This window comes from Gymnoscopelus braueri, assembly GCF_963280865.1.
Source record: "Gymnoscopelus braueri genome assembly, chromosome: 13".
Taxonomy (NCBI): Eukaryota; Metazoa; Chordata; class Actinopteri; order Myctophiformes; family Myctophidae; genus Gymnoscopelus; species Gymnoscopelus braueri.
Window position 1 is genome coordinate 24,676,580 of NC_137615.1, and position 130,000 is coordinate 24,806,579.

Sequence of the window (130,000 nt, forward strand, 5' to 3'; positions counted from 1 at the left end):
GATCATGATACTGACATGAACTGATGTCAAGGACCCCAACGGAAACAAGTCCGCAAGGACTTTTTTGGTCGGACATTTTAGACAAAAGTATTATAAATGTAACTGTGTTGTTTTACATTCTTTTGCCTAATAAAAATTTCAATCAATCAATCAAAGTATCATGGTCAGTATCATGGTCAGTATCATGGTCAGTATCAGGTCAGTATCATGTCAGTATCATGGTCAGTATCGTGTCAGTATCATGGTCAGTATCATGTCAGTATCATGGTCAGTATCAGGTCAGTATCATGTCAGTATCATGGTCAGTATCGTGTCAGTATCATGTCAGTATCATGGTCAGTATCATGGTCAGTATCATGTCAGTATCATGGTCAGTATCAGGTCAGTGAACAAAAGGAGAAAGTCTGTTCACCGTCTTGATGCTCCCAACATAATTTAATAATAGTCAATAGCGGTCAATAAATAACAACAACAACGTTTCGGCCTTCATCAGGTATATGTATATAGATATACCTGACGAAGGCCACATACGGATGTCAAGCCCTGTCACAGCAATGTCACAGGGATGTCAAGCCCAGTCACAGCCCTGTCACAGAGATGTCAGGCCCCGACAGAGGGATGTCAGGACCCGACATCCCAATAATCGTAACAGGCTTTTTTTTTCTCTCCCTGGGAAGTAGGCTAATAATTACATAATACTAACAGTCCAGTGTAATGTAAAATCTGAAATCTAAATTATATAAGCAACACAACACACAATAAAAATACAGCTAACATTTTAATTGGGTGTGGGGCGCGGTAAGGGACCTGGGGGCACTGGCCCAAAAAAAGTTGAGAAACACTCTATACACTCTCTCTATAAATTGAGAATAGCGATCTACAAACTCACAACACGTCGCATTGTGAGCTTGTTAGATCTGCTCTTTTCAAAAGAAAATTTTAAGATTTTGAATATTTTAACAGCACATATCTTGTATTATATGGGGGTCCCTGTCACAAAATATTTTCAGGTGCGGGGCCGCGGCCAAATACATATTAATTTGGGGGTCCTTGATATTAAACATTTTGAGAACACCACACACACACACACACACACACACACACACACACACACACACACACACACACACACACACACACACACACACACACACACACACACACACACACACACACACACACACACACACACACAGAACCATTTGCTGCTCCAAAGAGTGAAAAACTTGAGCTTTGTGCTGCACTGCAGGTCTAGTGTACTAACCAAACAACCAATGGTGCCCTACTTTCAGGTACCTGGAGAGTACTCCCCTTGCTGTATATGGGCATGTATACCTTCACCCTATTGCAACTATAAAGCCTGAGTTATACTTGGTTGCGAGTGGGCGGCACCGAAAATAACTGATCTACAAGCTCACAGCACGACACGTTGTGACGCATTGTGAGCTTGTAGATCTGCAATTTCCGGTGCGTGACACCGGCAACTACTAACTGTAAGTATAAACCAGGCATAACTACAGGCCGCAATATAAAAGAGGGTACACAGTCTAGTGTAATCAGAAGTGCTGAACGTTTCAGGACATATGCCAGCAGTGTGACTGGCTGCACTTTTGAGGGAAGGGCTGGAATATTCTGGACTTCGCCGGGCTGGAGCTTAAGATCAATGATGCATTGTTAATGTAATAGTTATTAATAACCTGTCACTCACAGTCAGGATGGCCAGTGCTGGTCCTTGTTACTGTCCTCTCACCCCCTCTGCTGGAGAGAGCAAGGACTGGGGTGTGGGGGTGTGGATGTGTGTGGGGGGGGGTGATATGCGGTCCCTCATTTCTCTCCAACGGGCCCCAAATATACAGATGGATGGTATCATTCCAGTACAGGCCTGATGAGTAGCAGCGCCTCTCTCTGTGATTTCACGGCCAGAGACAGATCAAACTCAAACCATTTGATGAAGTCAGTCAGCGGTTGCTTCACGGCAATTTGATCTCTTCCTTTTTTTCTGGAATTCTTCTGCTGTCAGCTGGCTGAGTTGGGGGTGTGTGTATGGGGTTAGGAGGTGTCCCATCGGGGGCCGCTAGGTTAGGATGCAGCACATCAGTGAAGCTTTAATTTGGTGTGCGAGGCGAGCCGCGGCGGACTCTCCCAGTAGAGACGGCGCTGTGTTTGTTTTGCGGGTGTGTAAATTAGCAGTAATTCGTTTGCTCAGTAATGACGTGGGAGAGCTAATTAGGGCAGTGTTGATGGGTGCATTAATTAGTCTCTAGTGTGTTATGCTAATGAGACCCTGATTCACGAGTGCGTGTGTTTGTGTTTGTATGCGTGCACAAGTGCAGGCCGTGTATGTGCAAAGGCCTCGGAGTAGAGGTCATGCCATGAGAACGTCTCTGTGTGTTGTCAGAGGCTGGGGTGGGAGAGTGTGGGAATGGAAGGAAGAGAGTGAGTGTGGTGAGTCAGTGCTAATACGTTGCGCCTGCCCCTCCTGCATTTTCACCCGTGTGTATGTGTGTGTGTGTATGTGTGTGTGTGTGTGTGTGTGTGTGTGTGTGTGTGTGTGTGTGTGTGTGAGTGTGTGTGTATGTTTGCGTGTATGCCCAATGTCTGTGTCTGTGCATGTACAGTATGCGTGCCTGCATGTGTCTGTGTCCATGTTCCAGTGTCGCACGACACAACATCTAGTGTAATTGCGGCCCTCACACCTGCATGGCACCTATATGACCGATATGCCCATATATTGGCGAATCAGAGGCACCCAGGGGACACATGCGCAAATCTTTTTGGATGAATCAAAAACGACACATCTAACTGTCTGTGTCCCTTTTGTGCCCATAATGGAGATCTCTGTATATGGATACGGACCATGATACTGACATGAAGTTAGTTCTACCCAAATTTATATGGATCCTTATATGATTTGTCTGATGTCATGCTGACACAGTCAGCATGACACACGCCATATTTGGGTGTAGCCGCAGTGGGAACTCTATATGGTTACGTCTGAGTCATAGTGACCTCTATCTATGGTTATGTCTGATTCATAGTGATAGGGGTCCGCCAACCCGCCCGCCGAGCCATTAGGCAATTTGAATATAGGATACCTCTAAGGGCTTCCCCAGAAGTATAGTAGAATTTTGAGAAATAGAAATGGACAATTTTCCTGGTCCGAAAAATAGTTGTTTTATTTAACAAATTTAGATTTGGGTTTGATTAATTTTTTATTGTGTGCTGCTGTCGCACACACAAAATAGCCGATCTACAAGCTCAGGTGCATGACACCCGAACACAATTAAACTCTTTTTTAACCGGTTAAAAATAGCAAAACATTTAGAAAAAGCATTTATAAAATTACCATCCTAAAATGTTGATGTCCTCACAAGTATAGTAATACAAACGTGCGTGTGTGTGCGTGCGTGTGTGTGTGTGTGTGGGCACATGTCCTGTACATGTCTCTGAAGAAAGCAGCAGGTCCAAGTCTGTGTCTCAGAAGCACTATAATCCTGATGGATCCACCATGCTGGCCATGCCTGGGTGAGCCGCGATCCCTCCATTCAGCCAGCCTGCCTGTTCAACCAGGCCAGAGCTGACAGGGGCCCCTGGCCCAGGAGCCTCTGTCTGCCTTGCTCCCATCCCATAGAGAAACCTTGTAACTCCATATTTCAACTTTTTATGTTTTTACGTAAATGTCCCACATGCACTTTGTGTCGTACAGCCTACAGGAGTGTCCCGCAAGAGTATGGAAAACAGGCGATCTGCAAGTACAAGCTCACAACCTCCCATTGTGAAGATGTTTTTAAGTGAAAGTGTGTCTGTGGGTTTTATAAATATTTATCCAATGAAAAGTATTGATAAGACCTTGTGACTAAATACTAACTACATTGGATCCATTGGGACACAGGTTATTTTTTCCTGAAAAGTAATGCTTTTGGACATACAAGGTTTCCACCCGACAGCGACGATATCTAATTCCACGAGGAAGAAGGATAGGTGTGCAGCCGGTCACACTGCAACGATTTCAGTGCTACAGCTGCATGACAATCATAAATTCATCCCCGACCAATAAAAATGTCCGGGAAACCAAGTGCATACTGTACATACACACACACACACACACAGGAAAACATAATGGATGAATGTCCGTTTTATAAGCGTGTTCCTTGACAGGTTCACTTCACAGATAAGAGGGATCCATCTGTATGCTGTAATATTCGGGCAACATTACTAGGCTAGTCTTCAGCTATTCTCAATTAGGTGATGACAAGGTGACAGCTTGCACTGTCATAATTTGTGGCACATTACTGATGTGGCATTTGTCACAGTGGTGGTGAGGGGTGACAATAAGGGAAGGAAGTTGTTGGCTTTAGAAGCTCGCCAGTGTTCTGTTCTAATCATATTTATTCATGACTATCCGGTTATACATAATCCATTAGCATTCCTGTTCAACTGTGTCCGCCGCTGTGTCTTGCTGTCTTCATTGCTTCTCTTGCGCAACTGGGGTGAGGGGAGAAGAAGAAGGGAAGAAGGGAATTATAAATCGGCGTGAGGCCGGTGGATCTTTTCTTAGCTCAAGCTTAAGTCGTCTGAGGTTCTGAAGCTCTAACTGACAAATACAATAAGATTATCTTCATATTCGTCGCAAATGCGGCGCATTTCTGTGTCTCCCTCTTTTGAGCAGGTTCTCTCATCAACGTCTGAGTTGCAGGGCTACAGAGTCATGTCGGCTTGAAGAGCGAGGCCTGTTTGCAGTCAGAGAGAGTCCTCGCTGACCTTCAACCAAGTCCTCTCTCTCTCTTTCTCTCTCTCTCTCTCTTTCTCTCCCTGGTATATTCAGTGCAGCATTATGGGATATGTAGTTCACTGACTGACAGAAGGTAAATACTTATGTGCTCTGAATTAAGCTTTCATAATATTTATCGCTGCAATGTGTGCTGTACGTAAAATGTTCAGGTATTTGTCCGATTTTTGCCTGAAGAAGACCATGCAGGACGAAAAGATTATGAGTGCTTAATTCAGAACAAAGTATTTTCCTTCTGTAACGATGCTGGTTTTGTCCTGCACCTGAAGCTGAGCTGGGTTTGCCATTGATTATTTTCTTGGCAATTCTTCTATTTTTAACTTTTTTGATTTATTTTTAAAAATATATATCTACAGTACGTGAAAAAAATTGAATAGATTTTTTATAGTTTACTAAATTGATTAGTCTGGTTAACCACTTATGCCCTGTTTTATTATTCGCTGTACAATGTGTCATACAAAAATAGCCAATCTACAAGCTCACAACCTGTTGGATTGGGGCGTGTTGTGAGCTTGTAGAGCCACTATATTTGGTATTTTATATTATTGCTTAAATCGATTAGGTTGATCAATGGAGTAGTTCACCCAAAAAAGTACTTGTTTTCTATTAATTACACACCCCATGAAGCCTTGAATTCATGGCTCATCCTTTAACAATTGCACCCCTAGTTCACACTATTTCACTTCTTCTACACATAGCTGTGTGAGCGTACGTACCTCTGACCTCCAGCTTACACTCCACCTCGTCCTCCCCCAGGTCGTTGATGGCCTTGCAGCTGTACCTGCCCCCGTCGTATTGGCTTAGCTTACGGATGTTCAGAGTCAAAACGCCCTGGTTGTTCCGCATCAGGTACTTGGGGTCTTCACCAAGGATCATCTTGTTCTTCATCCAGATGATCTTGGGCTGAGAGAAGAACAGCAGTGAAAATGAGGACAGGAAATAGGGAATACAGGGAAGGAGGGTGGCAATGATAAGAAATTGGCAGAAAGCAAGAGGCGGAGGAGGGAGCAGAGGAGATGAGAGAGCGAGGAGTGAGAGAGAGAGACAGACAGAGAGAGATGTTGAGAGAGCGGGGAGAACAGACTGAGAGGTGAAACTGGGTCAACATTTTGGCTCAACAAATCTCTCAGATTCTCAAGAATAAGAATGCTGTGTTCAAAGATGTTTCTGCTCCACCTCTTGTTCTTGCTCTAGACATAAATAAACATTCCCACTGTCGAGCCATCAACATTCTTTGTTTTTGTTCTATTTACTCTTTTACTCTCAAACTCATGCATTCACAGGAATAAAACCTGCGGCTACTGGTTTTACTCTAGAACCCAAACTCTTCATTCACTATGAAGTCAGGTCTTTTTCTGCAACGCTCTGAGAATCTACTCTCGGGTGCCCATTGGTGACCAAGGTTTGAGAAATGGGTCAATGACATGGTTATGTCACCAATGAACACAGATTAAAGGTATTATGTATACTAGACCATACCCGGTGAAGGGCGCAGACGAAAGTAGTTGCAAAGTTGGGGTTATTGCACGTCCTGTAGCGCGGTCCCCCCGCGGCACTCCCCGCGGTCACCCCTCCCCACGGGCAACCACCATACCCCCCCCCCCCCCCCCACACCCCCCCGTCGCGGAACCCCCCGGGTCCCGTCGCAAACACACACACACACGCAACGTTTAGCGCGAGTCGTCTCGTGCTAAAACGCTGTGGTGTGTGCAACAGTGTAACGCTGTGGGGCTGTAGATGCGACGCATGCGCACACACAGAGCCAGCGTGTGTGTGGCGGCTGGATTGGATGCGACGCATGCGCAGTTTGATCGGGCACAGACGACCCACCTAAGACGGACGGACGGACAGACAGACAGACAGAGGTTACTCAAATTATAGGAAGATACTATAAGGGATTTGCCCTTGAAATAACAGAAATGTATCCTAAAATGATCCTACTCAGTACTTATGTCCCACTGGTAGTCCTCGTCAGTCTGCAGAGACGCTGTCTTCTGCTTGTATTTTTTATTGTCTTCAACAGGCCGGGAGGCGTGTCTGTGTCCGTCCGCATGACTACTGGACCGATCAGCCGGTCCACCATGGTGGCGCTATACCAGGCCACTTTACATTTTTGCCAATAACTCTTGAAACGTAGGTCGTAAAAAAAAATTCAAAATATATTTAAAAATCCTCCTTCCATGTTACCATGGTACAAGTTGCCAGCCTTGTCACAGGGATGTCTGGCCCTGTAACAGGGACAACATCCCTGTGACATGATACTGACATGATACTGACATGATACTGACTATGATACTGACATGATACTGACATGATACTGACCATGATACTAACATGATACTGACATGATACTGACCATGATACTGACATGATACTGACATGATACTGACATGATACTGACCATGATACTAACATGATACTGACATGATACTGACCATGATACTGACCATGATACTGACATGATACTGACATGATACTGACATGATACTGACCATGATACTGACCATGATACTGACATGATACTGACATGATACTGACATGATACTGACATGATACTGACATGATACTGACAAGATACTGACATGATACTGACAAGATACTGACATGATACTGACATGATACTGACATGATACTGACATGATACTGACCATGATACTGACCATGATACTGACCATGATACTGACTATGATACTGACATGATACTGACATGATACTGACATGATACTGACATGATACTGACCATGATACTGACATGATACTGACATGATACTGACCATGATACTGACCATGATACTGACATGATACTGACATGATAGTGACATGATACTGACCATGATACTGACATGATACCCCCCAGATTTACGTTTCCGACTATTGTAGGTACAGTATGTGTTCAAATGATTATATCTCCTATTTCCATTAAGATAGAGATTCCAAAGATCAGAGCTTCCATTGTGAATCTACACGAGTTTATGTAACTCAACCCCATTGCGGCCAAGTTTTATTTTTTAGTTTGGGGGTGTATAACAATATACCACATAATATTGAAAAGTTGTGAAAATGTTCAAACAATTTCACCTACAGTATGTTCAAAATAGGGACACCATGTTGAAAGTGGTTATCTATAAGTAAATACCTTGGGATAGGCGCTGACTGCACAGCTGATGGCGGCGCTGTAGCCTGCAATCACACTCCTGTTCACCAGGGGTGCCGTGAACTTGGGGGACCTGTTTATGTCCTTCTCTTTGTAGTTTGGTGGGTTATAATTCAGTGCTGGAGAAGGAGGAGAAGAGGTGTTGAGCTCTATAACAATGTAACAGCATATCATTGTGACCACTAAGCCCTATTTGATACTTAGCGGATCTACAAGCTCCCAACTGGCGTTGTGTGCTCTCCTATTATTACTATTTTTGAAAAGTGCCCGACATAGGGACTTTAATAAAGGGGGGGGTTTAAATAAAGAGGGGATGGTGACTTTCAAAGTGTAATCAGTTTACAGATTAGTGATTACCTGGTTAAGATTGCATTCACTAAGATATACAAACAAGGTTATGCAATAACATTACTTTTGACATTGCTCTTGAATTATTGCTTTCTTGCTGTAAGTTTTAGGCTCTAAAATTCATACCTGATCCAACAAATAATCACCTATACAGTATTGTTTCACAATTATACCGTATGTAAACAAATGATTGTGTTAATTAGTAAGAGATTACAATTGCCATTTAGTTCAATGTAATCCCATTACGTATTGTGGCCCTATATTCCCCCCACCCAGGTTATACTGCGCTGAAATCTGACCCTGCTCAGCATAATAATGTCTAACCATGTTCAGAGGTGAAGGTTCTCTCACAGTGCCTATAAGGCTGCACTAAGGTCGCTGTGCCCACAGCACTACGCGAGAAAAGTTAAACAAGTTACATATCGTCGCTGTCAGGCATAAACATTTTATGAACAAAATTGTTACTGTTCAGGAAATGTTGCCAAATAAAAAAAAAACGTTTAAAAAATAGTGAAAATACTGTAGGCAAGCTCACAGAGCGTTTCATCGTGGCATGTTGTGAGCTTGTAGATCGGCTATTTTCAGTACTTTTGTGTGACACTGTCGTGCCATGAAGTGTAAAATAGGGCATTCATTTAGGAAAAGAAAAACGTAAAGACATGTAACATGGAGATGCAAGGTTTCTGCCTGACAGTGACAATATTGCTTGTGGTGCTCTGCGGTAGATTTCATTATGGCCATCCCCATTACTTTGGGGCGTCCCTGTTATGGGTGGGACACAATTAATTTGGTTTCATGTAATTCATTTTTTTAATCAACTTAAAATAACTGATCGTTTATAGTTTTACCTCCTACTGTGTGTGTGTGTGTGTGTGTGTGTGTGTGTGTGTGTGTGTGTGTGTGTGTGTGTGTGTGTGTGTGTGTGTGTGTGTGTGTGTGTGTGTGTGTGTGTGTGTGTGTGTGTGTGTGTGTGTGTGTGTGTGTGTGTGTGTGTGTGTGCGTGTGTGTGTGTGTGTGAGTGTGTGTGTCAAACGTGGTCTCACCTGTCCCCCCCCACTGGTCCCCCATACAGCGTTTCATTACCTGTCTTGGAGATGATGGCTGTGTTCTTGCTGATGCCCGCGTCGTCGCTGAGGCCACAGATGTTGTGGCTGAACACACGGAAGGAGTACTCGTTCCCCATCACCAGGTCAGACACAGTGCAGCTGGGCCTGCGGTTGTGCTCATACACCGTGAACCATTCCTGACAACAGAGGAACAACATGAGTGTGTATGTGTGCGTGTGTGTGTGTATGTTTGGGGGGGGATTAGAGAGAGGGGGGAAGAGAGAGACAGATTAAACACCCTAGCATCCTTATTCTGCCGGCAAACATTCGGTTGTGAGCTTGATATTTAGTGTGGAGCGAAAACAGGAGGAGGCCTAGCATAGAGCCCTTGGGAATCTGGTCAACTAAGTATAGGGTTTAACTAGAGTGGGAGAGAGAGACGGATGGGGTGAGAGCAATCTGGGAACCCATTCCTTTGTTTTTGCCTCTGGGGGCACCACCTTCTTTTTTGTGTAAAACAGGAACTCGGTTTAGCTCCTGCCCTTTCTTAGTCCACTTCCTCCCGGGTGCTTCTGTGTTTATTCCTACTAATAACAACATTACATGTTTAAGGCAGTGATGCTGACAGCAGAATCTGTCTTCAGAGATTGAGGCGAGAGAGACAAACAGGCAGAGATAAAGGCAAGCAGGTTCCATTGAATCCATCACAATACAACAGTAAACTCCCTCAGTGTTAATTGATCCCTTCATAACTCTGAGAGTGTGCAAATGTAACCTTAGAGTTAACCACTTAAAGGGATACTTCACTTTAGGGCCGGGCCCGCTTTTTAAAAAAATATTAAAAATAAATGAAAAAAGTTATGGAAAATTCATGGCCCCCTCACGCATTAGTAGGACACTCTAATGCGTGAGGGGGCCATGAATTTTCCATAACTTTTTTCATTTATTTTTAATATTTTTTTTAAAAGCGGGCCCGGCCCTAAAGTGAAGTATCCCTTTAAGCCCTATATACTTTGCCATACGAATAACGAGAATAGCCGATCTACAAGTTCACAATGTGTCGCAATGCGACACGTGAGTTAAATCTGTTATTTTCACAAATCTTGATCAAACATTTTTATCACTTGCAATTTGTATCTATAATGACATGCCCATAATAGGGACGCCAGGTTGAAAGTGATTAAATTAACACTCAGTATTTGACAGTGTAGTCAGCTTCCATTGGCTGCTGGATTACACTGGGTCCCAGACCGTGGCACTACATACACATGGGGCCATTCCTCTGAACCGGGCTCACCATGGTTTTCAAGTCAGCCTTGTGGACAGTGTAACCAGTGATCTCGCAGTTGCCGTCGTCCTTGGGCAGATCCCACTCCAACGCGGCGTTGAAGCCCCAAATATCCGCAACGCGCACGTTAATGGGGGGACCAGGCAAGTCTGCAGAGTGGATGAGAGATGTAAAGAGTAGGGTACAGGACTGGAGCGGAGACAGCAGTATATAGAATAGACATGGAGAATGAGCGTGAGGCTTGCAAACAAGACAGGGTGGTTAGACAAGCGAAAATGAGACAGTCAAAAGTGAGAAAGATGGGAGAGTGGGAAAAAAGTGCCTGGTGCTTGTGGCAACTATGGTGGGGAATAACTCTCTTTGTGCTTTGTCTGAAAGAGATACACACAGAGAGAGAAACAGGCAGACAGACAGACAGACAGACAGACAGACAGACAGACAGACAGACAGACAGACAGACAGACAGACAGACAGACAGACAGACAGACAGACAGACAGACAGACAGACAGACAGAGAGAGAGAGTAGGAGAAAGGAAACAGAGGATGGAAGGACGCATCCGGGAGGGTGGGGGGCTTAACACCCACAGAAGAAAAGACTGATGAAGACTAGCAGTATAGCAAAAGACGAGACAGAGGTTGAAGGGAGAAATGAGTAAGCTACTGTACATACTAGGAGCTCCTGTGCAGAGGCACACAACACAGACAATGGGAAGAGGCTCCATACTGTTCCTGTCAGACCCACGGCACTGCAGAGCACAGTATGATTATCATCAATCCTCCTTTGTGCTCCTCGCTATACAGTACACAGAAAACTGTATTCCATAGAAAGGCATTTGCCATTAATCTCACCCTGTGCACTCTCTCTCTGACACACACACACACACACACACACACACACGCACACACACGCACGCACACACACGCACACACGCACACACGCGCACACACACACACACACACACACACACACACACACACACACACACACACACACACACGCACACGGATGCACATAAACAGCACAGCAAAAGTACAGTGCAAACATGCAGAGCAGCACTGATGTGTTTGCCCTTAATCCTGCTCTATGTTGCTGGCTCCTTGCTGAAGCAGTGCTGTGACAGTCTGGCTGGTGGATCTGTTCAAGGGGAGCTGGTGCCTCTCTCAACCCCCCCCACCCCGCTAAGCGGAAGAAGTGACAAAGTGCCCCCACAAATCCAACCCTAATCCCGGTCTAAACGTAAATAATTCCAGCGGAACCCCGCCGCATAATCCGCCCGGCACCCTGACCCAGGGAGATGTGCCGTGAGCTGAGGAACGAGCTGGCAGCCAGGCCACAGTGTGAGCGCAGGAGTCAGGATTATGAGAGGGGGGAATCAGTGCTTTGATGATGTGCTACTTTAAGTCACAGATCCCCTGCGAGTACGAAATGGGGGAATTATCATCAAATTAAAAAAACTCTGACATGCCACAGATTTGGGTTCACGCCATCATCCCCTTCCAAAAAAAGAAGGTTATTAGCGGTACAGCGTGAAGCGTGGACTATATGTGCAGAGGCCTAATCCCAAAGTGGAACCACATGACGGGACCGAACGTGTACATGAGAAGTGGCAGCAGCCTCGTGACTGAACTGACCTACGACCTGTATGTAAAAGTCAGCGCTGTCCGATACGTCGTCGATCTGGACGGTCATTGTGTATTTGCCAGAGTGGTCTCTTGCTGCTGAGCGGATGAAGAAGATGGAGCTCAGTTCAGTGACTTGAATCTGAACACCTTTGGCCTCCAGAGGTACACCATCTTTGAACCAGGTCACAATAGGGCGAGGCTTACCCTGCAGACAGAGTGAACATTTTGATTGCGAACAGGCAGGCGAATACACACTCTTATCATCTCCACCTTCATTTCTATCAGACTGGCAAAATGTGCCTTCCGTTGATTATCCAAATAGTTGTTAGGGATCAATAATCAAGGCATCATTCGAGTTGTTGGCCTTATTAGGTATTTCTTTGAATTCATATAATTAATCACTGGTATTATTGCACTATATCATATACTGTAAATGTGACATCTAGCTTTGTTACACAACTTTTTTACTTCAACCCAGTCCAGGGTTCACAGAGAAACCCACTTGAAACCTATTTCAGATGGACCAGGCAGTGGTTCTAAATCACCTCTCCAGCTTAGGTAAACCAAGTTGAGGAGTTGACATGCTGATTTCATGGTTCATTATGCATATTCATACAGAACAGGCAGATGGGATAGAGCATTTAATAATGCTTTGGGTAGGTCTTGATATAACTGGTTTTGTATTAAATGCAGCAGTACAATGCTTAGAATTCATATATAGTCCAGTGCACATGAGCTCAGCTCCTAAAGCTAAGATATATAGAGCTTGGATGGTCTCCTTCTAACCTGGAAGGGGATGACCAGGTTGACCTTCTCGCCCACTCTCCTGATGAATTTGGATCTCAGTTGGCGAGGCAAGCGTATTTTCGGTTGTTCTGTGGAATAGATGGAGGGGAACGAGCGAGAGAAAGGTTAAGTGGATGTTGGAGAAGAGTGGGTGGTAGAAGCATGAATGGGGGAGGAGGTGTGCATCTATACTGTCATTCGTACTTGTGTGTGCATGGGTGTGTTGGCGTGCAGAAACTGGTGTGTAAACGCATATAATATGGTACATTTGCATGTATACCTGCAGACATATTTTCATACTGATATTATTTGTATGAATACGTAGTATATTATCGTTTGAATACGAATGGAGCAATGTATGTAGATAATGAACATACAGTATACACAGTATAGTTCCTTCATATCGTCACTGTCAGGTGGAAACCTTGTACGTCCAAAATGGTAACTTTTAAGGAACTGGAAAAAAGAACCTGTTCCATTGGATTCAATGTCGTTTTTCTTATTATAAAAATACCCACAGACACACTTAATCAGTTTCACTTCAAACATTTAAAAAAATAGAAAATATATCCGATCTACAAGCTCACAACACGTCACATTGTGAGCTTGTAGATCAGCTATTGTGGCTACTTTTGTTCGACACACTTGTACAATTAAGCAGGGCATCGATTTACGGAAAGAAAACATAAAACGGTGAAATATGGAGACGTGAGGTTTATGCCCAACAGCAACGACATATACAGCATAAGATAAAAACGTGTTGGTGCAGCATGTTTACAAAATGACCCTCTGATGTCAGACATGAACACATGACATGTCTGACCCATGATCTCTCTGATAATGACAGCCTGTCCCAGGTTGGCGGGGTTGCTTCGTCCAGCAATATTGACAGCTATCACTCTGAAGAGCATCTTCTCTCCCTTCTGCAGATCCTTCACCCGGTACTGGCACTTATCTATTGGAACCTTGTTGGCCTGCACCCACTCATCACCTGAGTTGTGATTTAGAGAAGATAGTGCAAGTATATTTTTTATAATAATAATAATAATATATTATACAGTTTATTTACATAGAACCTTGCATATACACCACATGTAGTGCAAAGTGCTTTACAAATGGCTCCAAAATAATAGAGCAACATGCTGTTATTATTACATACATATTAGAATGATTGTACTTACTTCCTTCTTTGCAGTATTCGATGATGTATCCATCCATGCCTCCACCGCCAATCCTCTCTGGTGGGCGCCACTTCAGTGCACAGGTAGAGTCGGTGACATCATCCACCGTAAGACGGGTGGGCTCGCTGGTGGGGGCTGAAGAAGACAGGAGGTCATTAATACCCTTAATATGGAAAGTAATGGATTGGAGGGTTAAGCTGCCGTAAGCCCGATTTATACCTCGTCGCACGGCGGCGTCGCGTATCAGAAATAGCCGACCTACAAGCTCATAAGGCGCGGCGGATGCAACGCATTGTGAGCTTGTAGGTTTGCTATTTTTGGCATGCAGCAGCGTCGTGTGATGGAGCATGAATTTGGCTTTAGACTGAGCATAGTGAGCAAAGCCTCTGTTAATATCCGTCTACACAGTAAAATCCTATAGTGTTAGTTGAACTCTGTAGAGCATACATATGGAACCACATTTTGGTTCCATAGATATGCTCTTAATAGTTAAATTAAAGCTGCAATCCGGAACTTATATTTAAATGAATAAAACTTTATTTTAACCAATCTGTAGAGTAGAACTAGTACATCTTCAGTGGTTGGAGGTGGTCTCCCTATTCTTCCACCGAGAAATCTAGGCCCATGTCAGGTAGGACACCTACTGGTTGTCAAGTAGTACTGCCTGAAGATCATAAGTGCAACATCTCCCCTTTACACACAGAGATTGCATCTTGGCTGAGAGGTAGAAATTGGGTCTCTCATTTGGGTTTGAATGGATTGCAGCTTCAAATTAACACTGGCATTTGACTATGTGATGACAAACGGCTCCACACCGACGGGCATGAAGGGTGGGGAGGTAGCGCTGGGCTGAGAGATGCCGATGCCGTTGACAGCGAACACCCTCATCTCATACATCACGCCTTCAATCATCTTCTTGGCCTCATACGTGTTGGACTCGTGCACGTCAAAGTTAAGCTTGGTCCATCTATCGGCGCCCTTCTTCCTTCTCTCCATCAGGTACCCTGAGGACAGAGGTGGAAAGTAACCAAGTACATTTACTCAAGTACTGTACTTAAGTATCATTTTGAGATATTTAAATTTACTCGAGTAATTCCATTTTTCGATACTGTGTACTTTGTGCTTCACTATATCTCAGAGGCAAATTTTGAACAAAGGACTTTTACTTGTAACAGAGTATTTCTACATTGTGGTATTGCTACGTTTACTTTAAAAAAATCTGAGTGCTTTTTCCACGGAGGAGGAGGGGGGAGGGTTGGCAGAACACGGTCATTTCTTTTTGAGTCAGGAGCAGCCGCAGCAGAGCCTTTTTGAAGTGACTACAAAAACGCGGCGATGTAACAAATAAATAGTGTGGATTCCAAAGTGAGTGGATTCTCCAGGGGTAGAGACATCAGATGTTGAACATCAGATGCTGTTGGAAAGAGAATGGGGGGAGGGGTACCTTTAATGGGAACTCCACCGTCGAACACAGGCGGGTCCCATGTGACGGTAGCAAAGTCCTCTCCGACTGACATGCATGTGATATTCTCAGGGGGGTCGGGAACATCTGGAGAGACAGGTTACAGCAGGATAGTGAAGAGTTGGGGAAAGAAAGAACAGAGAGATAGAAATGAGACAAGAACTAGACAAAAGAGAGTGTGGGGAAGTGTATTTTTTGTTTCCAGTTAAATTGTGTTGCTTGCAGGGTAAACAGTCATCACTCTTACATTCCCATGATAACCGTGTATTTTTAGATCGTCGGCGAAACATTTTGAATTATGATGTTTTTTTTGTGCAGAACATTATGCTCTGTTGTGATGCTGGACACCAATTCCTCTCTTTACCGCCTCTGCTGCCAAAAAGACAAGAATGATTAGCTTTGTAATGCTAGCAGGCATTAAAACACACCTGTAGCATCAGCTAATGAGATAACGCTCACCCGTGACTGCTCAATTGACCCCGGATTTATCTACGGGAGCGAGAGAGAGGAGTGTGGGACTAATAGAGAAAGAACCTGAAGACAGACAAAAAAAAGGCAAAGAGACAAAGATGACAAAGAGCCACTGACCCACGATCTTGACATACAGTTGAGCCTTGTCCTCTCCGGCAGGATTGGTCACAGTGATAGAGTACTTCCCCTCGTCATCTCTCACTGCCCCGTCGATAACAAAGCTACTTAGGCCCTCCCTTGTCTCCACCCGGACTCTTCCTTCACCTTCCTCCACCGCCTAAGAGAGAGAGAGAGGGAAAGAGAGAGGTGGATGGGATTACATGGTTAGGATACAATGGCTACAATAACAGGTGATTCAACTGTCCCACACTGTTACATGTTTGTCTCTGTTTTACCACGCAGTGACATATTAGGATATCATAATGTTGACACACACATGCGCACGCGCGCGCGTACACACATCAGAAGGAGGCGTGCACGTATAAGTAGAGATAAATACACTGAGAGAGTAAAAGAGTGAGACAGAGCAAAAGTAACGCATATAATGTACTTCATCATACATCGAAAATAGCAGATCTACAAGCTCACAACGCATTTGCGGATGTGACATGGTGTGAGCTTGTAGATTGGCTATTTTTGGCACGCGACACCATCGTATGACGGGGCATATATTGGGCATTAGAGAGAGAGAGAGAGAGAGAGAGAGAGAGAGAGAGAGAGAGAGAGAGAGAGAGAGAGAGAGAGAGAGAGAGAGAGAGAGAGAGAGAGAGAGCAGTCCTTACTGTGTCTCCTCTCATCCAACACACAGTGGGGACGGGATCTCCTGTGATCTCCACATCGAGGCGGAGCTTGTTGCCAGCAACAACAACAATGGTGTTCTTATTGCCTACGCCGCTGGTGTCCAGATGGATCTTGGGAGGATCTGTGATTTTCAGCAATAGCCTGATTTACACTTCATTGCACGACAGTGTCACTTGCCGAAAATAGCAGGCCTACAAGCTCACAGTGCGTTGCGGATGCGACTAGTTGTGAGCTTGTAGGTCGACTATTTTCGGCGAGTGATGGTGTCGCACGGCAAAGTATAAATTGGCCTTTAGAGGGTGTGGGGGGTGAACCAAAAGGCTGGTTGTCAAAAGGGGCCATATACAGTAGTGTGGTTTAGCAATCCAGCCAGTAAAAAGCATTTGATATATTCTGCTAAAAACCCGACTTACCTTGGTGGGGAACATACTCAATCTTGATTTCTGAGGAAAATAGGAAAAAGATGTGAATCAGCGTTATTCAAACTTTGAGAGGGTTTGCGTGTATTCAGCAAAACCGTCAAGAGCCTCATATTGTCAGTCTCTCTCTCTCCCTCTCGCTCTCTCTCTCTCTCTCTCTCAGCCTCTCTCTCTCCCTCCCTCTCTCTCTCTACTTACCAATGAAGTTAAGTTTTGCAGAGAGAGAAAGTGCATAGCCCTCAGGAACAAAGGTATAATCTCCAGCATCCTCTGGCTGTACGTCATCAACCGTCAGCTTGTGAATCCTGGGAAAAATGTTACCAGATGTTACCAAGGAGACAACACCCATCATGTCCCACGGTTATGCAAAATACAGTCACCCGGCAACATACTTTATAATGAAATATCAGGGAGTGAGTGAGAAATTGGCCTTGTGTGACCATTACCATTATCGCCTTGGCATGTCATCTGCTGGATGGACTGATATTCCTGGTAACCCCCTCAAGGACTCTGTGTGTGTGTGTGTGTGCGTGTGCGTGTGCGTGTGCGTGTGCGTGTGCGTGTGTGCGTGTGTGTGTGTGTTGTAGAATAACAGGTTTGCAGGCCGTAAGACTATAGGGCAAAGCATGGTCTCTCAATTGCATGACTTCACTATAAATGCTGCACAGAATCTTCCTCGTGGTATCATTTTGTGGTGCCACAGATAGAACGCCCATTCATTTCCCCAATAGAGATTTCTGAAAATATTTATATCAATTATTTTAAGCCTAGAACCAAGCCATCCAGGCTCCTGGTGAATCATGACCATAAAGCAAATTTGGCTTAAAATATAGGAAACTAGGAAGATTCTGTGCAGCATTTATAGTGAAGCCATGCAGTTGAGAGACCATGCTTTTACAAAATCTTTACACGTCCTTAAAATGTGAACCTACTGTATCTGTGCATTTGTGCATGCGTGTTTGCGTGGGTGAAGTTGATAACGAGGCCTATCGGACACTCAGACATTGACCTGAGGCGGTCTAGCGTCGTACCTTCCGATGTGTGACATTTTGATGCGTTTGCTGGGCTGCACTTCAACGCCGTCCTTGAACCACTTCCCTTTTACGTTTTCGTCAGACACTTCACACTTGAACACAGCCTGCTCTGAAGCCTTCAACGACAGGTCAGCTAAACTCTGCAGCACCTCCAGCTCCTTCTCTGAAGCACAGACGGAGAGGAAGATGAAGAGGAAGAGCAAGAGAAGAGAAGTAAACGTTAGTGAATTAGAAAGATATTTCTGCCTTTCAATGTGAAGGGCAGCATGAAGAGACAGGGACAGGGAAGTACACGTTAATAATTGTTCATTTTATGTATTTGTAACTCTGAGAGACAAGAGTACAAATGTAACCACATGGATCCATGGAGTTAAATTAACACTGAAGAATTGACTGTGTAAGAACGAAGAGGAGTGATGCCATGCAACGTCTAATCCAGGCAGCAGGTAAGCTAGTTGAGCAACTGGGTTCCCCATGTTACTTTAAAGGACAACTTTGCCGATTTTTTACGTGTATCTTATCTGTTGTGAGGACACGTGAAAATATGACCAAATCGGTAGGCTGGCGTTATCTAGCGTCTTAGTGCTTTCAAGACAGAACACACTGCGTAAATGTTACGTCAGATTTTCACAGTAGAACAATAGGATTCAGGTTAAATCTAAGCTTTGGATGAGACACGTACAGTTTATACATTATATAATGTATCAGATGTTGGTTTACACATACAGTACGGGTACATACAGCAAGTGCATGTCCTAATCTTAACAAGAAAAAAGGTACCTTCAACTTCCAACTCTGCTTTTGACTCTCCGCCAGTGGTGATAGCATAGTACGTTCCAATGTCCTCCGTGGTAGCTTCATTAATGATCAGTTGGTGCTTTTTGCCATCCTTCTTAAACCTGTACTTTGAACCTGGTGTGTCTCTGTTCAGCTCCACACCATCTTTCATCCTATAAAGAAACACACCATAATAACCATGCAGCACGCACGCACGCACGCACGCACGCACGCACGCACGCACACACACACACACACACACACACACACACACACACACACACACACACACACACACACACACACACACACACACACACACACACACACACACACACACACACACACACACACACACACACACACACACACACACACACACACACACACACACACACACAGAGACCTGTTTGGAATGTTCTACACAAATACTGTACTAACTGCAGATCCCAAGGCTTTGGCACATAGAACTTGAGGCAAATAAATACTAAAGATGCACTTTTATGCTCAGATGAGTATTCTTAAGTTTAGGGAAATGCTCTCGAGGAAATATTATTATAACAATTGCTGATATGAACATTAAACATTCACAGGAAAAAGCTTTGCAGATTTTTTCAAACCCATACTATTATTATCTGTTGGCCTGCCGAAGACCTGTTTCCCCATCCTTTTTTAAATGATCAAATCAAATCAAATCAAAATAAAACATGTAACACTTAAAAACGACTGTAGTCGACCAAAGTGCTGTACAGGTCAAAAAACCATACAACAAAACAATACAATCAAATACAATCAAAAAAACTATCAAACAGGAGGTGATGAAGTAAAAATTAAGCTCGGCTGTGATTAAAAGCCAAGTCGAAAAAGTGAGCCTTAAGCAAGGACTTTAAAACCTCGATGGACTGGGCGGATCTAATGTGAAGGGGAAGGTCACAACAGGGCCTGGGGAACAGCCACTGCAAAAGCATGGTTGCCCCTAGTTTTCAGTCGGGCGGTTGGCTAAGTCAATAATGAGAGGTCAGCTGACCTTAAAGCTCTAACTGGGTTATGGCGTTCAATAAGTTCAGCCAGGTAAAAGGGGGTCAGCCCATTGAGGGATTTAAAAGCAGTTATCAAAATTTAGGGATGGTAAAGCATTTTCACGTTTGCCGATGTTATTACACTCCATTCACTACCTCCCACCCCCTACCAGGTACAGACTACACCCCGCAGTGGGGAGCGCAGGGTTCTGGTCTACAGCTATTCATTGGGGTCCTGTACGCCATGAATGAGCCACCAACATGGGGTAATTGCCAAAACATCACATTCAATTTGATTTCATTTAAGTAAAGTAAAGTAAAGTCAGTTTTGTTTCAAATCCATAATCCTTAAAATCCCTCACCATTTCACATTGGCTCCTTCCTCAGATACTTCCACCTCAAACTCCACCTTCTCACCCACAATTGTGTGCACGTCATCCAGCAGCTTGGTGATGGTGATTGGGGGCGCTGGGGAGAAACAACGGGTCTTGGTCAAATGTCATCAAGGGGTACCATAAAGTTACAGAGCCATCGAAGCCACTTGAGCAGTGTCAATGGTAAATAGGACTGCATTTATATAGCACCTTTATCCAAAGCACTTTACAAATGCACTCACACACATTCACACACCGATGGTGGAGGCAACCAGACCAGGTACCAACCTGCATACTGGAAGCAGTTAAGGGTTCAGTGTCTTGCTCGAAGACACCTTGACAGAAAGCCAGGAGGAGGCAGGGATTGAACCAGGAACCTTACAATCCCAGACGGCCTCTCCACCGCCTGAATCACAGCCTGTGTGTGTGTATCGATATTACGATATATTGCGATACTCCCTCCCGCGATAAATAATCGATACACTGCCGGCAAATATGATTTTCTTTCTTTTTTTATTGTTTTTTATTGTTGTGTTGCAGTATTATATTTAGCATCACATACATGAACAATAGTTACATTGCATTAGTTATAATTATTTTGAAACTAAAGCAAATCATATTTACATTGCACATGCATGGTGTAACATTATTACACCATGCATGTGCTCTATGGATTCCCCCGGTTGTACAGAGTGCAGTACTTCATGCCAGCCGGTCCTGGCTGTGGTAGCGCTGTTGAGGTAAATGAGGGTTAAAGGTATCATGACATTCATTTTCACTTCTTTTTTTTGTAATGTTTTTTTGGGGGTTTTATGACCTCAATTACACCCAAAAAATCTGAACTTTGAACATTCAGTGGATTTTCTGTGGTCTGGGGTTTTCTGAATGATTAGGCTGAAAAGTAATCTGAGCTTGGCCCTTCGGCAGTGAGGTCACAGCCGATTAATCCCGCCCACTCTCCTCCTCGCCCCTCCCCTCCCCTATCCTTTCCTTTGGGGGGGGCGGAGCAGAGGCGATGATTGACAGGCAAAATCCCTCACCAGCGACACCCGCAGGCAAAGATTTCTTTTTTCATTGCAGTTGAAAAGGCTTTAGAAATGTGAGAGAAAAACACCTGCCATGGATCAATGGAGTGGAATTTTTTGTTAAAACTTTCTATACACGTTTGAAGGACCATGACAAAGACTTTTAATGTGTGGTAAAACTGAACGTCATGAAACCTTTAAGTGGGCGGACTACTACTACTAGTGCTACTACTACTACTACTAGTGCTACTACTACTAGTGCTACTACTACTAGTGCTGCTGCTGCTGCTGCTGCTGCTGCTGCTGCTGCTGCTGCTGCTGCTGCTGCTGCTGCTGCTTGCATACATCCTAACCACTGATATGAGCCCAGGATTGTATTGTATTCTTATCAAAGTAATAAGAATGAAATGGGTCAAAGTTTACATAAAACAAATTGGTGGTACTTGTTAAGCCCTGCTAGGTTTACATAAAACAAGTTGCTACTCTCATTATTAAGAAAGCATTTCCCCCCTGTAAATTCAATTTGCACAAGATATTTTAGAGGGGTTATTTTGCATCCTTTCTTGTGGACAGGTACAGTCAGTGTTTTACTGTGAGGAGGAGGCACTATGCATGCACATTGTTGTACATTTTACTAGGCCAGTTTGTTATGCACAAACATCTAATAAGCTTTCGGAATAAATGCATGATTCCAGATTTTTGCCTTTTATTTTTCAGTTACAGATATTGTGATATATCGTTGATTACATTTCTTGCAATATATCGAGTATCGCAGATAGTGTGTATCGTGATATTATCGTTATCGTGGGCCAGATATCGCCACAGTTATCGTATCGCGAGCTACCCATATCGTCCCACCCCTAGTGTGTGTGTGTGTGTGTGTGTGTGTGTGTGTGTGTGTGTGTGTGTGTGTGTGTGTGTGTGTGTGTGTGTGTGGTACAGCGACAGTGAGGCTGTATAACCAAGTCATCCAAACTGCCATCCTCACACCTCAGTCTGACACACTATTGATAAACATTTACCTAGATAACATCTTGACTATACTGTATTCAGAATTCACACATGGAATTTGACCTCTCTCTCTGACTTGAGCAAAAGAGTGGAGGAAGTCAGGAGGTGAACTAGGAGGGGCGGTACAACCTATATATGTTCCATTATTGGGCCTCAAAAGCAAGCATCAACCAATTTACATTTTTAAGATCATGTTCTAGAAAAGAAATAATAATAACATGCTAGGGTTAGCACGTTTTTTCCACCACTGTGTCTCAGCCTGCATCTACCTGGTGGACATACTAAATAACCCTCTTCTTATACAGTCTCTACTAGCCACTTCATTTAGCATCTATTTCCATCACTGGGGGTGCTTTATATGCGTACTAATATGTCTTTCCCACGCTAATGAATTGGGGTAAAGACATGTGTAATATTACATTTGTAACACTTATGGATTTCATTCACATTCACAACAACATTCCTAACAATTAATATGCTGTTAAGTCCAAGTAAAGGCGTCTGCACCACAACACTCTGGGGATGACGGCTAGCTGTCTCAACCTAGCTCAACATCTCAACATCCACTCTCTCTGCCATTTAAACATCCTTTTTTTTCCTGTCAGTTGAAAGACCCCATCAATTCTGTCTCTAACTGAATCATGGCACCACTTTAACATATACAGTTTCATGTCATGTTCACAGAAACACAATATACACCAGTCCATGCCACAACATGGGAAAAGCCCAGGTACTTTATGTGTTGAGTAACAGAGTTTGACAGTACAACGCTGAGCTGTAGATACTGTCTGCCACCTGCTTAACACCCCACTGCCTTCTGTAATGTCCGGATAAATCAACACACAACATTGTGATATTGATAAAGACATTCGCGAACAGCAACAGGGCCCACATGTGGACATGGATGCAAAAAGACAATAGATACTAGTGTCTGTAGTTACCCTTTTCAATGGCCTCTGATAATGCAGGTACAGGATGAGCAGGAATGAGCCCATAGTGTGTGCTTCATTTACCAGCAACTACAAATTAGAATCTGGAGTGTTCATTTAACTATGGAAGTGTAAAAACTGACCTGCAATTATGGAAGCCCATTTCCACCGCTGAATCAAAATAAAAAGGCTTGAATTTGTTTTTTTCTCGCAATTTTATGTCTCCGAATTCTGTGGTTTAAAGTGGGTATTGCAAGAACGAAACTCTGATATTCTGAGAGAATATAACTGTGAGAATTTAAAAACAAATACCTTTTTTGTTTTTACATAGAGGCAGCAATTCCATACTTATAGGTCCATTTTTATACTTTCAGAGTTAAATTAACACATCTAATTTCACTGTGTAGTCTTAAGCTACAGTACTATAATACTCTGATAATCTCATGCATAGAGAGAAGACCCAACGAATATAATATAACAAAGACACACGATGAACATAATATCTGACATAAACAAACGCCGGCAATGCTGTGGGGGCGATAAACATAAACCCTAAACAATTCAAGCATCAGAAACATAATGACTAAGCAGCCAACAGAGCAGGATACCACGTGGCGAGACATAAAACTGACACGCAAAGACAAATGAGGACAGCTGAGCAGACAAGACTCGCAGAGATGAAATAACACCCCTCACAAAACTGAAAAGAGCTCCCTCCACCTCCACCACAAAGGGAAGCTATGCGACAATGAGCTGCGTACCTTTGACAACGAGCTCCGTAAAGAGCTTATCCTCTCCGATCACACACTCGTAGGCTGCGTCATCTGCCAGGTTGCACTTGTTGATAGTGAGAGTCCGTTTATTGCCAATACTCTCAAACACGTACCTGGCAAACAGGGAGGGGGGGGGGGGGGAGAAGAAGGGGTAGCTTAAGTTTTGAATATTGACTCTCAACTAGCTGGGCAATATATGGATATATTGATATTATGACATGTGACTAGATATCATCTGGAATTGTGGATGTTGTAATATCGTGATATGGCATAAGTGTTGTCTATTCCTGGCTATAATCACTTAAGCCCTATAAAAGATTTAGAAAGAAATAGAAAAACACGTCCATTGTGAGCTTGTAGATATTATTCTTATTTTACTTAATTTAACAATTAATTCAATTACATTCAAAATAAAAACAAAGGACATGGATGGTAGGTTGTCTTGTGCATGAATGCACGTTGCATGCATGAACGTATGTATGTATGTATGATGTTCTTGGGGAGCGTGATACTGTAGGCATGAGACCGCCTGAAAGCTTGTTGTGTCAAAAGCGTGATTTGGCAGGCTCTGACCTATAGCAGCAATACACAGTCACACCAAGAACACACACACACACACACACACACACACACACACACACACACACACACACACACACACACACACACACACACACACACACACACACACACACACACACACACACACACACACACACACACACACACACACACACACACACACACACAAATAATAATAGTTTTGGTTTGCTCACTTGGCAGAGGGTTTGATTTCCGTTCCGTTCTTGAACCATTTGACCTGGGCGTTGGAGTCAACGACATCTACGCTCAGCTGGATCCTTTTGCCTTTGTCCACTGTGTACTGTGACTCCAGTCTGGACAGGAAGGCTGAGGAGGAGGTTCACATGTCAGTACTTTACGCTTTAACTACTGCACATCTCCAACACACAATCTATGCTAATGCTAAACGTATATCAATATAAATAGCATGGTAATAGATTTTCCTCCATCGTGCCTTTAACCACTTAAACCTTATATACTTCAGTTGACTGGGGTACCCCAGGCGTTTATACTTGGTCCCCTCCTTTTTCCCTTGACACCAAGGGCCCTATTGTACACCCGGTGCTAAAAGGCGCAGCGCAATTATCATTGGCAGTTTACAACCAACGCAGTTGTCATTTGTATAATTACCAAATGTACTTGGCTCGCTGATGGACGTTGTTGGTCTTAAAATGAGATGTGATCTAGCGCATTGCTATCCTAGGAACAGTGAGAAAAGTTAAAGAGATTGTGCCAACCATAAGCTGATCTTAAATCCAGCACAGTGACATACCGTACTATTTAGAGAGTGCATTATTAAGATGTGTATGTATATAGGCAGGTTTGCAATGCACGCACTCGCACATTGATATTGTGATTGCATCCGAATTCAACACAACAGTCACGTTCAATATGGTAGGTGACATTTCTGAGAATCAGCATTGAGGTTGAAAAAATAATCTATGATTTGGGCCATATTGCATAGAGCCATAGGTCAAAACATTTTTTGTTCAGAAACGGCAGATAAAAAATTGCAGATCTACTTGTAGACCCATATTGTCTTCACCAGAAACGGGACGCTAGGTTTCATGTGGTTAAATGGTATTTATTTACAGCCCACTACATCACTTAAGAAGGTCCTTCTTTAAGTGACTTAAGAAGGTCCTTCTTAAGTCTTGAGGCCCCATACACGCATCAACTTTTTCATCAACATCAACAGACAACATAAGCATCATGAGCAACATTATGAGATACAAGGCAACAGCTCCAACTCAAATTGAATGTTTTTGTCAAAGAATTCCCATAATACAATTTTAGAGTTCGGGGCACTATGCAGCCCTCACCCCTACTGTAGGTCAGAGAGTGCATAAGGAGAATCAAAATGGACCCTTATGTGTCCATTTTGTTCCTTTGGTACAGTTGTAGTTAAATTACTGTGTATGGTCAGTCATACATGTGCTCCATTCTTCTCTCTCTCTCTCTCTCTCTCTCTCTCTCTCTCTCTCTCTCTCTCTCTCTCTCTCTCTCTCTCTCCTGGTACCCCCCCCCCCTTCTTCCTCCCTCCCCCCTCCCATACACTCCCTCCTCACCATCACACTTCTTGGGTTCCTTTTTTTTCTTCAACTTATTCAGCATCTTCAGCATGCCCGTGAAGTCTGTAATGCCATTCTCAAAGGCAATCTTCTCGTAGTCGCTGGGCGGGGCAGCTTGCAAGATCGCCCACACGTCCACCTCGTCTTTGGGGTCTTCCTCTTTCTTTTTTGCCCTGTGTGTGTGAGTGTGAGTGTGAGTGTGAGTGTGAGTGTGTGTGTGAGTGTGTGAGTGTGTGAGTGTGTGTGAGTGAGTGTGTGTGAGTGTGTGTTAGAGAGAGAGAGAGAGAGAGAGAGAGAGAGAGAGAAAGACAGAAACCGTGAGAATGAGGCAGAGGTAAAAGTGTTACAGTAAAGACTGTTTCACACTGGGTGTAATTTACCTTTTCTTGAGCAGAGCACTGAAGTCAAGGTCGCCGGCGTCCTCATCTCCGTCACCACTGGGGGAAATGAATCAAGACGGTTTTCATTACAAGATAAATGTGAGAGAATATAAGTTTAGTGACTCCCATAGCGTCTATCTAAATAGCATGGTACCTACACCTAAACAAAACTGAAATTTACAAAAATCATTGAATTTTGGATTGAATGGTGAGAAAGAGCAATAGTAGAAACTGGAATAATATATAAGACACGGCAATTTTCTTCCACATTACAGAGGCCCTATAAATAGCTGAAGAAATTACGAGACGCAATTATAAGAACAACAAACACAACATGAGTGCATTCACTGTCATTCATTCGGTGAGGTTGTAATGAATCGGTGCCTCTGGTGACGGCTTACCCTTTCTTCGCTCTGTTTCTGATTGACGCAGAAAAAAATAGGATGAGTGAGTGAACACATTGGATAGAGCAAAAAGCTTTGATGAAGACTACGAACAACCACGGCGCCCTAGATTCAAGTGACAGACAAATATTGGACAAGACACTGACAAGCCACAAATTTGTCACAGAGGCACAACATAAGCAAGAGCTTGCACTGTTCAAACAGGAAACAAGACAAATACAGGCATACACCACCGAAATATGTAGCATTATACTGACATACAGGTCTAGTGCCTACATACACTGTTCTGTGATATATGAACATACAGTACAAGTATGAATGCACTGCAATTAGTGCTTCTCTAACATTCACATTGTACTGTCAGTGTGTATAAACACAGTAAAGTCCTCAGTGTTAATTGAACAATGGACCCAAATGGACCAGTGTGAAATAGCTTAATATGACTGGAGGATATGATGGAGATCCTGGGCTATTTCAAACATGGAACACACTGTAATTTGAGGGAAAAGAGATGCGCATAATGGATGGGTGCAAGTGAGTGAATGAAGAGAATGGGTGGGGTTATATTAAGCTGGAAAATACAGAGGCTTTCCTGTACACTGAGGAAAGAGATGAACGAAACCCATGAGACGTACAATACATTACACAGTAAAATGGAGTGTTAATTTAACTCTGAGCGGGTACCAAGATAAGATGATCATCCACTGCATAGTACCAGCTCACCTTGACACAAATCTGCTTTTTTGCTTTTCCAGTAGGTAAAAGTACTAACTGGTAATTTTTTTGGTATCACCTCCGTTGAGGTTAAAGCAAGCTCAGGTGATGCCCAAAGGGGACGTGAAAACGCTGCAGTACTGATTGGTCAGAGAGAATCATCACTAGGGTCATTTCGTAACGGAGTCAGGACAGACTCCCATATACAAATACTCACAAAGAACCTCACAAATACGGTTAACTTTTAAACAGTATTTCAGCGCATAAATGCACGCAGCAAATTCATGGCAATTTGCCCATTTGATTTTCAGATAACTTGTTTACAAGCAGTGGTGGAAAAAGTACTCAAATTCTTTACTTAAGTAAAAGTACCAATACTGCAAAATAAAAATACTCTGTTACAAGTAAAAGTCCAGAATTAAAAATGTACTTGAGTAAAAGTACAAAAGTATTGGCATCAAAATGTACTTAAAGTACCAAAAGTAAAAGTACTAAAATGTTTGAAAATAGCAGATCTACAAGCTCGCGACGCGTTGTGAGCTTGTAGATCGGCTATTTTCAAATAGCCTATGTATAAAACAGGGCTAAAGTGGTTAATGTATGTTTCATAATATCATAATTTATATCTGAAAAGTAACTAGTAACTAATGTTCTCAAATGATTGTAGTGGAGTTAAAGTACAATATTTGCCTCTGAGATGTAGTGGAGTAGAAGTAAAAGTATTGGAAATTGGAAATACTCAAGTAAAGTACAAATACCTCAAAATTGTACTTAAGTACAGTACTTAAGTAAATGTACTTAGTTACTTTCCACCACTGTTTACAAGTGGAAAGTTTGTCCTAAGGGTGGCAGTAGAGGAAAGGCCATTACATTTCCCAAATCAGTAGGGTTCATTTTCCAGGCAGCCTGTATGTGCTCAGCAGGTTTCATGGAAATACACCCATTAGATTTGGAGATACAGTATTTTGTGCATAATTGCAAATTGTGGCACAATGTTGGTACAAGAGGAAACTAAGGCCATGGGGTCGCCAAAATCATTAGGGGCCAGTGCCTGGGGTTCATGAAGGTGCACAGAAAATGCCATGATAATCCAGTTTTGAGATGTTGTTTTGGATCTAAATCGAAGACAGACACCGTTACATCTATCCGTAGAGCTTCATGTTAAAATTAACATCCTTTACAGTGTAAATCACACAGTTGAGCCCTGCCATTGGAGATGGTGCTCTCCATACTTACTCACTTCCTGACAGAAGACAGTGGAGACTGTTTCTGATATCAAATTGTTGCGGTTCATTTATCACCTTTCTCTCTCTGTCTTTCTCTAATTTTCATAAAGATAACTCACAGATTTTCCAGGGTAAACACACAGACACCTCAAACACAATATGAAGACATTCTTCACCATGTTGTGTTTCTCATCTTACCCTTGACTTTTTTTTTTAACCTGCGTTCTGATCAGAGGAAGGAAATCATAGATACAGCGTTTAAAAACATGGAAACTGGAATAGTTTTGGTGCTGGAATAGATTTCAGCCCATATAAAATGCACATGGGAGCACAGATACTGACAGTAAAATCCTCATTGTTCATTTAGGAGGTGTAAAAATTGACCCACTATGGATCCACTTGGGTCAATGTTTACACTCTCAAGAGTGAAATGAACACGGAAGATTTGACTGTACACGTGTAGCAGACCAACAAACTCACAGAAAGACTTGTACATATACAGTACTGTATATGTACATATACACAGATATAGTTAACACAAACAAAGAGAGTGAGAGAGAAAGAGGAGGAAAGAGAGAGATAGAGAGAAAACTGATACAGAGACGGCATCACAAAGACACGCAAACCCCTCCCCCACCAACAAAGACACTAAACCACGAGGGACCTCAGGTAAACCTGAAACACAGACGGCAGACGCAGACAGTAGGACGTGACAGGGCGTGATCGAATCTCACAGAAGCCACAGATACCACGGAAATCGGAGGGATAGACACACACACACGCAAAGGCAGAGATACTCGTAGACAGACTGACAGATGCCCGGAAGGCAGAGATCTACAGAGGAGCATATGGGAGACAGTGTGACGGGGTGTCACGTTGAATAGAAACCTCAGCCGGCGCACCAACACTCACGATCGTTTAAACGCATCCATGAGGTTGGCCTGCTGCTGTTCCTCTTGCACGGCTGAAATAGACAGAGAGGAGGGGGTACTGGTGAGAGCTCCACTAGGTTAATTCATTATTCAGCGGGGGTGACTGGCGCAGGAATAATGGACCGATGACCCCCGCTAAGCCACTAAATGATGGGATCTAATGTGCATTGCACTCGTTGAGTTATTGGCTGACAAGGCCGGTTTACATGGGAGCGGGGGATCCACCGAATGGAAGATGACAATAATGTGATTAAGCAGCCGTCTCTGAGAAAACCTACCCTCAACGGTGATTTCAAACGCGCAGCTGTCGGTCTTGTCTTTGGCGGTGACCTCGCAACGGTATCCACCTGCGTCTGCTTCCACCACTTTGATGATGCTCATCTCGTAAGTGTAGATCTGATAGAGAGAGGGAGGGAGGGAATGTTAGGTGAGCTAAATGCAGGCAGTTAAATGAATACATACATACAGTAAGCGTTGCACTGTACACGCTCTCGCACACATGCATTGTGCGCATATGAAAACACATACTGAAAAGAAAGATGGCCGAATGTGGCCATTCAACCCCCACGCACGCACACACACACACACACACACACACACACACACACACACACACACACACACACACACACACACACACACACACACACACACACACACACACACACACACACACACACACACACACACACACACACACACACACACACACACACACACACACACACACACACACACACACACACACACCTTGGTGTTCCTGTCATAAGATTCTTTGAATTCCAGGTGCTTCCCAGCTTTGCTACCAAGGTCACACCATTTCCCCTTCAACCATTTCATGGCAGGCTTCCTCAGCAGCGTTGAGGAGTCCACTTTAGCCACAAAGGTGACGTCCTTCCCTGCCATATGCATATGGGTGTGACACGCTGATTATTTAACATCGTGCAATTACACATATTTCAACTGCCATGGAGTAATTAATTACCATAAAGTGTTCATATCACATTCCATGTGTTTTTTTGTTACACCAATGAAGTTATGGATCAAATCAAAATATTATAATACTATTATTATTATTATTCTGTGAGACGATGCTGATGATGGAAGGAGGAACACAATAGAATTATGAGTGTTTATTTTAACTCCAGCGTTAATTCCAAACACCCTCCGTTTGGTTACATTTGTACACTCAGAGTTAACTGAACTTTTACAGCATTGGTTCTCAAAGTGGGGTCCGGGGACCCCCAGGGGTCCTTGGGGAGTACCAGGGGGTCCCCAGCAAAATTAGTTAAAAATAGCATCACAATCATTTCAACCACTTTAACATATTTCATACTTTGGCTGTTCAAAAATAGCAGATATACAAGCTCATAGCGCGGCAAAAATGAAAAATCCCTGGCACAAAATATTTTTGAGATGGGGGGGGGGGTTTGACAACCACTTTTACAGTGTGGATGGTACCTTTCATAGGGCTGGCACTCTCTGGCTTCAGCACAAACAGACCAGTCCCCTCGCACATCTTAGGCTCCTCCCCTGGAACTTGATCTGTGACAGATGAGGGAGAGGCCACACACAGGTCCAGTTAGAACAGGAGCTGTGATTTAATCACCACTTACCAATGATACAACATACAGTACAGACATCGGACCAAGCAAACCGCCAAATCAACACTTTAGTGGATCTCTTCTGATCTCGCTGGTTGGTGTGAATGATCTATCTGCTCGGTATTGCAGAAATCTAAGGTGCAAGGATTTGGTATTCATATTAGGATTTAATCATTGATGTCTATTTATTTATTTTAATCCTACCACTACTAAGCACTACACTTAAAGTACTTACTTTCTTTTTGTTCCCCTCTACACCAAATATCTTGGCCAATAGCTGATCAACAAGCTTGTGAGCTATTAGCCTTCGGTACTAGCCTTCCTGAGCCATGTGGCCCATATACTATGGCCCTGGACAGGACGCTATAGTATATCACATCGTTTTACCTCCAATCCAACACTGTGAGCTTGTAGGGCTGTTTTTGGTGGATGTTTGCCTATTTTTGGCCATCAACATAGACATTTTTGCTGAATTTATTATTGGATTAAATGTTCTCCAAAGTAATTAAAAGCTGTGAATAGACATTGATATGTATTGATGCTGGTATAGCCCTTTCCTTACCATATGAACCCCTAGTGTCCCTATTTTGGTTTAGGTGAAAATAGCAGATCTAGCTTGCTACACGTCGCAACACAACGTGTTGTGAGCCTGTCAGGTAAGGTCATGTTACATGTGACAGCTTGTAGCTTGTGATATTTGGTGTTGAGGGGGAAAAGGAGTGGAACTAATATAAAGCCCTGGGGGGGCCCCGTCATCTCCTGCTACCTCAGCAGAACTTACACTGCCCCTGTGTACCGCTCTTATCACCGTCTATACAAATAAGCATCCCTTCTACTGTATAGCCTCACTTGTTTCTTTTGAACTAATTTGATGCAAGACCTGCAGGCGTTTGCTTGTCAGTGAATACACGTTAAAAAAAAAACTCTAACGTTATTCGTTTCTCTTACCATCGGGAGGCAATTCTGTTGCAGAAAGGAGAGAAAAAACGGAGGGGAACAACACATCAGTCTGTACAGTATCTGTATCAGTGCTGTTAAAGACAAGTGTTAATTGGTCCTGTGACAATCCTGACTTCAGGTGAGGATCACTCACACGTTAAATCAATGTGCTCTCACACAACAACACATCTCACCTTCTGTAATCCTAATTAACAATTTTCTATTTTCCACACAGAGGTAAAAAAAAAAGACAAAACCCACAAATCTGTTAATGAGTTATGGCTTCAGTAATTGAATTCAAAATCACTTTATTATTATTATTTAACATGGACTTGAATGTATTATTTATTTTATGTGGACCACATAAAGAGTCTCATTTCTCTCACCTTCTGAGTCAGACATGAGTTCTAAGGAAAAAGACAGTTTTTAGATAATCAGCAGGTAAAGAAAGATAAAGGGACATTGGTTGACCAATCAAGTTGAGTGAGTATGGCCTCGGGTGGACATCCATTGGATGAAAGGTACAATATTGTTGAGAGAATATGGAACCAGGGTCAGGTGTCAGGTAAGGTCATGCTCCTCCATAAATTTAGTCACACCACCAGTGCCTCTCTCACCTTCTCTCTCTCTCTCTCTGTTTTTATGGGCTCAGTTAATTTGATCTTTTAATCAAAAGCTCCCCTGAGGACAGATCCAAGTTCAGATGTTCAAGATGATTTACAGGGTTTCAGCTAGAATGTTAAGTAGGTAAAATCTGATCCTGGAATGGCACCCAGGGGACTTTTTTTGAATGTTTACACACTTACACTTTCACACTGGAAACTGGCTGTGGTTTGGGATGAGAGCCGTTAAGTGATATTAACTCCAGACACTCACCGTCCTTGGGGGCTGGGATGGAAGTTATGGGTTTTTGGAGAACAGCTGGGTGAGGCTAATTGACTGCCCGCTCTGTAACCCCTCTGTAAGCCCCAATTCAAATTTAGGACAGTAACAAGCAGTTGGTCCAGTCCAGACTGTACAATTCTAGCCCTGGGCTTGATGTAAGTTATACATCCATGCTTGCATCATTTCAAAGTTTTTCTAAAGGAAAATTTACTGAATTGTCTCAGGGTAATAACTTCACCCGGGGCCTAGCATGAGCAACAGGTACATTATACGTCCAATGGAATCAGAGTAAGAAGTTCAAGAAGCAACCAGTATAGGTAAAGAACTACAGTATGAAGATGTGACTTTCATACTGTAAATTAGTAATATCCTTACTACACAAGAAAAACAGCAGAAACATTCCATAAAATATCCCTCAATAGACCAGTATGTCCGCATCTCTATGACATATGTCCACTCATGCACACAGGTCACGATATATACCCATCATCAGTACAGGTGGTATATATCTCTTGTAATTTATAATACCTAGTCAACTCAAGTCAAATTTAATATTAACAGAATTCCTTCACTCGGATGCTTTGGCGAAACCCCTACCAGGAGCGCATACTCGATTGCTCATAATCTGTCAGGCATTCTCTATTATACCTAGCCATTGTAGATCTCTGCTAAAGTGATCCGTTTCATAACAAATAAGGCTTGCTTCTCTTGACTGAACAGCTCCTAGCTTTATTATGATGGTACCTTCACCAGAGCAGTCCCAGGGTTAGAGATATACATTTCCATCTGTCAGCCCACTGTGATGGATGTCCACAGTGACACCCAATGGCGTGACAGAGACTGACAGAGAGCTACAGTAACAAAGTGGTTGACGCAACGCATGGAAGACCAAAAAAATGGCAATGGAGAATGAATGGGTGTTGTTTCCCTTACAATATTGTGGCTCATTGTTCACTGAATGAAAATAAACAACTGGTACAGTACAATTAAATTAATGCACCACCAGATCATGAGGGGTTAAACAATTCTACAGTACAGTTCCGGTTTCCATGGATGATGACGGAAAAACAACTAAAGCTGCAGAGATGTTCACATGTCATTATTGATTTGTCATATGTTTTTTTTATATCAATAAGTCAAACTGTAATAGTGATGGGATAGCACAAAATAGATAAGCCAAACTATTGTACTGCATTACAGCACACTCACGCACGCACACGCACACATACAGTACACAAACACACGCACGCACATACAGTACATAAATGACAGCCCTGTACACCAGAGCACTTAAGCATAAGCAGCCTGGGCATCTGTTAATGAAGAATAGCAGAGCTTCAGCAAGTGAATTGGACCAAATGAGTGGTAAATGACTGGTAATGGTTGCAGATATAATGTAAGCACTCCATACATACGCAGGCACACGCACACACACACACACACACACACACACACACACACACACACACGCACATACATAATTACCACAGAATAACGCTTACTCTCTTCAGACAGCTGGGGCTCTGTTAATGAGAATTTGCGACAATTTAAGAGATGAATAGAGCCAAAATGAACGCTCATGCACACGCACACGCGCGCACACACACACACACACACACACACACACACACACACACACACACACACACACACACACACACACACACACACACACACACACACACACACACACACACACACACACACACACACACACACACACACACACACACACACACACACACACACACACACACACACACAAACCCTTTGACCAGAAAAGCGCTTACCCGCTACAGCATTCAGCAGCTTGTGTCAATGAGACTGACACAAGAATTTAAGGTCTAAACTAAAATGTGTTGCAAACAGTGACTCACCTCTCTCTATCTCTCTCTCTCACACACACACACACACACACACACACACACACACACACACACACACACACACACACACACACACACACACACACACACACACACACACACACACACACACACACACACACACACACACACACACACACACAGTTTTGGGCATGTCAATATAGGCAAAATAATTTCCAAAATAGCAAAACATTTCAGATCTTTTGCTAATTTTGTGTGACAGGACTAAGAATAAAATATGGAATCAGTTGTTGAAGGTGTGGTCTGCACCTAGTGAACAGTACATTAAATGGGGACAGTCCCATACCCTCTGTGGTCAGCGCGATAAAAGAATAATGAGACCTTAATAAAAGCAGATTATGTCTGCAAATTGTCTCTATGCACATCACCAAGTTTACACAGCTATGAATTTAGATTGATGGGGCTGCAGATGTGTGCTCTTAACTCACTCTCACACTCACGCACATAAACAAGCATGACCACGCATACACAAACATTCAAACACGCGCATGCACATGCGCACGCGCGCATGCACGTGCGCACGCGCGCGCGCACACACACACACACACTTTTAAAGATGTCATGCCCATTCAAGCTGGGGGGTAAGTACCCCACCAGATTTTTGGTATACGGATGTTTTTATATTTTTATTTTATGATTATCATCTTTTATAAGATGTAGTTATGATCATATTAAATTGTGATTCACATGTATCATTCAATCTAATAAAAAAATCACACAGCCACTTTCGTATTGGTTTCTTCCAAAAGTTGGAAAAACAGCAGGAGATGAACTGTACGCTGGTTTTCAAATTTCAGAAATATACTTGTGATAGCATTGCATCCCATTTCAAATTGGTAAAGGAGAGGCGAGCTATGTGAATCTTATGGCAGTGAGCCGATAGGCTTTTACCACCACTATCTCAGGTTATAGTTAGAAAAAAACTGAATTCCGTTTGATATTTCCAGGTCAAAATTTAGCAGAACATTTCATCATTCTTTAAAAGAAACGGCAGAAAGCCCCAGTCCTGGCCTCAATCAGGAGGTTGATAGTGCAAGAGGTAGTATATGTTAGGTAAGATTTATAGTGATTTCAAGGAGGCTGAGATTGAGCTCTTTAAAAAAAGAAGTGCCAGCAGTGTAGAAGCTAGTGTAGAAGTGCCATTTTCAATAACCATAACAAATAATTTACATGAAAATCTCGAAATATCCAGTATTTGATATATATTTAATATAAAGTGTGCTGAGCTACAAAAACTGATTTAGTGAAGTAAAAAAAAATCCCCCCAAAGTCTGTTGTATATGTCAAATTGCAGAAAATTGCATCACTGTTTTCATTTCTTCTTTTTTCTCCTTGGGAAGAATCTCCATGCACCCCACTCTAATTGTGCACCACACCCCACGCCCCACGCACGCACGCACGCACGCACGCACGCACGCACGCACGCACGCACGCACGCACGCACGCACGCACGCACGCACGCACGCACGCACGCACACACACACACACACACACACACACACACACACACACACACACACACACACACACACACACACACACACACACACACACACACACACAATGTAGTATCAAAGTGTTTCATTCAAGTGTTTCAGAGAGGGTACAAATGTAACCATCTGGACCCATTCGGTTATTTGTACACTTACAAATGGATCATGTAGCCTACAATACATTACAGTTGAGGTAAAACTGTCTTGAGCCTCTGTCAGTCTACGTGACAAGACAAAACACACACACACACACACACACACACACACACACACACACACACACACACACACACACACACACACACACACACACACACACACACACACACACACACACACACACACACACACACACACACACACACACACTCACAGTATACACAATACTCAATAAATCTATGATTCACAAGCGAGGCATAAGATTGTGTAATATGGGCCACTCAAATGGCCTGAAAAAAACTACCAAGATTCAAACTGTCAACTAGTTATTTGTTAAAAAACATGAAAAATCAATCACCAAAGAAAATACAAATTAATCTATATTAATTCCACAATGTCTGAATGTCTATCTTTCCTTTTGTATCCTATATTAAAATTGCCTAGAGGGTCAAACGACGGTGAGTGGGTCGACCATGGGTGGACGTCACAAACGTAACATGCGGACCTGCGAGGCACACCGTTGCTCCGATCTGCACCAAACATGCCACAAACACTGTTCAGGGATCTGCCATGAAAATAGTCACACACAAAATCTAACTTGCACTACAGCAGTGTTTAACACTTCAAATGGCCATAACTCTGTGACCATAGCTCTGATCAGCGCAATATAGGGCTGATCAGAAGATCTAGCTGATAAAGAAAATTATCATGAACATTAGGGAAAATGAAAGTCATTTTCAGTAAAAGCCAAAGGTTTAAGCTCTCAACTGTATTCTATTTCATGTTTCCATCTCATACAGAGGCTGATAAAAAATGTTTTAGACCATACGCCTTAGGATATAGAATGTATGTGTCTCATCCATTTGCCGTCTTCTTAACTCATTGTACTGCTATACTTTTAAAAATGTGTCAATAAAATATGCCATTCAATTCAATATAGGCATTCTTAGAATCAGCCTCAGGTAATTAGAGTTTCAGGTTATTGTGGAATAATTCTTTATTCACCGTTAGGTAAGGCTGTCTTTCCAATCATGTGCACTAGGCCGACTGACTAGCATGTGTGAGGGTATCATTCATCCATCACCTTATGATGTGCTGATAGTCTGAATATTGTAATAGTGTAGCCTATCTACAAGCTCACAATGCATCGCATTTTGACGCATTGTGAGATTGTAGATCTGCAATTTCTAAAAATCTTTGAACATTTTCGCTTATAGTGACATGCCCAAAATTGAGACGCCACATGATGGCTTGACACTCTGATGATGGCTATACTGCAAGAAGAGAAAAATAATACATATATAATTGGGCTCAAGCTTTTGTAGTGTTTTCTTGTTCTTCATGCTTCTGAAGTGCTGCTTTCCTGTGACTACTGTATAGTGTATATAATCTAATAACTATATTTTGGGCAAAGCTCCCAGACAGTAGGAACAGACTGTACAGTGAAGCACTCCTCCATTCCCCTTATCCTTTCTGCAAAAAAGTCAATTATTTCAGCGCTGTTGAAAATTAAATTTGACATTTTTAAGCAGCACTTTCAGCCAAAAACAAAACAATCTTGTACCCTAGCAGGTGTAACCTATGCTATGGTTAAACAAAACAGACTACTATCAGTGTGCACAAATATAAATTTTAGAGGCAAAAAACTGTCACAATGCATTCACACAAACCATTCAAATCATAGAAAACTGCTATCTGCTGTTACAGAATGTAAACATCGCTAACAAGCCATTTGTATGGTAGCCAAAGGACAAGTGTAAATGGCTGTACGTACTGCGAGTAGGCTGGCTGCTGTATGCATACACACATTTGTATGTAAATAAACTCAAATACACACTCACATGCACTCACACACTCACCCCCCACCACACACGCGCGCGCACGCACACACACACACACACACACACACACACACACACACACACACACACACACACACACACACACACACACACACACACACACACACACACACACACACACACACACACACACACACACACACACACACACACACACACACACACACACACACACACACACACACACACACAAGCTTGTTGAAAAATAAACATACAAAACCTAGATTGCTGCTTACCACCAAATTCTTTTTAATCTCTGCGGCTAAAAATGAACATGTGTGAAAACATGTTCCTGAAAATGAATAAGTGGATAATGAGTGCACGCTAGACACTACTGCTCATTCATCCCTGTGTGTGTGTGCGTGTGTGCGTGTGCTTGTGCGTGTGCGTGAGCGTGTGCGTGTGTGTGTGTGTGTGTGTGTGTGTGTGTTTGCAACTACTCTCGCCTAGGCTACTACTAGGCCAATCAGTGTAAAATCGTCCCATGACAACTACTGTAAGTCATTTTGGGGGGAATTTATAATCACAGCTTAATTGTTTCAATAGACATAGAAGCATAAGGAGGTGCAGCTGACCGGACCAATATGTTGACCACGTTGATGCATTGCTCCAATGACCAGCAGCAGCCAATGTGGTATTTACGTGTATATACGGTATCTATGTTATCTCTCCACTGTCTCTCTGTGCCTGTGACTTGCCGTAGGCTTGGCTATCCCAGCTCATTGCTCAAGTGCACCTGTTCCCAGTGAAATCATCACCTCTTCCTGTTGACAGTAACACACCTGTCATCAACTCATCAGCTCACAGTATCAACCCTGGTTCCCCTTCCACTCAGCGCCAAATACCACTATCGTGGTATTATCACACTTCTGACCAGGTCTTTGATAACATTGTAACTTTATGTTTGTCCTAGTGATGATGACAACAAGCCACACTACTTTTCACTGTGTTCAGTGTCCAAAGATTTGTCTCCACATCGCCTGTTTACTCTGGCTGCACTATGATTATGAAATCAGCATAATTTATTAGGGTATATCCCTTCACTCAAACCCCAAACTGAAATTGTATTTGATGGATTTAGGAATTGAGCAGGTAGATGAAACAAAACTACTTGGTGTTACATTAGTCGTCTAACATGGTCTACTCACATTGAAAACATAACTAAGAAAATGGGAGGGGGTTTGTCCATGATCAGGAGATGTGCTGAGTTTTTAACTCCAACATCTGCTGTCCAGGTTATCCAGGCACTAGTGATATCCCATCTTGACTACTATCCAGTTGTGTGGTCCATGCAGCAAAAAAGGACCTGCATAAATTACAAATAGCCCAGAATAAAGGCAGCTCATCTTGCCCTTAAAGGAGAATTCCAGTCATTTTAGATGTTTGCTTTGATGTGTCGCTAATCACTCAGCAACATACAAAGGGCCGTTGAATTTTTCCAGAGAAGCCCCTGTTTTCCATTGTGGAGACCCCTTCCCCTGGCATAATGGAGTAATGTGTATAAAGGAAAATCGCCTATTTTAGCACCTCCAAAGTTCGTTTTTTTTCCACTAATCCTAATTTTGCAGTGTACTGACACTCAAACATGCACTAAATGTCCCTTATGAGCTGCCGTTCATGCAGAACGACGTGAAGCTTGTCCTCGGTGTTGCCAGATTATGTGAGAGAAACAAGCAACCAGTTCCATGTCGTTCTGCATGAACGGCAGCTCATAAGGGACATTTAATGCATGTTTGAGTGTCAGTACACTGCATAATGAGGATTAGTGGAAAAAAAAACGAACTTTGGAGCTGCTAAAATAGGCGATTTTCATTTATACACATTACTCCATTATGCCAGGGGAAAGGGTCTCCACAATGGACAACAGGGGCTTCTCTGGAAAAATTCAACAGCCCTTTGTATGTTGCTGAGTGATTAGCTTCTCCTTTAAATGCAATATTAGATCTAATACACTATTAATTCATCAGAATCTGTCATGGCTGTTGGTGGAGCAGAGATTAGCTGCCAGTCCAGGAACATTTGTTTACGTAAAACATCTAAATGCTTATATAAAAATATTCATTTTACCAGCAATAGGCACAGAATTAATACCAGACATGTAGCGATGGATCGATTTACAGTGCCTATAGGCCAATAACTGATGCAATGAAGAATACAGTCATGTACAAGGCAATGACTTACTGGAACTCTCTACCAGTATGCATCACAGAAATTAAGGGTAAAAGGCATTTCACTATACCATGTAATATTACTTAGGTGAATGCACTAACCGTGTTTTTATACAGTTAAGTATTTTATATTATGTTTTTGTCATATCTGTAAACTTGTATTTTCTTTTTGTATGTATATCATTCTGTGTGGACCCCAGGAAGAGTAGCTCCTAGAGAGATCCTAAATAAACTCAAACTCCATTGCCCCGTGCCTTTTCATACGCGCGCACAACCCCAAAACATTGTGATCACATGCCCCTAAGAGAAGTAGACAATGAAAGTGTATGAGAGAGAAGCAGGATTAGGACAGAGACGATGTACAACTGGTACTCACATGTCACGCTACTCTTTCATGGCAGTAGGTAGAAATTGAACTGCTACATTGGTATTATTATTATTAGGGCATGCCTCCTAGCAGAGATTTGCACACCTTTCTAGGTGTGTTCTGTGAATGCATTGTGAGGGAGACGGGCTTCAGTCAAGTGTTTGCGTGTGACAGCTAAAGCCTAATTTACGTTTCGGCGCCGTTGGCCATAAACAACACATTTTCAAGCGATAAATGTGACGCATCTGTGACAGATTGAGAGTCACTCATGCATCTCCACTCTCAGTCCCATTCCCCACAGAAGACATCTTCTGTGATTATTTGATGTTAAGGTCTTACCCTCCTCCTCTGCTGGCTTCTCTGAATGAGGGGAAAACATACAGCACTTTGGAATGAGAATGAGGAGGATGATAATGATACTGGCACGCAGGCGCGCGCACACACACACACACACACACACACACACACACACACACACACACACACACACACACACACACACACACGCACACACGCACACACGCACACACGCACACACACACACACACACACACACACACACACAGAAGATACAGAGACAAACAAACACTTAGTTTTTCTTACCCTTCTTGGCTGAAACAAAGAAAGAGAGGGGAGAAAAGTCCATTAGAAATTGAAACCGTAATAAAATGATGCATACGTTATGAAATTAGTTTTTCAGTGGTTACAGTTTAACCACATAATCACTCATTGTATGCATAACTCAATGGTGTAAATTGGATTTAGGTGGAACAGCTCGTGGGCTTGGATTAGGTGTCATGAGAGGACTTACCAGCAGGGGATGCTGCTGTCTTATCACCCTGGGCTGCTGTAATTAAACGACAATTATGTAAATGCACTTAAACATCCTCATTGCTCTAGATCACACAGTACCAGTGGTGCAGCAGAGTGTCAGATAGTTCATTTCTTAAAGGAGCACTTTTTGATGCAACTGTTGTTGCATAAATTTTGCACTGGCTAGGCTAGGTTGGTGTGTTGGATATCTGCAGCCTACCAAGCTGAAGATTTGGAACAGTTATATTTTATAACTTTATAATGTTTCCCTGGCACAAAAGGGGAATAAATAACATTGAAAACAAAATAAACAAATTATTATTATTATGGCTATCGGTCAAATTATTATTTTAAACATCGGAATCGGACCAGAATTTCCATATCGGCGTATCCCTAGTCCTCACAAATGCACCATTTATGTCTACTCACTCTGTGTCTCAAAGGTCAGACAGTTCAGAAACCAATTACATCATCGGTTGGTATTTCAAGCTAATGGAAACTGCAGCCTTTCTCTTCCTGGAAAGTTAGCACACTAAAATAGAAGTCACTGTACTTGCATCAATTATTATTATTATTACAATTTTTTAAGTTTGAAATTACCACCGATGATGTCATTGGAGGAAACCAATGATGTCATTGCATGGAGTAAGGTCTCTGAACTGTCCATAGCGAACCTTTGAGACACAGAGGGAGTAGACACAAATGGTGCATTCTTATAATAAGCCAGTTAAATGAAGATAACGTTGAAAATGGGTGAAGTCTGAAGTGCTCCTTTAAGAGCGGAGACACAGATGGGTTACTGTATAAACATACCATGTCTTGTGATCTGAGTCATTTCAAGACAATACATTTGAATCACTTCTATACACAAGTGACAGCACTTCATTTGCCAAACAATTCATCTGTGATAATGTGTAGATTAGCGCATTCATTATGTAAGATTACTGGTTGAACGGGTTGTTGACCGGGATAGTGGGTCGAACACATAAATGAAACCTCCCTGGTTCGATTTAGGCTAGAGAACTGTGTTGCATGCCCCCCCCCCCCCCCTCCATGGAACATAAATAAATATGTTCCTCTATAATGGTTACACAAATGCTTCAGTTTGTAAAAGCACGATTAGACGGTACGGCTATATGTACATCTGAAGGCAAATAGGAATTGGACCAAAATATTTACACAATATACACTTTTAGATTTTAAAAAAATGTATTCCACTAACCAACCACAGACTGTACATTCAGGCAACCTTGCTATCTCTTAACAATTTCCGCGGGGTATGCCTTTGGCAAAAGGGAGAATGCTGGATTCCAGCAGGGGAATAAAGCAAAGATTCAAATAAGGCATGGTTTACAGAAACAGTGAGGCTGAGATAAATATAAGTGAGCTTTTCTGAGATCATGAGGAATAATTGGCCTTGAAAAAAAGGCTTTTCTGAAAGGGACGGCCTCAAGACAAAAAATGCATTTGATAGGATAAGTACATCAAAGTCCCAGGGTCTTAGATCTAGGTTACTTTAGAAGCTCAAGGGTGTCTAATGAGATAGCAGATTAAGAATGAGTTTCGGTCTGGCAGATGAACTAAAACACACGGGCTGCACAGTCTAACTATGTCAGCAGTGTATGCACTCCACTTGAATCATTTGTGAAGTCTATGCCCTCATTTAGGGCTCCCGCTAAAGTGTCAACAATATAAGGCTTCGTTGCCCCAAAGGATTGGAGTCAGCAAACACACAACGAGTGACCCCTTCTATGGCGACAAACGAGGACATCACCTCAACAACCAGTCATCTCCCCACAAATCCCCCCACAACAAGCAAGTGACTGAAACTGCAGAACTAGCGTCCCATGAGCCTACTTAATGGTGGTTCTAAGATATCAAGAGACATGGCCTTGGCACTCCGCTTGCACTCGAGGCTGGCATCGTGCGTCTGGCATACTGAGAGGGCAACACGTCTATTTTGGTTAAGGTTTGTTTTTTCGAGGCAGCAATCGTCTCAGCACTACACATAGCTCTAGTTCTGGCATCACCCCCATAGCTTAACATCCTAGAGAAGGGGCTGTCACACACAAGGCATTAAAAAGCTTTCTTTAGGCCAGGTTCCCTGCCTTGGCATGAAGCCCCGTCCCTGTAAACGAGAGAAAAGTGGGTCACTGGAGTGAAGATTACTTGTAGTCCTCCATCCTGTATAGAGGTCTTGACGGAATAGCCCTGTTCTGTGCTGGTTATGCGGATTCACTCATCAATGACATTGTGGAAGGACAGAAACCACCTTGACCCAGAGAGACAACTGGGACACTAAGTAGATGCCTTGAAATCACCATGGTTACAGTCATCTCATTAATAGGCTTTTTGAAACTCAAAGGTGACTGCTGGAGGACAAACCACTGGATTATGGGTATTCCAAAAAATGATGTAATGTTTTCTATAAAATGACCACTTTACACCGGTGTTGGTGGTGGTGTTTTTGATGGCTAAAGACATTCGAATGATTATTTTTTTACTAGATTTTTACTGGACATGGCAAACTGTCAAATATATGTTCCTGCATTAATGACCATCTATTTATCAGAGACAAAAAAAAACAGGCTTCACTGCCCCTGCATACTAATGTAAACTCCACAAAGTGAAGTATAGCAAAAATAGCTACAGTATGACACCAACTTGCTGATTTGTGATAATTATTATGCACTGCCTGATTTGGAATTGCTGCATAACATCAACATCATTCCAATATAGAATTGGAGGCTCTGCAGTCTCTGATTTCACTGTCCAAGACCATTAAATAAGGACATTCTTAAAATAAGTGTTATAATGCTTGAATCAAAAAGACTTGATGATTATCACCATAGTAATACAATTTCCCAAGATGGCTATCACTTTCCATGTACAGTATATCCAATAAATAAACATAACAGTTTGACAGTATAATAAGCTGACAACAGCACCTTGAAGTACTAGCCAAAATGAACGGGTAGAGGGGGGGGGGGGGCATCCTGACATCTGACTTTGATTCATTACTACTTCAAAATATAATAGCTACAAAATGACTAGCTCATCTGTGAACACTGAACAGAGAAAACTGGAAGCATCTTTTGCCCTGGGGTATGGAACCGTCTCAGCACAAAGATTCTCTGCAATCACTGAGCTTTTAGTTTGGAGCAGTGGTGGAAAAAGTACTACAAATTGTTTACTTAAGTAAAAGTTTCAACACTGCAATGCAGAAATACTCCGTTACAAGTAAAAGTCTGGTTATCAAAATGTACTTGAGTAAAAGTACAAAAGTATTTTGGCATCAAAATATACTTAAAGTACCAATAGTAAAAGTACTAGTTATGCAGAATGTCCTGTCTAAAATGTGTAAAAGTCTTTTGAAAATAGCAGATCTACAAGCTCACAACGTGTCCATCGCGACGCATTGTGAGCTTGTAGATTGGCTATTTTCAAATAGCCAAAGTTTAAATAGGGCTGAAGTGGTAAATGTATCTTTCGTAATAATAATCAAAATCTACTAACTAGTAACTAAAGCTTTCAAATAATTGTAGTGGAGTTAAAGTACAATATTTGCCTCTGAGATGTAGTGGAGTAGAAGTAAAAGTATTGAAAAATGGAAATACTCCAGTAAAGTAAAAAATCCTCATATTTGTACTTAAATACAGTACTTATATACTTTCCACCACTGGTTTGGAGCAACTGTATGTGGGTTGGTGAGCTGCTATTTATTTATCTATGAAAGTTCCCACTGCAGATGGCTTTCCAGGGACAGAATACAAGTTATCCGCATTGTACAAACATTCATACGTTTTTCACTGCTCAGCATTGTTCAAATCTTCTTATTGAAATAAATTGTTTACGCCGTACAATGGAGTGCTGGCTGCCTAGTGTTTATTCACTATTAGGTAAGGCCTCACGGTCATTCCATTCCAATCACATGTACTACTAGACTGACCAGCATGACAATCTGAATGTAGAAACCAAGACAGCACTCAATGCTGGCCTGGCATTTATTATTAGGAGTACAGCTTGTGATACAAGCTCCCCGTGTCTACAGTACATTTAGGACCTGCACTGTGTGTTCTGTTCTGTTCTGGCACACTTTGCACATGATCTACTGGGACGTACACTACAGAACTTTACCTGATAGGGATAACTTTTAGGAAACTATAGCAATTCAAGGATTAAGAAAAGAATTGGGGTGCAAAATATGCCAATATATTATATCCTCTGATAAATGCAAACATTTAATTATTATAACTGAGAATTATTGGCTAATGATTGATAATGATCTGTCTGTCTGTCTGTCTGTCTGTCTGTCTGTCTGTCTGTCTGTCTGTCTGTCTGTCTGTCTGTCTGTCTGTCTGTCTGTCTGTCTGTCTGTCTGTCTGTCTGTCTGTCTCTGTGTGTGTGTGTGTGTGTGTGTGTGTGTGTGTGTGTGTGTGTGTGTGTGTGTGTGTTTTCCAGCCTTAGGCTTTCTGTTCTATCAAGGCCTATTTGTTTCTATAGCTGATTTTACACAAAAAAAAAGAATGACAGTAGGGAAGTTGATTTGTATTTCTTCTGTTAATAGCAACTTGTGTTTAGTAATTCATAATTGTCCATCTCATTTGATTATATCTATGGAGGAAAAAATAATGACAGATCTGTATCAAGTTTAGAGTCCTTCTGGTCCTCATTCCAGATAAACTGTGGAGTATAGTGTGAACTTGTCTTAAAATATCTTTAATCCCTAAAAAAGGGAGGAGAATGTTAAAACACAATTCCACTGCTATCCACTATTGGGAGCTCTCACCACTGCCCGCTGCCAAGCCTTCTCTATGGCCGCAGGCTGCCAGTAAACTCCATGTCACACAGCATCGTTTCCCTGTCTGGTCTGCTTCATAGCAGAAGCTCTAAGCACAGTGCTAAGTCACAACCAGGGCGATTCCGACCCTTGAACCCGAGTGCTAATGCATGGTTAATGTATATACTCTGTGAGTGGATTTGTTCTCATTGCTATCCATGGTTCAGGTAGGCCTCCTGCAACTTAGTTCCACAGTAGGACTTCTGTTTTTTTTTCTGTTCTCAAGGTCTATCTATCTCTAAAATGGATGATCGCTCTTGCATTTTCCAATTTGTCTTACTTTTCACTTTATGCAAAACCCCACTCTCAGCACTCTTTTTTTTGTCCCTTCCATTTCTTTGTCCTACTTTAACCCACTGGTTCTCAAAGTGGGGTCCGGGGACCCCCAAGGGTCCTTGAGTGGGTTCCAGGGGATCCCCAGCAAAATGAGTTAATATATCATCAAAATCAGTTCAACTTGCTCATAAGGTACCCGTAATTAACGCTTAATTTATCATTACTTAATACATTATTTAAGCGTTAATTAAGTGTTAATTAAGTATTAATTCCTTGTAATTCCTTGTAATTCCTCATTAATCATTAGTTAAGCAAAGTTACTTAATACATGAATTAATGATGAATTACAAGGAATTAATGCTTAATTAATGCTTAATTAATGCTTAATTAACGCTTAATTAACGCTTAAATAATGTATTAAGTCATTATAAATTAAGCGTTAATTGCAGGTACCTTATCAGCAAGTGTTACCTAAACCCTACAAGCTCACAACGGTCGCGATGTGAGCTTGTAGATCCCCTATTTTCAAAAATGTTTTTCCAAAAAAAGTGAAAAATCTGAATTACATTTGAAACACAAATCGTGTATGGCGGTCGCTGGAACTAAATATTTTCAGATTGGGTTCCAAATACATTTGTGGGTCCTTGACATGAGGTTTGAGAACCACTGCTTTAACCTGATCCACAGATTGGTCTTGTGGAGGTTAAGAGAGTAGAAGAGATGGCACGGTGAAAATTGTCCGAGATAAAAATGAGAAAGGCCAAGCAAGGTCACTGCTGGTGTGAAGCCGCACTGGGTTCTTCAAATGATGATAGTGACGGAGATGGACACATACCAGGTTTATATTTAACAAATAGTGTATCGTGTGAGATACTTGATGACAGAGGGTATGATTTCTATCAGCGGCCGAATCTCCTTCACCCCCACGGTACTTACTCTAAATATACATATTAATCCGTCAATACTTATCCTACACAGTAAAATCCTCGGTGTTAATTTACCTCTGGGAGTATACGAATGTGGCCAAGCAAATGCAACCAACCATGTAACAAAATGAGTTACAATTGGATAAATTAACACAGAGGATTTGTAGGCCACTGTGTATGAATCTGTCCTCGTATGCATCCTTAGTGATGGAGCATGCATTTTAGTCCCCCAATGATGGTACACTGTAATTGGTAAAACTGTTTGAAAATAGAATTTAACAGTTCCACGGTTACAATAGACGAGATATATGAAGGTTAGGGGTTGCACAGCAACATCCTGAGTGTTCATTTAACTCTGAGAGTGTGAAAATGGACCCTTTTAGATCCACACTCAGATGTTTATTGAAAGGTACAAAGTATTTTGTTGTTAAACCTGCAGTATTAATGTGGTCGTGTGCCGCTGAAACGATATAAGACAGTATATATCCAATCCATTAACCTTTAATTGACATTTAACCCATGATATTATTAAGGGTTAAATGTTAATTTCTCCTTGAGGCCATGTTGGTTTATCAACAGTGGGAAGAAATTCATGAATAGTACTGAATGCCATGAAAGGGCATGTTATGTGGGATGTTACAACAAATGACATGGTAATAAATAACGATTTGATATAGTGCTGTGTTAATTTGTGTACACCATTCAAACTGAACTAAGTCATCCTCTTGTGAATGAAAGATCTTACACTGAGCTATATGTATATGTACAGTATATGGTATATGGAATTTCCATTCGCTCAAAATATCCTCACAATACCTTCTTTATTTGTAACAGTGCAGTTGTGTAACTATAGATTACATTGCTTCTCTCATCTTTCACATCAACCCTTCCTCCCCTTTTTTCTCTCTCTCTCTCTCTCCCCCCACACCCCCACCCCTGGCTCTACAGTGCATCTTTTCCTTGTGCAGTTTAACCTCTGTGGAATGCTCATTGTTAATCTCCCTTGACATTTTCCTCTCCGTCTTTTCCTTCACTGTGTAATGTACTTCCCCTTGTTCAGTTGGATCATTCAGACCCAGCACCTCCAGCTTCAAATCAGTCTTATTTCGTTGTTATCTGAGGCCTACACCTGGATATAATGTAATTTAATTAATACGAATACTACTTTTAGACGGCAGAAAACCAAGTCGGGCCCTTATTCCTCTGACATCAGCAATGATGACATCAATGTACATTTTAAGGCACGATGCTGAACAACCAAGGGCTAATTATAAAGCCTCGAGCCTTCAAAGTAAGAGACTACACAGAGAAATCCTCAGCGCTAATGTAACTCTCAGGGTTAAATTAACACTGAGGACTTAACTGTGAGGTGTATTTAGTATTGGTGGGGAATGCACCATTTAAGCAGTTCTGCGTCTGCTGGGGGATCACGTTAAGAGGTCTGTTGGAATCATTTTAGGCATCTTAGCATGTCTACGACCGTAAGCTATGGCAGCAGCAGAGGCGTTAACTAGAGACAGGGGCCGACATCCCCACTCTGGCTCAGAGTACTAGAGGCCAACTGGCAGTCACATTTTCCCACTTGTCGCTTCCAGGTTCCCTTTTAGGAGGAACCACACCAGCGAATGAATGACGTACAGTATATAGGGTGACACTCACTTCTGCAACTCGCGCTGAAATGGGGAAGAGTTTAAGTGCAACATAATGCAGTTTAACAAGAATTCCCTCCTTGACGACAACTACAAGAAAAGCTTAAAAGAGACTTTTTACAACATGATGTAATACCGTGATACCGTCGCACGAGGCCAAATTACAATTTAAAACACGCGATAATGTCAGGGAGGGAGAGGAACTATTCTTTACTTGTATAATTCTTATATAAATCTGAGGGGGACGTATTGGCAGAAAAATAGGAAGGGGCGATTAACATTGAAACAGTCTATTTATAGCCTATCACTGAGCTTGTGGATGAGTATCAATGGTATTATTGGCACTTGGCTGGTATCCACACTGGGGGCAGAGCGTGACTGATGGAGTTTCACCATTTTATTATGGGGATAGAGAGAGTGATGCTGTTGGCAGCATCGGGGTACACTTAAGCCCCCGCTCTCTAAAGTATATCGCTCAATCACTTGGCAAGTTAATTTGACCGTTCTGATTATATGACTTGTAGATCTATCTATCGCACACTGAGTATAATTTTATGACCATAAGAGGAATGCAGGGGAACGTAGTGGAACAAATGCAAAGTAATGGTAAAGTAATAGCAGGGAATTCAAATCAGTGCTGATGTTCAAGAAATGCTGTAATGATAACTGCACCATCTGTAGCTGTGAGTTCCAGTTTTATATATATATATATATATATACATACATACATACATACATACATACATACATACATACATACATACATACATACATACATACATACATACATACATACATACATACATACACATACACATACACATACACATACACATACACACACACACACACACACACACACACACACACACACACACACACACACACACACACACACACACACACAACCTAACCCTAGCTCTCTCAACTCTACTCAGTCCAACCTTTTTTAGACCATGCCATCTACTGGGCAGAAGGAGTACCTGCAAGTTGTGGCTTTCTCCATGACTTTGCATGCATTTTGTGGTGCACTGCTTCCAGAAATAAATTGAATCCCTATACATCAATGACAAACTTGATAAACTTATGACAAACTTAGAGAGGGAGATGGGGAGGGAGATAGCCTATTTCACCTTCACCCATGCATGTATGTCTGTTCCCCCACTATAGATTTGGTCCAGGCCCAGAGAGAGAGAGAGAGATGTGCTGAGTGGGAACTCAGGTCGGATCAGCGGTTGTCCAGAAATATCTATGAATCTGTCTGTGTCCCTTTTATGCCCATATAGGCTATGGAGATCCCTGTCTGGCTAGTATGTAAAGTTCAAGTTGTAGCAGGTGCACAGATATGTAATGAAAATAAATCAAATCTGCACAACACACTCCCGTTTGCAGAATTTATAGGTGGTAATGTTTTGAGCCAAGAGGCTCTTCCTCGGACCTGCTGCTAAGGTTTTCTTTACAGAAGACAGTTAGAGTGTGTGTCCTGTCTGTATTTGGTAACAAGATAGTAATAGAGATACCGGATTGTGGCGGCGCCACAATCCGGTATCTCTATTACTATCTTGAGTATATTGTATTGCTGTTGTTAGCACAGTCTTGCGGAACCTGCCACACAAACATTTCGCTGCTTGTACCTGTATGACTGAGTGACAAATAAATCCTCTTGATTATGAGCCTATATGGGGCTCAAGTAACAAGCTCTCAAGAAGGCTATGTGTGGCACTTAAGAGTTCTACTGAGACAAGCTAATAAACCTATAAAAGTGCTACCGTATGATGTAATTGTCATGCTTAATGCCTGTTATTGTGCAGGTCCAAGGGATCAGCCATGCAACGCTGTGTAACAGCTGGGGTTGGGAATGTGAGCGATGCAAACTCTATTTTATAAGGCACTAATGATGATAAGAATTATAGCCTGTATACATTCCACCAGTGATGTCTTTCTCACACTCACACCCCCTCCTTTCCTTTCCTCTCCTCTCTCCTCACATACACACATGTGAGGGCAATGATTTATGGGTGCACAGAGGAGGTGGTGAAAGAATATGGTAAAACGTTCAGAAGAAATGTTAAAGCAGAATGCAAAACAAAAGCTGAGATTTTACAGCATTGCCATAAACTTTTCGGAATCGTCCTATAAATAACACTCTTTCAACAAAACAAAACAAATGGGAAATGCATCCGTCTTTAGGGATGAGGATTCCTTGCGATCCGACATCCAAAGACAACTAACAGTAAATAACATATTAAGTCGTTCGTCATCAGCCTCAGTTTCTCAATTCTTCTAATTCCCATCAACCTATTTCTGTGCCTTACACGCGCCCATGCTCAAAATAGGCCAAGGCCTGTCTCAAATCATAGAAGAAGCTTTATTTTAGAGGATACATAACCGAATGAGGGTTGTGTATCAACAACACTTTGATGTGTTTAGAAAGGCTCAGTTAATGATATAAGGCTCAGTTACCGTTTCACACTATTTTTGAAAACAGAGACGACCCCCACCACACACACATACACACACCCAAACACACACACCCAGCTACATCCGCTGACTCTGCATCTGTCTCTAATCCATCAAGCGATAGACGCATACCTGGAGGGGCATGATGATGGGCTTGGTGGTATGAGGTAATGCTACACTGGATCAGTTGTGCGAGGGTAGGCAGGTGGTAGTGTTGGAGGGGGCCTTTCTCTGCACTGCTGCCTAGCGTCATGAAGGGAGTGGTAACCATTCAGTAATTAACAGCAACTCCTTTCTAATAACAAGGTGGTGGGATTTCCTGAGGTCTCACCATGACCTGCTTACTGGCCCATGTAATAAGTGGGTGTAAAAATGCTATCCCCTGCTCTGGCAGCATTTCAGTGAATTGTGAATAATGTTGTTATTCCCGCACACCCCCAGCAATGAAGCACTGCCAGGCCACAGCCAAATTACCCTCTGCAACAATCGATGTCGAGACCTAAGACTTGCACAGAAGCTCCAAGTGACTCATACCAAAGACTCCATTGATTTATAACACAATTCAAATGACAAATCCATAAATGCTGTTGCATAGCGTGAGTCCCCTCTAACAGTCTTTTAACACTGAACAGCTGGGGGCGTCTTCCCACTCGAGTCTTGTTTCTCTCCAAGAGCCACAAGGCCACAGTCTGCCACCAAAGCAGGACCACAACTATTCTTAAGGTTGTTTATTGAGGATGCGTGCTTCTTCCCTATCCCCAAGGCTCCTCGAGATCCTTTACCGTGGTGAGTCACTACGGGTGGTAGAGGGCTGGGGTCACATGAGCTGTAAGGGGCAGCTCGTATGGGCAGGGGCGCGGGGGAGTTCAAAAAGGGGCGAGGATTTTTTACTTGGAGGGAAAGTAAGAGCAAGGGCCATATGACAAGTAGGTAGTAATGTGGTGATGGGAATTTGATACGCGTGATGTCACTGGATTGGCCCCACTGACACTGGCAAGATAAATAGGAAATTGAGGGTCGGGAAGGTAGTGACAGAGTGTAAAAATGGATAGGGCGTAACACAGTTAAAAGTGAGAGATTACAGCATGGTAAAGTAATGCTGGTAAAAAAGAAAGATAACTAAGCATATATTATTATTATTAATAATAATAATAATAATATTATTATTCACAATCACAACAGGCTATGTATTTTCAAATATATTACATCTGTTATCAAAATGATATTGAATATCAAATTGGTATCATAATGCACTACATCCAACTAGCTAAAGGGGAAGAATGCCAGCGCAACAGAGAGAGAGGCCAATCAGGGTCAGACAATCAGGGTCAGACAGATCACAGGATGCAAAGTATTCACATCTGAATGCAGAGGTCCCAATAACTAACTGACGAGCTAAACTCTCTCTTTTTTTATCTATACCTCCCCCGTCAGTCCTCTGCTATCAAGGCAATCTGCCAGGTGATTTAGAGCACATTAAGGTTACTTTTGAAAAGGCTATGGCATATTTTAAACCATCCCTACATAAACATTGCTTCATAAAGGCAAAACATTTAAATGATACTTATTGCCACCACATGCAGTGTAAACAGGACCGTAAAAGTTCCAATACACAGGTTACATTACAAATATGTGTTCCTATTTAAATATATATATATATATATATATATATATATACAGTATCAAAGTACATAGCCTATTTTCTCAGATATCACTGTCCAATAGTAGGGCTGTGACAGCTGGGTTATATCTATATAACCTTGAGCCTTGAGGTTAGAACTTAGGCATGCATGCAGCTCAGCTCGCTTCCCCTTAACTCTAGCTGTTCACGCCTTCCTCAGACAAATGAACCACAGATTCTAGTCTAAAGTCACAGCATGTATTCCTGTTTCAAATAGAAACTATCAGAATTTGCAGTCAGGTATTCACATTCATTATACAGTCAAATCCAGAGTTTGACTTAACTCTGAAAGTCAAAAAATTTACCCGTGTTACTGTGTAGTCTCATTTTAGCACCCCCCTCTATTCTTATCTATACAAATCTATAAACCATGAACAATGACAAAGAAGATGACACATTTTTCTCCCTCTATAAAGCAAAACAAAAATAGATATGTTGTATCAAAACTGTTGGTTCTACTGTTCTACTGTTATCCTAACACCCTTTCCCCTCATTTCAATTTTTCAATTATTTGTTTTCTATATCTTTGCAGACGCGTCTGTACACACCAGGAGCGATTATTTTGTGTGATTAATTCGCGTTCATTTAAACTGCTGTTTGTGTACATGCACACTGAGCGCTATTGTAACGAGGAAGTGACGTATTTATTTTTCAAAACAATGTCGATTTCTCAGCACGAATAAAATCCTCAACCTGTATGAATGGATGCATCATCAAAATAGAAGTTAGAAGATTTTATTTGCGCTGAAAAAAGTTTAAATGAATGTGAATTAATGGCACAAAATTAACGCTCCTGGTGTCTACAGACCTTTATGCTTAATGTATCCTCATATTTTTTGAGTGCCACCCACAAAGTCAGTTTCATTTGTACAGCATGTGTAAAATTAACTTGCAAGTAAAAGTAATTCTTCTCATTTTAAGAATTGGTGAGAGATCTTCATGTTCACAAATATTGACCTGAGATCAAAGGAATAACATACAATAGGAATGGAAACATAATTTATAAAGTTGATTTATGTATTTATGTCATCTATTGAAACATTCTAGAAGTATAATGCAATACCACTTAAAGGAGTATATCATTCATAACCTGTTTTGGTGAAGTTTGACTGGATTTCTGTGGCTTTTATTTTTCCCTAACAATGAATTAAATTCATCTAATTACTAACAGTCTTTTGGAACATATGCTTTGGTCAATGCGCAGTAGAGCTCCAGAAACTACAACATTACAGGGAATAGAGTCAGTGAAGTAAACAACACATCATGTATACAGTCTCATTTATCCAAGCATGATTAACGGAATTGGCTTTATGAGAAAAATGCTGTCACAAGAATATATTTCAGCAATGCTGCCTAATGGAATGGGATTTGTTGTTAATATAAATCATTATAATGTAGGCCTATATATTATAATCATTATAGCTTATACTAAAATAGCCAATTAATAATAATAGCTTATAATAACAATAATAACTTTGAGTATGTTTTTCATAGTCAGAATATGAGCTGCCTAATGTAAGTTGTTCAATGTGCTCCAATGAGCCGTACATTTCTGTACTTCAAGCAACCGATACTCCCAAAAGGAGTTTTTATTTATTAGCAAGGTTGTCCAGTACTCAAATGAGTGAAATCAAAGTTGGTGCTTACCTGGCTTCATGGGTTCAGGCATGTCTGCGTTTCTCTACAGTGAGTCCCTTGTATGTGTCCTCCACCCTCCTTGTCTGTAGTTCTGTCTGCTTTTCATCCTTCATTCTTTTTATCCTCCCCTACCCATCGGCCGACCACTTCAGTACCCCTCCCTGTGGGACACGGAGAGCAGGGTGACGGACCGGCTGTCACCTGAAACCATGGGACAGCTCATGGGCTCCAAGGAGAGGGAAAGGGTACTGGTAAGGAGGAGAAGAGAGATGGAACACACCAGAGAGGTGAAGGGGTTTAATACCATAACACAATGCATGACCCTCTGGCAAACCTGTGAACTGCTTAACTCATTAGGACCAGGGGCCAGACCATTAGCTAATTGATTGTTTTAGCAAAGTGATAAGTTGACTGATGCAGTGATGCTACAGGAGACAAACCACGCTACGGTGTGTTTCATCTAGACTTTGTCCAAAAATGTAATATTCACCTAAGATTTCATCCCAACAAAAGTTGAAGAGGAAAGAAATATGCATACTGTACATGAGAATGCGACCAATGCGGCAGCTCTGTGTCCCTATAGGCTCTGACAAGCTCATTTGTTCTCTAGTGGCTTAGCTGTCAGCATGGTATGCTTTATGAGGCTGGTAGCCCTCACATACAGTGATGCGAGGGACAAGGTCAAAGACCATCTTCATAGAGTAGTAGAGTAGTACTTCCCGACCCAATACAGACACTCATGTCATGTGTGCACATGTATTGCACTGTACATGCATGCAGAGGGTAAAAGATTGAGATAGAGAGATAGAGAGAGAGAGAGAGAGAGAGAGAGAGAGAGAGAGAGAGAGAGAGAGAGAGAGAGAGAGAGAGAGAGAGTGGGGGCTGGATATTTATTGTGCATTCTATATTTATCTTAGGGTTACTAAATGAAATGCAGGTTTAGTGTCACTGAGAAAAGATTAACAGTAGAATGCCAATTATGTTGAGCAGCATTGTGAATTGAGCTTACTGTATATAAATTATACGCTTGTTTGTTTGTTTGTTTGATCGATCAACAGGGTTCAATAAAGGTCTATTTATCTACTGTATCTATATATCTATGTCTGTCTGTCTGTCTGTCTGTCTGTCTGTCTGTCTGTCTGTCTGTCCTGAAACACAGGACAAATACAGTACAGGTAAGAGTAGAGAGATACAACTAAGTTCACAAATAAATAACAATAAAAGTCAAATGTAGTAAAGACAGAAAATGGAAATACGATTTTTTTTTAGGAATAAAAATGAGTAGACTTAAAGCCTGCCCTAACCATATAATGTGTAAGTCTGGGCTGTTTCATCGGTCATAAATAATTCTTAACAAATAGTTTTGCAGAATGTAAAATTGATGTGTGGGTGTTGAATAGAGTTTCATACTCCATCAAGTGTTTCATATTCAGTAGCTTCTATCTATTGAGAATTCTGTCTACTCTTTATAATCTGTAAGCTGTCTGTCTAGAGCAGTGGTTCTCAAAGTGGGGTCCGGGGACCCCAGGGATCCTTGAGGGGATTCCAGTATCCCGAGTTAAATTAGTTAATATAGCATCAAAATTAGTTTAACCACTTTAACCCTACATCGGCTCTTTGAAAATAATATGAGAACATTTTTAAAACATCTTTAAAAAGAACACAAAAACACAAAATATTTTCAGATGGGGGTCTGTGGCCAAATACATTAATTTGGGGGTTTCTGACATGAAAATGTTTGAGAACCACTGGTCAAGAGGATTTATGACTGGTACACATGGCTACTGCTTCCAGTCCATTTTCTCTTGTAGCAAAATGCCCGGGCTCCAATAGCCCTGGCCGCAAAAATAAATGAACTTTACTTTGGGAGAGAGACATGAAGATGATGGGACAGAGCCTAGACTGAAGATCAACTATTTTAAGCAAAGGGCAACTTGAGATTCAAATGTTCAAGATACCCATGAGGAAGATATTGGAAGGGACATTTGAATGAGACATGCATCAGGCCTACAGTGTGCATTCCTGCTTTGAACTTATTCAATTTTAATGTTGTTGTTGTTGACAGCAGACAGGCCTATAGCCTAGATGTCCTACATGACCCAATAATCCGCTGCAGAGGTTGAAACCAGACTCTTATAACACTTGCATTTGTCTCACTGTCGAGGGGTTAGCCACATTCTAAATTGAGGTACAGGTTAAGCCAACTGAAAAGGCCTCCCTGTCTTCCCAAGTTCTTCTCATCACTACGAAGAACAGCGAGAGCCCTGTGGTGAATTTTGAAACTGAATCTGATGACAGAACGAGGTCGAGAGCAGTTCTATGAATTCTGGATGAACGGATAACCACCAGAGGCAGTACAGTACTTAACACTGCCTCTGGCGGTCAGGAAGAATGTAATAGAACCAATGTTGACACGGGGAAGGTAAACCACTGAATTCATAAGGAATGTAGAGCATGCACATCCACTCTGGTAAACAGGTGCAGGACAAACAAGAAGATCAGCACTAGAATTTAAATAAGAGTTTGCTATGTTTAATGCGGATCAATGTTTCAATCTCCAAAGGATCTTCATCAAGATGATCCTGATTTACAACAGTGGGAGCTAACAACTGCTCCAAATAGTTAGGAAGAATTCCATCCAGGTATGGGAAAATACCCAATAATAATCAACAAATTAATGTTTGGAAATCAGAATTTCGATGAATGCACATCAAAGCTTTAAAAAATATTAGGTATTCATTTGCTGCATATAATCAATAAAAACAGAACGTAGGTTTGAATGGTGTTCAGAGTCACTAGATATCAAAAGTTCACTTATTCAAAATTAAACTCATGTTTTATTTGCACACATAATATGCACTCCAGATTTGACTAAACGATAATTACATTTCATACTGATGTGATGCATCTCGCTGGTGACAAAGATTCACAAAAGAGACAAAGAGTGGTGACAAAGATGAATGGGCTGTCTCAGCGAGGGGGAATAGTTACTGTATGGGCCTACAGTACATGGTTTCAAAGAAAGAATTTGGAGGAGTCACATGACGAAGTGACCATGAGATCTGATCCATACAGTGCACTCCCACATTCACACTAGAATAATTATTCAGAGAAGGAAGACAGGCTGTTTCCATAGGAAGCCTGACACAATGACAAATCCCAACAACCTTCCCACCCCTGAATGCCAGGAGCTCATCAAACCTACAGTAGCAGACTTTTATAATAACAGAGTACTTGTTTTGGTCCAAGTTGTCATTGCAGTGTGAATTCAGTAGTAGCCTATATTGTACTTTACTTGATCATTTAAGTTTTCATGTTAATATTAAAAGTATAACAGATAATTGGTGATAATGACTGATTTATTTACCATTTATTTGAATTCTGTATTTATCATATGAAATACATTTTCCTCATTTTCTTCTCCTCAACATTTCCCTAAACCACTCTTAAAGATAGGGTAAGTGATATTTTTTGGAACTGGAACTGGAACACTATACAATTGAAGCTGATAAATGGGTATTCGTTCATGTCATTGGCTGACATTTTTCAACCCACCTGAAAATTATTAAAGAGCTGGAGAGACGGGGAGGCCTCTGTAACTAAACAAACAGTTTTAACCAAAGAATATCACTTACCCTACCTTTAACTTCAACTCAACTTCAACTTAATTTTTCACCTTATTTACATAAGGTGCACCATGCTCCTTAAATACATGGTTCATGGTTTAAAAAAACAATAGCAACAGATACAGAAACATAGCGGACACTAGTTGTAAATATAGTTGTGCACAAACATGTCCCAGCTCCTGAAGAACGGCTGCTTCCCAGGTGCAGACAGGAACTTCGTGTGAGGTGTCGTCCCTCTCCACGGGGGCCTGGGTCAATGCCAATCTCTCAGGAACTCAGTGCGGCCATCAGCAAACTCAAACCGGGTAAGGCACCGGACTGAGACAACATCCATCCAGAATTCATAAACAGAGTGCAACAACATCTGGTTAGCTGGCCTCATTCTTCTCGTCGTGCTTCCGGAGGTCTAAGCTCCAGAAGACCTGCCGCCATGCTTCCATCATAGAGGGTCAGAGGTGGGCTCACAACTACAATGGGAAGAAGCCGAAGACGAACAAACCTACGGAAGACCCCAATGCCTATAGACTCATCTTGTTGATTTGTGTCCCATTTATGGACATTTATTTATTCTGGAGAGGATGATCTACAGCCGAACCGACCCAGTGGTGGACCCACAGCTACCGTGGGAACAAGCCGGTTTCCATCGTAGCAGGTCAACGGTGGACCAGGTAACATTACTTCGCAAGACATCAAAGACAGCTTCCAGGACGAGAAAGCTGGAGTAGTGTTACTGGACCTGACAGCCGCATTCCCCATAGCCATCTTGTTGACATTGAGAGTGAGGTTGTTCTCCTGACACCAAACTGTCAGTGATCTGACCTCATTCCTGTAGGCAGTCTTGTCGACGATGACAATCCGGCCCTTCGCTGTCATGTCGTCAGCATACACACAGTCGTAACAGTGTACAAAAAGGGAGTAGAGGAGAGGACACAGCACCCTTGAGGAGTCCTGTGTTGAGGGTGATAGATGTTGTCCATTCTCACCAGTTTGTCAGGAAGTCCAATATCCCCTTTAATAATAATAATAATAATAATAATAATAATAACAATGCATTTTATTTGTATTGCACTTTTCATTCACAGAGAATCCCAGAGTGCTACATGGTTAAAACATATAATCAATCACAGAAGGTAAAAACATGTGCGGGACCCCCTTTTTGTAACTATACCATGTAGAGTATATAGCAACATAACTTTTTTGTAATTTTTTAATACATATTTGAAGTTTCAGAAAACTTAGGTCAGGATTTAGAAGGCGTTTTTAGAATCCCCATGGTGCGTAGGTACTGGGGAGACGTCGAGGAGGAAGCTGTTCGCAGATCTGAGGGTGCGGGTGGGAGTTTGTGGAGGCTTAATTAGTTTCTGTAGGTAGGGAGGGGCATGTCCGTTTATGCAGTTATGAGTGATTAGCAGGACCTTGTAGTCGATCCTGGCTTTCATCAACCTCCATCAACTTTCACATGCTCAGGTGCAGGCCCAGGCCTCTGAGCTGATTTGTTCTTCACCCCATCCAGGTGAGAGAGGGCAGTGTGAAGAGCCATAGCAATTGCATCGCCGGTGGATCTGTTTTGACGGAATACATATTGCCATGGGTCCAGTGGCAGGTAGCATGGAACAAATGTAATCTCTCACCAGCCTCTCAAAGCATTTGCTGACAACGGGGGTGAGGGCGACAGGTCTCCAGGCATTCAGACATGATACATTGGAGTGCTTAGTGGCCAGGCACAATGGTGGACAATTTGAAGCCTGCGGGGACCACGGCCTGGGAGAGGGAGATGTTAAAAATAATACAGAAACACTCCTGCAAGCTGGTCCGCACATGCTTTGAGGTTACAGCCTGGGATACCGCCAGGGTCCGCAGCCTTACGGATGTTCACATATTTGAAGGCTCTGTGCTGACACTGACTGGTTGGTGTTGGTGGTGTTGGTCTCAAAACCGTTGTAAAAGGCATTCAGCACACTGGGGAGGGAGGCAGAGGGGTTTTCTGGTTCTCTATCTGAAGTCTGTTATTGTCTGTAACCCCTGCCACATGCTCTTTGTGTCGCTGCTCCAAGACATCAACACAGCTGTGTTGGTGTGACCAGTTAATGATCTGCCTGTGGCATCAAAGCCTGTGAGTTCAAGGCCAAAGTGTTGCTAGATGATTGGAGATCTCCACCTACCTATATGTCTGCGAAGTGGGAACTACTAGTTATTTTTTTTAAACTTTATAATTGTTTCCACACAGTTTTAACAAGGTGGGAGATTGTCCTCAGTCTCTAGTTGAGCGAAACTTTTGGAGACTGACTTGTGAGTCTAGAATGGTGCAAATCCTTTTTTTTAAATTAACTTCTCTTCCTCTTCCTCCTCCTCTTCCTCCTCCTCTTCAAAATTGTCCTCTTCTTCTTCGTTTGCCTGGTCCTGTCTCATTGCTGCTTGTAGCTCTAAATTGTTGTCTCCGCCAAGCCGAAGGCATGTTTGTTATGTGTTACTATGTTTTGCCTCATGCCAGTCCGTCCGTCCATCCGCCCGTATGTCCGTGTGTCCGTCTGCCCGTCTGTCTGCGAGTAGCTAATCTCCTCTCGCACTGTTGGCCCGGTCGCTGCGAAACTGTGCACGCACACTCCCTGGATGCCAGAGCCAAACCTCTGCCCCGAATATTTCAGATTGGCCAATTATAGCGCCACCATGAGGCCAATTTTTGCAAAATAGTTTTTTATATTACTCCTACAGATTTTGTCCAAACATCACGCAAATCGGTACACAGTATCTCTATAGTCATGTGATCAACACCGATCTGTCCGATGATTATCCATATTTATCCAAAGTTGGCAGGATTGGTCCGTTTTAACAAAATTCCTCAAATCATGAACGCAGAGTGCAATATCCGTGAAATTTTGCATGCACATTTCCACTAGGCCGAGGAAAAAAGGCCAGTTGGAAAATTTCAAATCAGCCTCATGGTGGCGCTATAACAGGCCGTTTTACCTATAACTGCACCGATCTGAGTGAAACTTTACACACACACTCCCTAGAGGCCAAGGAAAAACCTTTGCCCCGCATTTTTCACATCTGCCTTTTATAGTGCCACCAGGAGGGTGACTTTTGTAATGACGAATCTGTCCGATATTCCATCCTAATTGGCTAACATTGGCTTCCAAAGTTTGCAGGATAGGTCCGTTTTGAACAAAATGCCTCAAATCATGAACGCAGCGTGGATTTCCATGAAATTTTGCATTCACATTTCCACTAGGCCAAGGAAGAAATGCCACCCTTTTCACATTGACCTGTTATAGCGCCACCAGCAGGTTGATTTTTGCAAAACACATTTTTGGAACAAAATGCTTCAAATCATGAATGCAGCGTCCGATTGCCATGAAAGGCCTAAGAAGAAATGGCACCCTTTTCACATTGGCCTATTATAGCGCCACCAGGAGGCCACAATAACCTACCTGACCTGGCGGAGACCTGTGCTCCGAGGAGCACTTTTTCTAGTTTAGTTATTTTTTTACTTTTACTGTCTCTTACCTGTGTTTCAAACTCGCAGCTGTCACTGATATGACACTGGAATTTCCCTCCGGGGATCAATAAAGGTTTATCCTATCTTAATTGAATTTTTTACAACCAACTCAACTTTACAACCATATGACAGCAGATAATAAACCCTTAGGTCAATTAAAAGATTTAAAGGAATTTTAGATATCCTAATATAATTATCAACAGCCACGGTAAGTTTTCACAAAATGGTGTTTTATTTTGTGCTCAGATTTTTTGTACTATATAAGGCAGTGGTTCCCAACCCTGTTTCTCACAAAGCTGATACACATGCACACACACACACACACACACACACACACACACACACACACACACACACACACACACACACACACACACACACACACACACACACACACACACAAGTAGCCTATGTAATTTGGAGAAATTGATACAGTAATAAGCTCCACCAACAGGCTCTGCGTTTGGAAGACCTCTTTTGGAGAGTCTTGGTTACTGAGAAATGCAATGGATTTATTAACACAATAATAAATACATGTATTTAATATAGATATATTAATATATTATATTAATATATTATAATATTAAAGTGGCTGTTCATGTATGTGTTCACATTAAGCTACCCTGAAGGCTTTCTTTCTTTCTAAACAGCCAATGGCTAATGTGATAAGAAAATAATTGTTAGTGATACATGCTAATGGCCATCTGTTAATTTGTAATCTTTCATATCCTGCCAATATGACAAAATATATAGGGTACCACTGAAATAATATTTTTTAACAGTCAAGAACAAAACATTTAAAAGGGTCTTCCTAGCCAGAAGAGTTCCCATTAGAACTGAAAGTGCCAGATGAGAATGCACCTCACATCACTGCTTAAGCATTTGACATAAACATTAGTTGAAAGGTCACAGTATTAGGCCCTAGCTTGGCTTTAAAGTTTAAACCATGTGGTTCCCAACCTTTTCAGGTCGCAACCCCCCAAAATAATCATATTTGAACTGGGGACCCCCCCCCAAAATAATCAGTGACAACTGACAAGCACTTGGAATCATAGGGGTTATTATTACATTTAGTTTGACTCGGTTCCACAAATAAATATTGTGGAAAATCGATCTACAAGCGTTGTGAGCTTGTAGATTCGCTATTTTCACCATGTTTGCCTCTTTCTTATAGCCTATTATTAGACAATTATTAGACAATTTGGTGATCCAGTTGAAAGCACCTTGTATTGTTAACTGTACTTCCATGTACTTTTTTCATGTCTTTCTAAATAAAGTACTTCAAACAAATATGAGATGCATTGCAAACGGTCTTTTGGACCCTTTTGATGGATGCTTTTCTAAAGTGACTGTGAGTGAGGGATTTTTCTTAAGTGTGAGCGACATCTCCTGGTGGGCCAACAGTAAACTGATACGTAGCTCCATAAAGAACCTCTCACTCCGCTATACAGCTCCGAGATTAGGTTCTATGTTGTTGTCATCCAGAATCGGTGGAACGTCCGCCAAGGCTCCGCTGTTTACCCTTTTGTATACATCGTATGCCAAAACTAATGGTAGATTCCAAACCGCACGGATGTTTAAGGTTAGGCCCGGAGCATAATATTTTAGGTCCGAAGCGAAACTACCCGTTTAAATCGCTTATTTAGTCAGCCTGTGGCCATGTTTCCCATTCAACCCGGAAAACCCCCCTACGTCCGCTGCCAGTACTGCTCCCCGTTTGGCTACGATGGGAAACATGGCCACAGGCTGACTAAATAAGCAATTTAAACGGGTAGTTTCGCTCCGGACCTAAAATATTATGCTCCGGACCAAACCTTAAACATCCGTACGGTTTGGAATCTACCATTAGTTTTGGTATACGACGTATACAAAAGGGTAAACAGCGGAGCCTTGGCGGACGTTCCACCGATTCTGGATGACAACGACATAGAACCTCATCTCGGAGCTGTATAGCGGAGTGAGAGGTTCTTTATGGAGCTAACTGATACGTTACTTACCTTACATCCTCTCTGCGTGACTTGGTTGACATACATTTGACGACATAACAGTTAATAAGTTATCTAAGTTTTATTTTCTTTCCGCTTACACCCACTCACATTTCAATGTAAATTAAAATTGACTTCGAAAATCCTAAAGCGGAAGTTGTTGACGTTGCTGTTTCAGCTGCTTTGACTGTCGTCTTCCGGGTTGGTTGGTCGTTCTGCTCGGTAAAGATGGCTTATCCGTTACCGTTGAAGCTTTCACGGTTTTCCGCTGTTATCTTTTTCTTGTGCTCAGATTTAGCATTTTGCAACAACGGCAGACGGGTGAGTGTTATTACTTATTAAATGAACCACTACATCTGTATTAACCAGTGCTGCACCTGTTAAATGGTACAGTAGGCATTAGCTACTATGCTAGCACTGTGACTGTCTGATGTGATGCGCTAACAGCTAACGGTTCTTATTCCAAGGTTGGCGATGGTTTGGACACAGAATTCAGTGGATTCTCAGTGCCTCTTGAGCACTCCTTTGAAGTTGGTGAGTAAGATGCCTTTTGACATTTGCCTGTTAATTCATATTTCTAATATATCTTTGTAATACTAGAACACCTATCGTTGCTAAACATAGCTAAGCTATAGTGAGTGGCACCATTGCAGCTTGTGCCAGCCCTTTTAGGCAACGTCAGTTATTTTTCAATATAGTTTTCATCTTAACTTCCTTAAGTTGGCTGTAGTTGGTGAGCTCATACAATAACTGCTGGCCTGGATCTAGCTAGATCCCAACAGGCCTACTTACTGTAGTTACTTGATGACATTCATTTTTCGATGAATTGAGTACAAAGGACCCCAATGGAAACAAGCCATAGGCTTTAAAATCCTCTTAGCAGACCTTGTATTGAACTGTATTTTCCTGTGCTTTTTTTGTGCAAACTGCTAATAAAGTAATCAATCAATCACAAGTGATCTACATTTTTTTTAATGATTTGTACTTTCTTTTCTTTTGTAGACAAACATACAGAGAATTTACTTCAGCATTGATGCAAGCATATTTTTAGACAAGACATACAATAAACACCACAAAAACATTCTTATTCAAATAGCGACATTACTGACCATTATAACGAGACAAGACATGACATAACATACACATAATACAAATAAACAAACCGTGAAAACATAAGGACAACAACAAAAGAAAAAAAGAAAAATACAGTGCACAGAAGCCTACCGCCCGCAGTCTACCTCAGCCCTACCCCAGACAAATCTAACCCAAGTCACTATATGGTTATTGAAGCTCACAGTGAGCCGGAGACGTCAACCAAGACCCGTAGCATGTAGATGATAGTGTCCCCATTTTAAATCATATTTATCCATTCTGTTGAGCAATCTATAAGACAATCTTTCATATGCGGCCAATTGACCCAAGGAAGTAAACCACAGAGATGCAGATGGGTCCTTCCAGGCCCTGACCACCAATCTCCTGCCTAACATAAGGGCAGTTTGAATCCACTCAGCTAAGGAGGGAGAGACAGTTCTTAAAGTGGAAGGGTCGCCCAGAATAAAGAGCCTGGGGGAGAAGGGGATAACCAGCCCTGTCATCCTCTCTAGCTTCACATGTATAGCAGCCCAATAGACCTGGATTTTTGGACAACTCCACAGAATTTGCATTAATGTACCATCTCTATCCTGACACCTCCAACACTCCGGGCTCTCGGTAATGCCCACCCTAAATAGTCTTGACAGGGTCCAATATATCCTATTTATAATTTTAAATTGAATCAATCTCGTACGCAGTTCTCTAGACATTTTCTTGCCGTTCCTAAGGATTTTAGCCCATTCCTCGTCTGAAATTGAAACTCCAAGGTCCCTTTCCCAAGGCGTCTTGGACACCATCATGTTAGAGTCAGAGACCTCCAGGAGCATGGCATAGTATATGGATGCCCCTGTCCGAAGATGAGTGTTTTCCTGGTATAAATCACAAGTGATCTACATTGATGTTGAGAGCCATAATGTCATGTGTCGTCCTCCCAGATGATGTGGCTAAGTTTCAGCTGCGTGGAGCACTGCTGTTGAAGGCTGGAAGGGAGCCTAGCGTATCATTGTCTCAGAACCAACTGTCAGAGGAGGACAGAACGAAACTTAAGGTGGGATATGTTAATAGACACTGGGCTTTGATTTGCCACTTTCACCCTGGCATCCTTATTTTGGTTCATTCATTTACAATCTCAGAACGCTGAGATGCGTTATATAGATGGCTATTTTTTTTAATGGATCAAGTGATTTTGTTAAAATGATTTAGAGTGTGAGTGTAAGCCGTTTGGTCATGGCTTGAAAGAAAAACATTTTTGGTGATAAATGTGATTAACTCCGCAGGAGGTGGCTGCAGTGGACGGTCTCTACAAAATCAGGGTGCCGCGTGTGTTCCTGCAGGCTGACAGGTTGACCGAGAGGCAGATCGAAGGCTACCTCACAGCATTTGTCAGAGCCGTATGTATTGTTCTCATCTTCTGATCACGTCAGAGAAAACATTTGAATAAATACACCAGGCATTTTCCAAGAGATGAAAACCTGAACCTGAAGCTTATACAGGCTTGCCTTCCTGAACTTAACCCACAGCGGGTGGTATACAGGGGTTTACAGTATGCTCTTACCTTAACATCAATTGAACATGAGTAGAATTTCCTCCCCAGCATGTTAGCTTGAGCATATAATAAACGGGACTGCCTATAGATGGGTTTCCTGTTTGTAAACATGAGAGGATGATGCGCACGCAGTGGCGGGATGAGCCTGTAGAGGGCGCTATTACCCGCAGCAGCTCTGGCCATTGTACATTCAGAAAATAAATGGTCTTCACCAGGTTTAATGAAAGTAGATTAAATGATGCAGTTTGTAATATCTTCTTTACTCAATAAAAATGATTTGTCGGAAGTTGGATCTGTTTGTATATAATAGCAGCATTATGCCTATTATGCCCATTATGCCTATCTAAATCCCGAAAATAACAAGAGAGTGAATGGCGCTTCCGGTTCGTTCTCCCCCGCGCATGCGCAGATTGCGCACTCTGCTCTGTGATGACGTCGCGCGGAAACCCATCTATACAGATCATCATCAGTCAGTTGGTAGTTATAAAGTGCCCCAGATACTTAGCTTTGCTACATACAGATAACACTTGACCTGACAGATAAAAAGATGGAAAGGAAGAGATCCTTATCCCCTCTCGTCCTGCAGATCATTACAACACTCTTTTTGGCATTATATTTCACATCAAATGCTACTTCATACTCACAACATATACATGTATGTAGCAGCTGGTGAAACCCAGCACTGCTAGGAGAAACTATAGCCAAATTCTCCGCATACGTAAGGTGGTTCACTAAGGTGGTTCACTAAGGTGTTTCCAATCATAGTATATAGTATATGAATTGAATACCAAGGCCCTCATTGGAAACAAGTCCGCAAGGACTTTTATGAACGGACCTGTTAGACAAAGTATTTTAAATGTAACTGTGCTGTTTTACATTTTTTTGCCTAATAAAATATTCAATCAATCAATCAAAATCATACAACCCATTTTACAGTTACTTAGCTGAACAGAGAGATCATTCATGTATATATTAAATAGGGCTGGCAAGAGTAACCCCCCCCCCCCTGTCGGAGACCATTTCCAACAGTAAAGGGGGCCCACTTCCCCATCTAATCTGCATACTCTGTTTAGCATACCAATATGCCAAGATTTGTATAATGCTGTCAGGCACACCCCTTTCTCTAAGTTTTAAAAACAGCTTCTGATGATTAACCCAGTCAAAGGCCCTGGATGCATCAATAAAGCCAACTAAAACAGAGGAATTCTGGCTTCTATATTTTCCAACCACTTCTTTCAGACCATGTCAGCATAGTTTCAGGACAGAGACCTGCAAGAGTGTGACAATTCCGCATGCGATTGAGAGAGAGAGAGAAAATAGACAGATTGGTCTCTCAACGCATACACACGCATTACATATTCAAAGTTAAATTCATTACGGAATCTTGGGATGTCCTGATCAACCCACCCAAAACATGTTATTGTCAAATCCAGCATGCTCGTTCAGCAGCTCTACATGCCTGTGATTTCAAGATCACTTTATTAGGCTATATTTGTTATGGTGCATGCGTTGGCGAACATCAGCACTCTGTCTAACTTAAGACAGGCTGGATTGAGTTCAATGTGCGAGGACATTAAAACATAATTTATGTTGTCATATTCATGAATATAAATATTTGTATTTGGGAAAGGGGCAAACACCCTGACAAACGTTTTAGATAAAGTAAAGTCTTACATAATGGTTGTTGATGACGCATAATAATTTAAAGATATTTCACAATGAGTGTTTCTACATTTACTTGTATGTGCTTTTTACTTTCACTCATACACAGCGTATTTGATCCTCTTCCTTTTATTCTACTCTATCCTTCAAGTGTGCCATGGTTGAGTCCCATCTCAGTGATGTCATCCACCTCCACACCGATGTCTCTGGGTACCTCATTGGTGTCTCCATAGTGACGTTTCCAGGAGCATGCAGGGGCACCGAGGTTGAGGATGAAGTGGATCTAGAGGCTTTTAACACCACACTAAGCATCACGGCGCCCGTCAATGCACCCGGGTCAGTCATACATGACATGGCTGTTCATTAAATAATTGTACCGTATCTGCACTTTCACTCCCATCTGTATAAATGTGTATTAACTCATTGGCTGCCATTATCGCATTAACGCGATCTAATAAATAGCGCGCTTGGCCGCCAGGATCGCGTTAATGCGATCTATGGTCTTTATTGATCTTTATGCTCTGATCACGCTATTCTGTTATGAATCAGGCTAAGTTTCAGGTTCCACTTACTTCAACCACCACTGCATCCGGTTCCATGACTTGGGTTCCGTTTTCGGTTTTACATTTTTCCCCCCAGTCATTTTCGACCATAATAGGGAAACAAACGGTTTTTCACACTATGAAAAACGATCGGAGACCTCCCCTCCTATAATCTATGGTCTGGGTGACGAACAGTCATCCCCGTTGTGTATCACAAAGTAATTTTCGCCGATAACAGAATCTGAGACATTTCACTTCCGGCTCATGTGTTTCACTGTGTGAGTGGGTCTGGGAGGGGGCGAGTGTGTCAGCGAGCCGATCAAGCTTGGTATGTGCTGCTCTCTAGTGGTGGAACGATCAAAACGATTCAAGTGTCAAGCTAGACTTTCTATATGTGAATTAAATAACAAAATAACGAAACAAAAAAACACGAAAATCGCTGGCAAGGGCTGCTATGAACGAGGTTTTAACTCTGGCAGTCAATGAGTTAAGTGTAGCTTGTCACCTTCATTTTCAAATTATTTTGTTCCATTGCCCTCAGTTTGGCACTATTATGACTTATCCTACAAGGAGAGCAATGTTCCATGCTTTTTTTAATTTTGGGATATTCTGTCTAGGGTTATGTATTGATTGATTGTCATCTCTCTTTCAGACCAGAGACTGCTCTGTTTATTGAACGAATGGAAATGGAAATCGAGAAAAAAGGAAAGAATCCACAAGAGCAGAAATCATTTTTTGCTAAATATGTAAGTACTCATGCAGAATGCATGTGAAAATGTGGTCTTTTCCTTTTACCCTTCTCAATCTGTACGTTGATTGTAATTACCTGTACAATACATAAAGCCAAATACCTGTATCATAAGTAAGTTCCTCATCTTCATTGCTATGTAACTTCAATTCAATTTTATTAAAGTGTCAAATCAAGACACTTTACTGTAGAGAAGAGACCCAACAATCCCACCCTGAGCAAGCAATTTTGCGACAGTGGTAACGAAAAACTCCCTCTTAACTGGAAGAAACGTGAGGCAGGCTCTAGGGTGGCGGCCTTCTGCCTCGACCGTGTCAGGGGAAAGAAGAGAGAGGGAGAGACAGAGGAGAGACAGAAAGAGATACAGTACAAGTAGTAACAATAACAATAGTAGCAAATATAAGCAAATATAATCTATAAACTTCAGACACACCTGGACTGTTCTTCAACTCATAGAACATGTCTTGACACATAGAACACAGAAGCCGGTTCGTTGAGAAAGTGTATTATTGCTTTCTTGCCAGCAGCAAATGCCATTTCAAATCATTAAAAAAGAGAAAATCTGTGCAATGAAAGATGCTATGGGTAATATATATGTAAATATGATAATGTAATGAAATGTAGTCACAATGAAGAAATGTATGACCCTAAAAGGTGTGAAACGAGGCATTTACTCTAAGACATTTTGGAATTGTTTTGGGTTGAGCCTACCACATGCCTCATGGGTTGTCTTTGAATTTCCATTTTGAGGTTGTACAATTTTGGTTGTGTTCTGTATACTATTCAGTATCATGCTTCTCTATGTTGTGATGTGTTGCAAAGTACTGTACTGGTGGTCTGTATCTGTTGTTATTCAAGAGTTCAGCTAAGACATAGTGTTTGATTTAGTCTTCACTAATAACAGTTTCAAAAAATTAAACGGTGAGATGTTTTTTCTTACTGATAATTTATCCAAATGTCCTAATTCCTTGTAATTTGTCGGCATATCTCTGTCCAATTCTACTCTTGGCCTTTCACTTGGCTTGCCTGAACACTTGTCAATCACTTTGTTCTGCACCGTGCTGTGTCATGTTCCGTGACATGTATTGACTGCTGTGCTTCGTTCAGTGATTTGTGTTGATTTGGTGCTGTGCTGTGTTCCAGTGGTATTTGATTCTGGGAGGTGCCATCTTCCTCATGGCCACCAGTTCGGCACAGCCCCCAGCAGGGGGTGACAGAGAGCAGAGCTGATTCCCACTTAAGTAATGGTCTCACTTTTGGCTCATTCAGCAACTCACTCTGGGCTGTCTGTGTCTGTCTGTCCTCTTCTTCTCCTTCCAGCAAGTTATGTGTTTAACTTCTTAGCGATGTGACTAACTGAAATTCTAATGTGTTTTTTTCCACCCTTTCCTCTATCTTTATTTTTGTCCAGGATTAATGCCAAAGACAAGCCACACTTTTTTCTTTGTCCTGAATTTTCCAGTTTTGTTGATTGGATAAATGCTAGTTAAGCAACCAATTGAGGAAATACTGTACTGCCTTAAGGCTAAACCACCAAAGCAATAAAACGATATTTACTACCATCCATCCATCCATCTTCAACCGCTTATCCGGAATCGGGTCACGGGGGTAACTGTTCCAACAGATAGCTCCAGACTTCCCCAATTCTATGTATGGAAATGTTCTTGTTTTTGGCATTTGAATGGTTTCTCACCTACCTGCACACCTTCCTTCCTCTACTGTTCAGAAAATGAGTTGGACCTAATCTGGTATGGAAGAATGAAACTGGGGCTGTTGGAAAGAGGCCTTAATGATCACAGTTAATTAGATATCTGGAAATCAAGTGTCCAGAGAACAAAGTCAAAGTATTTAATTTACAATAATCCATTACTCCTTCTCCTCTCCCTCCCTCATCTCTCCTCTCCCTCTTCTCCAGTGGATGTACATTGTGCCGCTCGTTCTCTTCCTAATGATGTCAGGCGCTCAGGATCAGTCAGGGGGAGGCGCCGGTGGCGGAGCAGCCAATGGAGGAGGCCGATGATCCCCATGCCAACATAACATAACTTCGCTTTTTTCTTTTTTTTTTAATAGTTTGTTTAGCACATGTTTTCCTTTTTGACCAATTTCTCATTGTTGCACATAATGATGTTCAAATTGCACTCATGCCTGATTAGAATTTTGCTGTATAGACGGATAAGTAATCTGTCCTCCTCATTTTATGTCATGGACTGCATTTTTAATACTGATGGGAAAATAAAGTATTTATTACTGACTTGTTTTTGTTTGTGACGTTATTGTAGGCTACTCATGACCTCAGACTGTCATCCAAGAATTAAAGATTAGATACTGTAGATGGCCACCATGCAGCACCTGGCTTACCATCACTGGCACCATACTTTTCATTAATACAGGAAGAGTAGTGGGCAAGAGACACCATTGGATGTTATCAGATTATGTTATAGGATTGCAATGAACTCACTACAAAAAACAACTGCAGTCTCATACATTTACTATATTTATTTACTGTCTGTTCCAACTGATCCTTAATTTATATCTTCTCTGGTGTTCGCTACTCGTTCCGTCCTCAGCCCTGCCATCTTTACCATCTTAGGCGAAGCTCTGTTCATCTAACCACAGATCTGTGTATTAATAAGCATGAGTCAGGGAGGAATATCAGAGCTTCACAGGCTCCATTCACACTCAACCCCCATGTCAACATCGCCTATTCGGTCTGTCTGTTTTAATCCATGGATCCTGCTGTGAGGAATATCCTTTTATTTTCAGAGCTGTGTTGAGCTTCAACACTTTAGTGCCCTCTTCCCCTCCCTATCACCGACTATACCCCTTTACTCAGAATACACCAACAGACGTAAGGCCATTTCCACTGCACTTCCACTCTACAGACATTCTGCTCCGCTCCGTAACCTCTCGTCTACCAATCTCAATCATCAGCCGTGTCGCGTTCTTCCTGTCGTGCATTAGAAAGTAAGGGATGAGGTGATGAGAACAGCTGAATGAAAGAGGAGAGTTTGAGCACGAGAACACCCAACTCATTTGTTTGTAAAGGGATCTCCACTATGTCAGATGGGGGGCAGAGGTTGATTGCAAAGATAAGCTGAAAACATGTATTATTGTCTGTAAACAAAATGCCATGTGATGTAATATTTTGAAATGTTAAATCCTTTTCCATTGTCAACTGTCCTGTCACAAGTTGGACAAAAAACAAATAAGCCTGAAGTTCTCTGAGTGTACTGCATCTATATTTATAATGAATATCCATACAGAATGGAACTTTAACCATAAATAGCAGTGACTCATTGGAAGCCCATCAGTGTCACTTCTGACAAATGTTCATCTACCAGGAATCTGAGGGACGCTGACACCAACACATGATTGTTGTGGTCTTCAGGAATGGAATCCTATGTTGCCGAGTCAAGAAAACATGCAAAAACATGTGCAACGTCCAACATGAACATACCAAAACACCTATAGATAGGAACATGTCTGATACTGTAGACCTATATACATACATATTTGCCTGCTATTTGTGCTCAATTACAAACTGAACAACTTCTCTTGGCACTAAATAACTGCTTAGATATCTTCCAGTCTAAATTTCAACCACAGCAGTTGGTTAATGTCTTTAATGACATTGACTTAAAACTAAGCACAGAGTCACACAGTGGCAAAATTTCAGTCTTAAGGGCCATTCACACCAATCATAACTATATCATTACTCATTGGTGGTGTGGACTGTGGACTCTGCATCCACTGGAGCCATAACTGGATTGCCATGGTGCTTTCAACACAGTTTATCACAACGTAGCCTATTACTAGACTGAGTGGCACAGTACTAAATTGTTTGAATCATACTTATAGGACAGGGACTACTTTGCGTCTATAGGGCATAGCAGTGGCGGCCATTTTCTGGTTCAATTTTTCCAGACCCCATTAATTTTTCCCATAGAGATTTCCCAAAATATTTATATTTATTATTTTAATCCTAGAATCAAGCCATCCAGGATCCTGGTGATTCATGACCATAAAACGTTTGATTCTGTGAACAAAAATATTTGAAAATTGCAAAACAAAGGGTATTTATTAAATATAGTATATAATATAATAATATATCTCACAGAATCAAATGTTTTATGGTCATGATTCACCATGGCTTGATTCTAGGCTTAAATTAATTGATATAAATATTTTTGGGGAAAAATCTGGGGGGAAAAATGAATGGGGTCTGGAACGATGGAACCAGAAAATGGCCGCCACTGCTATGCCCTATGCCCTAGGTGCTACACATCTGAGTGGACAAAAATGACATGTTATAACTTCCCCAAGTCTCCATTCTGGGGCCTCTTCTGTCCAATATCTGCATGCTCCCAATTTCTCGGATAATGGATGACAACAAAATGACTGTAATTATAAAGAAAAAAACATAAGCCAAGCTTGTTGTAGTTATTGACTCAGATCTGTATTTCAGTGGCCACATTGACACAATTTCAAAGTCAGCCTACTATCACCTTAAGAATATATAAAAGACTAAAGGACTTATGTCTCAGATTTGTAAAACCATGTCTATGCGTTCATCTTCAGCAGATTCAACTGGTGTAACAGTTGATCAGAATAAATCTATCAGACAGGCGTAGATTCAACGCTGAGCTGCTGGCGTCCATGGTAATACCAACAATGTGGATCATATCACTCCAGTTCTCCGTGGCTATACACTGGCTCCTTGTCTGTCAAAGAATGTATTCCAAAATACTACTGTTGGTCTATTAAAGCACTGAATGGTGTAGGTCCAAAATACATTTCTGATCGTGCTACACCATGAACCCTCTAGACCTCTCATATAATCTAGACAGGTCAGCTTTATGTCCCCAGAGTACTAAAAACATTGAGAAGCAGCCTTCTGTTTTTATGCACCACATACAGTATCTGAAACAAACTCCCAGAAAACTGCAGGTCTGCTACAATCAATGCTGAATACTGTTTGCCACTGCCTTTTAATCTTTTGGTTATTTTTTTATTCTTGTGCTGCACTGTAATTTTGTTTCTTTAATAACATATTTTTCATATTTATTCAAAAGTCTCAATGCTCTAATGTTTTGTGTAAAGCACATTCAATTGCCTTGTTGTTGAAAGGTCCTAAGCAACAACAACAAAAATCAGTAGCATCATGTCCTGTGTCCAAATAGTGCTTTTGACTTAAAGCTATTCCTAATCATCTGATTAAGCATGAAATGATTGAAAAATGAAAATAATAAAAACACACCATTTTGATGTACTAAGGTACTTTGAGTTTGAATGTTGATGTTTCTTCATTCATACTACTGTTACCGGTATCTAAATACCAAGAATATATCCAGATACCCAAAATGGCTGAAACACATCAAGCAATTAGTTACTGCACAAATCCATCATAGTCCGCACAAGGACATGTACAGAGCATATCATACTGTATTAGTGATAGTATATCACAGAAACTTACTTGAGAAGAACATGTCTTAAATCTAGCTTGGATAAAACAAAATCATATGAGCATGATTGACAAACAACCAGAGCACTAATACTAATGGTCAACAAATTAAAAACATTTTGAGGAATAACCTTTATATAAATAAAGAATGTTGGTGGGGGGGGGGGGAGAGTACATGGAGGAGAGTGCTGAAGGGTGTAGAGGAAGAGGGATGTACGTGGCCCACATGAAACAGGCTGCCGCGTGGCGCATGCATACCAGAGATGTTCATAAATCTTTTGGCTCTGTCGCTAAGAGACCACCAATGTTACCATGATACCATGGGGACCCCCTGCTTGTGATGCCTTGTGATTTAGGAGTATCACAAGGTTTATGTTGCACTAAAGCGGCTGGGGGGGGCAGTTGATTTTAGACTGTCATTTTCACCCAATAAAACTCAACATCCTAACTATGTGTGGTTAAAGAGAGATCATCAATCATGACATGTAACTGTCTAGGAAGTCTCCCACAGCAAGCACCCACACCATGTATCGTCCTGCCTATTCCACTTCCAAATGCAAGATTGTTGAACAGACTGTATGCTATTCTTCACTGCTACATGGCCTCATCATTAGGAAGTAATCAAGAGCCATTGAGTAGCCTAATGAATGTTGCTTCATCAGTACCAACAAGAGCTCCTTGGTCAAACTGAGATACAGGCCACACTGTTGAGAGCACATGGACACAATCAGTCAAGAAACAAAATGTGAGAGGAAAGAGGCACCTGCCACGTCAGTCAGTTGAAAACAGACTTTCAGAGAGAGGCAGGAAGACGACAAGAGAATTAATTCAATCACTCCTTCACAGATTACTGCCATGCAGCGATTGTATCCCCTGAGTCTCATCATGCTATACATTTCACAGTAACACTGCTAAGTTAGCACGTAATGAAGCAATCTAATAAGCTATTAACTGAATGTGTCATGTAAGAATATAGCATAGTGATAGTGAGCCTTATAATTCTGTGCCCAGTACCCCTCACCAAAGGTCATGGTACAATACTCCTTAATCCTACTCACTGACAGCAGTAAGCTGAGGTGCTGAAATATATGTGCTTGCCACACTCCGGACATATTTGCTCTTATAGGGGCCCTGTGCTAAGCGGGTAGTTAAACTTCATTAAAATTCCTCCTCTAATAACTTGTGCCTCAAAACACAGAGGCCCAGAGAAGTAGTATCAAACGAGACATGTGCCAGTGAAGATAAAATCCTCTGTTCTTCTGAGGCTACAAGTGAACGTAGTCAGGCAGTATGCCTTTAAATGCGGATGTCAGTATTCATGCAGTACATACATAAATCATATCTGCTCATTTAATTCACCAGTCATTTTTGGCAAACAACACTATTCAACAAAGCATCAATTAGGCTTTTGGCAGCAAGACGGAAGATTGGTATTGCAACATCAATTGAAAGTGTCTTATCAGAATAATGAAGCTTGCTCATGTCTAGATATGTAAATATTCCAAAGGCATATGAATAACGTGATTCAAAATCATTTAATCAGTTTCAATACAATCATAGTATGATTATCACTGTTGCATTAAAAGGAAGAGACACACGCACGCACGCACGCACGCACGCACGCACGCACGCACGCACGCACGCACGCACGCACGCACACACACACACACACACACACACACATTACCCATTTCTTGTAGTCTTTGAAGTAGAATAGTTATTATTTAGACTGGGTATGTTTTACGCATGTTAACAATTATTGTAATAACCACAGCAACTGTAAATGTTATGCAGAGTACTCAGGCTAAAAGACATGTTGGAAAAGTAATTGAAAATGTTATGGAAGTAGCCTAAACAAATACAAATCTAAGATGTTTGAGAAGTTTAAAAAAAAGAAGCATTGTTTTATGTTGTTATTCTGGGCCTCTGAGGGCAGCCACCACTTATCAGCCTTAGGAAACAGTATGATCTAACTTCTTTGCCAAAGAAGCACTATTGCGGTGGCTGATAGCCGGTAAATGTAATTGTTGAAATCATTCCAACAGTTGGCTGGCAGCCTATACTGTAAGTTTAGAATACTGTCACCTTCTATTCAGTAGGTCTTCTAGTAGAACTCGTGATCTCATCAAGGACACAGGAAAGGTACCGCCTAAGTTATGCTATGCTATGATATCTTAACTTTATATGTCAAAATGTTACTTTTACGCAATTAGCTAAAGTGACATAACATGCGTTATTTGCTCAAATATTCTAAAATGACAGCATGATATGACATAACAAATGGGGTTTAAAAAGAGTTAAAGAGAGCTATTTATTTATTTTATTTTATTTCATTGAAGTCCAGAATTCTTATTATCATCTCATACCAACATTTTGATACTTTGATACTATACCACTCCTGTGTGAGTGAATGTCAAATAAACCCTCTTGATTCTTAATGTTTCTTTCTTAATCATGACAATGAGGCTCACATCCAAATTAGACAGAAATGTGGCCACAGCCTTTGACCCTGAGCTTAGCTGTAGAATCAACTTTCTTGTTGTAGATGATTATCAAATTTGTTTACGTCCTTTTCTATTAATGTCAGCATGGAATTTGTGCATACTGTAACTCACATGTTAGGTCCATGTGTATGTAAATGTAAGTAGGCATTCCTGGGATATATTGGGTTTTTGCTCATCTCCATCCACATGATCCCTACATGTAGATGTCACTGGAGTTTCAGATGTCAGAAACTACCCTTGCATCCAACCAAAACCTCAGAACATCCCCTCCTCCTACCTGGCCCCCCCCCTTGTCCAATCCCACTCAGCCCTCCCCATTTTCTGTCGGTAAATAAGAGTGTTCTTTCAGGGGGGGGGGCACCATCAGTATCACAACTGTGGACCTTAGACTTCAATCCGAACAGACCCAAGGGAACCATGCCTGTACCTAAGAAAGCAGGTAAGAGCCCATCCTCACCAGAATGGCTTTGAGGACATCTGTGGGATATACAATATGGATCAGAAGGATTTTATTATGCCTTGCTTCAGCGTTTGTCATTGAATCTATTTTACAATCATTTTTCATTTCCGCCACGAATAATCTACAGTGGGCAATGGGCATACTTGAGGGAATTAGTGTTTAAAGTTGATGACCAACTACTGGAATTATATTTGTCACAATATTTGTATTTGCATTCATGATACTTTGAACACCCAATAATTAAATGTCAGGATCTCTCTGCAATGCCTGTTTAAAACCTTATCCTTTTTTAATGTTCTTATTACTTTCGTATTACACCTGTTGCTTTTGTTTTTATTTGTGTTATTCGTTGTTTTATTTGTGTCGAATACTCAAAAAATAATCACTCTATAGCTGTACTACTTCTCTGTGAAATGTCATCTGTGAATGCCGTACCTGTGAAATGTTGCATTAACAACATTAACAATTAACATTAACATTAACGTCTGGTTATGAGCTATCTACAACCATTGTTGTAAAATGTGGGTGTTGAGTCTATGTTAAACTGGAATAGATATAAAGTACAGGGTGTAAACATACTACTGTATCTATATTTATAATAGCTCACACACTACATTTTAGCTTTGAAACTGTAGATTTTGTTTAGTGACCTATGTGCCACAGTTTTGCTTGCGGCAGAATTATATTTCCCTTTCACTAAGCCAGGGGTATTATATTCCCCTATCACTAAGCCAGTGGAATTATACTCTTCTACCGATAACCAAAACAATTTTTGCTGCATGTTGTTAGGTTCACTTACTTACTTAGGTGTACTTAATTACTTATTTATGATGTGTTTATCATGTTGTTTATTTGACTTGGGTAGAAGTTACATTTCTGGGTGTCATCTGCTGGCTGACAAACATCCTTGTTCTCCAAATTTCCTGCCAACTTTGCTCATCAATCATTTTCGCACATGACATGTCACCAACCAGGAATTGGCTTTCCCAAGGCCCTCGCACAGATTATACACCTGTAGACTCCCTTTATGAAACCTGAAGATCGTTAATTTGATCACATATAATATTACAGCTACATGAAGTCTTTTCTTCCTGTATCGTTTCTCTTCCCTGGAGCATGCTATTCTTTGCCACCTCCTGTCACTTCTCTTACTTTCCCCCATCAATACATGTCACTTGATTAATATTAGGTGCCATTGTTTCCTGTTCAATGGATATTTCCAACCTTGCACATAAAAAAAACATAAAAGGAAGTCTGCACACTGTAGCTCCCTTAATTGCAATGTATTGGCATATCCACCAGTGACGTTTCGTGCACCATGAAATATTCAAACACTTAGTTACCCCCACCACCACCCCCAACCCAATCTCCCAACCACAACCCCTCTTGTAGCTAATGCTTCGTCTGGCGCCCATGACTGATGAAGTGTGAGATGCGGTAACAGTAATTCAAAACCCCAAATGTGAGAGCCCTCATAGCCTTTGGATTTTGGATGGTAGTCCAAAGGCATGTTAATAACTATCATCCCTGAGCACTGTCACGTTTATTTAGTTGTCAAGGCAATAGAATGAATTTGCCTCCCGTTTGTAACATCTAAATTATGGTAATTAATGTCACCAACTTACAGTATGGTGGTTGTATACAAATGCACTAATGTACGTGATATTAAATATGAAAATACTGTCTTCTGATGCAGTGGATATTAATAGGAGGATTCACTTGTGCCTCAGTCACATTTGCGTATTAACCTAAAGCCTAATCCATCACACACTTGTTGGAAATAACAGATTTTCATTATTATTTTGGACGAGCGACATTGTTCTGTGACAAAGCATATTAGGTTTTATGCTTCTCTCTCTGATTTCACCAGATTCCTCCTTTCGCTTGTCAAAGTCTCCATCTGCCATCTGTTGTCTGCATGTCCTTTTTTTTTCATCCATCTCAATTGAATATCTTTCATCATCTGTATCACAGGGCTCACAGCCAGCAGCTTTTGACACTAACAGGAACCAGAGGGATGACTGGGCAGTCTCCGCCCAAATCTCTCAATCTCTCTCTCTCTCTCTCTCTCTCTCTCTCTCTCTCTCTCTCTCTCTCTCTCTCTCTCTCTCTCTCTCTCTCTCTCAGTCCCTCATTCCTTCCCACATCTCGAACTCTCTTTCAGCATGTCACTTCATGTCACTATCAGTGGCTTCTCTGATCTTCATCTTGCTGCCTCAGTGGGATGTCTTGAACCCGATCTGTACAACCAGCACTCTCCCACTGCAAGGGGCCCTTGAGGTCTGTCTCTCTAAATCCAAAACAAACATACTTTTCATTGGTATCAGCTAGGATGACCTCTTATGACTCCGCCACAACGGCCGTCCTCCCAGATATGTGGAGAGATGGATGGATGTTTAAGTGGACTCCACCCATCCCTTATTCTGATACGTCCTGTATTTCACTGTCGAAGCGAATAAACGCCCGTGTTCCAACCCGTGTTGGACATAGCACTCAGTACAACACTCTTTTGCATGCTTAAGTTTAAGATTATATTTCCACTTATTCCCAAACAAAGGCACTCCAAGTAGGTCTTTATTACCTGCCCTCTGCAATTCCTTACTATTATTATATTATTATTATTATTATTATTATTATTATTATTATATATATTTTTTACCATTATTTGATTTGATATTTAAAACCAACTCAAGATCAGCTACAGTATCAATTGAGATGGTCCTCCGAGCATTCAGGACCAGTCATGTTTTACTGCTGTCATTGTTGATAGTGTATCCCTGTCTATGTCATGAATGTTCCTCTATACTATTTTCCCTTATATGTCTCAAAAGCCCATGAGAAACCGTCAATCACTTTCAGTATCTGTTTATCCACCTGTTGATTTCAGTGGGGCTTTACTGTTGATCCCACTGAGTGTGCCTGGATATCTGCCAGGGCTTAGCATTCGCAGAAAAGCCAGAGGACTGTCATACGGTACTCGTGCCCCCTCACTTCACCTATTCCACAGTATAAAGCCTCCTTCCAAAGAGTATTGAGGTGTTCACAACGTCTGGTACTGTGAGATATCCTTACTCTAATAGGAATCATAAATCTATTTACGGTCTTATTTCGAAGCGGTGTTTTGCAGTTGGAAGCCTTTCATATGGTGTAGAATTTCTCTTGAAGTTTTCCTTTTAATGTAGCCGTGCATCAACTCAATAATTCCCTCTTAATACGCCCTGGTCACTGCAAGTGCCGTGCCGTAACTCTGTCCAGCTCGCTGCGTACCCTGTTTCACGTGCTCTATCCCTTGAAGGGAGAATTCCAGGGGTCTGCAGGGAGGAAGCGAGGAAAGATGGATGAAGTGAGCTGTCATCAAACTCTTCCTTCTCCACTGGTGTCCCAAGAAAACGATCTGACCTTAACTCTACCTCTCTCTCTCTTTCTTGCCAAATCTCTACCTCGTGTTATACTCCATCTGTTGTTTAGCATTATGCATGTGTTTATATGCATGCTTTCTTTTGAAGTGACATGCTCGACTTCAATGAGTGTGCTGTTTAGCCAACTGGTTTGTGTGGACAATTTCCAGAACCAAAATCTATCTAATCCTGTAATTGGATCCTAAGCCTCAGTATAGTTCATGTAATAGCCCCACATACCCACACACTTATCACATTTTCTAGTCTTAGAAACTGTGGGTCAGGTAACAATCAGGTTCACTGTCCCATTCAAAGCTGTGGTTCTTCTATATATTTAGGTTTTATTACATTGCCCCAAGACAGAAGGTAATATGGCCTTTGTAGGCATGGGATGCATCCATTAAAAGCCAAGGGCTAGCAGCCATCACAATCCACGCTTGCAAATTAGATAATAATCTTTGTTTGAGTCATTGGCCAACATGTTTTAATAGCAATGCCCTCTAGCTTCGCATGTACGTTCATATCTGATGTCGACAGATGTTTATAGCAAGCTACCATTTTTCATTGCAGTCGTCATCCTGTTGACCTCTTTCACAAATGCCAAGATGTGCAGACCGCAGAGGTTATGTTTCTCCAACGGCACTCAAACAGGTGCCAGGGTGGAGTATTCTATGCAACAGAGCTGTGCTCAAAGAGCTGACTCTCCGATCCCTATCAACAGCATGTTGGAACTTGGCAGTTCTGTCATGATCAATGACAGAACTGCCAACCTTGGGAAAGAATTGCCATCCATTTGTGTCACAGGCTGCCCAAGATCTTTGCCATAGGACAGATGCTAATGAAGCAATGAGTTGATCTGTTCACCCTTCAAATCCATTCCCTCACTGAGTGCTATCATATGTCTATGGATGCTAATTGTTCTGATTGCTTGAGTCTCAATGCCAAAAGTCGGCTTGGTTTTTCTCAGCCATGGATTCGTGACAGTCTTGAATCAAGGCTAGGTTTGTCTGAATTTTCATAATTATTGTGGTGGGTTCTAATAAGTAGACATTCAGCTTTAGTAGTACAACATGTGTGGTACTCTGACTTAATAATGGTTAACTCCCTCTGTCTTACATCAGAAAAATAATATTTCTTAATGGATTCTAGGCAAGACATTTCATTCTCCAGGATTGATGATTTAAGATTACCGGTACATTATTTAATCAAATGGGAGATGGAATTACAAATCCCTCTTATCCTATTATTTGTTACTTCCCATAAAGTATGGGAATCGACCTCAGCAGGTTGTGAATTAACCTAGAAGATGAGCACTATCATAACACTGTCCAATTATTTCACTGGACAAGAGGAATGCATTGGAGACGATGTATACTGTATATCCTCTGAGTCATAGTGGCCTCACAGATAGTTCTTCATACAGAGTAGAAACAAATTGAATATGAACTCACTTTACTTTCATGGATGATATGCTAAAACGGCCATAATCTGCTTTATACACATAACAGAACGATTGAGGCTTTTAGATTTTAAATTTGACACTGATGCACTGTAACAGGCATGAAATTGTAATGGCTTAATAGGTGAGAAAGTGGGATGCCAGTGAGTGTTTGAGCACCTATCATCTACACAGAAGCGTGCTGGCATCCAGGCCAGAGTGTGGATCCTATCCAGTCTGGATGTATCCTTAGAAAATCAATAGACTCACTGACGAGCAGGAGAAAACGAGACATGCCAGTAACAGTGGTGTGAAGCAAGGTTATCATAGTTAACGAACACTAACATAATTATGAAAACTATATGTGAACTAGTTAACTGAAGTAAACATAGAAATGAGGCTTTACAAAAAAAAACTACCTGCAGCTCTATTTATGTGTTTACAAAACGAAATAAAGTTAGTTTTAGTCACTGTCAATTTATTTCATACTTAAGCCTAGTATTTAGATAGAGATAGGTAGAAATTGATCTTCCACCTTTTTAGCTGTGCAATTTTTTACTGTGAAATTCTTTTTATGACATGTTTACAAAATACTTTTTCTGACCTTTTTGAATCTCAACCCTGAAAAATACACCATATTACAATAAAACAAAACTTTTACTAACACTAAAATTAAGCCTTAAAACTAATCTAAACTAGCAAACCCACTTTAAAAATGAAATTGAAAACAAAAAGTCTAAACTAGATAAAAATTAAAACAAATGAATATGAAAATACAAAAGCTATGATAACCTGTGCTTGCTTGTGTGAAGCAACAGCATCAGACAAAGTATATTCATAGCCTCAACCAGCCCCCCTGCTGTCAGTGACTGTGATGTGTGTCTTTAACCAATGTTATGTTTAGGCTTGGCATTCCTCATGCTGTAACCTAAACCTCAGCTAGCATTGGAAAAATACATGAATCAAGGCCCAAAGAGAAAAGACTCAAAGTGAATGTCAGAGATTTAACTGATGGTGTAGTCATCCTGAATTATTTTCCACTGTAACTTTGTCATGTAAACCAATCTGAACGGGATTAGTGAAACTATCCTGTATCTGACAGATGCAAGTCTACATAAGTGAAATACAGAAGTTACTGTGAGTGTAAAAATTGCCCCAAATGGACCTTTATAGGAGTTCTACTGTGCAGATATTCTCTATTCCCCTTTCCATCCCTCTGTCCCCTTCCCCTCTTCAGCCAAACACACAAACTGTAACATAAAATATGTTTTCTTTTTTTATAGGAAGAAATGGCAATGGTGCAGCAAAAAAAGAAGGTAAAAAGAAAACCCCCAAAAAACAACCATGTGTCACTATTGAGATTTTTTTTCTAAATCCCAAAGGATCATACAATCAAATAATTATTCTTTCCTGTTTTCTCTCCTTCACTCCCATCTTAGAAGAAAAGCTCCCTCCATATGAGTTTATTCGCGAACCGACCACCAGGGCAGACTTAATGAAACGTAAGGCTGTGTATTTGTGATTTGTCTTTTACCATTTTTAAGCTCTGGTTTAAAATCAGTTTGAAGCAGCCCCCACTGGCTCCTGTGCGAATAGTGTTGAAAACCTAGTCTAACGACATCCTGTGGAAAGACACGGAGCATTCTTATCTGCTTTGTGTTCTCTATATGTTTGCTTTAAAGATCTTGACCTCCTCCTTGTCTGAACTCTGCCCCCCCCCCCCCTCATCTCTACTGGTATTAATTTCCATCCCTGTCATGTCTACCTGCAGATTGGATGCCTCTTAGTTTGGATGACAAAACTGCCCAGAAGCTGCTGTGGATCTCAGAGGGTGGCACCAAGGTGGCTCGCACAGCAGATGACAGAACGTGCCCATACCCCGCCAAACCTGAGAGATATGAACACTCACCACAGGTGGGTTAGCTAAGGACCGCATTCAAGTCCATGCTCGGCACAGCGCACACTAATCTGACTTCACACTGAGGTAACAGGAACTGTTGTTTTACAGTGTTTGACAGCCAGTGCAGTGGGTAAGGATCCTTTAGAGTGGTTCTCAAACATTTTTATGTCAAGGACCATCAAATTGATATGCATTTGGCAGCGGACCCCCATTTCAAAGGATTTTGTGCCAAGGACCTCTATAAGAGAAGATTTGTCAACAGTTGTCAACATTTTTCAAAAAATTAAATAGGGATGTAAGTGTTTAAAATGTTCCTCATTTTGCTGGAGACTTTCTGGAACTCCCTTAAGGAACCCCAGACCCATCGTCCGCAATCGCTTCCCATGCTCTGGAGGGGCAGTCACAGATTCTGCGCTCTGGATCTCAGACACTGTAAGCGAGCTATTCTGGCCACAGCGCTCCTCAGAGCAGACACAGGTGGCTTTTGCTGAACGTCTCGCACCGCCGGGAGACGCAAAATGTGTAATATGAATCAATGTTGAACAATAAGTGATCCATTTATTGGCTCAAATGAATAGTGTGGTTAGAAACACACTGCGGCGGTCCCGCAATGTGTTTATCTCCACTTCACCCCCTCACCTTTCTTTAATAAAAGCCAAGCTTTCAGATAGATGACCTTCATCAGGGCCCTGGTGAAGGTCTTCTGACCGAAGGCTTGGCTCCTTCCCTCATGAAGATGACCATCATCTGGGCCCTGATCTGATGAAGCTTGATTTTAATTAAAGAAATTCATCCAAGTGTGCAGAGCTCAATAAAGATATCAATCAATCAGAACCTCCTTCTCTTATACTATTAAGTTTTCTTGCACCATGGCCCATTCTATAGTCATAAGTGCAGTGGTCTTTTCCATATATTGAGCTCTGAGAGTGTAAAAGTTGACTTGTGATGGAGTAGCCCTACACGAGGCTTACAAACCCAATATCTCCTCTGGCCAAGTAGGGATTCCTCTTTGGGTGAGTGGCAGATCTGGGTTTGAACCCCAATCACAAGGACCCTTCAGGGTGCAAAAATGTACCCTTAACTCTCAAGTTTACAACACTGTGCTGTATTTGTTTGAAAATGTTATAAAATGCTAACTCCCTCCTGTCCTACATGCAGGTGCTGTGTAAGGAAGGGCTGCTGGGCTCAAGGGGGTACTGGGAGGTGGACTACGAGGGCTGGGTTGTGATCGGAGCGGCATATGCGAATTCAGGACGGAAAGGTACAGACGGGCCTTGCGGCTTGGGAGAGAACGACTTCTCCTGGGGTGCAGGCTGGGCCGGGTCCTGCTTCCAGGTGTGGCACAACTCTGAGTGTGTGGAGGTGGAGATCCCACAGACGTCAACCTTAGGAGTGTACGTTGATCAGCCCGCCGGCATCATCAAGTTCCTCGCGGTAGAGGGAGAGAGTGAGGGCGAGAAGGAAGTGCGGCTCATTCACAAGTTCAAAAAAGACTTCAAAGACAAGATTTTACCCGGGCTCTGGGTCGGCACAAATTCATTTTGCCAACTAAAAAAAAACACTCAGTAATGTAGATGATACAGAACAGTGATTCCCAAGCTTTTTAGCAAAAGAGAATTTTTGTGTCTCCCCAGAACCCAAACTTCGAAAAATACATTATCACTTTACATATTCTATATCAGAAATAGTGCTCACAACGCATTGTGAGCTTGTAGATCGGCTATTTGCATTACCTTTGAAAATGTTTTGAAATGTTGGGGGATATGACATTTCTGAAATTCTTTTTAAAATAAATTCTGGGTAAAAAAAAGAAACTAAGACCATAATCGCAGATTCATTTAGATTTTGACTCTAATAGTTGATGTCTGTAATATGACAATATCCATACGGTTGCCTGACTATAAATTATTGTTGGCTATAGCCTACCTACAGCATTTATGTATTATAATTAGACAGTCAAGGTTTTTTTCTTCGTTCACACAGCAGGTTATATATTCTATGCTATAGTGTTTGTTTAGAATTAGAGCCTGTATCATTTTATATTTTATTTGCTTTCATGTGACCCAGTAATTAAATACAACCACTGTGAAATAACACTATGGTCCAATCTTGTTAGTGTGATTTCCTATCAGTTAAGACAGTGTTTACAAAACCTGAAGATGCTGTTATTTTATTACATTTGGCTCCACTGACATTATATACAGACAACACAAATCAATACTACACAGAGGCAACCATATTCAATATTGTCAGACTATCACTGCATGTTTTCTATTGCTCCCATTTAATCTCATATGTATGTTGCAATCATTGATTTACTGTATGCAAACAGGTTGCAATATTTCAAATGAAGAGCTCACAGCACTCTCTGGTGGGGATCAATAATATTGCAAGTTGCAACCTCTATCAGGGGGTTTGGAACTTTCAGGTCACAGAAGCCCAAATTGACTTTGGTTAGAATTTCTTTTTATTGATTTATAGTACAATCAAATTACTCAATTGGCTGGGGACTGCCTGGGACCAGCTCGAGGACCTAATTTTGAAAAGCGGAGTTCTATAGCTTACAGGTGTTAGCAAAGAAAACAAGACAGGCTTATTCATTAGGTTTTGCTCCTTTATTTGAAACATAAAAGTATTGAGCGTAACATTTATCTGCTTTTGAAGATGGGACACATTTCTTTTCAACTAAAACCGTCTCTCTCTCTCTCTCGCTCACACACAATTTCTTTCTCATTCAACCAGTCAAGATAACAAGATACTTGGAGCATACGATACCCTCCACCATACCTTAGATAGGTTTGATTTACAATCATTCTAGCAGTCAGTCATTCATTGGCAAAAGTAAAAGTACAAATATGTATGTTCTGAAGCCTAATTTATGCTTTGGCAAAATATATTTTAAACTGACAAAGAAAAAAAAAATGGATGGCCGAAACATAAATTAGGCTTGAGGAGGCACAGATGTCCTCACTCATTTTAAAAGCTATAAGCTTTGTGTTGACTCAACCATTTTGTTATCGTCCACCCCTTTTCAGCTTCGCCCCACAAAGTACAAAACCAATGGCTGTGTCAGATAAGCTATGATATAAAAAAGTTTTAGTGTTTATGATGGTCTGTGCAGCAGGTCACTACAGGTACATCTTGGGATCCGATCAGACTGTAAGGTGTGTGGTAGCTAGTGTTTTTGTGTAGGATGAATTGGAGTATAGTGTTGAGAATGACATACAACGCAGCCTTGCTTTATGCCAGTGATTCCTTGCAGCATGTGCCATTAATTTTGGTTAGTGATAAATGGAGGTACTACTTTTTATATGGTTTGAGTCGCATACATCAAATATGGCAGGCAATCATGGTCTTGTTATTTTACGACACCATTGCACTCTCACTCCAACAACGCCACCCTTCTCTCTCTCTCTGTACCCTTATGATCAATGTTTAAGGGAGAAGTCTCCTGTGTTGAGACGAGGGCGAGGCAGTGCTCCAAACATCTCTGTTCCATCAGTGGCTCCAGGGGCAAGTAGGGCCTTCATGCTGGCGGCAATGTGCTCCAGGTCAGCACAGCCCACCTGAGGGAGACACAGAGGGAGCGTTGGAGTTAGGATTTGTGGAATGGTTGGAGGGAAGTGGTTGGAGGGAATAAACGGTGACAGCGGTTCTTGAAAGATTTTCCCAGTCTTGGAATGACAAAAAAATGTATCCATGCTCTTGCCCTGAGGCCCATGATAGCTGATGTTATTCTTGTTGTGTGGGGACAAGACAGAAGCCGTCGGGTCCCAACCATAGACTGTAAAAAGAAAAGGACAGCGTTACGCCCATTGACTCTACAGACCGCAAATGAAGCCTATTTTTCAGCAATTTCAAATCCGCCACCTTTCTATATCGCGTCATATCCTATGCAACCGGAAATTAATGCTATTGGTTGGGTAGCTTGTCAATCAAGAGCGGGCTGGGGAATGAATGCTATTGGTTGTGTAGCTTGTCAATCAAATCATCCCACCCCTCCTACAGCATACCCTACTTTATCAATTTTAAAATAAATGGGACCATAATTTAACAAAACGCATATCATGGTGATTGAAAGAAGACTTTAAACTAGCGACTGGAAGCATATAGTATTTATGACAATGTTTATTAAGTTAATAAAATAAAGTCTAAAATTCTGCAAAAACCCACCCACTTGAATGGGGAGAAATTCTTTCTGACACCAGCAGGGGTAAAACAGCTAAACTACAGGCCATTCATATGAACTGTCATTTCCTACTCCATTTCAAAGGCCGATGCCATAGTTTTACAAAACAATAAGCTGAGAATGAATTAAAAGTAGGGCTGTCAAAAATGTGAGCATTAACACAAGAAATGTTAAATGTGTTAATAAAAAACATGCAATTAACATCAATGATATGAATTGCGTCAATGTGGGTTTTATTTTGAAGTGTCATTTGAGAGCCACACACTCTCAAAAACAGATGCCCACATGGAGCAGCCCCGCCTCTCACTTCTAGGCAATAGACTCATCTTGTTTGCGTCACTTGAAAATAGTTTGTGAGTCTTTGCCACACACCATTGCATGATTGTGAATATTATTAAGTGATATTACAATGTTTAACACTCTCACCGCCAAAGGGGAGAATTCTCCCCTTTTCAGTCAATGGTGTTTACCGCCAAAGGGGAGAATTCTCCCCTTTTAATTATTTTTTTTTATTCTGTTTTTGAATTCCTAAAATGTTTCTCAAATTTTTTAGTATAAATTTATAACCCTAACCCTAACGAATTAGGATATATATTAAAAAAAAAAAAAAAAACATCCATTCACTTCAATGTTAAAAAATAAACGGACAAATAATTCACATTGTTTCTATAAAAAAATGATTAAAAACCCTGGCAGTGGGTGATTTTATTATGAATAAACTTTGGCGGTGAATGTGTGCATGCTTGTGACACTAACCCTTTCCCCACTGTTGCCGTCTCCTTGGCCAGGTCTGTTTCCTCTGTAGCCCCACACAGGTACAGATACAGGAAGCGAGCGAGCCATGGCCATAGTGTTGGTGTGGCGGGATGAGTACGCAGACTGACCCATAGCCATGCCCCGCGAGGGTGGCGGAGCGTCTTCACTCAAGGACCCTAGGATGAAAAAAATAAGAACATCAACATAGCATGCAAATCCTGCATACATGTGGCTGTGTCCCCATTTGCAAATATCACACACTCTTACCGTCAGTACTCTCCTCCTCCCCATCAGACTCAAAGAATGGCTCACAGTCACGGGACAGCGAGTCTTCATCCATAGAGAACACACCTAAAATACAGAGGGAGACCATTTTACCATCAATACATATCATTGTCTATTCACAGCTGCATACATAAACATGACACCATACATTTTGTGCTTGTTTATATTTTAGCTATGGTCATTAACAATGGCCCCATTCACTAAGCTGGTCGTAAATAAGGTGTAAATAAAGTTACTAAAGGAGGGTGTATTTTCTCTAAGCTAAAACTGACGTGCAATTCACAAAGGGGTGCGGATCACAGGTGTATGTCATGATGAATCTGGACGGCTGCCAGCTGGTCGCAACATCTCAATCTCGCGTTCCCGAGAAGTTAATTTGTATTGTTCCACTCCCCTTTTCACACCATGAAAGGCAACAGGAAATGAAATATCCAACTTCTACTTCACCGTGCTGAACAGTGTTGCCATGTCTGCTTATTATAAGAGACTTTGGCCTTGTTTTTCTGTAAAGTTGCTTGTAAATATTGGTGGTTGTGTTTTTTTGGGCTAGTTTCTAAAGTGTAGTTGCTTATTTGGGCTTGCTTCACAATTTTTTAATTATTTCAACCAGTGGTTCTCAAATATTTTCATGTCCTGGACCCCCAAATGAATGTAGCCTATTTGTCCCTAGTCTAGCGTAGCCAGACAACTATTCCACAATCTCCGAATGCTATATATAATCTGGAACTACACCTCCCAAAATCCAAGAGAGGAAGCAGGCACTTCCGTTCACGAAAATATATTTCAAAATCTCTTTACATTTTAATTTCCATTTCTGCTAAGGAGCAAGCTATATATACTTAAATGATTTTGATTTATATTAGATAAATTTGCGCGACTGTAAAAACGAAACGGAAGTGGGGAGGAGGCTTCACATCCGCTTTATATTTTAATCATGATCAGAGTTTCCGAGTCCCACACTGTATGACCGGAAACATTTGAAAATTGTGGGAGGCAACAGTCCAGCCACGCGAGACCAATTTTTATAACCCCCATCTGAAAATGCCAGGGAGCCCCGTACCAGATTTGAGTAGTTTAATAGAATGTTTCAAAATCTTATCCAAAATCTTTCAAATATTCCACATTTTCTTTCAAGAGTTTTTTTAAATAGCAGATCTACAAGCTCACATCGTGACGCGTTGTGAGCTTGTAGATCTGCCATTTTCAAAGAATCTTGGAAAGAAAATGTGGAATATTGCAGATCGGCTATTTTCAATGTTTACAGTATGTAATGTTTACAGTTCTCATATGGCCTAGTGCCCTATAGTTGCTTTTTTTTGGGCTTATTTTCATAGATCTGGTTGCTTATTTCTCTCAAAATCTGGCACCACTGGTGCTGGAGAAGTTCAAAGTCGTCCGTCTCTCGTCTAAAAATACAGACGTCGGCGTCGCATCGCCTTGACAGACAACTTGTACATCTGTTCTGTCTGGAAGCGAGGCCCTCTATTGCATGATAGATCAGCTGAACGTAATGATCTCATGTGTAATGAGACTAAAGAAGTTTACAACTTTGAACCCCACCACCAAATAATAGACAATTAAACATGGAAAGGATATTAAATAAGCCTTTTCCGAGGTAAAAAGATGATGCTAGGATCCAGGGCAAGTGGAACGCTGCTATCCGACCAGATCTTATTGATCTACTGAGGATTAATATATATATAATTATATCCCTATATGTCGGAATGGGGAATGGATCTATCCCGCTCCACTGTTTCCTCATCAGATGGTAAGAATTATTAGGTTATTGTGTGTGGCGTTCATGTGATCAATATACAGTAGCCTACAGTATAATAAATTAATACCACGACACATTGGAGGCGCGTCTGTGCCTCCAGCGATATTAAGGCATCATTACGCGAAACTTTGTCTGAGTCGGCCGACACTGGCAAACACGAGGGACCTAATAATTCAGCTCTAAACGCAACTGATAGCCTAGAAAATAAATAAAAAGTGGTGGAATCTGCATCATGTCTGCATAGGCTACAAGCAATACATTGTTTGACGTATTTTTCTTTTAATATACTATATATTAACACATTGAATGCCAATCGCGTAGATCTACGCGAACCTATTTAAAGCCGCAGCGTGCCAGTCGCGTAGATCTACGCGAACCGCCGATTCCCATTGATTTTGCCCCAGGTGCACTTTCCGAATTTTTTTGATCCATTTCCGTTTCCGGTCGGAAACAGAATTATTCGGGTTCCGTTTTTTTCGATCGTATCCGCTTCCTGTCTGGGATCCTGTTTAAAACTCGATTTTCTCGGTTGTTGTTTTTCTCCTCGCTGATCACTGTTTATGGTTGATCGGCTGTATCTTCAAGATGGCGGCACGGATTTGGAAACTATTTTCGCTGGCCGTTTCTCACGGATCCGCCGTGTGTTTAGAACCAAATGAACGCGCACTTTTAACTTATTTAGCGAGGTCTGTGGCGACATGAAAAAAACAAAAAAACAACAATAAAACGCTGGCACTGGTGAGTACATTATGAGATTAAACTCTGGCATGGAATGTGTTGGTTAACTAGGCAACTTTGAACTTAAAACACACTGTTTTGGCACTGTTGTAATTGATTTTGCATGAAGAATAAAGCATTATAATGACATACGCAAGCTTTGATCCCTGGTAAGTCAGCCTCGGAACTGACTTGAGAAAGAGCGGAGCTTCCGCTCAAATCAGAGACATTAAAACATTTGTGAATCAGACTACTAATGTAGGAATTGTCGCAAATGCCGGTACGATCAAAATATGGGCTTAAATCGCTTACTGAATCCGGCCCAATGTTACCAAACGCACCTGAATAAATGACTCAAAGTTCATTCATAAATATTTCTTTCTCCAGTGACTATTCCCTTCTTTATGTTCTTAGTATCAAAAGCCAGACGACCAGAGACCTCTGGGGAAATCAAATTCAATGGATGGGCTAAAACAGCTAAGAAAACCAGCGCTACAAGCCTTCCGCCCACTGGTTTGAAAACCAATCCCAATTCCATCCCAATATAAAAGGACCAACCCAAAAGTCTTTGCATTGGTTCTGCAATGTATTTTTTAGGTTTCACAGTTTTAGCACATGCATTGTATTTGGATGTCACCAGATGTATCAGACAGTAGCGGAGATCTCTGATCATATGGCTGTGCAAAACTATTTTTGTCTAGACTTTTCAGTCTACACACAATGATGACGTAACTTTGACAAGTTTCAAGTCTCTGCAAGTCGATTTTCATACCATATGGAAATTAATGAATCCCATGGCTTTCTTAAAAATCTATTAAGGTATGATTTTGATAATGGTCAATAATAATGTCAGACCAGACCATCAGCATGGTCATTTAATACACCTCAAATGCAATTGACTGAAAAATGTGGGGAAATGTGGGGAAAACAATGACAGCGAGATGGGTCCTCACCAGCACTTTCATTCAGATTATGCCTGCTTTCATCTACATCCTCCTCCTCTTCCTCATCCTCACACTCTTCCTCCAAGTCCACGATCCTGGGCCTCTGTACCCCTCGTTCCACTTCATCAAGCACACTCATCTCCCCTTCACCATTCTGTCCAGCAGCCTGGCCAATAACGGCTCCTGGACTGTAGATCGACGGATAGCTTTGTGAATACAGTCTGGTATTGGGACTGCCAGTGTCCGGACCACCATCACCGGTGAAGCTCTGAAACAGAGAAGCAACACACAAACGTCATGAATATCACCACCATTCATCACAGCAGACTGACAGACAGACAAGCATGAAGAGCATGCCACTCACCCCCCTTGTTCCAGTGTCCAACGGCAAGTCAACCACCAGCTTGGTTCCTCCTTGTCCTCCAGCCTTGCGTGTGTGCCTGTGGGCTGTTAACATGGATGTAGAGTGCAGCACGGCAATGTCTTCCATGTAGCGACGCGCAGACTCTGCCAGAGCACCTTGACCCCATACGTTATAAGCAAAATCACACTTCCTCTGCAAGGCACTGCTGCTCTCCCTGTTTCTAACCCCTTCTCCCTCTGCAGCTGATGGTCGGAATTTTTTACAGGCTGTGAGAATGGCCAGGTCACAACCAGATTTTTGGCAATAAGCTTCTGCAGCAGAAAGTAGTGCCAACCAGCTTTCTCTGTGGTTGTCTGGGATCTCAGGGTCGGATGACTGGGTAATGGAGGCCATAATGGTTGTGATAGGTACTGCCAATGGCTCACTTGCACTAGTAGTTTTGCACTAGTTTTGAAAGCTAGATTTTGAAGGAATGTAATATTGCTAATGAATGCCTTTTGTTGGTCAAGAGTTTGAAGGTATGGTTTAATCGGAAACAAGTTTAACAATTTGGTTGTTCAGGAGTGCTTAAATTCAAAATTTGCTGAAGTACGGCAGTAATGTTCTTCTGTCTTGCTGGTTTAGGCCTATCTTTGTATTTTAAGAAGGAAAAAAAAGATGTAGCAGGTAAAGAGGCACTGAGATGTAAGATATGGTAGATATAGACCGTGTGGAGTTAGGGGAGAGATGGAGACTTGTTCCTTGCTGCTGCTGGTGTTACCTGCCAGAAAAGAAAGCAATACAGGTGATATCACAAAAAAAGAAAATCACACAATCACACACTGAGACTGTTCTGTAACAGCCATGTAAATGAACTGCACATCACAATTTACAGAAAAGTCTGATTCACAATCATCAAAAATAAAATGTATGGACCTGCAGGACTTAGACAACGTGCGTTACGTGCCTAAACTAAACCTGAAATATCCTAAGAACCATGATGCAAGTGTCACTGTCGCAGTCCAACAGTGACCTCCTCCTCCCCCGTATCGCTCATTCGTTAAGCTGCTAGCAATAACAACTGGTGGTGCAAAAAAAAATTTGACGCAACTCTCAATTATAATCTCCCTTTTGCCTTCAATGTAAATCTTTGCCAACTATTCAAGCGGACCCCTTTTTAAATTGCACGCCACGGACTGACTTTTCTGCATGATTGCAGTTGTGTTGTTGATCTTGTTTGTTCACTGTTGCAAGCTGGTTGGCTGAAGCCTCATTTATACTTGGTTTCGTGCTGGTGTCGTGCTCAGTAAATAGCAGATATACAAGCTCACCACGCGTCACATTCGTGACGCGTTCAGCTTGTATATCTGCTCTTTACTGCATGCAACACCAGCACGCAACCAAGTATAAATGAGGCTTCAGCTGTGTCTGTGCAGCCTCCTCATGACCACATTTCACCTCCATTTTTCGGCTTTGTAGAAGCTCCTCAGCGTAACTATTTATGAAACCCACCAGCACAGAAGTTCACTTACGCATTCAGCTCCTTCCTTCCAGACTGTCAGCTATACATTGACCTTAAACTTAGTTCCTTTAGTTCCTTCTTTGTCCGCCTTCTCCCAGGATTTCTCTCTCCCCTAGACTCCTCTCGACGCAGCCTGTTTACAGACGTTCCAATCAGACGCACGTTGGACACGTGACTATTGGGGCTCGGTGAGCGCGCTCGTACTCGTGCTCTCGTGCATGCGGACGACTGAAGGCAACAGTGTTGCCAGGTCCGCTTATTATAAGCGAGTTTGGGCTTCTTTTTCTATAAAGTAGCTTGTAAATATTGGTTGGTTGCGGATTTTTTGGGCTTGTTTCTAAAGTGTAGTTTCTTATTTTGGGCGTTAACCAGAGGTTCTCAAACATTTTCATATAGAGGACTCTGAGTAGGACCCCCAAATTAATATGTATTTGTCCACCACGGACCCCCATCTGAAAATATTTGGTGCCAGGGACCCCTGTACCATTATTTGTGTTGTTAAAATGTTTTTTTTTTATTCACTTTTTTGAAAATAGCAGATCTACAAGCTCTACAAGATCTACCCAGAATTGTTTTAAGAGAGTATCACTGATTATGAACCAGGGACCCCCTAACCTGACTCCGCCAGATGGGGGCGGTATTGACTTCACAATACAGCCTGTAAAAATGTGACGCAAGCTTCTTCCATCTGGCAGAGTCAGGTTAGGGGTAGGGACCACCACCCTGACTGAGAATCAACATGGGGACCACTGTTGTGTTGGGAGGGGGGATATGGGCGTGGTGTGGGGGGAAAAGCTTGAAATTAAATAATGACTGTTAAGGGCTTAATTCAAATTGTTAATTTGAGGTGAATTATTACTATTACTATTATTATTTACTGAGATATGCTAGTGGTCCAGAGCTAAAAGAAAAATATTGAGAACCACTGATCTATTCCTTTCCCATGGTTGCCCTTATTCTGTTCTCTTAACCTTCCTTAAACTCATGTTAACTGATTCTTTGCAACTGTATGAGCAAGCAGAGACATGCGATTGATTATGGGCACATTTCCTAATAATGGTGACTCAACCAGACAATCCGATACAGTTTCCCTTGAGATTCTAATTTATTTCTGTGGAAGTTCTTGACATCCGACTTCCCAGTAACTGATAACATTGATTCGTCATCATACGTCACCACCAGGTAATTTACTGCACTGTTTCTCAACTAGTGGACAATAAAATGAAATAAAATACAAATCTTCACTTTCCTACATTACTAAATGCATGGTCAGGGACCACCACGGACCACCAGCTGAAAACCCATGACTTTAGATACATGGAATGTATGTGTACACTGTTTGGGACTGGAGTTTATCCAGACATAATATACATAAAGCGACAGTAAAAGTGTAAAACATTCCCACTCTCTCATTGATGAGAGAGCGAGACCGAGCGAGTGTTAGAGAGAGAGAGAGACCATTCTCACCTTCCAACAAAAAACTATCAAATACCCTACTGCCATGGTCATTTGCATGCCAAAAACCCAAGGAACTACGCAAACTTACATTAAAGGATGACTTCACCCATTTTCAACCTCATATAATTGGTCCTCACTCCTCAGTAATGCTGATGATAATATGCTACAATTTTTGTCTATCGGTCTGTGTCTCAGAGGTGGGCTGTGGACAGTTCAGAAATGCCTACCAGTGACATCATCAATCCAATCCAAGCTAATAGAAACGGCAGGCTTTCTATTCCTGGAAAGTTAGCATGCTATAATAGAAGCCATTGTTCTCGTGTAAAAATACGAATACAAATTGAAATCTTGTTTGAAAAAAAAATTACCTGCCTAACAATGATGTCACTGGTAGGCGGGTTTCTGAAGTGTCCACAACCCTCCCATGAGACACAGACCCAGTAGAATTTCTTTTAACCATTTTATCATGATTATTAGTGAGGACCAATTATATGAAGATAGGTTGAAAATTGGTCCAGTAAATATCTCTCCATCTCTCACTTTCTCTGTGTCCTTCTCTCTCCGTGACTTTATCTCTCGTCTCCATGCTCCAACTACACACACCCACCAGCAGTGTGCTTATTTCCTAGAATGTGCCGTGACGTTCTGGGCAGCTCGGCTTGTAATTGGATATAGAATAGACCACTGCAGTCTGAGGGGGCCACAAGTGAAGCTTATGAAATAAGCGGTCTTGTTGTGGCATTTTCGAGCGGGATTTTTTAGGGTTTATTTATATTTAAAAAATAATAATTTGGGTAAATCTCATGAGGCCCCTGACTGTTCAGGCCCCAGGCGGTCCCCTAACCTTGCCTAGTGCAAAGACCGCCCCTGTGTACAGTTACAGTATCTAAAGATATATTAAAGGTATACTAGGTAAGATCGCAGATCTGTGTTTGTACACACACACTCCCCCCTCCCCTCTCTGACAGGTATCAAAGTGATTGCTGTCTCTGATGCATTCATTGATTATTAGAGCACTAACCCCCCTCCCCCCATAGACACAGGAGTCCCCTAGACCTAGTTGCTTATTTCTCTCACAAAATCTGGCAACACTGATGATAGGCTTTCCTTTCCAAATGTACCCTTATGGGTCAGTTAACTCCACAGTCTATGGTTAACTCTGAGTGACAGATGGAACTTCTTTTTTCTTCTTCTTTGGGAGTCCAATCTACATAAAAGTTCAGATTTCAAATATAAAGTACTTTCCCCATGGCCACGGATGTTACAATTATGTACGGCCCCTCAGAAGTACCCGTATATTACGTATTGTTCAATAAAAAGCATTTTAAACCAATCGGTGACCATTTTCTCCGTATTTTCTCCGCTTTCAACTAGGTGACCTTATCGGTTGGAAGGTGTATTGCACTCTGACAGATTATAAATCTATGAGAAAATGGCCATTGATTGGATTAAAATGCTTTTTATTGAAAAATACAGAACATACGGGTACTTCTAAGGACCCGTATATTATTATAATATCCGTGGCCATGGGATTAGCACTTTATATTTGAAATTTGAACGTTTATGTAGATGTACGAACTAAAAAGGGAAAAAGTGCAAACATTATTTTGAAGATAATCCATGACGGTCATGACAGATGACCGTCTTGTGATCAATGGCTAGCCTAGCAGTAGGCCTACTAATAATCTCTCATAAACAGATTCTGACGATTCTGACCCAGATTGATGCAGTAGTTGCAACCCTGCAACAGGAGACCCAATGACTTTAGGCCTTGAGTCTTGGACAGTGTGTTAATTTTGTCGACTATGACTAAAAGACTAAGGTTTTGATATTTAGTCGACTAAGGCTAGACTAAGACTAAACAATTTCAGAAGACTAAAATAGGACTAAAACTAATAGGTGTGTTATTTAAAAGACTATAGACTAAATCAGAATTTGCTGTAAAAATTAACACACTGCCAGTGGTTCTCAAAGTGGGGTCCGGGAACCCCCAGGAGTAGTTGAGGGGGTTCCAGCTAGCTAGGTGTCCCTTGCAAAATGTGTTTATAGCATCACAATCTGTTTAACCACGTTAACCCCATTTTGTACCGTACGTGGCTGTTAATTTTTTTTACCTTTTATTAAGTGAAAGATTTTTTTTTATATACAAATCCTGTATTCACAAAAATATTTCAGATGGGGGTCCGTGGCCAAATACCAATTTGGGGGTCCTTGACATGAAAATGTTTGAGAAGCACTAAAGCACATATTTGAATTTACAAGTGCTTCTCATTCTCAAGCATTTTCATGTTTGGTGACAGCTCTGGTAATCAGTGGTGTAAAGTAACCAAGTACATCTACTCAGACAAGTACTGTATTTTACTTTAGTGGAGTATTTCCAATTTTCAATACTTTTACTTCTACTCCACTACATCTCGGAGGAAAATATTGTACTTTTACTCCACTACAATTATTTGAAAACATTACTTACTAGTTACTTTGTAGATTTAGATTTATATTACTAATCATACATTAACCACTTAAGCTCTGTTTGACTATTTGAAAATAGCCGATCTACAATCTCACAATGAGTCGCATTGTGTAGAGTGTAGATCTATTTTCAAAAGATTTTGAATACATTTTGAAAAACAAAAAAGAGTACTTTTAATTTGGTACTTTACGTATATTTTGATTGTTTGTTTGATTGATTGATTGATTGAATACTTTATTTAGAAGTTTGACTTTGCAGGGAAAAAAGCACAGAAAGTACATGATGTACTATGCCAATACATTTGTACTTTTACAAGTAAATCCTGAATACCAGACTTTTACTTGTAACGGAGTATTTTATACATTGTGGTATTGATACTTTTACTCAAGTAAAAAAAAAGTGAGTACTTCTTCCACCACTGCTTGTAACCATAGGGTCAACAACAACATGTGACTGATGTTCCTCACTGGGGGGGGGCGGGGCATCTCTGGGGGCGGAGCTTCGCTCGGGGAGGAAGTGTGACCGTTATGACGTTACTTTTGTTTTGGAAAAATCGACAGATAGCAGAGACCACAGAAGAATGGAGCCAAAGGTAGACTGCCCCAAGGTACCTAACTATGTTGTCGAAATATTTATCATATTGGCAGCTTTTATTCTTTAAAAGAGTTGTCAACTTTGATAGCACCCGTTGCTAGCTTTTAGGTGGTCATGTCAACGCCGCTTCAAAGTCATTTAATGTGTTTAATAGACCAACGGAACTAGCCGAGCTAACATGTACACACTGTAAACTAGCTTAACGCTAGATTAGCAAAAACAGTCACGGGTACATCTCTCAGAATATGCTGGAAATTCGATTTGGACAGTTGGTATTACATAACGTTCACTGTGATGTGTATCCATATATAAACACCAGATCTTAGCCTAATAATAGTACGGATAATGGAACCACCATTGCTGTGTACCATCAGTCCGATCGCATCTTGTCCTGAGCGACTGCCCTGAAACACAAACTGTCCACTTGATCATGATTATACGCATTCGTCTATTTGTTACTTAATGCCCGAAAAATAAATAATGATCCCTCAGATATGTCGTTACATATGGCTGGTTTGGCTTGCTGGTGTTCTAAACACTGCAATGGTAAATCCCCACGCAGGCCAGGTGGCATGACTCAGGTGACTCACTTTCATGTGACTGACGTTTGGAGATAACTTTAGGGGTAGCCGCAACTGAGCAACAGGATAGGTGGGCACCTCGGTGTTAAATTGGCTTTTTTTTAACTAAATGTTAAAACATTTAATATTAGGAAAATGTTTTTAAGTAAAGTAAAGTATACATGATTAGAACATGCTTAAACATTCGACAATAAGGTCTAACTAGCAAGCAACTCAGATGATAATGCTATCTGGCATCTAGAGTTGCAATACCAACCCTTGACAGTCCATTAATCCAAACAGAAAAGTCTGATTGTATTAAACGACATTAAACTCACCAATATTGCAGCTGTATGGAAAGCTTGAATTATCCTCTTTGTATATGTCAAGTTTTTGTTTTTATAAAAATGCACCATAGACATATTTTGTGCTACTTTCTGTCAATTTCTTGCAATAAAAAAGAAACAAATCTTGTTGATGCCCTGCTTTTGAGGCCCTGTTTTGAGGTTGAATACCCCACAACCAACTTGACCAATTGATCACACAGTAGATCAATGTGTATTCATTTAATATACTGTATCAAGTCATTGCAGAATTCAAGTTCCCACCTGAAACTGCTGCCACAGAGAATCATTGCTATATATAACACATGCCAGTGTCATTACCATCATAGACACACTTTAGCACAAAGCCCCACTAGCCCCACCTGTTCCTTCCACAGGAATCTAGTGTAACTGGAAATGAAACGGGCCACCATGAATGTGAATTTACCATTTCTAATGGATACCGCTGTTTTACATTTAAGTGGGACTTTGTTTCTCCTCAGCTGATATTTGAGAAGGAAGGAGTGTACCTCCACACCAACGCCAAGAGGAATAACCAGGACACAAGCATCCCTGGGTTCATCCGCATTGTGGAGCGGGTAAGAACCAGTGAAACTAGTGAGAAACAGAATTATTTTATTTGCTAGGTATGTTTGCACATAGTACAGGAATTTGTCTCTGAGATTGGTGCATTACAGTGAATAGTGAAAATATATATATTTAAAATGTATACTGTAAATTATGAATGTATAGATAATGATAAACGTAGAAACTTAGTGTCACATGCACATACAAAACAGCTATATCAGCATTGCAGGCGGGACAATTCTTGTAGTACAACCTAAGGGGGGGGGGGGTGTGGGTGTGTGTGTGTGTGTGTGTGTGTGTGTGTGTGTGTGTGTGTGTGTGTGTGTGTGTGTGTGTGTGTGTGTGTGTGTGTGTGTGTGTGTGTGTGTGTGTGTGTGTGTGTGTGTGTGTGTGTGTGTGTGTGTGTGTGTGTGTGTGTGTGTGTGTGTGTGTGTGGTAGTAGTAGTAGTAGTAGTAGTAGTAGTAGTAGTAGTAGTAGTAGTAGTAGTAAACTGAACCATGCAGTAGAACTCTGAGTAGTAGTAGTGATAAACTGAACCATGCAGTAGAACTCTGAGTAGTAGTAGTGATAAACTGAACCATGCAGTAGAACTCTGAGTAGTAGTAGTGATAAACTGAACCATGCAGTAGAACTCTGAGTAGTAGTAGTGATAAACTGAACCATGCAGTAGAACTCTGAGTAGTAGTAGTGATAAACTGAACCATGCAGTAGAACTCTGGATACAGTGAATGCACACTTGGTGTGCCAGTATGTGCAATGGTGAATGGGAATCACAGTCAGTCTGTATAATACAATAAAGGCTATGGATATGTCTAAAGACTTAAATATGAACTATTGTGCTTGTTGTTTAATGTATGCACAGAAGGAGATATATATGCTACATTCCCCTTTGCACTTGTTTGTACTGTGTCCCCAGAGATAATAGTGGCAAAACAGAACAGTGGTAAAACAGGAGGGGATAGTAGCAGTTAAAGAAGGTGGGGGGGCATATCTTACTAGAGGGTGGTCTTTAGAAGAGGGGATGTGAACGGTCAGCATTCCTCGCTCCACTGTACTGTCTAATACAGCAGACATACTGTACCTTGAAAATATTAGTTTTTTCAGTTGGGCTAATTGGACAAAATATTTGTCTTTAGGGTGGGGAGCCAGCTTTAGAGTGGAGCCCCCTAGAAGATGCAGGTCGAAGTGCCCCCGCTGTATTCTACACAAAAAAGGTAAGCAGACGTCTGTTTGATGCTCATGGGGGGCGGGCAGAAATACCTCTTTTTTGAGTCAAACATATTCACACATACAGTACCAACTCTGTACCCTTCAGGATGGAGAAGGAGGGGAGGAGGATACCAACTTTGACCCTGGGTATGAACCAGACTGGGCAGTCATCAGCACGGTGAAGAGAGGAGATAGAGAACGTGTCCCAGCCAAAGACACAGGTATGTTTTCAGATATTTTCACAAATAGCTACTATCACGTGTGCGGAAGGATTGTTTTTCAGTCTACTATGGGAAGCTATAAAATATCAATCAGACAGACTATGCTCATCAGATTTTAAGATGAAAGTTATGTTTTGATTTAGGAAGCCAGCAACAATACATAAAGCAAATAATGGTGGTTATCTCTGTACAAACTAAATGTCTCCCAGGTGAGTGGTCATTCTCGCTGCCCGTCACCGAGCTGTACTCTCTTAGGAGGTCACGGTTCACCTTGGGGAGAAACTTCCTGGTCTTGACCAGTAGGGGGGGTCACCCACTCCCTCCTCTGCATTTCCACAGAGGCGGAACCAGGGAGCTGCTAAGAGCCCTGCAGCGTTATATCATCCTGTCTCCGTAAGCTTTTTTCTTTTATTTTGGGGTCTATATATATATACATCATATGCCAGATGGCTAGACAACTTCTATGCAGTGCTGATGTGTCCCTCTTGACGCATCACATGATTGGAACACTATCACATGATTGTTAATGTTTTGTCGTCTACATTTTTTTGGTGCAGTTTCTATGTGTATGTATAATGTATTTCTGTGATCCTTAGGTCGCCACTTGATGGGAGGGTCTTCCTTGCCTATCCCCATGACTCAGGCGCCCTCTCCCAGTCGTTTGATGAGCTACAGCTCTTTGATGATGGCGGCGCTGATCTAGTCTCGGTACAGGTGTTGTTATTCATTTTTGTTTGTGTGTGTGTTTGTTTTTGTATCCCTAATTGAAAATATTGTCTTCAAAGAAAGGAGGTAGGGGAGAAGATGGCACATTTTAATCTGTTTCTTTGTAATTCTTTTCTCTGGCTGGTATAGAGATTTATCCAAGACCCCTATGCCACTACCTTTGGTGGATTCTCCAAAGTCACCAATTTCTTTCGGGGGGCCCTTCGTCCTCCAGACTCCTCCAACCACCACCACCACCACCCTCGTAATCAGGACCCCAGTGTGCAGCCCTCACTGGATGAAGAGCCTGGATTTGAACTCATCACTTGTGTAAGAATCCAAAAGGATAATTTACAGATTACAGAGCTATTTATCTATTCTCATGTGACTATACCAGATATGGAGATTACATGATTATATACAGTATTATACCATAAACAAAATGTGTTTGTTTGTCTCGTCCAGGGGGCGGAGCTTGGTCCCAGACCGGAGGTGACGCGCGGGCGACCAATGGAGCAATGGGAGGAGTTTCTGGATGCCGAAGGCCGTGTGCAGCACCCAGAGAGAATCAAAGAACTAGTGTTCCGAGGGGTAGGATTGTAAATGTTATATCACCTCTCTCCCATAGAAGTTATCTCATGCCATCTACTCTTTTGTTTTGATATCATGTTCCTTTGACATCACCTCCAGGGTATCACGCCAAACCTAAGGAAAGATGTGTGGAAGTTTCTCCTGGGCTTTTATCCATGGAACAGCACTTTCAAGGAAAGGGAGGCCATTCTGAGGGTTAAGACGTCAGTATTTTATCACAGTACACTTCTTTCACCCGGTATGATAGCTGTTATACTGTATCACACGGTAGTTGTTTATTTTCCTGCCTTTCTTGTCTCCTCAGGGATGAATACTTCCGAATGAAGGTGCAGTGGAAGTCAGTTAGCGAAGAGCAGGAGATGAGAAACTCCCTCCTCAGAGGATACCGAAGCCTCATTGGTCAGGACTACTGTCTATAAAAAACATGCATGTGCCTCCTTATTGGTCAGCTTCCTGGTTTGAACATTCATGTGTTGTTAAATTTCTACCTTTGATATTATGTGACAGAGAGAGATGTGAGTAGGACAGACAGACACAACGCCTTCTTCTCTGGGAACGATAACCCAGGACTGACTCTCCTCAATGATGTTCTGATGACCTATTGCATGTACAACTTTGATCTTGGTAAGTCAACTCTTTTCATTTCATAATCGCACTTTTATGATCTTCCAGTCTAAATTGTACACATAGCCTTTACCATAAGGGCCCTTAGACTCTGGAACAGCCTACCTGCGGATTAGTGTAGCAATATCAGTTCTGTCTTAAATCACCTCTCAAAACCCATTTTATAGACTATTGTAATTAATAGGTGCTGTGATTGTGTTTATTGCTTTATTTTATGCATGTTAAGTCTTATAATTACGGTATAGTGTTTTGTCTATAATTGTATTATTTCATATGTTTTGCTGAACTATACTACTTGCTATTTACTCTTTAACTACTACTATATGAATACAGTTTATTGGTATTATTGTTACCACACAGTAAGTGAATGTCACACACAGATGCTGCCTTTCTGTGACTGTCTTCTTTTGTCTCCTGTAATTTCCAGGCTATGTCCAGGGAATGAGTGACCTCCTGGCACCCCTCCTATTTGTTACTCAGAATGAGGTGGAGTCCTTCTGGTGCCTGACTGGCTTCATGAATCTCGTGGTTAGTCGTAACAAAGCTAAAATCTCATCAGTGATTTACACTTTTGACTGACGAGGATGTCCGTCAGTGAGATATGGTATTGCTGTTTCACATTGAATGGGGGCGTAAATGCACCAATTGTTAAAGGGCGTTTAAGTCATATGTTTTGGTAAAAAAAAAGAAAGCTCTATATTCCAATAGTAATCACTGATATAGAGTGTTATTTCAGTAACAACAGTCTCCCCGTCTCTCTAGCTCTTTACTAAACATAACATGATTTTTCTGTTCGGGACCAATTTTATCCAATCAGGAGAGAGAACCCCACAAAGATCATTTATGAGCTTAACTTTTATAGTGTTACACTTGCAAATTTGTCTGCTAATGTTTTTTGTTTCATCACTTCTAGTTACAGTTTTACTTGATTATCCTGTATGCTGTATGAGTTCTTTCTCCTGATTGGATAAAATTGGTATCCCGAGAGCAGACGTGAAAATGTATTTTATTTTCACTGAAGATGTTACTGAACAAACATTCTATAGCAATGATTATTATCAGAATATATTGCTATTTAGCACTTATTTACAAATATCAATTACAAATATCAATTACACCCCCTTTAAAGGGATAGTTCACCCCCAAAATGACTTTTTTTCTATCGATTAGTCACCCCATGGAGACTTGAATTAATGGATATTTTTTAGTTTTTGTCACATTCTTAAGCCAATAATTTGATGATCGGCAGGGGTTCCGGTAGGAGACACAAAGAGTCTCCTTTGTGTCTCCTACCGGAACCGCCGTGTACCGGTCCGCTGGTCAACAAATTATTGGCTTTGCAAAGCAACAAAAAAAAAAAAATATCTATGAATTCAAGTCTCCATGGGGTGACTAATCGATAGAAAAAAAGTAATTATTTGGGTGAACTATCCCTTTAACATCATTTTTAGTTGAATATCTCACACTAAACTACGGTCCAGGGTTTATTCCTTTTGTCGGCCATATCTGATGTTGTTCATAGTTTATTTTTACACACTGAGCAGTGTGCTAGGTGTAAAGGTGAAGTGAAGTAATGTGATATGCTACTAACTTAAGTGTTCACACTACTGACCACCACAGGTCACTGTATGATGTACGTGTCTCTCTTTCAACCTCTCCACAGCGTAATAACTTTGAAGAGTCTCAGGAGGCCATGAAAAAGCAGCTCCTTCAGCTTAGCATCTTGCTGAAAGCTCTGGACCCAGAACTGTGTGATTACCTGGGTGTGTGAGAAAATACAATATATTAAGTTGTCCCATACTACATTATCACAGACAGACCGATGTTCATTTTAGTTCAGTCTAGTATCCTGCAATTATTACTCCATTTAAGGTGAGCTCAATTCAAGATTATTTATTTTGTTACCACGTTATCCAACATGGATATTTTTGTCTCAGCGTTCATTTGGTCAACCTCAGTCACAGTAAAACACTTAATTCATCCATTTGTAACTCTGAAGTTACTTACACGCCGGGAGTGTGATGAATAAACAATCTGAAAATGCGTCGCTAATATTTATCAAACAAGTAATTTGGTGATGCTTCATTCGTACAGTTTGATGCTTTTATTCTTTTTTTGAAAAATAATTATGTGGCTTTATCACCACTTAATATTCTGTGTGGATGTGCCTCCTGACACAAACAGCAGTTTAAATGAATCAGAATTCATCACACAAAATAAATGTTCCCGGTGTGTAAAGACCTTGAGATTGTACAAATGTAACCAAATGGACCCGTCTGGCTCCATTTGGTTACAAATGTACACTCTCAGAGTTACAGTCAATGGAACGTCATATTTCACAGTGCAGGCAAAGCTTGTTGTCTGTGGCCTTTTTGTGATCGTCTTGCCATTTTGTATCTGTCTGTTGAAATCAGAAAAGTAATAGTTTTGTCCTTCTGCCCCCATCAGACTCCCAGGACAGCGGCTCTCTTTGCTTCTGTTTCCGTTGGTTATTGATCTGGTTCAAGAGAGAGTTTTCCTTTGAAGACATTCTTATTCTGTGGGAGGTGAGATTACAACGCCTACTTGAACATGTTCTGAAGCACTTTAAAGGCTAGCAGCATACTTCAACAAATGAATTTGATTCGTTGAATACTTTATCAGTCAGAAATGTAAACAGCACGAGGTACAGTCAGACATTAAGGCTAAAAGGATAACACAAAAAAGTCCTGGGGACTCGTTTCCATTGTGGAATGCTGAACATTAGTTAGCTGGAATGTACATTTTTGACACCTGGATCCGCACCTTGAATTTCTGACCAATCACACGCAAAGTTTGCGTTGGTGTCTCTGCGGTGATGTTTGGCTAGTTAAAATATCGCTAAGGTGCAAGAAGTGGTGAAAAGAACATAGCCATCGTTTTCTCCACAATTATGTAATTCTGTTCTTATGTCATCAAAACTTTGGTTTAGCAAAAAGCATGCTGCAGCCATAAATCTATAGACAGTAAAGTCCTCTATTCAGAGTAAAGTTTAACTCTGAGAGGCTACAAATTGAACTAAATGGACTCGGAAAGGTCCATTTGTGTCCACCAAAAGGGTCCACTAAATGGCCCAGTAAGGATCATTTAGGATTTCACTGTGTAATCTCTGTTGCATACAGCCTCTGTCGTCATTCATCAAATAGCTAAACATGCTCTTTTGTGCCTCAGGTGATGTGGACCCGCCTGCCCTGTGAGAACTTTCACCTGCTGATAGCCTGTTCCATTCTGATATCTCAGCGAGGGGAGTTGATTGGATCTGATCACGATTTCAATACCATTTTGAAGGTGTGTCTGTGATGATGGGTGGGTGTTTACTTTGAGTTATTTTGTATTCAGAGGAAGACAGGAACACCCACGTCATAGATTAGATTTAACCATTTATTGCAACAAATGAAATCCAGTGTTATACTTAGGCTCTGCTCTTTAGATGTTCCCTGAATTAGCCAAGCAGCGTGCTAAGCTAAATCAGGGAACGCAATGCGGAAACCCCCCATGGGTATACAAGAGCGGGCCCAAAGCAAGACATTGAATTCATTTAAACTCAAGAGAACACTGAATTTCTGTTTTACTGGACAGTCATACAAAACATTGGCTCTAAGTTAACTCTCTCAGTGCCACGCCCCGAGATATCCCGAGTTTTTCCCGAGTACCCTCAGTGCCAGCACGAGAAATCCCGAGTTTTTACTTTTGACTGTGATCGCGCTATTCTGTATATTTTTCATGATCACTTTCGCTTCCTGACTCCTTCAGACTCACCCGGAGCCGGATGTAAAAAAAAAAGATTCATTTCCGGGTCACGTTGTTTTTCTCCGGTGATTTTCGGCCAGAATAGGGAAAGTCACGGTTTTTCACACGGTATAAAAAGCGAACGGAGAGGTCCACGTCTACTCTCTTTGGTCTGGGTGACGATCAGTCATCGTAGTCGTGTATCGCATCGTAATTTAGCCCGAGCAACGATTGTCGAAAATGTCAACATCCGGTTATGACCGGATATGACGTGAGCCTGTTTGGGAGGGGGTGAGTGAGCCAGCGAGGTCATCAATGTGTCGATTTGTTGCTCTCTACTGGTAGAACTGTATTATGGGTTTAAAAACCCAATCAGATCATTTATTTGAATGAAAAATTACAAAATTACAACAAAAAAAACCCCGCAAATTGCTGGCACTGGGGGAGTACTTTATGAAAATACTCTTGGCACTGAAAGAGTTAAACTGAAAGTTTCTAAAAATGTAATTTCAATTTAACTTTACAGTTAAACTTTTGAGCCATGCAAGACTCGGAACTAGAAAGTTGGAGGCTGGGGTGGTAGAGGAAAACCTTTGCCAGCAGCAGCATGTGTGAGATCCAATGTAGGACATACCACATGGGCGCAATGCTCTGATCAGCGAGTCAACAGTTTGATTCCCGGCCAGCCAGACCATTTGATAAATGTCATCATCATCAAAATAAATGAATTAACAAATCAATAATGTGCCATTATGTGTGCCAATGTGCATTGACAACACTGTTCACTACTGTCTATGCTTGCACAGTGGCATACCTACAGTAGATCTAACACACCCATTATTAATTTTATTAACTGCAGCTTACTTTTCTTACTAGCCTGCCATAATTCTACACTACTGTAGTTTTTAGTCTTTTTTAACAAACTGGAAAACAAACTACAAATTCAACCTAGGGCTCATGCCCCTTAAATGGAATTTGCTGAATCATATAAAAGGTGCCCTTGTGCCATAAGACGAGCCCCTCCGGACTCATCCACCTTGCAAACAAGTAAAGATTTCCTCAGCTTTAATCACTGAACACCTTTTATAATTTCCCATTAACAGCACATAAATGAACTGACAATGAAGCTGGATCTGCAGACTGTACTCATTGGAGGAGAGGCCATCTACCTACAGCTGGTCACCTGTAAGGTAGGAATTGACCAACAAGCTTTCTTATACAAACTAGACAGTAGGTTGTACTCTGAGAGTGTACATGGACTTTTTAATGTTTTTTCTCCTTGGATAGTACTTTGGAGAAACATACAGCAGAGAAAGAATCTCCCCTCACGCCAAACTAGTTACTTCTAAGCATCTTTCTCTTTATCGTATTCTTAACACTGTTTAAATGTTAAAGGCCCAATCAGTGATACATACAAAAGGGAAGCTGCACCACCAACAATAGAAAATTGCAGTGGAGAACACATTTTTATTCTCAAGGTGATTGACTCAGCAGATAAATTATGTTCATTGTATTTGCTGTATTTTTGTGGCAGTAATAGGTTTGTTTACGTTGGCACGCGCTGCTGACTGGATCGCGTGAGGGGTTGGTTATGTGGTGGTGTCTATCTTGGCCAGGCGTTTGAATTCATTGGCCTCCCATACATATGGGGGTTAAGACACCTAGCATTAGATATGCAACCTTGCAGCTCCCCAAAGACAAAGAATTGCCAAGTCTCAAAGAATATCTTCATGTTGCATAAATCAGGTTTGAGAATCATTGAGACTGCAGAGATATGAGAAATATGTTCTGGAGAAGCATGATTTATTTTTGTATGAAAATAAAAAATGGTTTGATGGCATGCAGAGGAACCTGTACTCTATATATTAAAAATAAGTTAGCTTAAGGTGAAACTTATTCATACCATGCAGAATGGTACATGTAGGTAAAATACGGTGCAGTGAGTGCACAGAATAATGTTATAAGAATATTAGATGTTTTCCAATGATGTTGCAGGAGGTTGTGTAGGCACATAGATGCAGACCATGAACATACTGTATATTCTTGAACTGTAAGAAAATTTAAAGATATTGCGATAATGTATGTGTTGAATAAAGATACTAAGATGGGATATGAAATATCTAAGATACGTATGTATTGTACTGTACTTGGGAAACCTGACAGGACAATGCAAAGAATACAGTATACTTGGTTAAAGAACTACTGGCAGCTAGTAGCTATAACTCACTTAACCCCTGCTCATTATGCTAGGGTGCGATGGCTCAGGGTAGAGGACGGAGTACAGCAACTTGCAATGGGCCTGGTCTTCAAGATACGCAACACCACAGAGACACCCATGTACCTGTCAAACTACTTCAATAACGTTAAAGACGCACACAGGCACAACGCCAGAGCGAGTTCCACCAATCTCGTTCAACCCAGATTCGTCTCAAACAAGGGGTTAAATTAGTTCTACTGCTATGCCACCAAAATGTGGAATGCCCTACCAACAGTCATAAAAAAGTGTGGCTCCTTGATCACCTATAATGTTGGTTAATAAGGTTGGATGTAACTTGACTGTGTGGATAGATGTGATGTGTGACACTGACAACAATGTAACTGTAAAAGAAAATTGTGCAATTAAATTTTAAGTGGGTAAAAAAATAATGAAAGGAGTAGTTCACCCAAAGAATTACTTATTTTCTATCAATTACACACCCCATGAAGCCTTGAATTCATGGAGATTTTTTAGGTTTTGTCGAAAATGTTTGTATTTAGTTGAACAACTCCTTTTTAACAAGAGGGAAAAATTACAGTTAATCCATTGGAACACAGGCTCCGTTTTCCATTTCCTGAAAGGTAATGGTTTTGGGCATACAAGGTTTCCACCCGACAGTGACAATATTCTATCTATTGCTGCCTGTCTGTTGGGGAAAGGGAAAGGGGGGTATTTTTATCACAGTACATTTGCACAGACATGAGATGTGTCCTCATAGGCATTTAGCCTATCCTAACTATTAGGAGCAGTGGGCGCTATTAATACAGCTCCGGGAGCAGTTAGGGGTTAAATGTCTTGTTCAGGGACACTTCGACACATAGACGTAGGGTGCCCTTCTGATTCCCAGACGGCCTCTCCACCCATTCAGCTATGACCGCCCCTTTTGTTGCTTTTCCTTCGTCTCTATCACATGTCCCACATTCACCCTTCACTCTCTTTTCTGTGTTGTTCCCAGGAGCTGCCTGTCAAGGTGCAGGAGGTTCTAGGACTCTACGTTCCCTTTCCCTCCAGCTCTGAAGAGACAAGTCCAGACTCTGAAATGCATGAGACACAGCATCAGGCAGAAGGAGCTTGCAGTGCATCATCGCCACATCCCGCCCATTGAGCTATGGTCCCACCCCTACCTACCCTTAAGGCTGAATAAGTGCTCCGTTGATGCACAGTAAAACCCTTATGGGTCCATTTGGTTGCATTTGTACACTCACAGAGTTGCAAGTGGACAAACTAACACAGAGGATTTTACTGTGTATGGAGGGGGAAAAGCACTGAATGGACGTATGGAATATGTTTATATATGAAGAAATATATGATGTTATGGATATCTGGAATGCCGGTGTTGATAATTGACCATATTCACACAGCGGCCCATATGCTCCTACATGACGTAGGAGCAAAAATGGCCGCCGTGAGGCTAGGATAAATGAGGAAACCCGATCACACTGCCCTGAGCAGTTGAGTATGCTTGTTCCGAGGCTGTAATTACCACTGTAGCAGACAGAGGGCATTGTTGGGTGAGAGAAGAAGCTTTTTCCGGTGTATGTTAATGAATGTGTTATTATTATCCAGAATGTTTCAGCATTATAGCTGTATTTGCAGTGCTCTTCTGTTATGTGCATATGTATACGTTTTCCTCTTATCATTGAAGCGTTAACTGTAACCATCTTCCTCTGTTTGTGAGGGAGTTATGCCATCCTTTTCTCTTCTTTTGTGTATGATGCTGCTATTTTATGTACACCCTGATTGTTTTATCATTGCATACTCCTTGGTGAGATTGTCACTTGTGTTCAAATTCACCATGTGTTCTGCCGTGCTTTGTTTAACTTTTCTCTGTTCCCCCGTGCCACTCTCACTCAAAAGGGATAAAAAAAGAAGGATAGACTCAACGTCTGACTGACAACGTGTTGGTAGTACTGTATGCCATTCCAGCCCTATGCAATTTTTGCATGCCTTATAGATTTTACATGCAGTGTGACAAGCCTTTCTGTACTTACCCGTTCTATGTCATTACCTTTTCACTCACTGATTGTTACCAAATAAATGGTTAAATCTTACATAAACACGGTATTGGATTTCAAATTGCTGATTTGATTTAATTAGTGGTTTGTCACTTAAAATTCACACGTATATTAGCCTCTGTGGTTTTCCTCTCCCACCTCTCTCATAGGCCTGTCACGGTTATTACATAATTGTCTGATCGTAATTATTTGAGATAATCACAATTATTTTGATTCGTCTGTATAAATTAATCTGTTGAAAAATAGCGTGCTGCGATGCGACTTGAGCTTGTAGATCGGCAGTATTTGCTGTCTTCAAGATTTTTTTTAAATGTAAATACATTTTCAAGTATAGATTATTAAGTGCATGGCCTGTTATGGCCATTCATTTCTCTGTATATTTAAGTTATTTGTCATATCTGCCCTGTGTAATCTTTGTTTACAAAGCCTAAAAGTTGAGCATAAATATAATTTTGATTTATATGTTCCAATGTATATGTTAGAATGTATGTTCCAAAACAATTTGGCGTGAGCTAAAATGGAATGATTGTGACTACCCTACTCGCCACAGTTCCCACTGATATAAAGTGACGTCTAAGACTTAGATTAAAGGCCAAATCTGGGAAGGTTTTGAAAAAATGTTAATTAGGGTTATATTCATATTATGTCCTTAAATAATTTGGCCTACAAATACTGTTTAAAAATAATTTGTCCTGTTGAGCAGTCAATCTCAAAACTTGAGAATAAAAACATCTCCACTGCTATTTCTTATGTTTGGTGGTGGGAGTGGCACTCTTGTTTACATCCGGCAAGTAGCACTAATTGGGCCTTTAACATAAGAGACAAGAGTCCTCTGGGCCAGGTCAGGGACAACGTTTTATGGTATTCCCCCTCTCTGCCCTTGTTTCTCAAAAGTTCACAAAGTAGAAATACCCTTAAAATGATATTGTCTCCTCTGAGGAACTGATAAGGCAGCTAGACAGATACAGTTGAAAGTGTGAATCAGCTCAGGTCATGTCAAAACTGTAGTCGTTTGGTTTGCAGAACCAACTCCCAGTTTGAAATGATAAGATACTCCCATATTTGTTTGCATCATGCAGTGTCTCAACTTGTGAACTGGTTAAACTTTGCCCTCATCACTCTCCTCCCCCTCACTGACCAGCAGGTGTCTGTGTGAGGTGAAAGGCTCAGGAAAATGGGGCCTCTGTTCTCCACTGTGCTGGGAAATGAGCTGGAAAATGAGGGGCGTTGAACCACACCCCCTTCTCAGGACCCAGTGGGGTCTTCCTTTGCCTGTCCATCTCTGTCTCCCTCCCTCCTCTGCTCCCATCAGTGTTGTTTGAATACAGCTGCGATGTATGAATTTAACAGGGCACTTAAACAGGCCGGCGATCTGTCACCATGTTTCACTTCCTCACGCCCCTCTCTCCACATGACCTGACCTCACTTGACTGGCAGGGCCCAACTTACTTAGTCTTGCATCCAAACTCAATCTGCTTTCAATATTGTTCAAAGCACTGTTTATGGCTGAGGGCCCGCTCAACAGCTTTAAAGCCCATTTTCTGGGATGATTCCTACAATCAGCCAGGTGTTTGAGCATTATGGTCTCTTGTTGCAATATTGTGTCTTAGAAACCTCTTATCTACAGTGGCTGATGAGTCTGTAGATAAAACAGATTTTTTTTTAAGGAGGCTTTTAACATTTGATCTGTAATTTGAAAAATATATAAATTATGTTATATTATATTTTATTAATAAGATCGTTTTACAATTACCAACTTTTTGGTGGGTTTGTAACTTGTGTTTCTTTAAAATTCCCTTATCATTTTGCCCCTCTCACCCAGAAGCAAAACTCATGAACAGTATTACTTCATTTTTTTATCCTAAAAATCAATGCCATTGTTTTCTAAAAAATATTTTCCATGAACACCTTTATACAATTAACTGTCTTGTCACCATTTTGGGGGGAATGTTTTGGCTTGAAAATTTTGGTTTTGTGCCAATAAATAAATGGTGAAAAGACAGTCAACAGGATGGGTGTAGGTTTAACCAATTAAAACCTATACACTTTTGTTGACCGGTGTCTCCCAGAGGCCTTGGGCCTATACTGGGGCTCCTGCTTTCTTCCCTCTGTACCAAATCTCTTTGTCAAAAATAGCCGATCTACAATCTCAGTGCGTTGCTTGCAATGCAATGAGTTGGTGAACTTGTGTACCTGCTATTTTCACCTAATACCCCTGAATTGGGTATGGGTTAATGTGGTTTTAAGCAACTTTCTACTGATTCACAGTATGTGTCCAACCAATCTACAAGCTCACAACCTGTTGCAAGGCGACGAGTTGTGAGTTTGCAGATTTGCTATTTTTGCCGTATCCCTGAATAGGGACGCTAGGATTCATGTGGTTTTAACAACTTCCCACTGATTCACAGTATTTGCGTCTAGTATTTTCTAGTGCAGAATTTCCCATTATCAATAACACAATAAGTACAAATGGTCAACCTCTTCAGGTTCAATGTACTTTGAGTCATTGATAATTGGCTCAAATCAATTAAAGAATCAGTCACGGCACGGTCACATTATCTCTATCTCTTTAAGCAGCTCTCAAATGTCTATTTGAAACATGAGCTGCCAATGAAAGCTTAATGTGTGAAAAGCCACCTGTAATGAGTGTGTCAAGTACAATCTGTATTCTCTGCTGGTACGTGCGACCCCATTGTGACCGTCAGTGGAGTCCCCAAGGAGGGTGTGAAAGTGTGTCTACCCAATGAGTGTGTGTGTGTGTGTGTGTGTGTGTGTGTGTGTGTGTGTGCGTGTGCGTGTGCGTGTGCGTGTGCGTGTGCGTGTGCGTGTGCGTGTGCGTGTGCGTGTGTGTGTGTGTGTGTGTGTGTGTGTGTGTGTGTGTGTGTGTGTGTGTGTGCGTGTGTGTGCGCGCACAGCAGCAGGCAGAAGGCCAGGGGCTGTTGTCTGACACTGATTTGTAAAGGGAGACAATATGGCTCATTGACCTGCCTGGCTCCACTGTCTGTTGCACATACCTCGCCCTTCCCTCCCCAGTGGATTCATTGCACTTTAAACAGGGGGAGCAGATTGCCACAGGCACGGGGAGGGGAGAGGAGAGAGAACCGGGGGGAGTGTGACAGGCCACAGGTTGCTTTGACAATAAGATTCCACTCAGAATGGTGAGGAGAGACAGAGACACAATCAGAATGTTGAGGCAAATGGAGTCCAAGTCATTTTCCAAGATAGAAGTTTACGGGTGAAGAACATTAATCACAAAAGTTGGTGGTCAAGTAGTTCTCTATTAAAAGCAGGGATCAGACCATTTAAACATAAATAAGATCTGCAGCCACAGGGCCAAACTGTACTGTAACGATAAATACAGTATATTCTGTATACCAGGCCAGCATACAGTGGTTTTGGTTCTAAAATATCCAGATTGCATGGAAATATCAGAAGGAGAAGGACAAATAACAGCTTCATGTCAATGTTGCACAAGACAGCAAATTCCAAGTGAATAATACAAGACATTATATTATTCTCTCTCTTGAGAAGTAGGGAGAGAGAAGCAAGAGTGAGAGAAAGATAGATTGGGCAAAGAGAGAGACAGAGAGAGAGAGAGAGGGCTCTGTGTGCCAAAACTTTGATGAACATTACAGAGACAGATTTATTTTAAGATGATCTCTACAGGATTTTTATTTTCTCGAGGGACAAAGGCAAGGAAACCAATATTTATTGTAGCATCAGAGGCCAGTAGATAAGTCACAAATAATTGTTGCATCCATAGCTCTTATCTGACAATAGTTTGATGTCACTTTAAAAAAGAAAAGAAAAACAAAAAAATATATATACATTTTGTGCAATCTTATTAATGAATGGTGTATTATCCCACTATCCCAAATGTATATTTTTACACATCGTAAACACACCCTCATCCTTTTGTATTCCATTCCCATTGTCAGAGTTTGGAGATGACCCTTTCTCGTCTCCCCTCTTCTGTGTTTCACCCCATCTCTTTTTCAGTGTCGAGGACAAGCTGTTGCGCTCCTCCCTGCGGGCCACTCCCTCTCTTGTCTGTACATCTCCCTCCCCCTTCCCTCTCTCCTTCTCTTTTTCTCCCTCTGTCCACCTGTTGAAGCAATTGTTGCACAGACTGCATTGTTGTCATCTCATTATTTTATGTCACTCACTATGTCACCGCCCCTTTCTGCTAACTTTATTGTATCCTCAGGGGGTATAAAACACTGAGAGAAGAGTTGTGGTTCAAGAATCGGCAGAGCACCACAGGAGAACACACTCGCACTGAGTTCAGGGCAGCAGGCATTAAGACCACTCCTGGCATATTGGTGGAACATCTTGTTTTCTCAGTTGACAGAGAGGGACCACAGCCTTTGACTTTTGATCTCCTCTGCACATAAAAAAACGATCCGTCTATCTACTTTACCTGAGTGTGTCGGTAGACAGAGGCATGTCTGTGTCTCTATGGTGCGAGGAGACAGAGGAGACTCATGGCCAGGTGGAGAAAGTGGAGGGGGATCATGGCCAGGTGGAGAAAGTGGAGGGGGATCATGGCCAGGACAGGAGTCAGGGGAAGGGCCAGGCCAGGGGCTCAGCTCAACTCCGGGCCCCCTGGGACCCTACCGTGTCTGGGCATCGTGTGATCCAGCGGCTGCTTCAGATGGAGGAGAGATATATGCCCTCAAACCTTTATATTGCTCTCATCCAGAGAGATCCGGAGCGCAGAGAGGAGCTTACAAAATGGTCCCTTGAGGTAAAAATACTTACTCTTATCACAGTAAAATCTGTGTAATTTAACTCTGAGAGCCAGGTCTCACAGAGTGTGATTGCAACAGGTATAAAAAAAATATTCTCTTTTTTTCCCTTGTATTCAAGTTGTAGTAAGTTACTGTGCTAACTGTGATGGCCATTTCTTCACTATCTCTTGTCCAGGTGTGCTGTGACCGGGGCTGTGATGAAGCAGTGTTCCCTCTCTCTGTCTCTTTGATGGACAGGTTCCTATCCGCCTCCTTGTCCTTGCCGGTCTCTCCGTACTGTCTGACCGCTGCCTGCATCCTTATCGCCTCAAAACTTACAGAGTGTGAGAACATCACCGCTGATACTCTGTGCTCTGCGGCTGAATACAGCTTTCTGCCCTCCAATCTACGAGTGAGTCGGTCAAATGAAAATGTGATTATCAGAGATAACTTAAATATCTGTTTTGCCATCAGTGATTGTTGTTACCTTTCATCTCATCTCAGCTCATCTTATCTTAACTTATCTTATATTATCTTATCTTATCTTATCTTATCTTATCTTATTGTAGCATAATGCCTCACTACATCATCCAGAAGACATTTCATTTATGTGCTATTTTCTTTCTTTCCTTCACAAGGAAATGGAACGTGTTATCCTTGCAACTCTTCGATGGGACACAGCGGCAGTGACTCCTCAGGACTTCCTCCCACATCTTGTAGCCACTGTGCAGGAGAGGAAAGATGGAGACACTAACTCTCAGGAGCCCCTTTCAGCCTTGCGTCGGCATAGCGATACGCTGGTTGCTATGTGCGTCTGCGACTCTCGTTTCTTGGGAGCACCTCCGTCGCTTATTGCTGCAGCTTCAATGAACTCTGCCCTCCGGGGCCTGAGCACCCAAGGGCCCAGTGTGCTTGCCCATATGAGTGAAAGGCTAGCAGAGCTCTGTCAGACTGACCCTGTAAGTATTGTACCTTAGAGTCTGAAAATCCTTATTTTAGTACAAACTTCAAGCATGAAGCAAGTAGTAACTTATGGCAGTGGTTGTCCCTCAGGGAGCCACGCCAGGGAGGCCAATTAGAAAGGAGATCATTTAAAAGTATATAAAAAATCTTTGTGCCAGTTCAACTGCTTTCGATCTGTCATTTCTCTTTTGGCAATGCACATCTACAAGCTCACATGCCACACTGCTACAGGTTGTGAGTTTGTAAATCAGCAATATTTGTTTTTTAAAGCCATTTTGCGATAGGGGAGCACAGCCAGAGGCTATAGCTATTTGGGGTCCATGGCATGGAACAGTTTGGGAGCTTATGGTGAAAGCAAAATGTATTTTTCACATGTTAAAACATGACTAATGCAATAATGTGCACACTTACATAGTTAATCAATGTGATTCTAATTCTATAATATGCAAATTAATAGAATTGGGCAAGAGAAGTGTTTTTGAACCTGTATACAAAACAGCAAGATATTGATGTGGTGCTTGAGTAGCAGGTTACATGTGACTGCGATTTGTTACCACAGAGTTGCATCTGTTGCAATTATCATGCCTTATCTGTTGTCTTATCTTTGTCATCACAGGTAGTGCTGGAGTGCTACAGTGAAATGATAGAATCTGTCCTCAGACAACGTTTAAGGAATGGACTTCAAGGAAACCCCATGGGAAAGGATGAAGAGATGGATGAAGATGAAAGGGCAGGAACTCCTACTGACATGAGAGAGATTGATTTCTAAACACATCTAAATAAGTAAAGTGCCACATTGATTGTATGAAATCAATCAAAATCTTTCAAGTGCATCAGTCAAACTGATATTAATCTCTCAAGACAGATTCTGCTAACAGCAGAATAAACATAATATGTTTTTCCCTTTTTTTTTGAAAACTGATTGGGTTCCCAGATTGAACTGATATAAATGCAATGTGACCTCAAAATGTTTGACATATTTAAAATGTTTACAAATAGGCTACTTTATTGGATTATTGTTAATTTATTACCTTATTTATTGGTGATCATTTTTGTATTTGTGTTATTTGTGCCATATTTTAATATATACAGTACTATTTGTTATTGTAATTCTAGCTTAGTTTTATTTTAAGTATATTTATACATTGTATTTATTATTATGTGCAATTGATATTTTGTTAATTTATTTCAATCCACTATTGCTTTATGTTCGTGTTACAAGAAACTGAAGTAAATATACGACAGATATATTTTTGAAAACAATTAAAAAACATTCATACAACCATTGCTTCCATTAATTATCTATATTTAGTCTAAAACATTTATTTGTCATGCTTTCCATTCAGCTGTCATTGAAAAATCATGTTTAAAATTGAATCAATAATCAGATTGGGATTTTTTTTATTTTAATAATAACAGCAAATACAGGGCTTGTAACTGAAAGAAAATAGATAACATCATAGGTTAAATGAAAAAAAGAAAGAAAGAAAGCAAGAAAGTTGGTAATTAATTTCCCAATATCTCCGAATAAAACGAAACTCTTTACTGTTCAGCTCTTAAAGAAACTGAACTTCCAGGAAGAAACTACAAATCCCAGCTCCAGCAAAGCATCGTCTCGTCTTTATGACGTCCATTTCCCGCGACTCAAACGCAAAAGGAAATACACTGGCGGGTGAGGTTCAGTGTTGCCATGTCCGCTTATTATAAGCGACCTTGGGCTTGTTTTTCTGCAAAGTTGCATGTAAACATTGTAGTTGCGGCGGGTTACGGTTTGTTGGGCTTGTTTCTAAAGTGTAGTTGCTTATGTCAATTTGTCCACAGACCCCCACCTGAAAAGAAAATTGTGGCCAGGGACCCCCATACAAGATTTGTGTTGTTAAAATGTTTCAAACATAATTATTCCAAATTTTCACATAAAAAAATGGTTTTGAAAATAGCATACCTGCAAGCTCACAACGGGTCACGATGAGACGCGTTGTGAGCTTGTAGATCGGCTATATTTTCAAATAGCCAATGGGTTTAAAGTGCTCATGCTTCTTATGGGCTTGTTTCTCTCGCAAAATCTGGCAACACTGGTGAAGATAAAACACATCATCACGGTAAGAGATGTTCTGCGTTTATGTTTTCTTTAATTTTAATGTATATATCTAAATGATGTTTACGGTGTGGTGAAATCATCCAGAAATATGACGTAGCTACCATACAATGTTAGTTATAGCTACGTGGATGTAAATATTTACGTCGCAAACAGTAACGTTTTGGTTCAGGGGAAAAAAAGAATACCAAAACGCTCGCCCCAAAACACAGTAGCCCCGGGGCAAATCCGGCGGTATTCACCTGGTATTCCTAAACCTCAGTAAACTATGCCTAAAAACCTAACCTTATTCCTAAACGTAACCTCAGTAAACTATGCCTAAACCTAACTGTATTCCGAAACGTAACCTCAGTAAACTATGCCTAACCGTAACATTATTTCTAACCTTATCCTCAGTAAAAAATATATACAAGAATACAAGAACAGCTGGTCCGCGAAAAAAATGGGGACAACCGTGTTTTGGGGCGAGTTTTCCGGTTACCCGGAAGGTTCACAGAGGAAATGCAAGGAAATACGATGTCATGGAAATGAAGACATAACACGTTTGGTACATATATAGTGGGATGTACGTAAATACATAAGTTTTGTGTTGAGCAATTGTAGATATAATCTATTTTCCTGCTGCGTGTTATTCTCATCCATGACGTCCTTATTGCTCCAGTTACCGACATGGCAGTGGTCGTGTAAAGTAACTAAGTACATTTACTCAAGTATTGTACACTACTGAAGTACAATTTGGAGGTGCTGTTGGTTTACTTGAGTATTTCCAATTTTCAATACTTTAACCTCTACTCCACTACAACTCAGAGGCAAATGTTGTACTTTTACTCCACTACAATTATTTGAAAACTTGGTTTATACTAGTTAGTTACTTTGTAGATTTGGATTATTATTACAAAACACACATTCCCCACCTCAGCCCTATATACATTTTGGCTATTTGAAAATAGCCGATTGTGAGCTTGTAGATCTGCTATTTTCAAAATGTGTATATTTTTTACATTTGAAAACATGTGAAACGGGGCATTCTGCAGTGCATAATAAGTACTTTCAACTTTTGGTACTTAAAGTACATTTTGATAACAATACTTTGTACTTTTACTCAACAACATTTGTAATTCCGGACTTTTACTTCTAAGTGTTTCTACATTGCAGTATTGATACTTTTACTTAAGTAAAACATGTGAATACTTTTTCCACCACTGATGCTGTGTCATCCTTACTGGAAGACAGCGGAGTACCTAAACCCGTGACTAGTAGGGCTGCCATTTCACAGACATGCAAAAGTGTCACTTTTCAGCTACAGTCACCTTTTTGAACTCAAATAGGGCAATTGTGTGACACCTGACCCGAAAGAAAACAACATGTTGTCACCTTTTTCACCTCGGGGCTGTTTGCATGCCTGATTCATCATCATCACCTTTATTTAGACTCTGGATGACAGTTGAGGGGCAAGCCCTCATTTTCTATGTAGCCGAGGTTACAATAATATAGACGATCAAAATCCATTACAGATTGACATGGAATGTGAATCAGAGTACAGTTACAAAATAAAATAATTTAAACAGTACATTATACAAGTCAACTAAAACAAACTATTGTTTAAGGACAAGGCTGCAACAGATCAGCATAAATCAGCTTTAAGTTCACTATAAAAAAAAACATATCACTGTCTTTCTCGCTCTTTCCTTAGTTACATTTCACGTTTTAGCCACCAAACGGTGTCTGCCTGAGTGCTGTCAGACTTGTTGCAGTTCATCATGTGCATTAATGTGTATCCTGTAGGAGGAATGAGGATGAAGTTGAATCCTCGCTGGCTGCTACTTCTGTCCGCCGCGGCTGTTGTCTGCTCGGTGCCTATTGATCGTAATGTGGCACAGCAGGAAGCCCAGCATGTTGAAGAGGAGAAGCAGGAGGAGAATGTGGTACTGCACTGTAGCACTACATCACCTTATCTCAATTCACTATTAGACATGTGCAACAAGAAAAGTCTATTAAATTGTGTTGATGTACTATGTCCATGATATCTATTGCAGGACACAGGCCTGTACTATGACAGGTATTTAAGGGAAGTGATTGAGGTCTTAGAGACAGATCCTCACTTTAGAGAGAAACTCCAGACAGCTAATACAGAGGACATCAAGGTTAGTCTCTGTCTAATTGTCTGTCTGTCTGTCTGTGTGTCTCTCTGTCTGTCTGTCTGTCTGTCTGTCTGTCTGTGTGTTTCACAATGAAAATGAAAGAAAAGCAATCTGAAGCTCTCCTCTCTGTTAGAATGGTCGTCTCAGCAAGGAGCTGGATCTGGTGGGTCACCACGTCCGTACCCGTCTGGATGAGTTGAAGAGGCAGGAGGTGTCACGCCTCAGGATGCTGCTGAAAGCCAAACTGGACAGCACCAACACACAGAGTGAGTTGTTGTCATTTGAGGAGACCAGTGATGAGTGACTGTGTGCATACAGGTCTGCTTTCAAGTTGCTGTCCAAAGTAGATGCTTGTGCAGTGTTCGTTTTAGTGAAGACGAATACAGTATATCTTATGTCTCTGTCTGTTTTCTAGGTCTACAGATGGACCATGCCTCTTTGTTGAAGCAGTTTGAACATCTGGATCCACACAACCAAAACACCTTTGAAGCTAAAGACCTCGAGCTGCTTATTTCAACAGTAATGGCCTATAACAATTCATTCAAGTCTAACTTTATTTGTTTTATTTCACAATACCATCCAGTTCATATTTGCTGTCTGTTTATTTATTTGTATCCACAGACAATCCCCTCACTGGTATTACAACTGCTTCAGATAGTTAAATCTGTCTCATTGACAAATTGTTGCTTGCTTTTTTCACTCTAGGCAACCAAGGATCTGGAGAACTATGATGCTGAGAGACATGAGGAGTTCAAACGCTATGAGATGCTGAAGGAGCATGAGCGGAGGGAGTACCTGAAGGGACTGGACCAGGAGAAGAGGGAGAAAGAGGAGAAGAGGATTCAGGAGCTTAAGGAAAAACACAGGCAGCACCCCAAAGTCAACGCTCCAGTAAGCAGAGCTTAAATCCGTCTGGCTCTAATTTTTTTTCATTCTTGCGTTCCAGCCAACACTCTACAGTTACCAAACTGGTTAGGAATACATTTTTGTCAATGTTCTTTATCAAGTATTCAGCTCTCTACAGCCTTGTTAAGATCCAGTACCCTGCAGAGATGGATCAAATCACATTAACCTTTCACTAGCATGGCTATAAAATGGGTATAGGGTTGTTCTGCAGCAGCCTTATATAAATCAAAGTGGGTAAGCCTGCCTGACAGCTTGTGATAAGAAAAGATGTTCACGGGAAAATAAATGTATTTGCATTTGTATGTGAAAGAAAAATAATGTTATCAACCGATAATGTAAGATTTCAAAGTAAAGTTTTTTTGTTCCTGCAGCTGATTTCAGGCCCTGTCAGTAAGCAACAAAAAGTCTGACCGAGACACAGCATGTGGCTCTTAGTAGAAGTAAACCAAAATGACTCTCTGCCTTTCCATTTCTCTCTGTGTCCTGCCCAGGGTAGCGTTGCTCAGCTGCGAGAGGTGTGGGAGGAGACAGACGGCCTGGATCCACAGGAGTTCAACCCCAAAACCTTCTTCAAACTGCATGGTAAGCAGCTCATGTTCCTTTTTTTACCATATACTGTAACTCTTGGATTCATCACGACCATGAGGCATTATAAGTTATGTACTTTGGTCTCTGCTGTGCTTAGATACAAATGAAGATGCCGTTTTAGATGAACAGGAACTTGAGGCTCTCTTCACTAAAGAGGTACGGTCAACTTTTTTGAGGAGTCGAGATTTTATCTGAACGCACAATGTGTACAGTATCTTTATTAAGCTGATTTCTTGAGTGTTTTCACAGAATCTTACGTATTCTTTACTATCTTTCAGCTGGAGAAGGTCTATGACCCCAAAAACGAGGAGGATGATATGACGGAGATGGAGGAAGAGAGGCTGAGAATGAGGGAGCATGTCATGGAAAATGTTTGTAGTATTTTATTTTTGTATAAAAATGTTTCTCTTCCTGCGTCTATCTTTCCCATCCACTGCCTGATGCGACCTGTGTATGTCTCCCTTCTTAAAGGTGGATGTCAACAAGGATCGACTTGTCACTCTGGAAGAGTTCCTCAAATCCACAGAAAAGAAGGAGTTCAACAATGCAAAAGAGTGGCAGGTAAAGAGCGTTGAAGTAGCCCAAACTTTAGAGCTGCAAGTTTTCAAAAACAGTTTTTTTCCTTCAATGTTCCTTCCCCCATTAGCTATTCTGACAGATACTACGTCGCAGAAGACAGTATGAAATCGACTTATCTCAGAGGTCTGTGTACACAAACACACTAGAGGCCGCTAGCCCGCTACCTCCAAGAGAATGTTAATTGCCTTCACCTGTCCACAAGAAGCCTTTAAAAGATAGAATAGTTAAAAAGTAGAAATAAATAAGAAACCAAAAGAAATATCAACAACTTGAAATCAATTTCAATGTTTGGCATATAGCCTCAATTTAACACCAATCCAAAACATACAGATTCTGTTGTATTTTCAGTGGATATATGCAGTTCCATAGTTTCTCTCCAAGGCTGATTGTCCAAAAGAGATTTAGAAGTTACAAACACAGTTAAGTGACATTGCAAATCCACACTAGTCATGACTATCAAACTTTGCCACACAGGATTCACGCAGCTTTTAGCGTTTTTTTAACTCAACTAATGTTAAACACGTGAGGCCAAAGATTTTGTCAGCTGACAGTCAAATTACTCCACTACATTCAGGGTGCTTGCACAGGTCTGGAAAAGTATGGAATGATGAATTACTGTCTTCTGGGCTTTATAAACAGGGTTGCATTGGTGATTTGGAAAGCGGTTGCACTCTATTTTAATGACGTCACGCGCATGTCGCTTAACACCTACACTACAGGTCACACAATGGACAATTCATATGCATCTAGGCTCATTCCTATGTTAATTCATGCTGGTGTGACAACCGGCAGTCGGCAGCCTTTGTTAACTTTGTTGAGGTGTGAATTTAAGGTTGTTTAAAATCTATGCAGCTGCATGCGCGTGCTCCTGCTCAAAATAGCGGTTGCACAGCGTGTTAGCCCGTCCCATGACCAACGCAACCCTGCTTATAAAGTATGGGAATTTGGATGAAAGTCTTGAAAAAATCTGGAAGTTTTGTTCATAGTAATACATAAATAATGTGCAGAAAATATAAATAAGATATATCTCCTGCAATTGACAGTCTGTCAACATTTTGAAAGGAGGAGAAACTGGTACTGTATGTAACTGAAGGCCCCCTGCTTTACACCCACCAATCGACCAGGCCTTAATTCATGCTTGAATGTGTGCATCCATGTTATCTTGTTACTGTATGTGATATTACGTTACAACCTATATGGTCCTCCCATGCCATCCCTCCAGACTCTGGACGACACCAAGCCTGTGTACACCGAAGAAGAGCTCCAGGGTTTTGAGGTAGAGCTGCGGGGTAAAGAGGAGGAGCTTCAAAGGAGGGCAGCGTCTCTGCAGCAGGAACAGGAGCTGCTTAAAGAGAGGGGCAAGGCCCTGGAGGCACAGAGGAGAGAGTACCAACAGGTACTGATCCATCCACATGCTTTATATCTGTGATTCTCAACTGTTTTTTTTATTTCTAGGACCCCCAGTTTGATATGCATTAGTCCATGGACCCCCATTTAATATAGGCTTTCTATCTCTGGAACCCCCAATCTACACGGTAAAGTCCCTGGTGTTAATTTACATCTGAAAGTGTACAAATGGAACCCAATGGACCCGCAAGGGTCTATCTTCCATTTGTATGCATACCTCACAGACCCGTAAGGGTTTGCAATCTGTAATTTGCGTTATTTGGTTCCTAACCCCACATTGAGAGCCAGTTTCTACACAATATTTCTGTCCTTTTTAGGCAGTGTTAGAGATGTCTCAGAGACAGAAGGGCCAACCGGCAGTGGATGGACAGCCTCCAGCAGGTCCTAACGGAGAACTGCAGTTCCATCAAGAACTGAATGAGCAAAAAGCTGAAGATCAAGGTGAAATCTAGATAGGTTTTAGAGATATGTGCTTAGACATCTGATGTTATTTAATTATTCTGTTGTATATGCTTTCAGTAACTGAACCTACTCCGTCCATTTCAGTGGTGAAAGCCCCAGTTGAGCAAGAAGCTGGAGTCCAAAATAATCTACCGGTACCTGCAGAAGCAGAACCTCCACAGAATCTTCCTTCACACACCTAATGCAGCAAACTCTGAGACACACACACACACACACACACACACACACACACACACACACACACACCTGCACACTCTGATTTGCACTGACACACAGTAAAACTCTGAGATTGTACAAATGTAACTAAATGTCTATTTGGGTACATTTGTACAGTCTCTTGAGGTGCAGATCGCATTGATTTTACTGTGTATTCACGTGGGCTCTGCAGAATTAATTATGTGAAAATATATGTATAAATTGGGTGAGATTGGCACATTTTATTGTAGCATAATCTCTGCATTTCTGTGGTCTACGTTTCAATAAAGATCTCACATCATTGGATCCTGGTTGTAAGTTATGTGTGCCTTGTCCTTGTTTTTAAATCAAACATTGTATATCTGAGAGATAATTGGTTTGAGTTTCCATCTATATACTAGTTCAACTGAATAAACTATTATATTAAGGCATATTAACACTGAGGATTTTTTTTTGTTCCGATGCCGTAAACGTCAGCTTAATTTCTTATTTTTCTATTACATTCTGTCTTCACCGGTGGCATGGCTCCCTAGAGACTGGTCCTTCTTGTCCCCAGGATTTGGTCCCTCTGGCGCCATACACGGTACATTCCTATCAACATACCACTAACCCGCTGACCTCTCATGACCCCAACATGACCTCTCCTCTCCTGGTGGCATGCAGCTGCTCCCTGTCAGTCACTCTGGTGATGTCACTACAGAGGGCCTAACTGGGATCATGTCATTGCTATTTGATCTCCATCAAGATTTAGATGAGAGAAGATAGAAGCGATTAATTCAGTATCTCCTATTTCTGTCTTCATCCACCCAACTTTTACTTCCTCGGGAGTCATATGAAGCTCAGGCTTCATTTGAATAAATGGAAGTTGCCACCATACATGATGTTTTGATAAAACTTAATTCAGTGTTAATCTGTGAAAATGCTGTGAAAGACTGTAATTGAGATTTCTTTGCACATCTCTCACACTTTAAACTTTCCTAATTAGTTTATACAGTATGTGACAGTGGCTTGGATGCAAATGCACTTACCAATCAGTCAGATGGGTATGTATAATAGTTTTACATTATGTGTACACTGTCAATGGATATTATGTGCTTGGGGTAAATATTTGGCAATGATAATGCTGTGATTTAATATCGTTGCTTACTTTTACACAAATATTTGGAATTGTTTCATTACAATTGTCATACCCTGGCCTTCAATCAATCCCATGCAACAGTAATTCTGCAAATGATGCTTCCCTTTGACATTGTGCTGAGCTTTCAGTACTGTGTTCAGTTCGAAGGGTGTGCTTCTGCTTCCACTGGCCTGAGCTTTTCTGAGAAGACGGATGTCAGCAGTGGTGGAAAGTAGCTAAGTACTTGAGTACAATATTTTTTTTTTACTTTACTGGAGTATTTCCAATTTTCAATACTTTATACTTCTACAAATATTGTACTTTTTACACCACTACAATTATTAGAAAGGTTACTTTGTAGATTTGGATTATTACTAACCACATACAGCACAACATTTTTATAGTGACTATAAAAATGTTGGCTATTTGAAAATAGCGGATCTACAAGCTCATTATGGGTCACATCGCAAAGCGTTGTGAGCTTGTTGATACGCTATTTTCAAAAGATTGATATACATTTGAAACCTGTGAAATGGGACATTCTGCATAATGAGTACTTTTGATTTTGGTACTTAAAAGTATATTTTGATGCCAATAGTTTTGTACTTTTAGAATTCTGGACTTATAACAGAGTATTTCTATACAACAGATACTTTTATTTAAGTAAAACATTTGAGTGCTTTTACCACCACTGGATGTCAGCCATCTCTTTCTCTATGCAATTGAAGCTGCATGTCATGTGACACTTTATTAATCTTGATTGCTTGTCAGACCTCTTTCTCTCACCTTTCCTGGCTCACTCTCTCTTTTGGTCTACTCTCTTTCATTTTCTCTTTTTGGGTATCCCCCTCCCTCCCCTCATGCAACCAAATATGATGCCAATCCAATTTAAATGCACTCTGAATCTCAGCTAGTGTTGCCAGATTGTGCAAGAGAAATAAGCAACCAAGTCTCGGAAAACAAGCCCAAAAGAAGCAATTAGGCCACATGAGCACTTTCGACTTTAGTTGTTAGCTTGTAGATCGGCTATAAAAAAAAAAATGCAATACAATGTGGAATATTTGGAATTGTTTTTTAAAACATTCTAACAACAACACATGCTTCCTGGGCTGGGCGCACAACATTTTCATGAAACCACTGGAACATTAGAACCACTGGTTTAAATAATAATTAAAACATTTGGAAGCTAGCTTGAATAAGCAAGTACACTTTAGAAACAAGCCCCAAAAAACTGCAACGCGCAACTACCAATTTTTAACAGCAACTTTACAGA

General features: G+C 41.3%; 7 protein-coding genes across 14 annotated transcripts; 5 read left to right on the forward strand and 2 right to left on the reverse strand.

Annotated features, from left to right (window-relative positions):
• Positions 1-4,120: 4,120 nt before the first annotated feature.
• On the reverse strand, positions 4,121-55,833 carry mybpc2a (myosin binding protein Ca). 3 transcript variants are annotated; one of them, XM_080448197.1, is made up of 28 exons: positions 41,844-41,898; positions 32,673-32,687; positions 31,582-31,665; positions 30,871-31,019; positions 30,399-30,516; positions 30,101-30,152; positions 26,845-26,901; positions 26,462-26,637; positions 25,088-25,220; positions 24,300-24,424; positions 20,562-20,667; positions 19,184-19,353; positions 18,401-18,566; positions 17,568-17,674; positions 17,364-17,393; positions 16,932-17,071; positions 16,267-16,426; positions 15,661-15,765; positions 15,032-15,220; positions 14,217-14,351; positions 13,859-14,026; positions 13,036-13,124; positions 12,259-12,454; positions 10,635-10,774; positions 9,375-9,534; positions 7,926-8,062; positions 5,506-5,692; positions 4,121-4,485 (listed from the first exon to the last, which is right to left on the reverse strand). In XM_080448197.1, exons 1-28 carry the CDS (start codon positions 41,881-41,883, stop codon positions 4,466-4,468), a joined length of 3,354 nt encoding a protein of 1,117 aa, XP_080304323.1. In that variant the 5' UTR covers positions 41,884-41,898; the 3' UTR covers positions 4,121-4,465. The 3 variants fall into 3 exon arrangements, with proteins under 3 accessions (XP_080304323.1, XP_080304325.1, XP_080304324.1); XM_080448199.1 differs by lacking the exons at positions 32,673-32,687; positions 41,844-41,898 and adding an exon at positions 55,797-55,833; XM_080448198.1 differs by lacking the exon at positions 32,673-32,687.
• A 9,251-nt stretch (positions 55,834-65,084) lies between these two features.
• emc10 (ER membrane protein complex subunit 10) lies at positions 65,085-72,739 on the forward strand. 2 transcript variants are annotated; one of them, XM_080446660.1, is made up of 8 exons: positions 65,085-65,218; positions 65,365-65,431; positions 66,925-67,037; positions 67,267-67,380; positions 69,349-69,533; positions 70,392-70,485; positions 71,631-71,728; positions 72,403-72,739. In XM_080446660.1, the coding sequence occupies exons 1-7, from the start codon at positions 65,126-65,128 to the stop codon at positions 71,715-71,717; spliced, it is 753 nt and encodes a 250-aa protein (XP_080302786.1). In that variant the 5' UTR covers positions 65,085-65,125; the 3' UTR covers positions 71,718-71,728; positions 72,403-72,739. The 2 variants fall into 2 exon arrangements, with proteins under 2 accessions (XP_080302786.1, XP_080302785.1); XM_080446659.1 differs by lacking the exon at positions 71,631-71,728.
• A 6,091-nt stretch (positions 72,740-78,830) lies between these two features.
• Positions 78,831-87,736, forward strand: LOC308099105 (tripartite motif-containing protein 16). The gene is made up of 5 exons (XM_080447698.1): positions 78,831-78,891; positions 85,032-85,064; positions 85,188-85,250; positions 85,520-85,662; positions 86,807-87,736. The coding sequence occupies exons 1-5, from the start codon at positions 78,870-78,872 to the stop codon at positions 87,215-87,217; spliced, it is 672 nt and encodes a 223-aa protein (XP_080303824.1). The 5' UTR covers positions 78,831-78,869; the 3' UTR covers positions 87,218-87,736.
• A 505-nt stretch (positions 87,737-88,241) lies between these two features.
• On the reverse strand, positions 88,242-96,326 carry akt1s1 (AKT1 substrate 1 (proline-rich)). The gene is made up of 6 exons (XM_080446728.1): positions 96,192-96,326; positions 94,681-95,440; positions 94,326-94,584; positions 90,861-90,944; positions 90,594-90,769; positions 88,242-89,214 (listed from the first exon to the last, which is right to left on the reverse strand). The coding sequence occupies exons 2-6, from the start codon at positions 95,071-95,073 to the stop codon at positions 89,077-89,079; spliced, it is 1,050 nt and encodes a 349-aa protein (XP_080302854.1). The 5' UTR covers positions 95,074-95,440; positions 96,192-96,326; the 3' UTR covers positions 88,242-89,076.
• Positions 96,327-100,614: 4,288 nt separating this feature from the next.
• Positions 100,615-113,593, forward strand: tbc1d17 (TBC1 domain family, member 17). 4 transcript variants are annotated; one of them, XR_013934355.1, is made up of 17 exons: positions 100,615-100,716; positions 102,090-102,185; positions 103,312-103,389; positions 103,491-103,605; positions 103,815-103,998; positions 104,202-104,319; positions 104,461-104,640; positions 104,776-104,901; positions 105,001-105,104; positions 105,206-105,300; positions 105,409-105,525; positions 105,953-106,053; positions 107,189-107,288; positions 107,974-108,071; positions 108,715-108,849; positions 110,376-110,462; positions 112,485-112,509. XR_013934355.1 is itself a non-coding variant. In XM_080447666.1 (17 exons), exons 1-17 carry the CDS (start codon positions 100,690-100,692, stop codon positions 112,632-112,634), a joined length of 1,893 nt encoding a protein of 630 aa, XP_080303792.1. In that variant the 5' UTR covers positions 100,615-100,689; the 3' UTR covers positions 112,635-113,593. The 4 variants fall into 4 exon arrangements, 3 of the variants coding, with proteins under 3 accessions (XP_080303792.1, XP_080303793.1, XP_080303794.1); XM_080447666.1 differs by having other exon boundaries at positions 108,715-108,831; positions 112,485-113,593; XM_080447667.1 differs by having other exon boundaries at positions 104,202-104,313; positions 108,715-108,831; positions 112,485-113,593.
• Positions 113,594-117,988: 4,395 nt separating this feature from the next.
• ccndx (cyclin Dx) lies at positions 117,989-120,006 on the forward strand (the record flags this gene model as incomplete). Its single annotated transcript, XM_080448219.1, has 4 exons — positions 117,989-118,291; positions 118,471-118,686; positions 118,913-119,233; positions 119,854-120,006. The coding sequence occupies 4 exons, from the start codon at positions 117,989-117,991 to the stop codon at positions 120,004-120,006; spliced, it is 993 nt and encodes a 330-aa protein (XP_080304345.1).
• A 1,303-nt stretch (positions 120,007-121,309) lies between these two features.
• Positions 121,310-127,928, forward strand: nucb1 (nucleobindin 1). 2 transcript variants are annotated; one of them, XM_080447381.1, is made up of 14 exons: positions 121,310-121,336; positions 123,118-123,257; positions 123,369-123,476; positions 123,607-123,739; positions 123,889-123,992; positions 124,179-124,364; positions 124,871-124,961; positions 125,065-125,123; positions 125,246-125,338; positions 125,439-125,528; positions 126,769-126,942; positions 127,271-127,394; positions 127,500-127,611; positions 127,644-127,928. In XM_080447381.1, exons 2-13 carry the CDS (start codon positions 123,123-123,125, stop codon positions 127,595-127,597), a joined length of 1,395 nt encoding a protein of 464 aa, XP_080303507.1. In that variant the 5' UTR covers positions 121,310-121,336; positions 123,118-123,122; the 3' UTR covers positions 127,598-127,611; positions 127,644-127,928. The 2 variants fall into 2 exon arrangements, with proteins under 2 accessions (XP_080303507.1, XP_080303506.1); XM_080447380.1 differs by having other exon boundaries at positions 127,500-127,928.
• The last annotated feature ends 2,072 nt before the right edge of the window (positions 127,929-130,000 follow it).

Excerpts from the sequence above, each read along its gene's own strand:
- emc10 (XM_080446659.1), top strand. The coding sequence starts at position 65,126 with ATGGCTTATCCGTTACCGTTGAAGCTTTCACGGTTTTCCGCTGTTATC. Across the intron at positions 67,038-67,266 it reads AGGACAGAACGAAACTTAAG|GAGGTGGCTGCAGTGGACGG; the intron begins GTGGGATATGTT and ends TTAACTCCGCAG. Across the intron at positions 69,534-70,391 it reads GCGCCCGTCAATGCACCCGG|ACCAGAGACTGCTCTGTTTA; the intron begins GTCAGTCATACA and ends TCTCTCTTTCAG.
- nucb1 (XM_080447380.1), top strand. The coding sequence starts at position 123,123 with ATGAGGATGAAGTTGAATCCTCGCTGGCTGCTACTTCTGTCCGCCGCG. Across the intron at positions 123,740-123,888 it reads GGACAGCACCAACACACAGA|GTCTACAGATGGACCATGCC; the intron begins GTGAGTTGTTGT and ends TCTGTTTTCTAG. Across the intron at positions 124,365-124,870 it reads ACCCCAAAGTCAACGCTCCA|GGTAGCGTTGCTCAGCTGCG; the intron begins GTAAGCAGAGCT and ends TGTCCTGCCCAG.
- mybpc2a (XM_080448197.1), bottom strand. The coding sequence starts at position 41,883 with ATGTTTTCCCCTCATTCAGAGAAGCCAGCAGAGGAGGAGG. Across the intron at positions 16,427-16,931 it reads GTTGGATGAGAGGAGACACA|GCGGTGGAGGAAGGTGAAGG; the intron begins GTAAGGACTGCT and ends TCTCTCTCTTAG. Across the intron at positions 5,693-7,925 it reads CAGTCAGCGCCTATCCCAAG|CCCAAGATCATCTGGATGAA; the intron begins GTATTTACTTAT and ends TTCTTCTCTCAG.
- LOC308099105 (XM_080447698.1), top strand. The coding sequence starts at position 78,870 with ATGCCTGTACCTAAGAAAGCAG. Across the intron at positions 78,892-85,031 it reads GCCTGTACCTAAGAAAGCAG|GAAGAAATGGCAATGGTGCA; the intron begins GTAAGAGCCCAT and ends CTTTTTTTATAG. Across the intron at positions 85,663-86,806 it reads GATATGAACACTCACCACAG|GTGCTGTGTAAGGAAGGGCT; the intron begins GTGGGTTAGCTA and ends TCCTACATGCAG.
- akt1s1 (XM_080446728.1), bottom strand. The coding sequence starts at position 95,073 with ATGGCCTCCATTACCCAGTCATCCGACCCTGAGATCCCAGACAACCAC. Across the intron at positions 90,945-94,325 it reads TAATCTGAATGAAAGTGCTG|GTGTGTTCTCTATGGATGAA; the intron begins GTGAGGACCCAT and ends TCTGTATTTTAG. Across the intron at positions 89,215-90,593 it reads ACGGCAACAGTGGGGAAAGG|GTGGGCTGTGCTGACCTGGA; the intron begins GTTAGTGTCACA and ends TGTCTCCCTCAG.
- tbc1d17 (XM_080447666.1), top strand. The coding sequence starts at position 100,690 with ATGGAGCCAAAGGTAGACTGCCCCAAG. Across the intron at positions 103,606-103,814 it reads TGTCCCAGCCAAAGACACAG|GTGAGTGGTCATTCTCGCTG; the intron begins GTATGTTTTCAG and ends AATGTCTCCCAG. Across the intron at positions 103,999-104,201 it reads CGTTATATCATCCTGTCTCC|GTCGCCACTTGATGGGAGGG; the intron begins GTAAGCTTTTTT and ends TGTGATCCTTAG.